General features: G+C 46.0%; 1 protein-coding gene and 1 long non-coding RNA gene across 2 annotated transcripts; one reads left to right on the plus strand and one right to left on the minus strand.

Annotated features, from left to right (window-relative positions):
• Window positions 1-45,771: 45,771 nt before the first annotated feature.
• LOC116663569 lies at window positions 45,772-49,833 on the plus strand. The gene is made up of 3 exons (XR_004319760.1): window positions 45,772-45,877; window positions 47,887-47,981; window positions 49,231-49,833. It is a non-coding gene; the product is annotated as an uncharacterized LOC116663569 (long non-coding RNA).
• MARCO (macrophage receptor with collagenous structure) lies at window positions 48,191-75,343 on the minus strand. Its single transcript, XM_014565017.2, has 13 exons — window positions 75,078-75,343; window positions 65,896-65,994; window positions 64,861-65,082; window positions 63,436-63,504; window positions 60,485-60,583; window positions 60,346-60,381; window positions 59,783-59,854; window positions 59,627-59,689; window positions 51,821-51,865; window positions 50,850-50,948; window positions 50,296-50,340; window positions 49,641-49,817; window positions 48,191-48,457 (listed from the first exon to the last, which is right to left on the minus strand). Exons 1-13 carry the CDS (start codon window positions 75,184-75,186, stop codon window positions 48,327-48,329), a joined length of 1,266 nt encoding a protein of 421 aa, XP_014420503.2. The 5' UTR covers window positions 75,187-75,343; the 3' UTR covers window positions 48,191-48,326.
• Window positions 75,344-101,127: the final 25,784 nt, after the last annotated feature.

Here is a 101,127-nt window from a genome sequence, read left to right on the forward strand (position 1 = left end):
TAGTTACTTTTTCGAGGGGAATTTTGACATCATTTAATATATGTGTGTGTGTGTGTGTGTGTGTGTGTATGTTTATTTCCGGTTCTGTCCACTGACTGGGCTAGAAGCAATAAGTAATGACTCCCTAGTAGCCATGAACACACCTACTGCCCTTATCTTGGTTTCTAAGTATTATTCCTCTCTAAAAGTTACACGGAGAGATGGCTGAAGATCACGAGGGCTGCCTGGAACGTCTCGCTTCATCAGAAAAACAAGGGCAAACTTAAAGATTGATTGGGTTGTGTATAAAAGGCACAAGACCTAGCTGGAAGAGGCTTTAATGCACCAATATGTGGCAAATTGAGCATCAAAAAGGATAATGTCTGTAATGAATATTAACACACTGAAAAAAACTAATATGTCCATAGTGATGCGAGAGATGGGTGCGGTGGGTGGGTGGGGGGAGATAGAGAAAGAGGGAAGGAGTTGGTAGGGGGTGGAGAGAGAGAGAGAGTGAATGAAAATGTGGAAAGATCCTTCTTTCTGGGAGAATGCTTGCTAGTAAATATAGAAGGAACAATAGTAATAGAAAAATCACCATTTTGTAACCAGCAATGCAAGAACTGATACAGGTGAATGTAATCACGGAGGATAAAAGCATTTGATAAAAGGTCATTAGAGAACAGGATATTCACATGGACTAAAGTGATCAGCCCACAGACTCTATAATTACTAAGGGGGGAAGTGAATGTGACCGCGGCAACGTCCAGCGGCCGAGCCCTAACCATGCAACCAAACATCACCCATGGGAACCAGGATCATGTGTCTTCTGATGGGAAATGGTACCAAGTACCAATAAAACTTGTACAATATTCTTGGCCAAAGTGCTGAACCAGAATCCAATTATGAGGAAACGATCAGTCAAATCCAGAATGTGGAAAATTTTACAGGACAACTGGCTTGAAATCTTTACAAATATCAATGTCAGAAAAAGACAAAGAACAGCGAGAGAGTCGTTCTGGGCTAAAAGACACTAAAGGGACATAGCAATTGAATGTCATGGGTAAACCTTGATCGGGTCTTAGATTGATGGAGAGGGGGGAAAAAAGCTACAAAAGACATTTGGGGGACAATTGAGAAAATTCAGATGATAGCACTGAATGAATGTTAATTTCCTTGCATGGGAGTGCTCTTTGGTAGTTCTGTAGAAGAATATTCTTATTCCAGGAGAGGTCTGCTTGAGGATGAGGGTTGAAGTCTGGTGATGTCTGCAACTTAATTTCAAATGGTTCAGAGAGAGAAAATGAATCTGGGTGAAGGGTTTTAAAACATTAAAAATAAAAAAGGCCAAAAAAAAAAAAAGACTATAAAATTATTCAGAGGAGAAAAGATCCAGAGATTGAAGAAAGGTTGGGACAGAGAGAGAGAGGGCAGAACATTTGTGAATTGCCAAACAAGCTACAGGGAGGAAGTCATCTGAGGCCCTCCCTGACCCTTTCAGCTCCTTCCAGAACATTCCCCTTTCCCAGTCCCCACGTTGTAAGAGACCCCAGACCAGAGCAGAGCTGAACAAGTGATTGAAGAAGCCAAAAGCACCTGTGGTAACTTTGGTCCTTCCAATCAGAGCTCAATATTTCCAAGTATTACATTGCCCTTTAATATCTTTATTAAAACACATATACTGCACGCTCACGTGCACACACACACACACGCACACACACACATGCACACATACACACACACAGAAATGTACAAGAACAATCTAGCATCTACCTGTAGCCCCCCTCCCTCCTGGCCCATCCGAGACGGCAGTAGTCACCATCTGAGCAATGATTTCTTTCAAGACAATAATTACAAAACACTTAGTGGTATTTCCAAATGATTATACATTTTATTTAAATATTTATCTTTCTCAAATTTGACTTAAAATCTATAAGTAATTAGTTATCAGCCCAGCTACTGGCTGATGGGTGCTTTTATTAATTCTCTATGCAGTCGACAGGTTTTAACTCTGAAATTATTCTAGTCACAGCATACTTCAAAGGTCTAAATGAAAAAAAAAGTTAAACGCCTTAATATCTTTGAGATTTGCAAAGATATTTGAGGATTTGCTGAGGGATTCGGTGTAGGGATGAAGAAAGTGTTTTGTTAGCAGGCAGACGAACTTGCATCTCCAATTTGAAAGAAAATGTGAAATCCAAATGCACAAAGATTATTTAGATGAGAGAGCACTGAACAATCGTTGTTATTCCCTCTGCAGCCCGTGCCTCTGAGTCCCAGGTTATCCCAGTTTGGAGGAAATATGGGACAGTGTGCTCCCTTCCTGTTCCAAGGGTCACCCTGTTTTCACAAGGATTACATGCGAACTGGCAAACCCTATGGGAAGGGATAAACTGGGAGTTTGAGACTTGCAGATACTAACTACTATGCATAGAATAGATAAACAGCAAGTTACTACTGTACAGCATAGGGAACTATATTCAATACCTTATAGTAACCTACAATGAAAAAGAATATGTAAAGGAATATATATATGTATACATATGACTGAAACATTATGCTGTACACTTGAAATAGACACAACAGTGTAAACTGACTCTACTTCAAAAAAACACACAAAAACTGGCACACCCTAATTGTAAGGTGTCTGAACTAAATTGAAGCTCAAACCCTCTCCTGGATAAACACATGCCCTCTGGCTACATTTGCAAGCCTGCAGAGTCGTTCTCCATGGGGCCTGGGCTTGGGCCTCAGCAGCGTGGCTTCATGATGCTCTGGTGTCCTGGGCTGAGTCACCCTTGCAGACCTTCCTGCCTAGCCTGGCACTGGTCTGTCCCCACTGCTACCCCGTGGTTTCTCCCGCTGCATCCTCACATCACCTGTCTCCTCTCTACCTCCCAGCCTCACAGTTCAGCTCCTCACAGCACAAAACGCAATGTTGGTTCCTCAGAGAGGCCGGTCCCAGAAGGCCTTGCCCAAGGCTGAAGGCACCGGAAGGTCCTGAATGAAGATTTAACTCATTGACTGAATTCCACTGGGCTGATGGGCTTTGGAAATTACCTTTGGACTAATATCAAATGGTTTGCTGCCATGTGTCCCTGTCTCATGAAAGCCACATCCTGAAAAGTGGTTCTGGGTAATTTTGGAATCACGGTCAGTCAGCAAGGCTTGACCTCCGTTACTCTACCCAAGGGTTAAACTCACCCGGAAAAGACCATTTTGCTGACCCACATACTCAGGGTTATACACTAACTAGTTTCTCTTCATTTTATCATTTTTATTTCTATTTACATATCAATTGCCCTCTAGACCAGGGGTTAGTCAACTCTCTGTAAGAGGCCGGATGGTAAATATTTTCAGCCCTGCAGTCATATGTCCCCCACCATACGACCCCCCGCATTGTCACAAGGAGCACAGGTGTGTCCACACACAACAGGTGACAAGGGAGTGTGGTGGTGGTCTGATGAAGTTTTGATTTACAAACACAGGCTGGATATGGCCTGCTGGCTGCAGTTAGCCAACCCCTTTCTAGACTAGCCCAGAACCTTCTTAAGACCGGGGAATGCATACTCACCTGTGCCTCTTCAAGGCTTATTATGCTGTTCAATACACACTGGACATGCTCAATTCCTGGTCATTGATGGAATGACTAAATGATGCCAGGGAGACCAGGGAATTCTCTTCTTGGGGTCCCCCTATAGCACCTGGTAAGTGCAGGCACACAGTAGGTCCACAGGAAGTCCCAGGGCTGAGGGATGGACTCCTGAGATGGGAGGGCTTTTCTCAGTGGGCGGGGCCCAGCTCATGCATGCCCCGGGCCCCACAAGGCCAGGACCTGCTCCCGTCCTTGCCCTCTAACTGGTCACTCTGTGCATTTGTTTTGCAGCTGGTCCTCAAAGTGGAATGGGAGGGAGCAGGAGGAGCAGATTTGGGGGTGGGGAGGGGGAGATGGGGAGTAGCATTTGATTATTCATTCATCCATTATTCATCAATGACTTATTGGGCTTGGCAGTGTGCTGGGGCTGGAGGTAGAAGGGGAGTGATGAGTGACATGGTTCCTCAACTCATGACCTTAGTGGCTCAGTTACAAAGAGGAGCTTTACTCTAATAATCATATAATAAATGCAGAAATACCAGCTATTGCAAGGTCCACATTGGAGAGAAATGTGGGTTTTGGAGGATAGGGAAATCTAACCCACTCTGGGAGGGGGATGATAATGAGGGGAACTGATGATCAAGGGGTGATATGAAGGATGAGTAAGAGTTAACCTAGTGAAAAGACTGATGTGGGAAGAGTGTTCCAGCATGTGTAAAGGCTCTGTGATCAGAGGAACAGCATGTGCAAAGGCTCTGGGACCAGGAAGGTCGGGGCACAGGATGCGTGAGGAAGAGTAGAATGTACATAGGGTCTAAAGCACAGCAGTGAAGACAGAGCATGGAGACGAAGATGCTGTAGAGGCTGATGGGGCCAGATCATTCAGGGCTGGTCACCTGTAGGTAGTTTGTCATGATTTTAAAAGTAATGAGAGGTCATTAAAGTGCTTTAAACAGATTTGCATTTTGGAAAGATCACTCTGGTTGCAGAGTGGAGAATGGATTGGAGAAGACCAGACTGGAAATGGGAGACCCAGGAGGAGGTGGTTGTGTAATTAGTCTGGGAGGGAGATGGGGATGGAGATGTGGAGAGACACTGATAGACTGACAAGATATTTGGAAGTTATGAAAATCAGCAGTGCTTTTCAATAGACTGTATGGGGGATGAAGACAGAAAATAGAAGTGTTGTGCCTTTTAATTATAAATATAAACAGGATGTAGGAAATGAAATTCAGGGTTTACTATTAAGCAATTAGCTGCAAATTCTTAGTGAGAAGTGGAGCACACATCCAAACATCTGTGTTGCCTTCTACTAGCTCCTAGAATATAAATTCCTGTGCCTAAAATTCTGTATCTCATTCTTGGGATGCCCTGGATAAAATTACCTAAACCCAATGTCAGAGCCATGGGATGCCATGGAGGCAGGGAAGGGGTGTGAGGTGGGGAGGAGGTACTAAAAACACAGTATATAGAGACACATGCCTGGGTCTGAATCTCAGTACTGCCACCTGCTAGTTGTGTGGCATTAGTAAGTACCCATACAGTCTGAGCCTCAGTGCCCTTGCCTGTAAAATGAGAATAATAGTGCTGACTCATAAAGCTGTTTGTGATTATTGAATGAGAGAACATAGGCAAAGTGAATATCCAGTATTTGGCAAAAAAAATAAATAAAATAAAATAAAAAAGGAGGAAGAAAGGAAAAAGAAAAAGAAGGAAGGAAGGAGGAAGGAAGGAAAGAAATGGCAACTGTTGTTATTATTCATAAGTATGTAGCTGTTTATTGGAACACTTTAGCACTTTGATTTACAGTCTACTTGTATCAGTTAGCTATTGTGATAATAATGCTACATAACAAACTACCCTGAAATTCAGTGGCTAAAACAGCAATCATTAGTCGCACTCTTGCTGCTGTGGGTTAGCTGAGGTTCTGCTGATATAGATTGGGATCCACAGGATGGCTCTGGGATGCACTTGACTCTAGATCTTCCACACAGACATGTTATTCTCATTGCAGCTGCAGAAGCACAAAAGGACAAGCCCAAATGTGCAAGTATTTTTCAAGCCTCTGCCCACATTCTGCTCACTAATGTCTCTTTGGAGTAGCAAGTCACATGGCCAAGCCCAAATTCCAGGAGTAGAGAAATCAACACCTCTAGGGGGAGCAAAACCACAAGACAAAGGGTATGAATATAGGGAAGGTGAAGAACTGGGGCCAATTACTCAGGTCTGTCAAATCTCTCTTCAATGCCTCCTACTTTTCCATGAAGAATCATTTGGGATCATCAAGGGATAGGAAAGTGGCTTTGGGGACTCAAGTCCCATTTCCACTCTAGCTTCTTCCATCTCTTTCTTCCTCTCAGTTCTTCTTTTTCAGGGCTATGACTTTTTGTTCCTTTGAAGAAGCATCAGCCAACTTTCCTCAGTTGCAAGCCACAAAAAACAACTCTGGTCAGTTTCATCTAACGGGGAATTGGATGAGGGGCTATCAGGCAGCTCACAAAACTGGCAGGTAGCCGGAGAACCAGGCTGGAAACAGAACCAATGACAGGACAGCTCTGGGGATTCAGGCAATAGAACCTGATCTCCCCTCTCTTCCAGGCACAGATGCTGGGAGGAGGGCACTCCAATGGGGCTTTCCATCACCGTGTCTTTAGGCTCAGAATTCAAAGTCCTGGCAGAGGGAATCTCATTGGTGTAATGCCCACCTCTTGGTTAGGGTAAGGCAGGGCATCACAGTTTATTTGCTTGCCAGGATTGCCCACGGTGAGGAAGAGTCGTTTCCCAAAAGAAAGTCAGGAAGCAATGAGGAAGGGAGAATGGAATGGGAGGACCAAAACAAACAAACAAACAAACAAACAACCCCCACCCAAAAAAAAACCAGTGTCCTCTCTGTCAGGCTTCTTAGCCAATGGATGCAGCAAAAAGAGGCTTGGAGTGCAGACAGGAGGCCAGATTCTCTCCTCTGCTCTGCCACCACCTTGCATAGAATACTAAGTCCAAGATGGATTTATTCATCTTTAACAAACACTTGACTGGCACTTACAAAGTTCCAGGCACTGTTCTAAGAACTTGGCAAATATTAACTCAGCAGTCCCTGATCTCAAGGAGTCATTGAGAGGGTGATGGTACACCTGACCCCACAGCTTGGTTGTAAGGATTACATGAACAACATGAGTAAAACATCTAGGACCACGCTGGCATGCAGAACGTGCTCAATAAATGTGAGTTACTTTCTCCCACTACGTCCCACTCCCATCCTTACAGATTGCTCCATGAGAGACGGGGGATGCCCGAGGTTCCAGGGACCATCCTAAGCTTCTGATGTTGACATTAGGGGCAGCTCCTCCCCCAGCAGTACAGCCAGACCGCTCCCCAGAGCCCAGGAGGAGGTGCGGGATGCTGTAAGACATGCTAGGGCGTCTTTGGAGTGCACTGACATGTAACCTTAGCATGTCTTGTTACCACTGTCTTTGGTATTTCTGATCCCAGGGAAACTTTGGGTCTCATTTTCTATGCTGTATACATTCCAGTGTGATGGTGGAACAGTTGTCCATCTGTGCTGTCCGATATGGCAGCCAGTTAGTTACAGGGTGCTCCTGAGTGCCTGAAATATACCTGGTTTTACTGGGAAACTAAATTTATATTTAATTTTAATCACAAATTTAAATAGCCATTTGTGGCTAGTGGCTACCAAGCGCAGCTAGAGTGTCTGATGGAACCACCTACAGGATGCTGATACCTGGAGTGGGGTTGGCAGGAGGGAGCCTTTACAGAAGGACTTGGTGGATCATTTCTCATTCCTAAGAGGCGGTTCCAGAAGGGCCCCCACCCTGACCATCTCGGAGCGCTGGCTCCTGCTCCACCCCTCCCACCCTGTGACAACCCCTTGGCAGCTGACAGACGCCTTGGGCAAGAGTCATCCTGCTTCAGTCCTACACTCAGGTTTCTCACCATAAACAGACCCAAAGGTTAATGGAGGTGAGATGAATGGGAGCCACTTGGAGAAAAATTAATTAATCTGGGGTTTCTGTTCCCCCAGCGTGACTCATCCCTTCAGAGGCACCTGTCTACAGGCTGGTTTTGCAGGTTGTGTTTTACAAAAGAACAACAAACATATCAGTGTCCACCAATATTGATATTTAGAAGCACTGATTGTAAAGCTGGAGAAAAAACTTTAAGAGGAACAGGGTCAGCATTCTTATTTTATGGCTGGGGAAACTGAGGTGGGCAACTTGAGAGGCTGCCTCTAGTCCTGAAGGATGGGGTGTGGAAAAGGAGATTGCTTCCTTACTGCAGCTGAGCTCATGGAGCCGGAGGGTGAGTCCTACAGGAGCTCAAGAGACTGAATCAGAGAAGCGTGTCCCAAGTGGGTCATCTGAGCAAGGTGTGGGGAGGAGAGGTGGGAGGCTCAGGGAGACAGAGGGCTGGGGATGCTAGGGTCAGCCATGGGGATGGGGACCCACAATCTGGACAATCAGCAGAGCCATCTCCAGGGCTGTCCCGGACTGTTCTGGCTTCCATAACAAGAATAGCATGGGCTGAGTGGCTTGAACAACAAACATTTATTTCTCAAAGTTCCAGAGGCTGGGAAGTCCAAGATCAGTGCACCAGCAGATTTGGTGTCTGGGGAGAACCACTTCCTTGTTCTTGCTGTGTCCTCACGTAGAGGGAGGGACGAGGGTGTCTTTTATACAGCACTAATCCCACTGCTGAAGCCTCTGCTTTCATGACCTCATCACCCCAAAGACCCCACCGACCAACACCATCACATTGGGAATTAGGTTTCTATGAATGAACAGGGTCCACATATACAATCAGTCTCTAACAAGGGCCCACAGCAAGAATTTCTGGGTTGCTGGGGGTCCATTTCTTGAGCAGCCGAGACCCATTTTATGAACAGAAGGTGGGACACAGGTTAAAAAACCAGTAGAACTTTGCCCCACTACCAGTGGCAGCACCAGAACCCATTCCCAAGTCTTCTGCCTATCCCTGCAGTGTAACCTCGACCTAGCGAAACAAGCCGCGTGTTTTGATACTGCTTTCCCATCTAGAGCTCTGTTTATTGTGAATTATAACGTATAATGATATAGATAATTATAATAATAGCTGGAACTCCTCAAGCACTTCTCCCTGAGGGCCGGGTGCAGTGCTAATGGTTTCCTGTGTCACTTGAGACCCATGACAATCCTATCAAGTAGACTTTCTTCTACCCATTTTACAGATGGGAAAACAGGCTTTGGAAGACCAAGCGGCTGATCCCACGTTGCACAGTGAGTGGTGGGGCAGCAGGGAAATTGGAACTTAGTTCTGTGTGACATCGTAGTTCATGCTCTTGGAGCCTGGGGAGTAGAGCAGGGCAGGCTCACTCGTTCCATTTGACAGACTAGAAAATGGAAAGTTCGAGTGACCGCCTGGGACACTGCTGGGATGGGACAGAGACCAGAACTCGGGACTCCTACCTCTGAGTTCTCCACTTCCTGCAGAGCCCAGGTTTTCCCCTTTTTCATATATCCTGGGCTGGGGGTGGGAATCATTTCTTCCTTTGGACCAAGTGATTTCACAATTTATTTTATTCAGCAGGTGGAGAGGGTGTCTGTCCTGTAGTGGTTTCCAGAACCGCCTGGAGAGTGAATATTGATTTGGGGAGTCAGAAGTGTGGTCTCATTTCTGAAGGCAAATCGCTTCCTGAGCGGTGTTCCCAGCTAACTGAGGGTGCCTTGTCCTTTCGGCCAGCTGGCTGTGTGTGAAGGGAGGCAGGGCTCCTGGCAGATGGCAGGGAAAGGTTAGGAGCCCCACACAGCATCCTGGATGAACGCTGGGGACTGCCCCACACCCACGAATGTCTCAGCAAAGAGCACTGCTGTCTGATTAATAGACACACACTTCGCCTTGATGGGGGCTGGACCCAGGAGGCTGTTAATCATGTCGCCTCCTGCCCTCTGCAGGAGCTTGAGTTCCCAGGGCACGGGCTGCCATGTCTCCAACCCTCAGCAAGGCCAAGCCACCAGCCTCGTGTCTGTAGCTGCTTCCCAGTGCCCCTGTGAGGACTCGGAGTGCCTTACCCAGTGGCGTGTCCCCTACCTGCCTCCCTCACTGCATGGCTCTCACCAAGCACTTCCCTGCCCCTCCTGAGATAGCAGTCCAGGGTCACCCCTGGCTGGTGTCCTCTGTCCTTGGGAAAGGGGGAGAAGTGGCAAGAGGCTGAACATGCCTGGGGTAGAGAGAGGCCGGAGTCCACCAAGGCCAGAAGACTTCATTCCCTTTTCCAAAGGAGTAAAAGGAGAGAATCTTGTCTTTTGTATGTTTTTATCTTGTTTACCATTAGTGACATTTAGTGTGGTCACAATGCTATGCAGTCATGACCTATAATTCCAAGATATTTTCATCATCCCCAAAGGAAGTATCATACACATTAAGCTGTTGCCACCCGTTCCCTCTTCCCCCCAGCCCCCTGGCAACAACCAACCTGCTCTCTGTCTCTGTGGATTAGCCTATTCGAGACGTTTCCTAAAAACAGAATCACAAAAGCACATGAACTTTTGTATCTGGTTTCTTTGACTTAGCGCAATATTTTCAAGGTTCATACATGTAGCGGGTATTCATACCTCATTCCTTTTTTATGGTTGAATATTATCCCATCACCTAGATTTTATTTTATTTATAACTAAATTTTATTTATCCATTCAGCTGTTGATGGACATTGGGTTATTTCCACCTTTTGGCCATTATGAAAATGCTGCTGTGAACATTCACGTATGAGTTTTTATTAGAACATCTGTTTCCAATAAAAGAGACAGTATTGTTTTAAATATTGGAAACAAATGCATTCAGTCCTCCGCTGATCCAGTGTGGTAGCCACTAATCATATATGGATATTTCACTTTAAGTTAATTAAACTAAAATAAAAACTTCTGGTCCCCAGTTGCAATGGTCATATTCCAAGCACTCAATAGCCACCATACTGAATAGCACTGCAGACATAGAACAGTTTCTATTATTCCAGAAAGTTCCATTGGTAAATTCCTGTCTAAAATGTACTACTTACACCAGAAATTGACACAACATTGTAAACTGATTATAATAAAATAAAATAAAATATACTACTAATGGAAATCCTGCCAGTTACTTGAGTCATTCCAACTCCTCCAGTTTTCCAGTGACCCGATCTCTCCTGTTCCTTGGGTTGCCCTCTGAGAGCAGGACTATTCCCCAGCCACTGTCCTTTTCAGAGAAAGGAGGAGTATTTTCTCTACCTCCCTCTTTCTCTCTCCTTCCTTCCAAGGCAGCTGAAGCTAGAGCTCTTGCTCTGTCCCCTAACTTGCAGTCCCTGCAGCCGCTTTGCACCCACAACCTGGCCCTTTAACAGAAACACTCTCAGCCCCTGTAGGGGCCTTGGCCTTGCTAATGTAACCCAGTGTGGGCAGACATCCCAGTCTGCAAATGCTAATGCTGTCATATCAGCATCAGTTTCTCTAAGTTCCTGTTTTTACCTCCTCCAGCATTGGCCAAACATCTCCAACAGGAAGTTCCATATGCATCTGCATGCTGGTGTCACCTGCAGTTACCAAGCAGGGTCCCCTGTGTCCCTCTGCTCTTCCGGGGGCCCTTGTGAATATCTACGCATTGCCTTTGCAGGTCCTCAGAAGAGCCCTCTGTCAACAGTGGCCTCTAGAAGAATGCCACTGTCCACTGAGGACAGAGGAGGCTAGGGGTGGGCTTCTGGGTGTCAGCCTCTCTAACTGATGCTCAGCGCCAGGATGGCTGGGGCTCAGCATGTGCTGTGGGCCACTAGACTCCTGAAACAACCCAGGTTCACACCTGAGAAGGCAGAGTCTGCAGGCTGGATGAGACTGTTTACGTGTTGCTGACCAAGATGCAGAGAATGGGGAGGAGCTGGCTGGTCCATCAGCCCTCTGGTCCATTCTACATGGGCAGAAGACTTCCACCCTGATAAACTCACTTTATAGAACCAGTAAGGCATAAGCCAGCGGGTCATCTAGTCCAGTTTCCCTCTTTGATAGATGAAGACTGAGATCCAGCAATTCTACTGGGAGAAAGAGCAGAGGCTGAGCCCTGGGGAGCCCTGAGCAGCCCATTGCTGCCTACTGGCCTAATCGCATCACACCCTGGAGGTGCTGCTGTCATAAGCAGCCGTCATCAGTGTTAACCATGTGCAGAGAGGTCCGGAAGCCTACCCCTACCCACTCTGGTCCGAAAAGCCATGGCTACCAGGCCCAGCCAGCCCCCAGACAGCGACCGCAGGGGACTCATATCACCAGCACAGCCAGCAGGGACCAGAAGGTCATTGTAAGGAAAGATGGAAACCAGGAATGTGGCTCAAGATGCGTTTATACACCTGGCTAACATGACAAAGGCCCGAGAGTGTGCCTCTGCCATCCATGCAGGAGAGGCTGACAAGCTGGATGTGGCCAAGGAGCAGGTGACAGGCCCAGGTAGGGGGCTTCCTGGTACCAGCAGGTAAAATGCACATACCTGTGTTGGAGGGATCCTCCACTTCACACTAACAGAACTACAGGAAGAATAAGAGTGAGCGAAGCAAGAGGGGATGGGAGTCTGCTCCAGGTGACCAGGCTCAGCAGCGCCTTCCCAGCTGGGTCCAGACAGCTGTCCCCACCCTCAACATGTGTCTGTCTAGTGGGTGCTGACCCCAGGGTCCCAGCCCTCCCAAGGTGGAAGGCGCTGGTCAGTTTGCAGCAGAACCAGGCAGACAACCAGGAGACCATGCTGTGTGTGTGTCCAGGCTGCGGACCGCCTTTCCACAGGTTCCCAGCCAGGCGGCAGTGATTCAGATAAAGACAAGAGACACGCAAGCCCTGGGCCAGCAGCACTACAATCACCACGTAGATGATGATTGTACCCCAAATTGTACCCCAAACCCCAAACTACAAGAGGACAAAGAGGCAAATGCCCCACTGCCTGAGAGTAAGTCCCCTCCCAAGACTGACCAGCAAGGCTGACACTGCTCAGGCAATGTTAGCTATTTCTACCATCAGCCACTCTGGGCAGCCGGCAAGGAGTAACAGATGTGAGACTCCAGCCATAAGACGTGAATAAAAGAGGTTGGCACTGAGTACAAAACTGCCTGTTAACAAAATAACTAGCACTACCCATGCAGCTCAGGGTTTTTATTTTATTTTTATCCACAGACCTCTCTTTTTAGTAATGGCAACCATGATGTCATTTACATCATGATGCCTTTATAAAGCTTGAATTGTTTCACACCTTGTCAAGTGGAGGTTTCATTTTATTTTATTTTTTTAAAGAAGTGGTTCTTTTTTTATTCTTATTTTTTATTGAAGTGTAGTCAATTTACAATGTTAGTTTCAGGTGTAGAACAAATCGATTCAGGTATACATATGCATACGCATTTATATTTTCAGTTTCTTTTTCATTACTGCTTATTACAAGAAATTGAATATAGTTCCTTATGCGATACAGTTGGTTTTTGATGTTTATCTCTTTTACACATAGTAATATATGTCTGTTAATCCCAAACTCCTAATCTATCCCTCCCTCAAGGGGGGGCGTTTATAGAGTTTTAAGTAGGAAAAACTTTCCAGGCTGGGACACTCACCTTTGGAGCTGTGGGCTGTCATGTAAGAAGTCTAACTACCATAGATCGCCAAGCTGTGAGGAAGCCCAGGCCACATGGGGAGGCCATGTGCACGTGCTCTGATTGATACTCCTGCCTGAGATTCCAGCAGACAAGCAGGGTCAGCAGCCAACCTTTTGAATGGGCAGGCTTGAACATCCAATGTGGTCGGGCCTTGCGATGATTGCAGCCACAGCTGATCTCTGATTTTTGCAACCTGGCTTGAGTCTCCAAGTCAGAATGGCCCAGGGGAGCCCTTCCTGAAATCCTGACCCACAAAATAGTGAGCAAACAAAATGGCTGTGTTAAGCAGCTTAAAAGTACCAACTAAACCGCAAACAAACAAAGCCACCTTTGTACAACTAGAGGTTTTATTCAAGTTCACAAACTTGCTAATAAAGGTCTTCAGTTTTAAGATCAAGAAAGATACCGAGGCTCCAAAAGGGGGAGTGACTGGCTCAAGGAAACTCTGCTCTGGACCCCAGGTTGCCTGTCCCCTGGGCTGCGAGGTCCTGCTCCTGTCACCCTTTGTCCCCATTTGCTGGCCAGCTCACCAAACAGAGGCATCTACCGCTGGACCACAATGCTCGTTCTGGCCTGTGTCATTTATGTACAAAAGACTTCACTCCAGCAACTCTCTGGGTAGAAATATCAGTGAGAGGGCTTCTCAAATCAAACCAGCCCCAACAAGAAACGTGTCTGAGGCTGCCCAGTTCCGGAAGAGCAGGGAGGCAATGCAGTGGTTGAGACCGGGCGAGTGATGTTTTCCTGGGGCCTGAGGGACAGGCTCTGGCAGAGTCACCGGGCCGGCCTCTTGGCAGGAGGGGAAGTGGAGGGGCAGGGCGAAACCAGCACTGCTAAGTCAAGCAAACACGAGTGGGAAACCAACCAAGAAATAAGGCACTAGCTTCCTGGGGTGGGTCAGTGTGGGGCACCCCACGGGGGGCCCCAAATGGGCTTTTAAGCATCTGGGGGTAGTGCTTCCTCCTGGAAAAGCAAGTGCACTCATTGCTTTTTTTGAGAAAGATTGACAGGTCCCAGGAGGTATGTGGCAAGCCTCCGGGTCTCACCAGAGAAGGGACAGGAAAATCAGCCTTGTGGGCACATGGGAGTGAGCGGTGGGGCAAGTCCCTGCCCAGGACCAGAGAGACAGCAGCTCCGTGGTCCTTCAACGTGAAAGCAACTTCCCCCCACCCCCCAGGAAAGCTCCAGGCCTGGGGTTACAGGACCTAGGAGAAACCCAGGCTTCTGGTGGTCTGGGGCCAGGCTTAACTGGGCCTTGTGAGTCCAATCAATTCAGTCCCTCCTCCAAATCCCATTTTTCTCATTTATAAAATAGAGATTAAACCAGAAATGGATGAGATCATTGGTTTTCAGCTCTTTTTTTTTTTTTCAGTCAGGGAATTCTTTATTCAAATGGAGACTGACAAAGAATAAAGCCAAAAATCTTATGAAGAATAAAGCCAAAAAGAATAAAGCAAAGCTACCCTGGTTAAAGGCGGTGGTAGTGGTGGTGGTGGCCAGAACTCGATCCCTGGGCTCCAGCCCCACCCTGACTTCTGGTCCCTGATTTTCCAGCTCTAAGTGTCTATGATTTTAAAATCACATTTGCTCTCCTGCTAGCTTTCTGCAGGAAGTTTTGGACTCAGGCAAACCGGGGTTCAAATCTCCTTAGTACTTTGTACTAACTCTTTTTAGTACTTTGTAATTTGGGGCAAATAAAATACCTAGTTTGCACTGAGTTTCAGCATCTGTAAAGAGTACCTGATATTTACTTACTCTCCTGGGTTCTTAGGAAATTAAAGTGCCCTTGGCATAGAATCTGACAGACAGTAGGCATCCCTCATAATTGTCCTGCCTGCCCTTGCACCTGCTGCTTTGTATCCCATGTCTCCTATCCCATCAGATCCTGTCCAGGCTCTGTTCTGCACAGATCATGGGTGAGGCACTGTGCTGGCTATTGGAGAGTGGGTATTTACAGATAAATAAGACAAGGCCAATAACTTCACGGAATTCAGACAAGAAACCAAAAACTCCCATACGATTTGGTTTAAGCCAATGAGTATGTTCAAACCTAGATGCAGAATTTCATATTTATCTTGATTGATGTTCACTTTATAGCTTTGGGCTCTATCTTCTGGCTTATTTTGAATCTTATTTCTGTCTTGAAACATAACAGCAATTTCATCTTTCTTTATCTGCAAGTGTAATCAAAATATTTCCCTTATCTTCCCGATAGCATAACCAAGATGGTGGAAAGAACCACCTCTGCGAGTAAAGTTTCAGCTCTTCCCAGCAAACTGGTTCCCATATATTCATCAACCCTGTCGCTGTTCAGCTGCTTTAAAAGTTATCTCTCCCTATTATGAAAAAGAATATGAAAATATGTGTATATACATGTATGACCAAAACATTATGCTGTACACCAGAAATGGACACATTGTAACGGACTATATTTCAATAAAAAAAAATGCAAAACAAGTTACCTCTTCCTCCTATGCTGACTCCTATACATTTTTATTTTATAATGCCGTATACTAAATTTGTTATATTTATATATATACACTCATAATTTTACACGCATGCATAAACATAACTGTTTCATACATATTTCCAGAAGAGTCTGATTTTCTCTTTTGTCTCCAGTTCTCTACTCAACACCCTCCACTGCCAGCCCCAGCCCTTCTCTGGATAACCTAGGTTAACAATGTGTTAATATTTTTCTTTCAGCTCATATACACACACATCATACGCACATTGTTGGGGGTGGGGATTGTCAGTGTTTTTACATCAGTTGCATTCTATCTCACACATTTTTCTTTATCTTGTTTTTCGTATCATCAATAACTCATAAAAATTACTCCTGGTCAACTGTCAGTGCCCTAATGCACCTGTGAAAGGGTGCATCACAGACCATCAGATAAAAAAAAGTGCTGTAATTTATTTGATTTTTCCTAATTGATAGGGATTTACCTTTTTTTCTGCACAGGCAAAAATACTCTTGTACATATGTCCTTAGGAACTGGTGCTTTTATTTCTATGGGGTAAATGATAAGAAATGGAATTGCTCTTAATTTTAATAGTTATTGCCAGATCGCTTTCCAAAATGGCCGTAATAATTCAGATTTCCACATCTAACCCTGGAGTAGGTGTTCCCAGTCTTTTAATTATTGCATACCTGGTAGGTATAAAGCAACGGCTCATTGTTCATTTAATTTACATTTCCCTGACTACTTCAAAATTTACGTATATTAAATGTTTATTGATCATTTAAATTAACTGTCCTCTAGATTGTCTTCTCGGTTTCTTTGCCTATTTTTCTATCAGTTGTTTCTCCAATTTTTGTCAATTTGTATGAACCCTTTGCATATTATAGATTTAAGTCTATCTACTGCACTGCAAATATTTCTCCAAATCTTCTGTGTGTGTATTGACTTAATTTTTGGCATCTCTTGCCATCCATATGTTTTTAATTGCTCTGTTATGCTCTTCTTTTAAAGTCTCTGGTTTTCTATTCTTGCACCTTTCTTAACTTCATGCCTTAGCATTTTCTAGCTTGTGGATAGAACACTTTTTTACCCTTTTCTTTTGTCATATACGTTGCTAGATTAGAAGCCATTGGATTTTTCATATTTATCTTATATTCTGCCACCTTACCAAATTCTCTTATACATTTTAGTTAAGTTTCCCTAATTAGAGTCTATTGAGTTTTCCAGAAATGCAATAGCCTCCTCAGCAAAAGAGAGAGCATTTTATCCTTTATTTTCTAACTTTTATACCAGTTTTCTTGGCTCATTGCATTCACCAGAACAGAATAATTGAATAACCATAATGAGAGCAAGCATCTCTGTCTAGTTCGTGATTTCTATGTGAACTGTTTCTAGGGATTTGACATTTAGAGCAATATTTACTTTTATGTTTTGTTATAGTTATATAATCTAATATTTATTTCCTTATTAAATTTATTATATTTAAGTCAAGTATTATATTATGTTACAATATAATTTTTATTATATTATATTTATATTTAAGTCATTTCCATCTTTTACTATTTTACTTAGGTTTTAATTAGAAAAGATTGCAGACTTATGTCAAATGTTTTTAAAGCTTTTATTGATGGACTCATATAGTTTTTCTTTAGTGCATTGATACCTTGGATTATGCTCATAAATTTCCAGATATTGAGCTGCTCTGCAATTCTTGAATAAACTCTACTTGCTTATAGCATATTTTTCTTTTGAAACATCACTAGAGTCTACTCACTAATAGTGTAGTTAGATTGTTCGTATCTACAGACGTGTGTGAGATTGACTTAAACATTTTAAAAATAACCTCCTTTTCAGTTTTTTGAATTGGAGATATACTATTTTTATAAAAATAAATCAGGAGAACTCTCTATCTTTTCCTAGGACCTAAAGTATATTATCTGACATTGGAATCACCTGGTCTAAATATTAAATAAAACCCATCTGTGATTCCCAGTGGGTCCTGGTTTTTCACTAAAGCATAGTCTGTAATTACCTTCCTGATCCTTCTGTGATAATTGCTATTCAAGTGTTTTACTTCCTCTGGTGTCAGTTTTGGTAATTTGTGCATGTTAGGAAATCATTTCTTCTAAATTTAGAAATTATTATCCAAGTTACATATTTTAACTTCTTGTGAGTATTTTAATTTCTTTTGTATTTGTGTTTTTGTTTGTTTTCACTTTATTGATCTCTTTCATTTCTCCTTAGTCATGCTTCTGTGGATGTATTTTGTGTCATTGTTCTTCCCAAAGTACCTGATCTTAGATTTATTTTCTCCTTTTCTTATTTGAAATCTTTTCCTATTCTTCAATTTCAGCATTCGTCTTTAAGAATCTCTGATTCTTAGATTTAAAAAAGTTTTTTTTTGCTTATATGTTTTAATTTCTTGAGTTCTGAAATGTCTTAATTCTAATTTTCAATAATAAAGGCATTTAAGTATGCTCATTTTTATTAGTGTGGCTTTGTCTGACTCATAGGTTATGTGTAAAATATTCTTTCCATTGACTTGTACATAATTTGTAACGTCTCTTGATTTCTCTCTCAATCCAATAATTTTTCAAGATTATGTATTTTAACTTGTAAGTGATTAAGCTTTTGGTCATCTTTTATTATATATTTCTATTTTATTGGAATATCATCAGAGACTATGGCCTCTATTTTATATATATAAAATCTCCACTTTTTAGAATATGTAAAACATTTCTTTTGGGGCAAGAACATGATCAATACTTTATATAGTTTGTGAACCTAGAAAAAATATATTCTTTATTCAAAGCAATTATAGATTTAATATACAGTCAAGTTATTGATTTTTGAAAATTTATCTCTGATCATATTCAATTTAATTTTTGAGATCTGCAATATTCAGTTGGAATTATATTGAAATCTTTCTATACAATTAAAAAATCAGGCTCTTCTTACATTCCTAATAGCTTTAGCTTTCTAGGTTTAGCGGATCCATTGCTTTGTGCATACCGTTTATGAAATGTCTTCTTCTTGTGCCACTTGTGGTATGCAGTGTCCCTTTTGGCCCCATTTCTTGCTTAACCTTGAATTCTACTTTATTATTTATTTATTTCTACTTTATTATTAAACATCGCCACTCTTGCTTTTTACTTGTTTGCGTTTGCCTGGTCTTCCTCTTTCCATCCCTTTAATCTGAACCTTTCATTATCTATTTTGTCAAAGTGTATTTGTTTGAACAATATATAAGTGTTTTTGGTTTTTAACTCTCTCTGACAAGCTCTGTCATTTAATGAGATAATTCTGTTTGCACATATATGCTTTAATAACTTATATTCCTGCTTCTTCATCCCTGTCATATTGCTTTACAGTTATGATTTATCTTATACCCTTTTCTTTATTTTCACTGGTTTGATTAAATTGTTTCCCCTTGTTAATTTGTAGGTTCGAACACAACTGTTAGATTTGATTAATGTTTTCCTCTACTTTCCTTGTATTCAAAAGCAAACATTTTTTTGCTCTGTTATTATTGGAAGCAAGATACCAACTATTTTACCAAGCAAGACAGTCTGTTTTCACACGCCTCCCCATGCTTACTCTATGGGATGAAACCATTAGAATCCCTTTACTTCCCTCTCCTTGACTTCCCTTCCGCTTATTCTTCTGCTCTCCCAATCCAGGAAGAGGCACTAGGGGCACCTCTCACCTCCTTCCCCACCCACTGCCCTGCCGACCTGGTGTTGCTGAAATAGTTCAGTGCTGTTGCTTCTAGACTACTGTCAGAATTTCCCTTGAAACATAACCTTCAGTTTCCAGATCCTGTATTTAAGATTTCACAGCAAGGATTTACTGTACAGCACAGGGAACTATGGTCAATATCTTATAATAAACTATAATGGAAAAGAATAGACAAAAATATATATACATATGGACACATGTAACTGAATCACTTTGCTGTGCACCTGAAACTAACACAATATTGTAAATCAACTGTACTTCAATTAAAAAAAAAGACTTAAAAAAAAAGATTTATATTGCACGTTTCTGTAGAATCCGTTGCTCTCCATTCAGAAACCTTCTCCTATTCTTTATTTAATTTCATCTTTTTGTCATGTGGTCCTTAGTTTTCCTCTAGGATCCCAGTACTTGCATGTTAGTTTTCATGGTTCCATCCTCCAACTCTTTTGTTTTGTTCCTTCATGATTTTCATTTCTTTAGACTTTTGCTCTGTGCATTAGTGTTAGAATATGCAAAATATTTCTTTTGGGGAAAGAACGTGATCGTTATTTTATGTAGTTTGTGAGCAGAGAATAAGCCTATTCTATATTCAAAGCAATTATAGATTTTATATACAGTCAAGATTATTAAAGTCTCTGGGCCACTGATCCAGGTCTAACCACAGCCGCCTTCCTTTCCTTCACCTGCCATGTTGTTCAGTGGGAAATCCACATCTTAGCTTCAGAATGCCTTTGTGTGCATGTTTGCTGCTCTTGACGTTCAAGAAGTGCTTTGTTTCTCTGTTCAGTCTCAGAGAAAAGGAACTTGAAAGGAGACATGGCCACAGAGGAGAAGAGATTACAAGAGAATGATATATTCAATTTAGGGGCAATGATTTTAAAATCTAGAAGAAATGGATGATTTCCTAGCCAACAAATTTCCAAAATTGACCCCAGAAGAAGTAGAAGACTTGAAAAGACCAATTATCATAAAAGGGAAAGGAAAGTCATTAGAGAGCTACCATCTAGTAAATTTCAGTGCCCAGTGAGACCACAGCCGTGCTTTATCTAACCTTTAAGGATCATGAGAGGAGCTCTCTCTGGCTAGGTGTGCATTTTGTCTGCTAGGTCATCTCATTCCAGGCCCCCGAGTGGAGTCTTGGTGGGTCTCCCGGGAAGGAGACTGCAATGGAGAGTGCCCGCAGAAGCTTTATCAGAGTTCTCTTGGGCTCATCCTTGAAGGGGAGGGAATGAAGCAAGACTGGGAAGAGAGAGAAGCTGGACTGCCATGGGCAGTCTCCGCACAGCCCGATTCTATGAAAAGCTCTGAAGTTATGGCCTTTCAAGGTTGTCCTGGGCTCATGTGTGGGGACCGGACACCAGGTGTTTGATGACCACCCTGGGAAGTGGGCAAGACGTTGGCTGTGCGAAGGCAATTCCCAAAGAGGGCTGGCTAACAGTGGAGTGCTGTCTGTCCACAGAAGCGCAGGGAGGAAGGGGCAGGAAGTCCTTCAATCCTATAGGTGTCTGGGTGGCACATCAGAGCATCTGCTATAGATGTGCCACCATTTTCCTTTGTGGCCTGTTACTGGAACATCACAAGAGGCATCGATTCCAAAACTGGTGGATAGTAAATCAGTTCCCTCTCTATGGGCCACTGCTGCTGTAGCGGGGAGGGTAACCACCCCCTGAGGTGTCTGGAGGACAAGCTCCATGACCCCTACTTTTCTGTCAGCCATCAGAGCATGGAGGACACAGTCTACTAGCTCAGCTCTCTCTTGATCAGACACATGAGAGCAGAGGGAGGGGAGGAGATGAGGCAGATCCCCTGGGGTGCACAGATTTCTGCAGCAAGACCCTCCCAGGACCTGCTGGTTTACCGAGCTTGCCACCTTCATCACCTCCATCCTGGAGGAAAAAGTCCTGCATCAGTTCCCTGGACCACGGCCACCCTGGTGCCCAGGGCTTTGCACGGTCCCCTGCGGCTGTTTGACTTGGGAGAATCAAATGGATTGGAGCTGACAGGCTGCCTTCTCCTCACCATCCCTTCTGTCCCACCTCTCTCACCTTGTCCATGAGAATCATGTAAAATATTTTGTTAGTTAATTGAGTAGCTGAAATCAACTTGCTAACTCAGCAGCCAGTGGCCCCAGTGTGAACTGGGCTGGAGGTGGAAAAGAGGCAACACACTCCATTTGGAGGCAAGGGAGGCATTTAACTAGTCACCAGACAGCTCCTTAATCATGAGCATTCAGCCCTGGGCGAGGATCTGGGTGGAACTTGGAAAGGAACAATGAGCTAACTCCAGGAGACAGCATTCTCTGTGGACACTTCCATCCAAAGAGATCAATGTTTATGTATTTAAGTAAAGCCTTATGTCTTATATATGAATGTGAGCAGGTGGAAATATTTACTCAGCCTGAATCCCTGGATGCAGGTCTTTCTATGATCCAGCTCCTTTGAAATTCAAACATATTCATGAGGCTGAAACACAGAAGCTCTTTATTAAAGCAGAAGAGGCTGTCTATAAAAAAGAGCTCACAACCCACTCTATAGGCTTGGAAATAGGTGTGTTAATGGAAGTATCCCTATCGGAGGAGCAAGGAGTTGATGAGTCCTGGAAGCATGGCCCTGGCACATACAACTGGGGCGAGGGTTAAACCCCGCCAGCAGTTCTGACTGCGCAATCCCAACCGAGCCTGAGCACAAGGAGGAAGAAAGGCAGGTGAGGAGCGCAGAAGGGAGCGCCGTGGGTGCACCGGGAGCTCTGTCTGAGCGCGGCTGTTGGAAGGAGACATACCAAAGGCAGACTCACAGCCAAGGACAAATGCTAAAGTATGCTCTGGGGCGTTAAGGGTGGTGTCAGGGAAGCCACGGTATTGATGAGCTGAGGTCTGAAAGAAAAAAGTCAAGGACAAGAGAAAATTAATTCTTTATTTTTCATCTTGTTTGGAGCTAGGAAAATAAGAATTGGCTGCTGCTTGGGGGCCACTGAGGGTCTTTGCCGGGTGTGCCCAGGTGCCCCCCCGGACCACTGGAGAGGCAGGTGTGTAACTGGCTGCGCTGGGAGCAGGGCACAGAGGGAAAGCACGAGGACCCATGCCACTTTCATTGTTTTCCTTGTGAGGGGTTTTCACATGACCAGGAGGGGTGGAGGGTTAGATGCAGGAGGTAAAGCCCTGGAAAGGTCAAGAGATGGAGAGGGCACACCAGTTGAGGGAGGCAGGAGGCGGAGGACGGCAACCACTGAGCCCGCAGCAGCCCAGCCCTGCCTGGAGTCCCCACAAACTCCGTTTCAAACAGGAAAAGAACTCAATGCTACAACCCCGAGGAACCCACTGTCTGAAATCTCTCAAGATTCAGAAAGGACAAGAGAGGAAGGAGAATGCTCACACAACAAATTCAGCGCTGATGACCAGAACTGGAAACCAGAACAAAATCATTTCCAAATAGGGAACTAAAGGCCATTGACCTTAGCGTTAAGTCCTGAAAAAAAAAGGTCTAAATCCAGTCTGTAAGTGCTTAAGGAGGAAAGCGGGCAGGCTAGTGAGGGCTTATGAAGAAAAGTGTGCCAAATAGAAGTTATTTGGTTTGAATAGGGTGAATCTGGTTGATCAAAGTGTCCGAACTTCAGCAAAGCGTTTCTCTGTGTCTCTGGGTGGTCGCATCCACAAAAGAGGGGCACGTGGGCTACATGGCGGTAGAAGGATTTGGAGGGGGTGGAGGAAGTGTCCCAAAGAGTGTTGGTGAGTGGCAGGGTCTCCTGTGTCTAAACAAAGATCGCTTTCAGCCAGGCTCTGCTGTACTTAGTAGGGAGACAGGTAAGCATAGTGGCTGAAAGCAGTGTTTGACTTGCATCAACTTTCTACACTTTAAATCTTGGCTCAGTCACTTAGCAGATGGGTGATTACAGAAACCTTACTTTATTTCTCTTGGCCTCAGCTTCCCCATCTGTAAAGTGGGAGCTAACTCTGCCCCTATTTACAAAATTAAATACATAGACACATCCATATATGTGCGTGTCTACTTACACATGCATACATATATCTATGTAATATGTATACTTACACACATATATAAAACATATGTTCAGCACAAGTGTGAAATGTACACACTGAAAAATAATCATCAGCTGCCGGGGGATTATATGAGTACACGCTCGCCTTTTCCCCCAAGGTGGGGGTGCAGAAGCTCATGTCCTTGAAGGGCAGGTCTGGGCGGCCCCCGGGGCATGAATGCATGAGAGCATCAAGGACTTTATGAAAGGGGAAAATTTAAGGTCAGCATAAGTCTAAAAGAAAATAGTAAATCCTGAACAGATTTGCTAAATGAGAATGGATGGCGGCACTCTGGCCAGAGGGAAATTTAGGAGTCAGTGCAACAATTACAGCCCTCCTGGAGTTATAGGGTGCACCAGAGAGTCTTTAACTGATACCCTGTAACTGGAAGAGTAATTCACCAAGCTGGGCTGTACATCTAAAGAGAAGCCTTGCTCGAGACCAAGTGGTTTTTCCTTCCAAATTAAAAAGCAATTTACATCCCTAAATCACAGGCTGCTGAGTTCTCACCCACACCACTATGCAAATCTTATTCTATGGGCAGATAGATTGAGATAGCAGTGAAAAAAAAAAAAAATCACTGCTCCATGCATTTAAACCTCTTCTGCTGCCCGCTCAGCACAGAGCAGAGCGCATGCCCACCCCCGCCACATCCCTTTCAGAGCCCAGCTGTGTCTGCCCCATCCTTCAGTCCTGTCACTTGCTGAACATCTGATGGGTGGGGGACAAAGTACGAATCCCCCACCTGAACTGCCAGCTCAACACGGGAAGCAGAGAGCTAATCCAGTCCCAGGCGTCCAGCTCGATCCCAAGGAAGAGGTAGGTGATATTAAAATAAAATGGAAGAAATGAACAGGTGTTGAGCATCTATTATGCAGTACGGCTCTCTGGTGGCGATTCTCACAAAAGGAAGCCCCGTCAGGATTACCAAGGAGGACACTGAAACAGCATCAGTGAGGTGAGATTTCTTCAAGTTCCTGTCCCGGAAACCCAGCGCAAAGCAGATTCAGCAGGAAGAGGGTTCAGAGGAAGGATACTGGGGAGCGCACAGAAGGTAGGAGATATGCATGAATCCCGGTGACTTGAACCGCTCGGCTCTGATTCGTCCAAGCTGGAGTATGTGCCCGCCCTCTGGACCCCTCGTGGTGGAACTGTAGTTGGCAATCTGGTGGTGCACCTGGAACAGGGAGGAGCAGTATTCCAAGAGGGTGTGCGTGTGTGTGTGCGTGTGTGTAGGCAGGGGAGGGGGGTTGTCCAAAGAAAAAGGAGGAGAGCTAGGCTGAAAAAAGCCACCAACATCACTGCATATGTCCAAAGATATCTGTAGCTTGTGGGGAAGACCCATCTCCTCATATAGTGAAAAAGGGGCAAAGGTGTCATATGGCCCACTGGGACCTGGGTTGGGCAAATGTGATGTTTTTTTAACGTGTGGTCCAATGACCAATGTTGGAATCACCCAGGATGCTTGCTAAAATGCAGGTTCATAGGCCTGACCTCAGCCTTGGAGAGTCTGACTCCCTCGACTGCGTCCTGGGTACCTGCCCATTTAACAAGTCCCAGTAGGAGCACAGGAACATCCCAACAGTTCAGGCACAAAGGTTCCGCGACACATTTCAAGCACATCTTTCTTGTCACTTAGATGATCTTTACATGAAGCAGAGCCCCGTGGCTTTCAAACCAGGACACTTGAGGGTACCACAGACTTCTAAGAACATTTATTCATTCCTTCTATGCCTGGTGATCACCTACAGCATGCTAGGCATGGTGCTAGGTGCCACGAGATTGATGAGACAGGGTTCCCAACTTTGAGGAGTCTGCAGAGGGCAGGAATTATAGGTGCTGATTTTTACATCTTCCCAGAGAGCCTAGTCACATATTATTCACAGATCAAACTCTCAGTAATTGAGGATGAATGAGTGGAGTTTGTAGGACCCCTAAGCTTTCATTTACTCCCCCATAAAACACAAGTATGCTCTAAAGAATTGAAAGAAGAAACCAGAACGTTGCAGAGAAGACGGGCAGACTGTAGAAATGTGTGTAGCATGACTTCTCAGTTGGTTGAGGTTATTGTGATTGTTGTGAGTATTTAGAACTCGTCTGGAAGAGGGCTGGCCAGCTGCTCAGTCTGCAGGGGGCCACTGAGGTGCCCCCACCACAGACTTTACCTGGGGCTTTGGTCTGTGCTAACAACAAAACCCATCTCTTAGATGCCCAAAAGCTTGTTAAACAGGACATCTGATCCCCTTCCCTCTCGCTCATTTACAGCCTCCAGCGCATCGTGAGGTAGAAGAGAGAGGGTTTGAAAATCAATACATTTCACTACCCTCTTTGTCCAAGAAAAGCCAGGGGGAACGAGCTGGGGGGAGCAGGGTGCGAGCCCCCGCAGGGTGGGACTTGTGCTGTGCACATGGTGCCAGTTCCAGAAATTCGGGCTCAACATGTGGCTGGTGGTCCTGAAGGCCGACCCCTGATGGGCCAGCCTACCTGCCCAGCCATGCCAGTCCTCCCAGCCTGGAAACAGACACCCCGACCCCTACCATGGGTGTCCTCCTTCCCCTCTGTCTTCCTGTCACCAGGCCCTCGCTGAGCAGCAGGGATCCACCAGGTACCAGGTGAGAAGGTTAAAGAACCCGCGGCTGGGGCCTCTCCCTTCGGTGGACACCTCCTCTGGAGCATCCTGGCTTCCTGCTGCTTCTGAGCCTTTGGCTAAGTCTCTCAGGTTCTCCCTGGTGAGAGCTGATTCCAACAGATACCCAGTACCGGGTGCCCCGCTCTGGCCAGTCCCCTCCCACCTAAGGATGCAGCCCCTCAAGCAGACTAGAAGGTGCTGGACAGTTCCAGGCTGCATCTAGGCTCTTCCGTCTTCTCTCTGCGGCTCAATGAGCAGGCTGCCCTCTGCCACCAGCCAAATGTGCCCCATCCACCTGGGCCCTATCTGTCCTGGGCCAGGTGCTGCAGAGTTCCAGAAGAACGGGAGGGACCCTGGAATCTCTCTGGGAAACAGGGTGTAGGCATAACAACGCCCTTGGAGAGCTGCACAGAGCAGTTTGGACGGCAAGCGGGCCAGACATCCAGGAGGCTGGGGGCTGGAGCACCTGCTCAGGGTAGGTTCGTGGGCGGCTGGGTGAGAGCTGGTGCTGATGGAAGAAGATATTCCATGGGGAAGTGAGAAGGTGTAGAAACTTGGCTGAGGGGCGTTTGCAGGTGTGAAAGGGCCTGGTGACACGCCACACTCCACCTACATCTTTAAAATTTTTTTTTCATTCAGTTTTATTGAGATATAACATTGTTTGGGGGGGTAGTAATTAGTTTTATTTATTTTTTAACAGAGGTACTGGGGATTGAACCCAGGACCTTGTGCTTGCTGGGCATGCACTTTACCACTGAGCTACCCCCTCCCCCTTCACCTACATCTTGCATTCAGACCATGTGTATGGCCCCTGGGACTGCGGGTGCTGGTTCTGGCCCCCAAGCCTTTGCCATGTGTTTCCCTCTGTCTAGATCCCTCTCTCCTCCTGGAATTCCTGCAGAACCCTGCGAGGGGGCCTTCTCCCCGAAGCCCACAGACCAGGAGAGAAATTCACCCGTCCTGTCCAATGCCTGGACTTCACATGGCCTCTCCCTCCCTCCACTGGGCCCTCCCTCAGGAGAGGCCACGTCTTACCTTACTCATCTCTGACCCTCAGGGCCCAACATGAGGCCCGGCACACAGCAGGTGTCTCACAGATGCCAACTGAATCAAACTGAGGTGCTGACCAAACCCAGGCCAAGAGCCTCTTTCTGCTATGAAGGTGTCCATCTGTCCCGGGGCTGGTCCTCTCCCCTCGCCGCCTTGCATCCCTGCCCCTCCCCTCCAGCTCTGTCACTCATACCCAGTGATGCCGGGGTCACTTGCTTTAACTTTCAGCCCTTGGGTTCCTCCATGTCAGTCGGTTTTAAAAAGATCTCCACACCGAGCGGTTATGAAGCGTACACGACCCAGAGCCTGGCCCCTTGGAAGCCCTCCATAAACATCCATTTCCTTCCCCCACACCTGGTGCCCCTCACCCACTCGTGTCTTGCTCCTGCAGCCCCCTGTCTCCTTCCAGCCTGTTCTCCCATTGCTGACACCTCTCTGTGGCCCAAGCGAGCCTTCCAGGGCTGGCCCAGACTCTCAAAGCTTCCCTAACAGGATGGTTAATAGGATAAAACCCAACCATGGCAGAGGGAGACTGGAGTGTGAAAACGTGGGGTTGAAATCTCCAGGAGGTTGGACCCCAATGAGGAAAACCCCAGCTCAGCAAGCCCCACCTCCTTCCCCTGTTCTCAGGGGCCTCTGCTGCGGCTGGAGGAAGGGGGTCTGCCCAGCTGCAGATGCCCCAACCCCACTGAAACAAACGCGACAGTGAGTGGCCGCACAGGCGCTGGGTCCCATTCTGCTTTGGCTGTGTGACTTCTGGCTAGTTAGTCTACATCTCTGAGCCTCAGACTCCGCAGGAGAAAAAAATGAGATTGGTGCTATCACCATACCCAAAGAGGGTGATGTGAAGATGAGATGCAATAATGCTAACATCGTGCTTAGCATGGTGCAGTTGATGGGGGAAGCATGGGATGAATGATATAAATGAGTAAATACGTGGATTTTTATGGCTTGATCAAGCCCAAAAGAACAGAACTGTCCTCAGGGTATATGGGGTCCCAGGAAAACATTTGATTAAAAATGTGTTATAAAATCCATGTGGAGTGTAATGGTTTATTGATGAAGATTTAGAATAATGGGCAGAGAAGAGAAACTTAATTGTTTGTTTACTGTCCAATCAGAGCTCGTGAAGTCCCTTCAGCATCCCCAGGCACTGACTCTCCGTATTCAGGCCCGGGAACCATCTCTTTGCCTTCTTTATTGTCACATGCATGTTCCTGGCTAATTTCGTATTTCCCACTGCGAGGCAAAGGTGGCAACACCGTTTTAACTCTCAGTGCCATGGCTTTGTGGAACCTGTATGCATGGAAGCCACATATGCCTTTTTGCCCCTGCAAGCCCCTCATGCTGTTTATTTCATGCTGGTTTACGTCGTTCCTCCCAAAGCTGCATCAGTCACTGCGCTGCCCATGACTCCTGACTTCACTGACTTTAAGTTTTTATTGTGTTTTATTGACTGATGACCACATGGGCAAGTTTTGCCCAAAGACTGCAGGGAAACGGGAGCAATAATTCATTTTCCCGTCATGTGAAATTTGCCACTTGGAATTTTGTAGCCTAAATGTAAAATGACATTATCTTCCACCCACGTCTTCTCTGGAACTCATCAGCTGTAATCACTGCATCCCTAGAATGTGATTGCTCTCACGGGGGCCCAGGCACTGGCCTTTCACATGCTGCCATCAGCATGGAGGACAGACAAGAGGACATGGGGGGAGCCAGAAGACTGGTGCAAGCGCAGAGGGCTGTCCATTCCTTCTCTGGAGTGACTTGAGGTGGGACAGTGGGAGTGTGGTGTCACCACTCCCATCCCATTGATTGGAAAGTTCCACTGGCATTTCTCCAAAGCCCCCGGAGGAGATAGGCGTGGCCATCTCTTGAGGCTGCCTGATTTGGAGCCTGGGGAAGACGTGTGGGTGCCATCCTGGGTACCAGTGATGGGAGGCACACGGGGGAAGGAGTCCTGCCACTCCCACCATAGATGGAGGCAGCATTGTGGAGGAAACACGTCCAGAGAGAACCAGCACATGGGCCCACAGAGGTGGCTCAAGTCCAAGGGTCCACCATGGACTGTGGGTGGCTCCGAGCCCCAGATTCATCCTCTGTCTGGCCCAGATGATAGTTACCCCAAAGCAGCATGTCAGAACCATCCTAGAGGCGCAGGCCCGCACCATCCAGGGAAAGAAGTAGCCTGCAAGCCAGCAGTTGTGATCCACTCCACTGGCCACCCTCACAGAACTATGGCCTGGCCATAGGGCCCTGAGATGATCCCCAAAGTGTGAGTCCTTGGGGACTTCCGTTGTCTTGTAGATCCCATGTGTGGGGGGCAGAGGGTGTGACAGCACATGGAGAAACAGAGCTCGAGGCCCTCATCAGTCTGGGTCTGGACCAGGGATGCCCTGCACAGAGGCTCTGCACACTCTAGGGATCTCAGGTACCAGAAGGGACCTAAAAAAACTTTCAAGGAGTGTGCGGCTGGCACCTGGGAACACACAGAATCTGGTCGGGGCTTGGGGTGCCCTGCTTGGATACAGTCCTCACCCCTGGCTTGTCCCAGGTACCCAAGGGGGCTCAGAGAATTTCAAGGAAGGTGCCCCAAAGTGGAGCCCCCGAAGGCACAGGGTCAGGGCAGGAGTCTGCTTGCCCAGGCCTAAGGGAGGTACTTCCAAAGAAAACACTGAATGAGATTAAACCCCAGGTTCATGAAAAACTGAATGCATAAGAATTTCTCTGCCCTATCCAGTATCCAACCTAACTGCTGTGGACCTGCCTGGGCTGCAGTGGGGCAGATGGGCCTGGCTTGGGCAGTGATGGCCCAGGTCCCCCAGGGGGGCACTGTTCGTAGACGGTAGCTCAGCAGGCTGGTGCTTCTCCCCAGGCCCTGCCTTCCAGTGCCAGGGCAGCGGTGCCCAACCCGGATGCACATTGGAGTTACCTGGTGCTGTTCCGGACCCACACCAGACCAGTGCAATCAGAATCTCCGTGGGATCCTGTGCTCAGTGAATGGACAAAGATAGAAAGTAAACAGTAAAGGGCTTTGGGGTCAGCTGTCCTGAGTCCAAATCTTAATTCCTCCACTTACACGCTGTTTGACCTTGAACAAGTTAATTAACCTCTCTGAGATTCAGTTTCCCCCCGCCCCTGTAAATGGGCTAGTTATGCCTCTTAGGACAATCACAAATGCAGTCATCGAGACCATGGACTTGGGGGTCTGGCAAGTGCTGTGTTCTTTACTGGCTGTGTGACCTTGGGCAATTCTCCAACCTCTCCTGGACTTCCATTTCTCCAGTTTTTAACTGGGCGTTATAGTGTTGCCTCCCAGGGCCGTGGAGACGGAATAGAACAAATTATTTTAAATACCTAATATAGCACCTGGCACGTTATAAGGAATTTTTCTTAGAAGATGATCCTCTTGCCGGTAGACCTGCCTGTAAGGAGTGGATACTCCCAATCTGCCATCAGCTTTTGACTGCCTCCACTGTTGCCTTCTTGCCTGCCTCCCCCGCCCCCAGCCCTGACAACACATACCTCATCAATCCTTCTCTCCTCTAACTGCTCCAGTCATATTAATCTTCCTTGTTCTTTCTTATCTCTGAGCCTTTGCTCCTGTCAGTGCAACGGAATGATCTCCCCTCTCCGCTCTGCCAAACCAGGCTGAGCACCTCATTCATGCCTCTGTCAAATTAAAATTTTCTCCCTGGCAAAAAATACTCGGAACAAAGTAAAAGGACAAACCAAGGGAATCTATTTACATATTCATGCCCACGCAACACACGATGCGCTCTTACAAATGAGTGAAAAAAAATAATAACTCAATTAAAAAAAAATTAGGGAATGAACACATAAGGTATTTCCCAAAAAGGGAGGTACAAATAGTCAGTAAACCTACGAAAAGCGGCTCAGACTCGCTCAAGATTAGAAAACGCACATCAAAACAATGAGATGCCGTTTTTCACAACTACACTGGCGAAGTAACGAGGACAACATGCAGTCGGGCAAAGGGATGGAGAGAAAGACCGCCGTGTACTGCTCGGGGGATGTCAGTGGGCGCAGCCTCCTGGGACAGAGGTTTGACAGATCTACCAGTGTCTTAAATGCTTATCCCCTCCGAGAGGGCAAAACAGCTGCCGGGAGCTGTCATACAGTTGTAATCACATGCGCGCACCTGTTCATTCAGCAAATCTGCAGTAAACGCCTGCTGTATACAAGCGCTGTTCTTGGCACTGGGACGCAGTGGAGGTGGCCAGGTGGGGTGGAGGACACAGCTCCACTTGGATTAGTTTCCTACTGCTGCTGTACAAACTGTAAACCGAGTGACTTAAAACAACGCGGGTTTAGCATCTTACAGTTCTGGAGGTCGGAAGTCCTACCATCAAGGGGTCAGCCAGGCTGAGTTCCCTCTAGAGGCTCCAGGGGAGGATCCGTGACTTGTATTTTCCAGCTGCTCGAGGCCTCCCGTGTTCCTGGGCTCATGGCCCCTCATCCATTCTCTGACTCTGACCTTCCTGCCTTCCTCTTACAAGGACCCTGGGGTTGCATTTAGGGCCCACAAGGACAATGCAGGACCATCTTCCCAACTGCAAATCTTTAATGTAATCACATCTGCGAAGTCCCTTTTGCTACATACAGGAACATGTTCACAGTTGCTGGGGATGAGGACGTGGGCATCTTCGGGGTCCTGCAGTACAGCCTCATGGAGTTAATATTCTAGGCATACTTTGACACAGAGATATTCATGGCAGCAGTATTTGTAACAGTAAAGAACTTAGCAAAGACAAGCCCACCTGTTCAGTGGCAGTGAACCTGATAAATTGGTTATCATACACCCGTTTAATGGAACCCCTGGCTGCAAGGATCTGAACGGCAGAGCTGTATGTGGTTTCAGGGACCCATCTCCCAGCCACTTCGTTGAATGAAGCAGTGAGTCCAGAGCAGGGTGAAGAGGAAGCTGACAACTGTGTGGAGAGAAAAGCGCATGTGCTTGTAAAGGTGTGGGCTATATTTGGAGCCACATACAAGAAACTGTTAACAGAGACCGGAATCAGGAACTAGGTTTTGGGTCAGGCTGAGACTTCCTCTTTATAATACATCCTTTTGTATTTCTTTCCTTTTTTGCCATTTGTGAAAATAATTTTCTAATTAAAAAAAAATCTAGGGGGGAGGGTATAGCTCAGGGGTGGAGCCCGTGCTTAGCATTCAGAAAGTCCTGGCTTCAATCCCCAGTACCTCCATCAAAAAAAAAAAAAAAAAAAAAAAAAAAAGATAGATAGATAAATAAACAAACCTAATTAACTCCTCCTCCAAAAAAATCTAGCTAAGGAAAAGACAGAAATGATACCTTCAGTGTCTTACCTGCAGCCCCCATCACTTCCCAAAGGTCTGCCCTCACTGTCTTCCTCTCCCAGGAGCCCCTGCAAAATTGAAGCAGCAGACACCCCATCTTGGGAGGACTGGCTAGAAGGCCAGTGGTGCTCAGAAACTTCTGGCTGAGGCAGCGGCAGAGTGTGGGGGAGGGACCTAAAGGCTAGTGAAGGTGGGACAGGGAACAGCTAGGTATTCTCATTCATTCATTCATTCAACACATAGATGTAGGAAGCCAGTGTCGCAGGTCCTGAGTCAGATCGGGGATGGAGAGCTTGGAGACATCCTTGGGGCATGAGCAACACACATTGGAACCCCATCTCTTAAAGTGCCCCCTCTCACTTCAGACCCACAAACATTTGTCAGCTGCCTACTCTCTGCCTGGTCCGGGGCTGGAATTTTGCCCCCTGGAATGATGAAGTCAGATTTTAATATTTAAGACCCTCCTTGGGCTGCAGGGTGAGCCCCTGCTCCCTGTCTGAGAGACTGCACAGATGACAACGTCTTCAAGGAGGGCAAGGAGTATGGTGAGAAGGTCCTGGTTGGGGACTGTGCGGTGGAAGGCTCTCGTGGGGCATCCGGAGGGTGGCGAAACTGCCGCGGTGGGCGCAGTGGCCCAGGCAGCAGGGGTGACACCCAGCAGGGACAGAGCGGCCATGCTGGGAGGGGAGGGGCCGTGCGCACATGTGCAGCACGCTGCTCTTGCCTAGGTTATATGAACAGAAAGAGTGTTCTTTTGAAGTGTGTTCATGCACGTTCTCCCAGGGAATGAGAACACACGCACTTTACCCACTTTTGTGTTTCCTGTTGTTTCTTCTTCACCTGCTCTGGAGGCTGCTTTGGAAGGAGGCAGTTGGAATTGGGAGGTAGCCACCCTCAGGCACCCCTTGGCATCATCCCTGCTAGGAAGCATGTGGACAGTGGAGAGGGAGAGGGTGAATGTCAGTTTTAAGCAGCAGGTGGAGAGAAAGAAGGCTGAAGGGGAGTCAGGGAGACAAGTGGAGTGAGACCCCAAAAAGGTTGAGAAAATGAAGGGGAGAGAATGTTTCAAAAAGCACATAGGGTATAGCTCAGTGGTAGAGTGCGTGCTTAACATGCACGAACGAGGTCCTGGGTTCAATCCCCAGTACCTCCATTAAAAAAATAATAAATAAACCTAATTACCCCCTCAAAACAAACAAAGAAGCACATAGTGCATTTTGAATTTAAAAAACATTTTTAGAAAGGAGGCAATGCTTAATACAGTCAAATATCTTCAATATCTATCTACCCACCTATCCATCTAGCCACCTAATCAGTGAATACCTAAGACATGCCTGCCAAGCATGAGGCATCATGTTAGAATCTGCAGGCAATGCTGTTAGAGCACCTTATACTCCAGTAGGCTGAAAACTGAAACTAGCTATAAAATATTTAAATAACAGTTTAACCCTGAAGCCACAAAGGAAAAGACTGATAAATTTGACTACACAAAATTAAAAGCTTTACTACAGAGGGAAAAAAAAAATCTTCAGGACAAATTGTACAAGCTATTTGTCACACAGGTGACAGACAAAAGGATAATTTCCTTCATTTCCATTGGAAGAATCATGGAGAGACAGACCCCAAATGAGCAGATGTGAACAGGAAGTTCTTAAAAATGAAAGCCGATATGACAGTCTTCCCAGCCGAACTCATAATTAAAGAAGTGTAATTCAAAACAGCAATGAGACTTCATTAACTACATCTCAGGTTGGCAAATATTAAAATGCTCGTTACGATCCAGTGATGTGCAGGGTGTGGGGAGATTACGGGTACCAGTTAACTGGTACGATCTTTTTGGAAGCTAATTTAGGACTACGTCAACATTTAAAATACATATCCCATCTGAGCCAGAAATTCCATCCCTACGAATGAGCTCTGTAGGTATCTTGCATAGATGTACCAACGTGGACCAGGAAAGGTGTTCACAGTGGTAAGGGTTGCACACAACCTAGTATCCATCAACCGGGAGCTGGACAGATAAGTTACGCTGTGTCCAGACTGTGTAATATCATGTAGCCATTAGGAAGGATGAGCTAGGAAGTGAAACCAGCTCGGCAGAGACCACTGTGTCTCTCATTACATTGGGCTGAATTTTATTTTGGAAGAAGACATGGGAAACTGGTAACCATTTCTATGTTGAGACACTCTGTGAATGATTGTTCCATTAAATGAGATAAGAAATGCACGAGCAGGTCTTTGGGTGGAAATCATGAATCTGTTGATTGTTGAGTTTAAAGTATACTTAGGGGGGAGACTGAGTGGGGGTCAGTATAGAAGGAAAGGCTGCTAGTGTCTCTTTTATGTTTTCAAGTGCCATTTGAACTTTTTTATTGCATGCATGTATTATATTTTATAATTCATAAAAGATTTTATAATAGATTTTATAATAGGTTTATATAGTAGATTTTGTTTTATAATCGATTTTAAAATTACATATTCAGACAGTTCTTGAGCAGCCGGCCCTAGGCCGCACGTGAGAAACATCACTGAATGCGTCACCCAACAAGGGTAGGATAGAAAGTCTCTCTGATCACTCCTCTGTACCACGCTGTTTCTCTATTTGGTGAAATCCTTTTGTCACTGCATAATGTTCATGGAGGCCCCTAGGAAAATCCCCTCAAGGTTCTTGAGATGTACTTCCCAGCCCCGCCTGCCTACAGCCCCGCCATCTTGCCCCAAGACACAGCCATGCCAGGAGTTTGTTCTGAGTAATTTCCATTTCTTTGTAATCCCAAAACATCAAAGTGTGGTCTTGGCCAAAGACAGAATGAATCACTAATTTGGACAACTGTGTGTGTGTGTGTGTGTCCCAGGGTGAGCAGTGGAGCTTGATGAATGGAAGGAGCCCTGAACTAGGGACCAGGAGGCTTGGTTCTAATCCAGCTCAGCCATCAACCAGCTGTGTCCTGTGGCCAATCCAGCACTTCAGCATCCTCCACTGTGTCCCTGAGCCCCCTTTGGATCACCTGGTTGCCCGTCGATGGTTCTGTCTCATCGTCTCCATCACTAAAATGAAAGAATCCAACTAAGCTATGGTCTCTAATGAGCCACGCAGGCTGGACTTTCTGGGTTTGCTACATATTATTTCTAGGCACCAGTTCAAGCGTTGGTTATATATTCTCTCACTTCTCTGTTTGACCCGTAGAGCCTTCTGTAGGGCTGAGCCTACAGAGGGCTGGAGTACATGGCTTCCTGGCATGGAGTGTTTGGGCCTTGGAGGCAGATAGCCTTGGGTTGGAACCCCATTTCTGCTCCTCGCCAACTGTGTTACCTGGAATAAGCCACTTATCTTCTCTGAGCCCTCTATAAATTACCTTCAAGGTGGTGGTACAGAGGAGTGATGTTACACCTTCATCTCAGGGGCTTGGCGCATAATAGGTGCTCAGTAAAAAGGGAAATTCTTACAACGGCATCAGAAAGTAATGATGGGGGAACACAGGATGCCTACTTCCTTACCTCCTTCAAGTCTTCTGAAACGCCCTTCCTCTGGGAATTTATGTCCGCCTCCCTCTGACTTTGCATGTCTAGTCTCTTTGAAATTGTTTGTTGATTCCTTGGTCTCACCCACTAGACTGTGAATTTCTTGGGGTCCTGGATTATGACCCCAGTGTCTGGCACAGTACCTGGCGCAGATACGCCTTTGTCAGGTGAGTGTAGCCACCTGGTCACCTGCCACGGGTAATCCCGAGAGGCCTGCAGGCTTTGGAGGAGGTTTGGCCTCAGGCCCGAGCTATCATTGGCCCACATTCCAGCCCTTGTTTCAGCTCGGATTGAGCTAAACTCGAAGGGCTCCTATATGGATGGGGGTGGGAAAGCTTTCTGGGCAAACTGATGTAAGCAGGGACCCCTCAGCCCCGTGCCTGATGGGGATTTAGCCGTCAGCCAGGAGCCCCCGCCAGTCCATTTATCCAGGAGATAAAGAGCCATCAGGTGTGCTGGGGAGCCTCTGTAATGCCACTCACCAGGGGAAGAGGCTCATTTTTAATTAATTGCAGCCTCTTTTATCAATGACAGCAGGGGCCACAATCAGCATCACAGAATCACTTTAATTGCCTCTGAGAACTCTCCTCACTTCGGGTGCCCTGGGAGGGCCTCCTCAAAGAGTCAGGCAGCCCCCATGGGCCCTTTTCTTTCTGCCAATTCCACAGGTCCCTTGGGGATTCCCATAGGTCAAACCTAAGCCTCCTCTCCCCTAAACTGCCCTCCTTCTGAATTCTCTGTTTTGCTTCTGGGTACCCCAGCCAGGAACCCAAGAAGTCTGTCCTCCACTCCGGGCATCAAGGGCCCATCCCGTAGCCTGTGCCCCTGTTCCAGCCCTTGTCCACTCTCAGCTGGGCTGCTGTGTGTTTCCTCGCTGGCCCTGTCCCCCAAATGTCCGGCCTCCACCCCTCTCACCCAGCTCCCTCTTCCTAGAGCATCTTCCCTCTGCCCTCACTCCCCTAGCTGACTTGACTCATCCTCCCAGCCCTGGTGGGACTCCTGAGGGAAGCCGCCCACGACCTCCATCACCTTCAGTGCTTCAGCGTCCTCCACTATGTCCCTGGGCCCCCTTTGGGTCGCCTAATTGTCCGCTGATGGTTCTGTGTCCCCAGCTGGACCGAGAGCTCCTTGAGGGTCTAACTGCAGGTCCTCTCCATCTTCCTGCCCCATACCTGCCACAGTGCCTGACACTTAGAACATGCCTGGGCAGGGCTTTGTTGAAACAGAATTAAACCCAACATGTTCATAATGGAAAGAGCTGGAGGAGAGGGACAGCTTCCGGCAAAGAGAAGCTGGGCTGTCAAGCGCTGGGGGCACTGCCTGATGCCAGAGGGCGTGAAACGTAACCAGTGGCCTCGGGGCTCCCGAGACCCCGGTGAGCACCTGCTGGTGTGGGCATTTGCTGCCCTGCTCACCTGCCTTCCGAGACCACTGGCCACCCTCAAGCAGGCCTGGGATGAGGCCACTTTTCAGGGGCTCGGGTCTGCTAGTGCCCAGACTTCACAGATGGCGCCACCCCAAGACTCCTTTCATGAAGGGCCCCTCTTGGCTCTTTTCTGTCCTCACTGGCCAGCACTTGGAGGAAGCCCCTAGTCAGGGAGTCCCCCACGCACACACTGTTGGAGAGGCTGGGGAGCTTGGGATGACCTAGTCCCACACATCCTTGTCCAAACAAGGAAATGAGCGCTGGAGGGGAAGGACCTGGATGGCTGTCACCAGGCAATACTCCCCCAAGTTCTTCAGAAGTCCTTCCATCAAACCTACTGGAGTAGCCACCTCCTCCTGCCCAGATTCTTAACCCCGGGGTGTGGGCATGGGAAGGGGGTGGCAGGAATGGGGAAGGACATGGGCTTCGGGTCAGCCTTGCGTTTGCACCATTAGCTCTGCTGAATACCAGCTCTCTGTGTGGCGCTGGGCAAATAACCTAACCTCTCTGAGCGTCTCAGTAAAGTGGGAGCTATAGAATTTCACGGGATTGTTCTGAGAAATTAACGTATATAATGAACCTCACACAGTACCAGTTCATGATGAGTGCTTAATAAATGGGAGTTTGCCAGCATCCTAAGGGTGCTGACTCCCGGAACGAGCCCCTGTGAATGGGTTCTGTCCAGGGCCAGCCGTAAATTGGTTATTACTGGGCATCAGGAGGAGAGAAGGAGGAGAGAGAGTTTAGTGGGGGCCAGGACTGGACCCAGGTGAACGAGGTGTCCTTCTTCTGATGAGTGGGCTGGGTCTTGGCGGCGCGGGCCCTGGATCCTTTGCGGGGACCGCAGCCTCTCTAGGTCGGGCCCTGGCAGAGTCACGCCGAGACCAAGGCCAGCGCCTGGCGGGCTGAGCACGGCCTGCAGCGCCCCCTCGTGCCCGCAGCGAGAAGGCAGCCTCCCCAACCGCGGAGGGTCTGCAGGTAAATGCCCTCGAGCCCTTGTGCCCGAAGAGAAAGCAGGATCGTGCGGAGGGGGAGGCAGCCTTTGTCTGTAGGGGCGGGAGACCTGAAACCTCGACTTTTCCGTCGTCACAGCCCTGCCACCGCCTGCAATGATCAGTAATCTCCCAGAGTTTATCAAGTTTGGAGCGGCGCCAAGAGTCTGTGGTACCAAGCAGCCACGGTGTTCCAGGTGCACCGCTGTGTTCCCCCCTGCCCTCTCCAAAAGGAGCAGAGGGCCAGAGAAGAGCTCCCATCAGCTTATTGGAGAACTCCAATCAGAAAATCCAGGAAAAAAAAGCCCTTTTAAGACGTATTTTAACAAACATGCACATTTAATTTTTTCTTTTGTCCGACTTTGAGTGCACTTAAGTGGGGAGATACCATACAGCTGTTTGGTAGGTGTTCATTAAGATTTTACTATACAGATTTGGGGAGGAAGGAATCCCATCCTGGCCCTGGACCCGGGGTGGGGGGTGATGGTCCAGCGCAGAGACCCCCCTGGCCCCCACATTCCTGACCCAGCCCAGCCCATCGCTCTGTGCTGAGACTACATTTGCTCGTGGCTTTCCCTGTGGACCCTGAGCTCAGGGGTCAGGAACTGAGTCTTTCATCTCTGTGTCAGAGCCTTCCAGCTTAGGGCCTCACAGGTGGAAAGCACAGGTAAATGCCACAACTGCAGTGACAGAGGAAGGATGGAGTGCCACTCGTTTCTATCGTCAGACACCCCTGGTTCAAATCCGGCCTCTGCCTCTTGCTGGCTGTGTGACCTTGAACCCACAGCTCCTTGTCTGTCCCGCGGTCCCGGGAATCTCGACCTTGCGGCTTGTCCTAAAGAGAATACGTGAGGGAGCCCTCAATGATGGGTGCCCGGCTACTCTTAACATTCCCAATGAGGCAGCAGTGCATCCTTCCCCACCCCAGCGTCGGATCCTTCCTCCTCGAGAGCCAAGAGCAGAGGTGTCCGTTCCTCCTCCCGCAGCTCAGCTGACCTTGGCTCCTGCCCTCTGAGAAAATGGAAGCAATCAGATGAGAACTCCTTAGTCCTTCATCTTTCCCCCTCCAAACCCACTGGCTTCTGCATCTTTACTCGGATTTTCACCTTCCTTCTTGCTCTCCTAGAAGAACTAGTCCTGCCCTCACCAATTGCTCAGAACCCTTCATCCTCTGGTCCTCGTAAAGACTGGGCTCCTGAAATCATGCCCTCTCTCCTGAATTAATTTCCCCCCTCTACTGGGTCATTCCCATCAGCATACAAACAGGACTTACTCTATCTTGTTATAAAAATAATAAAGTCTCCCTCTGCACCGCACCTGTCTCCCTGCAGCTGGCGCCCCACTTCTCTTCACAGCCCTCAACCAGAGGAGTTCTTCGGATCCTGTACCCCCACGTCCTCTGAGGTGCCTGTGCACCAGTGACACTCAGGGAGACTGGGAGGGACAGTCTGAGCTCAGGAAGGGGAAGAGTCCGGACTCTACTGATGGACATTGTACTTTTATTGTTTAGGTAACAATTTCTCTTCTGCCTATAAATATATTTTCATGGCAGACAACTCCCAAATCATGGAAAAATATAAAAAAGAAAAGAAAAATCCAACATAATTTGACTGCCAAAGAGAATCAGTTTGGTGTATTTCCTTCCAAAATTTTCCCCTAAGCAAGTACATCTTTAAATGTATGTAAATATACATACTGTGTGCCTTGTGATCCACAGTGGGGCTAGAGCAAGACACAGCGCCTGCCCTCAGAGCAGAGAGAGGTGATGAACAGTTCTCCTGAGCCCTGCCAGTGCCATCGTGCTGGCTGAATCCAGGTGTGTGGGGCTCAGAGGAAATGGGGATGAAAGATCACAGCTTTTCTGGGGACCAAGGGAAGTTCCTCGGGCTGGAGAGTAAATTTGGTCTTGGTGGCAAGTGGTGATGCAAAGGCTGAGAAGTCGGAAGGGACTGGATGACCAAGTCCCCTTCTACCGTGGCTGGGAGTGGGGACTTCCCTGTAACAGAAGTGCATGGTCTTTGAAGGGCTTGAAATAAAGAAAGGGACAAGAGCTAAGGCCACACTGGCTGCCTTGGGTGCCTGGCAAGAAAGGGACAAGACTGAAGGGAGAGAGACCAGCCAGGAGGCAATAACCATCATCTGGGCTGCTGTCCCTGTGGCTCAGGCCAGGTGGGGGAGTGGGAGGATCAGCAGACATGCCCAAGAAGCAGCTGAAGGAGAATTCAGGGCTTTGGTGCTTGATTGAATCTGGAGTAAGGGTGGCGAGAGAGAAGGGAGAAACTTTTTATTACATTGTGGTCCTTCTGTGCATCCTATTTTATAGCTTTTTTTTCTCTTAAAATAAATATATCATGACTACCTCCTCATTTTCCTAATGTCCTCTGTAATGTGGTTTATAATGGCTGAATAATCCATAATTGCATGTTGTGTATATCGTTTAGTTAACTAATACTCTCCTGCTGCCATTAGCTATTTCCAGCTTTTCTTTACAAGAGAAGAAATCTCAGCTCATAGGAGGAACACTGCATTTTGCGTTTTTGGGCTTGGTAGATACTGCATTTTGTGTGTGTGTGCGCAAATTGAAAGTTTGTGGCAACCCCACGTTGTCAGATGATGGTTAGCATTTTTAGCAATAAGGTATTTTTTAATTAAGGTATGTACATGGTGTTTTCAGTTGCAATGCTACTGTATACTTAATAGATAACAGTAGAGGGTAGACATAAATTTTATGTAAACTGGGAACGCAAAAAATTCACATGACTCATTTATCTTGACGTTTGTTTTATTGCTGGTCTGGAACCAAGCCTGCAATGACTTCAAGGTGTGCTGTATCATCAAAATACCTTTGAAAAATCCCTTAAATCGCCATGAAGTGCAGTATTCCTTGTTTTGTGTGCACAGCCATGTACAGTAACATGTATGTGTAAATATAGAAAGAACGTACAGCATCTATGAATGAAGATATGTGCAAAATATAACTAGGCTACTATTTAAATTGCCTCTTTTCTTTTAATTTTTCTGAACTCAGGTGGTTGAATTTACATAAAGTAATGGCATATATGTGTGACTCCAAGGCCGTATGCACAACATCCCAAAGAACAGTGAATCACTCCCAGTGGGTTGGGAGATGCCCCATTGGCCCCAGTTCTGCAACCCCCTATACGTGCCCTTTGCCCCTTTGCTGTTCTCCTACTGGAGGAGGAGGGAACTTCTCTGCCCTGTGACTTTGGGCTCAGCTGTGTGACTTGCTTTGACCAATGAAATGTGGATGGCAGTGTGCCTCCTCGAGCCCAAGCCTTACAATGCATCATGTATTCCTGCTTGCTCTTTCATGCTGCTGCCTTCATTAGAAGGCAAATTCTAGAAGGATACAGAAGGAGCAACCCTAAGCCTGAGGCACAGAGAGGAGCCAAGCCCAGCTGGACAGTGGCTTGAAGCAGAGCTGCCCATTTGAGCACAGCCCAGGTCAGCCAGCATCCAGCTGACCTGCAGATGCAGGAGTGAGCATAAATAATGTAACCTACCAAACCTCGGGATGATTTGTTATGCAGCAACAACTAACCAATACAGTAAGCATATCTGATTAGCTCCTTTTTCCATTTCAAAAAGCTCAGGTTGAATCATGCTAAATTTCAATATCCTTTCACCCTGCCCCAGGACATCCATTTTTATTTCTATTCAGCATTTCTCTCCTTTCTGACCAACAGCAAGGATTTTTTTGAAATTGCCAATTTGATGTACAAATAAATGATCTCCCTCTTTTTGCATTTCTTTTGTTATAAGTGAGGAGGAACATTTAAAAAATATATGTTTACTAGCTTTTGGACTCTCTTCTGTGAATCAATGGTTTATATTCCTGGGACTTGATCTTATTCATCTCTGATTACCCTGCCCCCAAAGGAAACTTCAGAGTGCTTAAATGAATGAATCCCTTGATCCCTGAGCTCCTCCTCAGCCTCACAGACTTAGAACCACCCTATGGGTGAATGCTGTTTGTGTACAATTTAACTAATGAATGGTCTTATGTTACAAAAATACATATTTTCTGAACGCTTCCTGAGTCCAGCCTAGTACAAATGAAAAAGTATTCAGAACTAAAAGAACTGGAGCTGAGTCCTAATGATGAAAGGAAAGTCATTATATTTTTCCCAGCCTCAGTTTTCCCATCTGTAAAATGGAGATCAGAGTGGACCATCCCACTCAGTGTTGCTGTGAAGAATAGATAACGTCCTGGGTACCCAGCACAAAAATCTTATGCACCTAGTGTGGTGCATACCACATAGCAGGCCCTCAAAAAATCTTAGATTCAGCACTGATTTTTTTCCTTCCTTACATGGATGGGCTATAGGGATTAAGAGGAAGGAAAGATTTCTCTGGAGTGAGAGCAATCAGGGAAGGTCTCCTAAAGGAAGTACAATTTGAACTGGGAGTTAAAGGGTAGGGAGGATTCTGGAGCAGTAGTAGGAAGAAGAGAAGGTGTTCTGGGTGTGGAGACACAGTAAGAACAGGTGGAGTCAGGAGCTGTTCTAATAAATGTTGCTGCTATTCAGTCCCCAGGATACGCCAAGAACACATAAAGTAATCCACATAAGGTAGTGTTTTATTTTTATCGTCATCATCATAGTCCCACTTTACAGACGAGAAAGTAGAAACTCAGAGAGGTTATGTGATTTCCCTAAAGCCACACAGTTGGTCATCGGTGTTGGATTTGCATCTGAGCCTAAGTCCCGCCCTCTTTTCAGCAAACCACCTCTAGCAGCCACAGAGGTGTTTCTGGGTCTCTGGCTTCAGGAGAGAACCTGCTGTTCAGTGGTGGGGACACAGGAGCCTCCAGCCGCAGTGCAGCGTCTGCAGAATCCACCTCCACGTCTGGGCTGAGGCCCCGCACTCCCAGGGCAGCCCCAGCCAGGGACTGAGCTGGGAGGAGAGACTAGGGCCTGACTACTCCTGCCAACAGGGGGCGCCTCTGAGGGGCCAGCTTGGCTCACGTCTCCCTGCAGATTGGCTGAGACTCCCTCATGTCTGCATGTTGGTCTGAACCTTTCATCTTTCACAGTAACCTCTTCCACTTGCGACTCCATCTTTGTCAGTTTCCAGAGGACCCGCAGACACACCATCCTGGTCCGTCCTCCCCGCAAGCCTGGCCCGGATGCGCGGGCCCTGAGCAGACCGCTGCCTGGCGCGGGGGCTCAGGGAGGCACCGCTGGGAATGAGAATGGCTCTGAAGGGTCTTGAATGGTCATACTCATCAACACCGAGCATTCACCATGCACCAGGCGCCATTTAAAACGTTTCTTTAACTTACTTCAGTTCACCCTCACAAGAACTCGGAGAGGGAGGGGCAGTTGCTATCTTTGTTTTACAGACAAGGAAACTGGGGCCCCGAGGGTTTCCGTAACTTGACTGTCCAGGTTACGTGGCAGCACTGGACCCTAACCCAGGCACTCTGGGGTTCCTATCTGCATCCCTACAGGCGGATGTTGGAGGCTCTCACTCTGCCAGGCCCAGGAGTGATGGGGGGCTAGTGCATGGAGGGTCCCTTGAGGGCCCAGGCAGTCTGCTCCGTGCTGGTGTCTGTCCCGCGGGCCTCAGCTAGGGCTCAGATTTCCGGAAAGGGGAAGCAGGAGGGGAAATAGTTATTTCAAGTGGATGGCGGTGTCACGCAGAGGTCATGCCCAAGCTTCCGCGGCCCCAGCCTGCTCGCTGACAGTTGAGGAGGCCGTCCTGCCCGTTTTACCCAGCTTCTGTTCAGCACCGTCAGCCGCTGCTCAGCCGCAGAACCAGCAGGCTGCACACTGCAGTCACGTTCTGTGGTCCCTGCGGTTCTGAAGTGGGTTTCCTGAGCGTAGCTGGGCCTGGGAGCTTGTCAGAGGAACCACCCTGCAGAGGGGCGGGCAGCAGCCCTCCTGGCTGTGACTCCCCCTCGATTTCTCACTGGCTGGGTGTTGTTAGCTGGCTGTTACCACTATCTAACCAACCACCCCAACCCTAGTGGCTTTGAGCCACAACCATCTGGGATTTCTCATGAGTGTGTGCGTGGGTTGGGCCGTTAGTCCTTCTGATGTGGGCCAGGCGTGGCTGGTCTTGGCTGGGCTAATGTGACTGTGGCCGGCTGTTGGCTGACTCACGGAGGATGGCCTCCACTGGGGCAGCTGGGCCCGGCTCCACACGCATCCCCCAGCTGGTCAGCCTGGGCTTGGTTTCGTAACGTGGTGGGAATTCTGAGTGAGAGGGAAAGAGTCAGAGACCCGGCTCCCGTTGAGCAGAGCTGCAGTCCCCTGGCGAAGGCCGTTAACGGAAGGATGTGAATTGAAGCCCACATCCCACGGTAGTGAACCTCGAGCGACTCAGTTTGCTTATTCGTCAGATGGGCATGACGTGGCTTGTATCAGGTGATGCTCTGGTGTGCTGTGTCCTTTCAGGGACTGGTCCGTCAGGTGTGGCCTCAAGATGGGCAGGGGAGAGGCACGGGAAGACAAAGACTGTCCTGCTCGCAGGTCCTAGAGAAACAGTCACTGCAGGCCGAGCGGGGGCCGCATGCGGAGAGCGCCCAGGGAGTGGGTCGGCCACGCAGGCGGGGAGCCCAGAGAGGCTGAGGACCGGGGGCGAGGGCCTTCAGCGGGGGTCAGGGTGGAGAACACCAGCAAAAGGTGCAAGGGGGTTTCACGGGTGTGTTTGAATGTCCTGAAGTCACAGTCACAAATGGGGAGGAAGGGGAATTTGTGGCAGGGACCCAGCTTGTCATGCTGATGCCCATGGTCACCTGGGTCAGTTCTCAGAGCCTGTTTGTGGGAATGCTGAGGCGGTGGGAAGATGAAAACTTAAAAAAAAAAATTTATTGTTTTAAATACTTTTTCCAGGGGTGTGGTAGGTAATGAGGTTTATTCATTTATTTTTTTAGTGGAGGTACTGGGGATTGAACCCAGGACCTCGTGCATGCTAAGCACGTATTCTACCACTCAGCTGTACTTCCCCCCAAGAACTTTGAAAATTTACAATACCCCTTGTAAAACTTGAGCCCCATGATTTTTTTTTTTTTTTGAAACCTAGTCTTATAAAACGTAAGAGGCCTAGAACTGGATTTGCCTTTGGAGAAAACCATTCTTTCTGGAAAACTGTTTAGTGGGTGAGGATGGGGGAGTGTCTTTTGTCACAATAATTAGAGAGTGATATACAACAGGGACGTGCCTCCTGTTTGAGGAAAGACTATGAAGCAATCCCAACACCAAGCAGCCAAGCGCTCTGTTTAGCATTTCTTGGTGCCTACATTGGTTCTTGCAACCATTCATCTATTCAGGGAGCCAGTTGGAAAATAGCTTTCGCAAGTCTACTGTGTAAGAGACATTGCGTAAGAGAAACTCTGCGAACAGAGGACTGGATGTCGTGCAGGAGAAACAAAACACAAAGATTGTGAGAGGACTGTGTGAGATGGATTGTCAGGGGCATGTTCTTGTAAGCCGTGATGGTGAGTTCCCTAAGGGAATGGGGAGCCATTGAAGGCTATAGGCAGGGGGTGGCATGGTGAGCTGTGTCATTCCTAATGATCTCTCAGGCTGCTGTGTGGAGAATGAACAGGCGGTTGGTGGAGCGTGGTGGAGGGATGAGCCTAATTAGGAGATGTTGCAAGCATCCAGGTGCTGTGGCCTGGACCATCGTGGTAGCAGAGGTAGAAAGGTTCACATGGACTGGAGAGATGTTTGGGAGGTAGAATTAGTGAAAGTTGGTGCCTGGTAGAGGCAGTTTCTGTCTTAGACACTGGATGGAGGGAACCATTGGCTGAGATGGGGGCAATGATGAGCCAGGCTTTAGCTGTCTGACCTTCGAGGTACCCATGTGGAGGCAGTTGGTAGACAGATATAGATGACCAGAGCTCAGGAGAGAGGTCTGCTCTCTGAGTAGAGGTTGGGGAGTCAACAGCCCGGAAACAAACCAAAGCCATGGAAGGTTAGTGCTGGGTGCGACTGAGCCATGTCCCTCGGTTTCCTTGCTGTGGTTGGGGAGGGAGGTATTCCATTTTCTGCAAGGATTTTTGTGTATTCTGTGCCTATAAACTTGTCTGATCTTGTGAAAAGGTGTGTGTATGAGAGAGAGCAAGCACGTGCATGCATACTGGCACATCCCTAAGGATGTGGAAGGGGCCCCCCAGGAAGGAATTAGTTCCCCAGTCCATCATTCTCGGAGGAGGCAGATGCTGAGACAGGAGATGAAGGTGGAACCGCTGGGTCTGAGACTTGGGGCAGGACCCTCCTCCGTTTCCGGCTCCTCATTTCCTCTCCCATCTTCCCCACAAAGGCGTGGGACTTTCACAGGACCCGCCCTGCCCTTCCTACTTGCTCCGCTCAGACCTCACATACTTAACACGCTCTGATTGAGTGAGCCAGGCTTGGCTTTTGATAAACTAAATGGGAAAAACTAGAAAACCATTTCTGCTTTCAATTCTATTTTCATGGCTCTCCTGTTTCTACAGAGGGTCAAGAAGTCAGCTTTGAGATTCAGATGGCAGAGATGACATCTCTGTTTCAGGATGTACCTGACCTTTCCTTCCCTTGGGGAGGTGGGGAACCAAAGCCTAAAACAAAACAAAACAAAAACCTGACGAGAGGTAAGGGACAGGTAACAAGATTTGAGAGATTAAGGAGGCTGATAAGGCATATTAGTTCCACATTTGCAAAATATTATATCTCAGAACCCCTGACAAGGCTTCAAATGTCTTCTTTCCTCTCTGACCTTCCACTGCCCCATCCCAACATGCCAGAAAAACCCGCATCTTTATAAAGGTTCCTGACAAATGAGAACAGCCAGCTTTCAAGCCCCTGCCCCATGCCCCTCTCCCCACCAAGAGCCAGAGCCCTTCCGCCCCCTGCAGCTTGGACACCTGTGTTGGTTGGGCAGCTCTGACTCGAGCAGCTCCAGCTTCTGGAAGTGCAGATTGGGTCCTGCGTGCCTGGTTAAGCCCTGAGGTGTCCACTCCATCTCCCAGCCCTTTCACGACTCCTCCTGGGGTCTGAACCTTGGCTCTACCATTTACAAGTGACCCTTGGCAATTTCCCTAAAGCCCTGAGGCTGAGCTCCCTTACAGGTCAAGTGTGAATGGTGGTACCTCAGAGTCATATTCCACACGCATCTCACTCTCCCAGAGTTCACATTCACCTGAACCGTTTACACCACCTGGATAGACAGGGAGAGAGGAGACAGAGAGAGAGAGGGAGAGAGAGAGAGAGAGATCCAGCACGTGTGATTGTCTTCCAAGACTATACAACCCAGGGGAAGGCTGCAAAGGAAGAGGGAAGCTAAGTTACTCAGGGAGGTGAGCTGCTTTACCTTTGGTTTAATTCAGTCATTCATTGGGTATTTACTGAGTCCCTATAGGGGTGAACAAAACAGACAAAAGTTCCTGCATTTATGGAGCTCACATCCAAATGAGAATGAATGTTCAGGCTTAAAGGTACAATTCCTATTTTCCATACAACCTAGTGCCAACGACACGTGGCCTCTTCATTTGCTGGCGAGCAGCTCCAGTGCCTGATCTGAATGATGGAAGGGCTGGTCACGACTAATTCTGACCACAGGTGAGCCTCAGCTTCTGGATCGCATTTCGGTCCCCCTGTCCCCTGCACCCTCCCCTGGTTCTGAGTTGAGACTCCACTGTCCCGGTGTGTGGGGGTTGGGGGGCAGGGGGAGGGCATGGACTCAATGAAATGCTGTGTGCGGTGAGTGGGCACATCCTGGGTAGAGGGGGTGGGAGGAATGAGGGAGTGATCGCAGCCAGAGTACAGGATGGTGCCAGATAGCGCTTTGAGCTTTATTAGCGAGCCCACCCAGTGGCTGCTCAGCCAGCTCTTGGGAGCCCCTCAGAGAGCACAGTGTCTTGGCTGTGGACACCTTGCGAGCAGAGCTGTGAACGGGCTGAGGGGTCAGCTGCAGTCCACACCCGCGTCTTCATTGTGGTTGCAGTTGTGGGAGCCCCAATTGTTCTTGTTGCAGTTCCACAGGGTCGATTCTGACCCTCGACATGCAACATCGTCCAGCCAGATGGTCCCAGAGCCTAGATACAGGGAAAGCAAGAGGAGAGAGGAGCATGGGGTTAGGGGCCACGCAGCGTGGCCCGTCTGTCCTCAGGGGCTTCCACAGGGAGGGGGACCACCGATCTCTCCCGCACCCACCCAGGGCCACGGTGCTGACGGCTGGTCTGCTCCCACAATGACTCTGCCTCCCTTCTGCTTTCCATCCTTTGACAAAAGCCTCATCCAAACATTTCAGATGTAATCCAAGGTGGATTTGAAATCTCCTCTGAGGGATCTCCCTCTGTTCATCTCTTCCTCAAACCCCTTTGAAACTGGGCCAGTCCCCTGCTCTTAAGCATTCACACTTTCCTCAACCCCCCTTCCTTCTGATATATTGATTTAAATCAAGAGCTCAGAGGGATCACTGCATTATTTGCTTCCGGTGATTTACATGACTGTGTGACAATTGATATAGGCTTAATTTTTGTAAGGAAAATGTGTATTTTAAAGGAGTCTGATAAGCCAACTGCACTCAGATTAAAAAGCAGGTATGCACTTTGGCTGGGCTCGGGGGACAGGAGGTAAGGTCAGAGAGCATTCTGGGGTGGGAGCAGGAGAAACTGGCCAGGTCAGCTCTGTGCCCGAACAACTGGTCTCACTCAGCCTGGGGACTTAACTCCTTTGTGGAAAGTCTGAACCTTTTGCTGCCAGGCAGAGCTGAGTCTCCAGCAGCCCAGGGCATCTTTTCAGAACTGATTTTAGGAAGTCCCTGCTCTGACTCCTTTTCTCTTCCATTTGCACTTTCTTCTTCAAGATGATCACAGGGTGAGCTGCCCAGGTCCCCAGAGAGCTGGAATGAACACTGTGTTTCCCTGCCCTGCAGCTTTTCTCTATTCGCCCAGCTCCAGCTCCTCAGCCAGCCTTCAGAGAGCATCCTTCATAAACACCTTAGGACGCGTGGCCTTCTGGCTTCGACGCTGGATGGACAGTGACCCAACTAAGCCTTCGCTGTCCCTTCAGGGAAGAGAGTCGCCTTTCTCCTGGATGTAAACTGGGGGCCTTGAACTGATGAACTTTTCAGTGGCTTGAACCAATCCTTATCTTTTAACCCAAACACGCTGAGTCATTTGCAGCCCAAGGGTGCCAGCAGCCTACCAGGCGAGGGGCCCCGTGTCAGCGCCTCCAGGAAGGAGGCTCTTGATTGAGGGGCACTGATTCACTTACCGGCTGCCACACCAGAAATGGCTCTTCCGGAGGAGTAACCCATCATGCGGCAGAAGACCGTGGCATCTGAGTTGTCCCAGCCATCATCACAGATTGTCCCCCAGGCACCATTATAGAAAACTTCAGCCCGGCCTCGGTTGCTGGAGCCGATAATCCTGACAGACATCAGGGACTCGCCTGGGAGACAGAACACCCGTGGGAATGGTGAGGGAAGCAACCTAGGGCTTCATGTGGATGCAGACTCTGCCTTTTCATTTTGGAAAGTTCCAGGGTTAGGGGAAAGAAACGGGGACAGCACCCGCATGACCTGTGCAACTGGGTCTGCAGCACGAAGCCGTGGGAGCAGTTGCCTCTACAGCTGGCAAATCCAGCTTTGCATTGTAGAGAGAGGAGAAAGAAAAGTTGAGAAGAAAAGGAGGTGAAGAAAGAAGGGAAGAAGGAAGAGAGGCAGGATGGAAGGAAGGAAAACCTGCCCAGTGGCTCTCTGCCAGGGGCAGGCTTATTCCTGAGGCAGGCTTATTCCCAGACAAGCCCATCAGCTTTTCCCCCAAATGAGGCATCTGAGAACCAAGGCCCCTCTCCCTGACCACAGGCAGTTCTCCAGTACAGAATAGCCTCTAAAACACACAGGAAAGAGGGCAGAAAGGGCAGTTACCTTTTTGACCTTTTTGTCCCTTTTCTCCTTGCAGCCCAGAAGACCCTGTTATGAGGAGGAAAACCACACAATTTGATGGAAACCCAGCCAGGACCCCCTCACCCTCCTTGGCCAGCAGTGGGGAGGAGGGGTGGGGGGTCTGATTCTCCCCCTCCAGCTTTGCTGGTCACCTGGCATCATGGGGACTGGTTGTGCCAGGAGTCCCGATGGCTGAGCAAGAAGCCATGGGCCTGAGTCACAGCAGGAAGGATTGGAGTGAGATTCAAGAGGGACATTTTAAGAGACAGAGTGGGGAAGCCTCTGCTACGGTCAGTCACAGAAGCTGCGGGGTATCGGGGACCTGGCTGGTCGTGGCGCCAGTGCAGGGTCACCTGCCTGCTTCTCTGAGTGCCCAGCTGTGCCTCATTCACCTCTGCAGGCTCGGTGCCAAGGGCGGACCCAGCCCGGGGCTAGTCCACAGAGCCGCTAAACCTCTACCCTTCTGGTTCTGGACGCTCCCAACCCCTTGCCACAGGCCTCTCTTCAAGCCCTCACGTCAGAAACCAAGCCCTTACCTTTCGCTCCGGGCTGTCCCTTCTGGCCAGCTGGTCCGGGTTCACCCCTGAGGCCTACCAGGCCCGGGCTCCCCTTCTCTCCCTTCGCGCCCACGAGGCCTGGAGAGGAGCGAGACCCCCTTGGTCAGACGCTCTGCTTTCCAAGGCAGCCAAGGGCCTTGGCGTTTGATGAACGAGTTGTCCCTGACTACCAGGTTCCCCCCCACCCCCCGACCTCCCCCATGTCTGCGGGCTGTCTGGCTGCTCAGCCTGGGTTGGGGGCGGGGTGCTGCCCTGATGCCCCGCCTCCCAGGGTGGGAACACGCAGGTGAACAGGGCCAACAGAATTCCAGAGGTGGCCGGTCCTCCTCGGACGACGTCGCGTCTCCCATTCTGGGAGAATTTGCTAGGAAGTTTCTAGGCCTTAATTTCTCCTTCAGTAAGTTAGAATAGGAATAGCTGGCTCTGGAGGAAGAAAGACTGCTCAGGAAATACGTCCCAGGAGTCTTGCTTGCTTGGCGCTCATCAGGGTAGGGCGGGCAAAGAAGACTAGAAATTCTGTGTCAAGCGCGCAGGAGCCAACCACAGGCAAGGGCGGGGCCGAGGAGGACGGTAGAGTCCATGGGGAAGAGTAGCGGGAGGAGCAGGCTGAGAGGGTTGGTGGCCTTGGGGGGGGGGGGGTCAAAGGGAAGAGGGAGATGGACCAGAGCCACCAACCTGGGACCCAGAGAGGGTCACCCTGCTCCATTGCGGCTGCACTGCCTAAAGACACCACCAGGGGGCAGCTTTCCTGAACTTCTTTACCCGCTCAGCCCGCTCCCCTGTCTACTCCGCTCCCCAGGTTTCACCGGAGGAACCTGGATGCTCAGCCACAGCCTGGCGTTGGGCTGGGCCACTCTAGGGGAAGGTCACTACGGTTAAAAAGACCACTCTTGGAGCTCCAGACCTTCCAGTCATCGTGGTGAGAAATTAAAATAAAGCCGGCCCTTTACCTGGAACTCCCGAGTCTCCTTTTGTTCCCTTCTGTCCTTGAAGTCCTAAGATCAAAATACAAAAAAAAGGGGAGAAGATAATAAAACTTAGATATTAGACACTTTTAATCTTGGACAACCTCTACCTTTTGTCTGATTAATGCAGGCGGAAAGGTACATTGGTTCTCCAGGATTGTTTAAAGCCTCTTCAGCAGAGCATAAAAGGAGACAGACTGCAGATAAATGGGGACGCGTGTTGGGGTGAAATGGAAATGTATTGGATGAAAGTCTACGTTAGACAGACAGACAAACCCCGGACTCACTGGCTCGCCTTCCTTGTCCAGGAATAACCTGACTTGGTGTCTAAGTCCAATCCTTTTCCTCCCTGTTGCATTTTATTGGAAAAGAATTGAGAGAGGTTTTGAAAATAAAGTTATTTTTATTTCTAATGGACTGTAGAGGGGACTCAGTGGCCACCAGGAGCTTTGAGGGCCCTCACCCACAGTAGATATTCCATGGCGTTTATTGGTTTATTTCCTTGTGGCCCCCAGTATAGCAAAAGATTCTTGTGGCTAAAGGGTCTTCAGTCCAGAAAATGGAAACATAAGCACTGCAATCATTGGTGTGTGGAAGTTCCTTCTCTTCCTTCCTTCCTTGCTCCCTTTATTCACTAGTTTACATGGAAGGCCCACTGCTCCCAGCACCATGCTGGGTCACTGTGGGATAGCATTTGACTGGTTTAGCAACATCATGGTCTCTCAAATTTAGGTGCCAGTGTTGCTTTTATTTTAGAGAAAGAAGACTCTCCAAGACAAGAAATTGGGGAAGTGAAAGCACATTATTGACTGTCAAGCAACAGTGGCTGGAGGGTAAGGGCAGGAATGCGCTCACCACCATGCTGTTGTCTGGTGTCCTCCCCTGGCGCCAGCCCAGCCTTAACCAGAGACCCACCCATTTCATGACCACCAGAAACCACAAGGAACTCAGTTACTCTCATTGCCAATTGCCTGGGGGAAGTTCCTGCCTTCCCCCTTCAATTCCTGACTTTTCTGAGCACCTACTGCTTGCTGGTCAGTGCAGGGCGGGTGAGGGAGCCCAGCTGGCCTCTTCAGGATCCTTTCTTGGGGTAACAAGCAAGGAAGTCCTGCTCCCGGCAGCTGTTCAGATGGCCCACCGGGCGCTGCCTAGGGAGGAGGGGCAGAGGGCCGAGGAGCTGCTGCTGCGGGCCTGGGCACCGAGGGAGACAGGAAGCCCTGGAAAGATCTGAGAGGGCAACTAGCTCTGCCTCTCATTTTGGGGATGAGGAGAGGATTGAGGCTCGGAAAGCTTTTTCTAAAAGCTGGAGGGACCTTCAATGTCAGACCTTGGCAGGCAGGGCCCAGCTCATCCCCGGGCCATCAGTGTATACTTTGGTCTCTCTCGGAGACCCTCACCCCTTTGATACCCCAGAGAAACTTGATCAAGCCTGTGAACCCTGCTAGGATGTCAGATGTCGCCCACCATGCAGCCTTCTCTGGCCTCACCCATGGACCACGGACTCCCTCCCCAGGCAGCACGGTGGCTGGGGTCACATAGCCTGGGCTTGCGTCTGCCTCTGTGACCTTGAGCCTCTCCCTGAGCCTCTCCTTTCTCCTCCAAGTCTCCTGGCTGCCTCTGGAGGTGGTTGTGAGACTGAAATGAAGTCATCTGTGTCACGTACTGAGCCTTGTGTCTGGCAGGTGCTTGCTAATGGGTACACGGGGACCTTGCTTGCATGTGTCTGTCTTTGCTCTGTGGGGTGGGGTGAGGAGGAGTGCTTGGGACACTGGCGCTGGAGCCCCTGCATGAGCTCTGGGCAAGCCCCCCCCCCCCAAATATTTGCTGTTGACCTGAGGTCGCCCAGCAGAGGTGGCAATTCAGAAGTGGCATCTGAATTGCAGGTGTCAAGATTAGGGAGGAGGATCCACATTCAGAAACACGTCTTTGGTTGTTAAACTGAAAATAACGGTCCATATCTAGATTCTTGATCCTCTCTGTCACATCGTAGAGGGCGCCATATTGCACAAATCGCTGTCTTAAGAATCTGTCTCCAGAAGCAAGTTTCAGGGACCTTAGGCATGGTGACGTCCCCTTATTGCCCCCCTCCCAAAGAAGTGTCCCTCTTCAGCTGTCCTCAAAGCACCAAATAACAAACAGGAACTTATCCAGAGAGGAACCCTAAGGAAGCCCCTATTCACTAGGTCCTTGGTCCCAGTGGCCGGACCTTCTCCACTTCATTTCTTACACCCTTCCTCCAGCCGCTCACCTCCTGCTGCTGCCTGCACGTGGCTGGCACCATGCCAGGGGCTCTACATACATCTCCAGCTTCCCTGCAAGGTCATGCCATTTCCTTCGTTACAAAGAAGAAAGTCCACACTCAGAGACGCTAGGTGATTTATCCCAGGTCACACAGGAAGTTTGTGGTGAAGTTGGGGTGGGACCCAGGGTTGGCCTCCCACTGGGCACTGTGGTTGCCTGTGTTCCACCAGAATGCCAGCTCACTCCTTCCTGAAGTGTCAGTTGGTCTGTCCATCTGGTTCCAGAGACACTCTCAGCCAGCCTTCGCCCATCCCCTACTCTTAAAAATCAGTAATTAAACTAGAGTGAACGTCAGAATCCCCTGCACAGGGTTTGTTAAAAAACAACTTCCCAAGAGATGCTGATTCAGTGCATCAGGGAGGGGATCTGCATTTTTAACAAGTTCCCAGGTGCTGCTGCTGCTGCTGGACTGGGGGCCATGGTTTGAGTGCCCTAAACACATCTCACTCAGTTGTCAGGGACCAGCTCAGAGCCCGCCTTCTCCAAAAAGCCTTCCTGTCTCTGAGGAACTCCTGGCTCCTGCCCCATCTGAGCTCTTCCAGAACACATTGGCCCTTGATAAGATGCCTTCTGAGATGTCTTTGACAGGTGTTGGTTTTGTCTTCAAAACTCCCCTCTTCAAGGGGAGGAAACTGGAATTAGGTTTTGTGCAACTTGTCTCCAGGCCTCACTGGACTCTGAGATGGCTGTGCGTTAATCCAGGGACTAGTAATTAATTCACTATAAATCAAGGCAGCATCCTTGATCAGATCAGGGAAAATGAGAAATACCTGAAGACTACGATCTAGACGTGCATGTTGTAAATCTGCACTGGAAGGAAACGAGTGCTGGGTTTGTCCTCTTAACCACAAGCAAACCGGGATTCCCTGGGTATCACAGACTGATCAAGCTGCAAGGGCCCAAAATATTTATTTGCAAGGTGCTTATTTAGAGAAATAATTTTTCTTCCAAGAAAATAGTTTAGTTAGAAAGCAAATGCCTTCCTTTTCAGCTGGTGTTCTGCCTAAAATCTTAGAAGGCCATTGTTTGGAGGGAAAATTGCCTGTTTCAAACCCAGAGTACTGGCAAGTTGGCAGGGACCTGGATATGACTCTAGACCTCTCCTCACACAGGAGGAAACCGAGGCCCCGGGAGGTCAAGTACTGACAATCCACCATCGCCTAGCTAGTTGGCAGCAAGTCCAAGTTGATGCTCGGGTTCCCTGACTCTAATTTATCGTGGAAATTTCCAGGATACTAGGAGACTTCCTTAAAGACCATCCTGACTTACAGACTAAATGCAGCAAATTTAGGATTAATTTAATAACTAACAAACTGAGCTGTGTGGCAAGAAGTAAGATGAAAAGCTGGGACCCAAAATTGGGATGCATGTGGACTTCTGCAGATGTCTCTACAAAACTTAGAGGAGATGAGGAAAACTCTAAGTGGCAATTTAATAATATGAGTTGGTAGAATTGAATAAACTCTTGGGCTAACTCAGTACTTAAGACATGGGAATGGAATTACCTGAGAAATTATGTTCAAGATATAGGCTTGATTGCTATTACGGATTATTCATTGTTGCTTATCTGTAAAGTAAAAAGCCTTAACATACAGATGAGAAATTAGATTTCAAGTTATTTGCACTTTGGCTTAGCCTCAAGAGAAAAAGAAAAGGACAGAAAATTCTGATTCTTGTTCTATTTTAGACATAAAGGCTGTTAAGACGCAGAATTTCTGATCAGACTGGTGTCTTGGGGCTTAAATGTTTTGGCTGCCTCTAACATCATTTCGTGAGGTAGGAATGGTGGCAAGAGAAATGCCAAGTTGAAGCGAGCCCTTCCTCACTTTCAAACAAGCTTTACTTTTCAAAAAGGCTAAGGGATTTAGATGTAAAATTAGTTTTGTATTTTTGCAGATATTCTTTTTTCAAAATCAAATGATTTTGCAGTCATTTGAAAGATCAAAGGTTAGAAAAAAACCCAAGTGTTGAGGGTTTGATAAACCCTGTTTTGTGAATAGTGAAGGGAACTTCCACCATTAGAGAAAGTTCCGCTGGGTGATAATGCTTTACTTAAATAAACTATACAGTCTATCTTCCCAAAAGAATGGAAGGAGTCTCCTCTTCACCGTCTTTAATCAGAGATGGTTCTTCTTTCTCGAGGGGTGTGAACAAGGGGAAGCATTCCCCCAGAATGGGGTGGAGTGTGGCTCCTGAGTGTTCACGACTGCAGGAAGATTTGGTGACTCAGTCGGGGTTTAGTCTACGGCAGGGGAGGGAGGTGCTGGCAATTCTGATTTCTCGAGTCCTACACTCTATGTTATTCTATACAACGAAACTTAGAAAAACGCAATTTTGGAATCAGACTTTGAGATTAACTCCTGGATTCAGTGTATATTAATTATGAGACTCTAGGGGAAGCTTTGACCCCCTGGGAGCCTTCGCTTCCTTAGCTGTAAGGTAGGGGTGATGAAACTCAGGCATGCGGGGCAATGAACTAAGACCATGGGAGTCAGGTCCCAAGCCCAGTGCCTGGCCTAGAGGCCTCATTAATAATAAAAAGACGTCTTACTTTTTTGGTAATTTATGCACAATAACAAGATCCAGCTATTTACCTGGGTTAAGCTAATGCACAGTAGTTTCTCTGTTTTCACCCCATGCAGACAGACAGTCTCTTTCGAGATTCATGATTTTATTCACAAAATGGGAAATGCATCAGCTTGAAAAACTGGCTTGATATGATCAAAACTGGAATGAACACCATAATATCTCTAGTTTGGGGAATACCAAAATCCTGACATGGAAAATTAACTTCCATAATGAGAAGATCTGCCTTTCACTTACCACCCACCCTTCCTTCTCCCACTTCGGAAATCCGACCTCTCCAAAAGTTCATTAGCCTATGACTTCGGGATGATAAACAGCCCTGGCTATGACCAGCCAGATTAGGGTCCTATGGAAATGCCCTCCTGAGATGTCCGCATGGACCATCTGCTGCTTGATCAAGACAAGCCTTTGGATTTGAGTGGGAAATCTATGCACCTTGAAATAAGTTGTGATCATCACATGCCCCAGATTGAAAAATATAATTCACCACGTTTACTTGGGCAGCCAGAATTAAGGAATAACCCTTAGAGTTTGCCTGATTGATGGAGATTCCCATCCAAGTGCTCAACAGATATGCAGAGACTCGAGAATGGACTTCAAATGATTCCCAGACTGTGGACCAAAGGGCTCTGTGCTTAAATGGGGGTGGGGTCTTGGGCAGACAACGAAGAGCCATAACAGGGCCTGAGAGCTTCGTGCTTCCTTCTAAGAGTGGGAGAAGCTGCTGCAGCTTCTGCTCTGACCCTTCCTGGACTAGGATGGAGGGAGGTGTCACCCATCAGAGTGCCCTGATAGGGGTGGGGACACTCAGGCTGCCTGGGGAGGAAGGAAGCATGATAGAGTATCATGGATGCTGCCCCAAGCTCTGGACCAGCCAGGCCTGGATTCCAACCTTGGTTGCATCTCTTACTGCAAAGTAATGCTAACCAGAGTGCTTATCCCATTGGGTTGTCATGAAAATGCTCATTGGCGGGAGCTGCTCTTATGCAAACCCTCCCAAGATGCAGATTGCAGTTAAGATTCCCCACCCTCAGACAGTGGGAGACACGGGCAAGGGGCTTGAGGAGCGGGCACAGTGCCCGTTGTGGGTAAAATCATGTTTTATCCCCAATACCCTTGCTTAGTCAAGAGTCATTAATCTGGCAATGGTGGGGGGTGAGGCAGAAGGACTCCCAGTTTGTAACTGAGGGAGAAAAGCATCACCTGCATGAAGCCAAGAAGAAAACTCAGGGGCAAGACAGCCTTAGGCCTTGGAGCCAGAGACCCTAACATCTGGGCTCAGGGAAGATGGAAGTGTAAGGTGGGAAAGAGGCAGCCAGCCAGTCAGGGCCACCTGAACACCACATCAAGATGGAGCCTTTCCGGAAAGCAAGGCCTTGCTGGTGGCCTTCAGGTGGCATCTATATGGCATCAGGCATTGGAGCCCCTGCCTGCACTGACCCACCACCAGTGAAAAGGAAATCAGCTTCGAGACTGGATGGATTGGAAGGACAGTGGGTGTAGGAGCTGTGCCGTGTCTCCTGATAACCTTCAGGGAAATCCCTAAAGGTCAAAGTCCCAGAGTCCAAGGCTCAGGAAGTGGCCCTGCCCACCTCTCTTCCCAGAGGTCCTGATCCTGAGCCTCCACCACGTCCCAAACCTGGACTCCAGGGACATCAACCCACAGAGCCCTCCCTCACTCCTTTGTGACTTCACCTGCTCTGTTCCCTCTCTCCCAGATTTGCCTTTCCCTCTCCACACGGCCAAGCTGTACTCATCCTCCAAGACCCAGATCTAGCTCTTCCATCACTCCTGCACTGGTCTACCTTTTTCCTACCCCCACCAGGGGCCACTGTGAACTTGAAGCATTTAACGGAGTTAATTCACATTTGTTTAAGGAATTGATCAATTGATCAGTCCATCGGTTGACCGCTTGATCAATGAAAACTGAGAGGTTTGGTCTGGTATGGCTCTGGGGTGAAGACATCTGGGTTGTCCAACTCAAGCACGATCTCCTGCTCTGGCAACCACGGGGGCTGCAGCAGAGCGTCCACAGACATCCTCGGAAGACGCACAGCCTGTGCTCACAGCCCTGCGCCGGCCACAACACTTCCTAGCCTGCACTTGGCTTGCTAAATGACATGCAGTGGTTTTCCATGCAAAACCCACAGCAGGGAGGGCCTGACACTGTCTGGTAGTGGTCTGTCTGCCTGTCTCCGGCACCGACCTACACGTCTGAGGGCAGGAACCAGGTCTTGTGTGTCATGGGGCCCAGCCCCCAAAACAGCGGCCCAGACTTTCTATCCCTTTGCAGGTGCCCAGACTTCCTTAGTGACAAAATCAGCACAGAGGTTTCTAAAGTAGACCACGTTGGTATGATGGTTTCTAACCTAGACTAAATTGATGTGATCGTTTATTACCTTGACTAAGTTTGCATGATGGTTTATAGACTAGTCTCTGTGAGTTCACGACTGTGGGTCTATGGGTCACTCCTCTCAGCCTGAGCCCCCCTGGGAAAATGTGCAAGAAGGAATTTCTTGACACTGGCTGCCCAAATTCAGAGCCCTGACCCGTGGGGCCCCACTGTGGGTCAGCGGGAGAGAGTGGAAACTATACACACAGCTGCTGGGCAGACCAGGAGACAGTGTGGGCCAGGTGCCCCGCTCTTCTCCTTGACAATGGAGTCTCGGTCATGGCATTCAAGGTCTCTCAGGGACTCTTGGCAAAGAAAGAACAGCCCCAGGGCCTTGGATTCTAAGGGTCTTGGCAGTCAAAAGTGCCCCTCTTAATCAACATACCTCAGAGGTCAGAGCACAGGGGACCCTCTGCTTCCTTCTGGTGGGCCCGCTGGGACATGGTCCTCCTCCCTGCCCACCCCCGACACCCAGCAGCTCCACTCGCCCACCCATCCACAGCCTCTGTTACCTGTCTCCCCCTTGCTTCCTTTCATGCCTTCGGCTCCTGGGCTCCCGGGCCTTCCTGGTGGTCCTGGACAACAGATGCCGTGGAGAGTGTAAGGGCTGGGTGGGGCGGATCTTCAGACATCACTCCCCACACCCACCATACGACCGAGCACCTCACCTGTTGGTCCAGTGGGGCCAGCGCTGCCAGGCTCACCCTTGGCTCCCGGGGATCCCGCCGCTCCAGGTGGTCCTAAAAGTTAAGTGATGGATGAAAGGCTGGGGGTGGTTGGCAGGGGGCCTGGCTGCCTATTCCCTCAACAAACACACCTCTGTCTTCAGCAGTGACACATGCATCCCCTAACAACTTACATGTTCCCTGAACAGCTTAAAACATCTCTCTTTAGAAGCCTTAATACCGGCCCTCTTAGTGGGAAGAAAATTAGTCTCAGCAATTTGTTAATTGTTTCCATTCACTGCTGCAGAGTTTGGGGCTTATGGACTTAACTAGGAACTCTAGGTGTGAGTGTCCTGTTTCACGGGACACTATAAATGGAAATTTCAATTAGGCCTGCCCTCCACATGCTGCTCTGTTCCTCTTCGGAGGGGCCGGGTTTATTTTAAGAAACCCCAGAGGCTCTGGATTAATACTACAATGAAATGGAAGACAGAGTCGGGTCTTGAACTTGACTTTGCCCAGGGACAGTGGCACCTGCAATGATGTCAGATTCTCAAAATTCTTACCTTGATTTCCTTTGATTCCAGGAATTCCAGCCACACCTAAATACAGAAGGACTTTTAAGGACTTTTTGCCTCCAGCTCAGCCCACCGGACTAAAGGGGAACATCCACAGGTCAACAGAACTAACTGTGCAGACTTTTACCTGGGAAGCCTGGCCTCCCGGAGTCACCTTTCTCCCCCTGGGCTCCGGGGGGTCCCATGACCCCCATGTCTCCTTTCATGCCTGGATCTCCCTTTCTTCCTGAAAAACCAAGGAGTTGTGGTCAGACATGGGAGGAAGGCGAACCCGGCTTCTAAGTCCAATTCTGTCACTTCCTGTCCCGCCCAAATTCCAAACTCAGATTCCCCGAGACCCAGCGTGGTGCCCAGAAGTGGAAGATATGATGGCTGTCCTCAAGGAGCACACCCCTTTGCCCAGAGACAAAAGTTACTCCTGAAAAATGGATGACCTGGTCTGCCGATGGGCAGCGGAAGGTCCCAGAAGCCGGGTTCTCAGGGCCCTGGTCAGTGCCCTGGTCCCCTCGGGAGGGACCATAGCCCACAGCTCAGGCTCCACCAGTACTGGACAACTATTTAAGTGTCTGCATTTGCAATTAATTTTTCAAGCTTCCTGAACTGAAATCTGAATATTCCAGAAAGCACATCCCAAATGCTGTGAACAGAAGTTTTGAGGCGCTGATGGAGAGAAAGCATAGCAGCACTGTCCCCCAGGGTTCAGCCACGGGCTTCCCTGGTGCCCAAGTTTTCAAATTTTCCACTTGTCATCAGCATTCCAGGCTTGTCCCAGCCTGTCCCCTCCTTGGTCCTCTGTCGCTCCCTCCTCCTTTCTGCCACTGCTCCGTGAATATCAATTGAAGGAGGCTCCTTGCAGGGCAGGCTCGGCCACCCCTTCCCAAACTTCCCAGCCGCCCCACGCAGAGCCCACTCATTGGTACCCACTGACTTAAGAAGCCGATGTGTTTCCACCATCAGCAGAGTCCCATCCCAAGCAACTCCCTCAGGTGCTGGCTTATTGGGATGGACTCTGATTAAAAGGCTCCGTTCCATTATTTTCATGATTTCAGAGCTGGAGAGGACACAGAAGGATGCCAGAAGCCCCTCTAGTCAATTAGGAAAGTAGACAATATGGTCTGGAGTGGAGGGAAAGAAGCAAGTGTCACGCAGAACTCTCTGGATCTGAGATTTGAGTGACATTAGGCTCAAGGTTTGGGAATAAGATTCTTGGAGGTGGCTTGGAGACTTGAAGAATTGTTATTCCTTGACCAAAGACAAAACAGCCGTAAAGAACTTGCTTACGGCTGAGGTCTCTTACAACAGCCTCAGGTGCAAACAGCAAAGTTCTTGGTCATTCAGAACATCCACTTGTGCCAAATGGCACTTCTTAGACAAGACTAGGAACTTTTTCCCCGGGAGAATTTGTAAGTGTCCTGTTGCTCTGGGCCAGCCAGAGCCATCACGCTATTGTGTGTCTTAATGAGGCTCCTTGAGACTGGCCTGGGCCTGCGTCTGTATTGTTATGACTTCCATGTCTCCATCAGAGGGGACGGCCTTGGGCAGCAGAGCAGTCCCCGCGAAAGCACGCCTCTAGAGGCAGCACCTGCTCTCAAGGAATCACAGCTGTGTCTGACTTCAGACCTTTCCCATCACAGCTAAAGGCGGAGTGAGGGAAATAGATGTGTCCCCTGGAAATTCACCACTGTGACATTACCCATCTGCTGGAACAAAGGGCAGAAAACCTCAGTACCACTAGGGGGGGGGCGGGTCTCACTTGGTCCGCTAGCCCTGTCCGCTGGCAGTGGATTGGACAAGCAGTGGGTAAGAGAGATCTTGTGATCTTGGAAAAGGAAATTTGGGAAGAGGAGGGGTAGGTTGGAGTCCTGATTTCTGAAGACGTGAAACTGAAGCATTTCCCCTCACTGGCCCCAGAATTTCACCCAGAGGGTGACTCTGCTCTGCTCTGGCTCCAAAAGCTAAGTGCAAGTGTGACTGAGTTTGTGCCTGGGGCGGTGAGTGCATGTGAGTGCATGTGTGCACGGGAGTGTCTGCGCATGTGTGAGCACGTGCACGAATGTGATCATGTGTGTGTGACTGTACTGCATAAATGTACCTGCGCACGTGTGTGTGTGAGCACGTGGGAGCGTGAGTGACTTTGTGTGTCCCTCTTTGCACCATAAACTCTCCTCCTATTTTTTGCCCATCCTCCAGCCAAAAACCTTCTCGGAAAAACCCTCCTGGAGACTTAGAACACTAGACTCTAGGGGGGTCCCTTCTATTAAATTGCTTCCAAAAATTAGTTCCTCCAAAAAAAGTCCCCCCTCCTAACAAGTTCCCCTCCTGTAGTGGGCAGTGTTCTCTTTCTGTCTCAGTGGCCTAGAGAGAGGCTGTTGGCTTGTTTATTTACCCCTTCTGTGCAAATCTTTTCATCCTGCTCTTTCTCTAGCAATGTTTGTCTTTGCATCTTTACAACTCAGCAGCCTCAACCCCTCTGGGGAGTGGAGGCTGGAGAGTCTTAAGTGGAGAACAGACTGTAATAGTGATGCATCTCCCCCTCCCCCTCTGGGGGGTGCAGCTGAGCACCCACATTTTCTGAGCCAGCCATGCCATGGCCATTTGTAAGGTAGCTGGGCAGCATAAGGCTACAGCCTAAAAGAGAGAGACCATCATGGGCTTTGAATCATTATCTTTAACTCCCCAGTAACCCTCTAGAGCACTCTCACTCCCATTTTGCAGACCGAGAAACTAAGGCTCAGAAAGGTCACAGAGTCAGTCCATGGTGGAGGCAGATATGTCAGACTCTGGAGTCTGGACCAATGAACTTGACTCTCCCCAGTGATGCTTCACAGGCTTGTCCTCTGAGCACCAAGCAGGAGACTGAAGTGTCCACACCCCTCCAGCCGCACCTAGGTGTCCTGCCCGGGATGCAGGTACTTCCTAGCATCCCCAGCCCATCTAGGGTCTCACTCCAGGTAGCTCCCCTCACACACAGACCCCACTGAGCGTTCAGGCTCCTGCGGGTGTGTGTCTGCAGCCCTCTGCACCTGCTCCGAGATAGCCTGCTGTGTAAACCAGTGCGCACGCCCAGCCCCTGCTCACCTGCCTCTCCCTTGATGCCTGGTGGGCCTCGGGGTCCTGAGAGTCCTGGAAAGGAACTCAGAACGTAGCCTGGACAAGGAGGAGAAAAAGAATTACGGGGTCTGTCGACAGAGGCCAGTTTCTCTGGCTTGCTGTCTGCCAGTGACCCTGGCAGGCAGGGGAGGGCGGGTACACCCTGGGCCCCTCCGGACCTGGAAGACCTGAGGAATAGGCACAGAGACGCCAGTGTGCCAACTGACAAGGTGGGGTGACAGTGCCATCATTCACTCAACAAAGTGTCCCTGGGCACGAAGGACCCCCCAAAACTGTGTGGAAAGAAGAAAATAAAAGCAGAGCTCCTTCCTACAAGAAGCTCACGGCCCAGGAGGCAAAACGCAACCATATAGATGACGCCTTCCGAGGGCGGCTGAGTCGGGTGGGCCTGGGCCAAGGAACAGCACTTCCCTTTTAGCTGGGCGCCCCGGGTGTGTCATTTCATTGTTTGGAACGTCAGCTTCCTCGTCGGTGAAGTGGGGGTCATGTACCAGTTACGCAGGGCTGTCCTGAGGTGGCCACGTGGAGACCACCATGGAAAACACACCCAGGCTCTGATAAGTGGCACCAATGGCTGCTGCCTATGTGTCAGATCACTCCCTTCCCCAAGGACTTGGGGGGCAGGACAAGGCTCTTTGCTCATCCTGTCTTTGTCCACTCTGGCTGTGGTCACAACACACCATAGACTGGGGGCCTGAAACGGCAGACATTCACGTCTCATGGTTCTGGAGGCTGGGAGCCCAAGATCAGTGGCCTGCACGGTGAGGTTCTGGGGAAGGCCCTCTGCTGTGCTGCAGACTGCTGCTTTCTCACTGGGTCCTCACGCGGTGGAAGGAGCCAGGCAGCTCCCTGGGGTCTCATCTCTAAGGGCAGGTCCACTGGCCTCCCCCCTCCAAGGTCCACATGTTGTCTGGACTGGCTTGGTGCCCACTGTTACCCTCACCTCCCATGGGCCAGCATTGGTTGGCTGCGTGGGAGTGGTCCTGGGAACCGCCCTGGGCTCTCCGTCTTACCTGCCCTCCTGCACCTTCTGGATCGGTCTGAGGGCTTTGTGACTCAGACCTGGCCTTCGGCCAGTTGCTCTAGACCCTGGCTTTTGGAGGTCACCCTCACTTGGACAGGGTTCTTGGTTCCTAGGTTCCAGCCTGCACCGTCTCCCAGAGACCTGTCTGCAGCCCCCAAGGGGGCCTGTAACTTCATGCCCACCCCATATGGCCTTTACTCCCCTCTCTGTCTTCGCCCCCAGGGTCTCATACCAGGCCAGGGTCTGGGAAGTCCCCGTCCTTGCCAGAGAAAGGGATTAAGGCCCCAAGACCCCCTTGCCCATGCACAAGCAGCGCCCCCCTTTCCCTTCCTCTCTGAGGAGTCCCAGGCCAGGGCGGAAGGGCCAACCTGGGTTCTGAGTAAAGTTGTCCACCCATCGCTGTAGGTGCTCCTGCCTGCTGTAGACCTGGATGAACTGGGCCTGCAGGACTTGCAGCTTCGTTGCACCCCTGACCGGAGATGGGCCAGGCATCAACTGGAGGAAAGAGGAAGATGGGCTCTCCTCCACAAGCAGCGTTTCATTGTCATAGTAACTCTCCAGGTGCCGGAGCCGCTCCTGCAGATTCAGAACTGGACACCCAACCCCCACAGCATCCTTTTAGGGATGTCACTAAAGCCCTGACATTCTGTGTCACTTGTGCATAACTCTGTAGGTCCTGAATAGGGAAACACACATTTCATGCATTGTGAGGAACTGACATGAGCACAGAACTTTGTATCTTGTGTGTGGGCACTCCACCCTCAGACATGACATTGCATGCCATAGAACATATCTGCTCAGCCTGGAGATGTACCCACTGCGTCCATGATCAACCTTCATGCAGTTAAGGGCTTTGTGCCTGCTCTGGGGTGAATGCATGTCCACTAATCTGCTGGTCTGGCCTCATGACGTGTGACCTCAATATGTATGTGATGTGTTGATGACAACAGAGTACGCAGCATTCTTGAGTGAGCTTATGGTCTGTTGATGGAGTTGTTTCATGGCCAAACCATTTGGACTGGGAGAACTTTGAAAGTAAAATCATGTTCGAATGAAACACTCTGATCAGCAACGGTCCTTCCCACTCAGAGGCTGGGAATCTTTGATGTGAGAAGCACGTGGCAGACCCGTGTGAAATCACTGCATCGTTCACTGCTTCAGACGTGCACTGCAGCCTCACACGTGCAGTCTCTCTCTCTCTCAAACACACACACACACACAACACATACTCTGCTCTCTGCTTCCCGCCCCCGCCCCGCTCCGCTGTGGCTGTCCAGGGGCTGAGAACTCTCTTTCAGCAGGTGGGCAATGGTGACCCCAGGGCTCTCCTCTGAACCTAAGCCATGTGAGGTGGGGCCACACTGTCATCCCAAGGGGGACCAGAGAGGACCCAAATGTCTTACCTTTCATTATCACCAGCCCAATGCCTGCGGTGAGCAGAATCAGATAGATGACCACCGGGACCATGCAGTTCATCCCACCTCTCTTCTTGGCACGTGGATCTGAAACAACCCAGACAGAAGGTGGCTGCTGCAGAGGATGGAGAACAGGGGCCCAGCCTGTGCCCCTTTCCCCTCATGAGACCTCCAAAAAGGCCACCACCTCCAAATCTTCTGCGTGATCCACCTTCTGGCCACAAGGCAAGAAATGCCATTGTCAGTCCCTCACGTGTGTGGCTGGGCAAAAAACACCCATGCTCATATCTTTAGCTGGAAAAGTTTCATCTTCAACCCAAGTATCACGGCAGCCTGGCCCACGGTCCAAGCCCCAGCACCGCGCCTGGCCATGGTGGGCACTCAGTCAATGTTCATCAGGTGAATCAACGAATTCACTTATTTCAATTTCAAAACTCTGGGAGAAGGAGGATGGTTCCTATTTTATAACCAATGAGTGAGGTTTGGAAAAGTAAAAAACAAAACAAAACAAAACAAAACCTGTTAGGTTATAAGACAAGATCTGGAAATCTTGTCCAGGCCTTTGTTTTTTTGTTTTTTCTCCAGATTTTTAAATTATAAAAGTAAAACATGCTTCATATAATTTATCAAACAATGTGGAGAGCATTGCAAGGATTTATACTTTTGTAATTAACCCCCTGAGCTTCTAACCTGCTAACGTGAACTCTGTTAGCGTTCTGGGGCGTGGCCTTCCTCTCAGAAACTTACAAACCCATACACTCCTAGACAGACTTGTTTTCTCTCCCTTTAATTTTATACTAATGATATCATTTTGCAACTGCACATCAATTATAGCACCTTGCTTTCTGCGATGAATGATTTTTTTCATGGACGTCCCTCTAGTTTTCTTGATACAGAGGGATTTGACTGTTTCCTTTAATAGATGCTTGATATTCATTAAAGACACTTGGCTATGCTCAGTCTAGTGCAAGTTATCTTCCCATGTACCCCTGGAATCCAGGCCCACATAGCAGTGTGAGTGAGCTCTCCTACATGCAGCCTGGTCGAGTTGCTCCCTTGCCTTCAGCCCTTCAGCTCACTGCCCTCAAGACAGCTCCCTGGCTGTCACCTTGAGCCCTGCTGCCGGCCAGGTCTCCTACAGCCATGCCTCCACACCACACCTCCGCGTGGACACTGACAATGGTCAGGCCAGGCCACTGTGGTTGCACTCTTCTGACTTCCGGCAGTGTGTGTCCTCTGCATATCCAATCCCACATCCTTCTTTCTGTGTGACAAATTCTTTGTTGTTGTTGTTGTTGCTATTTGCCTATTTTATATATAGTAGTTAGTATCTGCAAATCTCGAACTCTCAAATTATCCCTTGCCACCTCTTTACCCCTTGGTAACCATAAGTTTGTTTTCTATGTCTGTGAGTCTGTTTCTGTTTTGTAAATACGTTCATTTGTGTCTTTTTTTTTTAGATTCCATGTATAAGTGAGAGCATACGATATTTTTCTTTCTCTTTCTGGCTTATTTCACTTAGAATGATGATCTTCAGGTCCATCCATGTTGCTGCAAGAGGCATTAATTTATTCGTTTTATGGCTGAGTAGTATTCCATTGTAAATATATACCACAACTTTTTATAAATTGAAGTACAGTCAGTTACAATGTGCCAATTGCTGTTGTACAGCACAATGTCCCAGCCATGCTTATACATATGTATTTGTTTTCATATTCTTTTTCATTAAAGGTTATTACAAGATATTTAATACAGTTTCTTGTGCTATACAGAAGAAACTTTTTTTAAAATCTGTTTTTATATTTAGTGGCTAACATTTGCAAATCTCAAATTCCCAAATTTAGCTCTTCCCACCCCCTTTCCCCCAGTAACCATAAGATTGTTTACTATGTCTGTGAGTCTGTTTCTTTTTGGTAGATGAGTTCATTAGTGTCCTCTTTTTTTTTAGATTCCACATGAGTGACATCATATGGTATTTTTCTCTTTCTGGCTTGCTTCACTTAGAATGACAAGCTCCAGGTCCATCCATGTTGCTGCAAGTGGCATTATTTTATTCTTTTTTATGGCTAAGTAGTATTCCATTGTATAAATATACCACAGCTTCTTTATCTAGTCATCTGTTAATGAACATTTAGATTGTTTCCATGTCTTAGCTATTGTAAATAGTGCTGCTATGAACATTGGGGTGCATATTTCTTTTTGAATTAGGATTCCCTCTGTATATATGCCAGGAGTGGGATTGCTGGATCATATGGTAAGTCTTTTTTTAGTTTTTTGAGGAATCTCCATACTGTTTTCCATAATGATGCACCAAATTGCATTCCTACCAACAGTGTAGGAAGGTAGGTTCCCTTTCCTCTACACCCTCTCCAGCCAGCCTTTATCATTTATGAACGTTTTAATGATGGTCATTCTGAGTGGTGTGACTAATTCTTACTCATCCTTTGGGAGCACAGTGGAGCTTCCTTACTCCAAGAGAGATACTCTGGCTCCCCTGGGCTGAGTGGGACTTCACTCTGCTTCCTGACATTACTCTGTATCTTAATCCACTGTGACCACTGAGCAACCTGAACTATGTCTATGTCTCAGAACCTCCTCCAAATGGCCTGGAAGTTTCTTAGAAAGATGATGGAAGTGTGCTAGAAAGATGATAACTGGATAGATGACCAGATGAGCGAGTGGCTGCCAAGGTTTGTGTGCTGAACATGCACAGAGTTGAACAGTGCCCATTTAGAGTTCTGAGAGAGCACTGAGAATGCAACTTTGGATCTCAGGTATCCACACAATCATCATGGTGAGGATGGGCAACACACAAGGGAAGCCTCTCATTTAACAGAAGATGGTGGATGTTGTGAATACAGTCTTCTAGACAGCAATAAACATGATGAAATATAACATGTGATGGGAATAGGAAGATAAACACTGCTTCAGAGACACAGGCATTACAGAGGTCAGAGGTGGAGGTGAGGACCAGCAGGGAAGATACAGATATTTTCAAACTAGATGGTAGGACCATGGGGTAAGCATCTGACTAAGGATAATGAGAGGGAAAACACACACGGTATTATGATGGGAGAGGTTTGTTATGTCCACTCAGGCCCAGAAGGCATTTTAATTCAGAGCTATCACCTGGCATAGAGGCAAGGTGTTTTAGAAACTGGGAACTTCAAATCTGTGGGCTTTGTCTAACTCACTCCATACAAGGAAGATCTGATAAATTCTTTACCCTCAATGCTGATCATTTCATCTCTTAGTGGGTAGAAAAAGTTACAGAGGAAGTAAAATCTACTCAGAATTGGGTTTGACCAATGAGGAAGGGAGAAGAGAATAAAAAAAGAAAAAGCCTCATGTGAGCAAGAATGAGCTTCCTTGGAGTAAACTCTGGTGCATCTGGGTGAAGATCTTAGGGAAGTAGGTTTTAGAAATTTGACAGCTCTAGTATCTGACTCACAGTGAAAATATGGCTCCAGATGGAATTTAAAAGGCAATTCCAAGAAGGAGCTCAATGAAGAAAAAAGGATGCACACTAACTCCAGAGTTTCCAGGCTTGGCATCTCCCAACCCCTCACCCAGTGGCAGAAGGTAGCTTGGTAGGTACACTTCTTTCCTGCTGTAATGTTAGTGGAGATCAAACGAGAGCCCCTCTCCTCCACCCCTAGCACTGGGCTGTTGGTGAGCAGGGCAGTGGTCTTTGCCCAGTGAGTTTGATGTCTCTCTCCCCTTACCTAGCAGCACTGGGCAACGTAGAGGGGTACCTTCTGCCCCTGTAGGCAGCAGCAGCAGGGAGCAAGAAAGAACACCAATAGCACAAGGTGAATGAAGCAGGGCAGAGTAACATAGTCAGGACTCTGAAAATTAAATTTTTACTGGAAACATAGCCCACAAAATGGGCCAGAATCTATGTAATAAACCTAAACAGCTTATGTAAGAAACCTGAACCTAAACCTATCATTGAGCTAATAGCAATGTTGTAATTATTCAATAAGGATTTTAAAGCAGCCAAAACCAAAATGCTTTAGTGAGTAATTACAAATAAAACATTTCTTAATCTCACAAAACTATAAGATATGTAAAAGAACCAAATGGAAGTTGTATTACTCCAAAACACCCCTAAAATTTTAAAACCTCACTACATTGGCTCAGTAGTGTAATAAATATGACAAAGGGAAGAATCAGTGAATTAAATAATAATAGAAATTACCCAATCTGAAAAACAGAAAATGAACAACACCATCAACAACAAACTGAACCTCAGAGACCTGTGGATCAATAAAAAAAACACATAATACTCATATTACTGAAGTCCTAGAAAGAGTGTGAAGCTGAAAAAAATATTCAAAGAAGTAATGATAGCTGAAAATTTCTCAGATTTGCTGGAAGACATAAACCTACAGATTCAAGAAGGAGATATGTGTAAAACATGGTAAATTCAAAGAAATTCATACCAAGATACATCACACATGAATAAAAACCTGAAAAGTTTAGAGAAAAAGAAGATTAAAAATCTTAAGAAAAAGAAAAACTCTTGAAAGCATCCAGACAGAAATGACACACTACCTATAAACTAATACGAGTTCAAATGACAGACAATTTCTCATTTGAAACCATGAAGATCAAGCAGAAGTAGCACAATGTTTTTTGTTTGCTGAACGAAATATACTTCATCAGAAATATATATCTGATGAAAACATCTTTCAACAATGAATGGGAAATGGAGATTCTCAGATGAAGGAAAACTAATAGAAGTTATTGCTAGTAAACTTACCTTTAAAAAGTGCCTAAAGGAAGTTCTTCCAACAGAATGAAAATGATAGAAGGCTTGGCACTTGAAAAGGGAAGGAAGAACAGAAAAAAAGGAAAGAAGAATGGGTAACATGTAGTGATTAGACCATCCTTCTTACAATTTTTAAAACTCACATTTGCCAGTTGAAACAAAAATTATAATACTATCTGATGTGGTACTCAGTGTACACAGAGGAAGTACCTCAGACAATTCATTTTAAAAGTGAAGAGGATAAAAGGATGTAAATGGAAATAAGATTTCTACACTTGATTCAAAGTGGTAAAGTGTTGATACCAGTGGACTGTAAGTTTTTATGTATGCTATGCCCAGAGCAACCACTAAATAAACTATTCAAAGAGATACACCTCTAAAACCTATAAATAAATAAAAATGGAATTCTAAAAAAGTGTCCAAGTAAACCATATTAAGGAAAGAAAAGAGAAACAGATGAATAAGAAACAGAGGAAACAAAGAGAAAATACAAAATAAGATGGCAGTTTTAAGCCTAACATGCCTATAATTACTTTAATCTAAATAGTCTAAATATACCAAATAGAGGGCAGACATTGGGCAAGTGGATGAAAAAGCATGACCCAAGTATCAGCTACCTGTAAGAAACCAAACAGTAGAACTTCTATTCTCATGAAGCAAAATTGATGAAACTAAAAGGAAAAATGGACAAATCCCAATTATAATTGGGGACATTAACACCCCATTCTCAGCAATTGATAAAAAAGTCAGCAAAGGCATAGAAGAGCTATAGAAGAACTGAACAACATCATCAACCAATAGGATCTAACTCCATGTAACAACAGCAGAATACACATTCTTTTCATGCACACATGGAATAGTCACTAACATCATACCCTGGGTCATAAAACAAACCTCAAAAAAATGTAGAAGAAATTAAAATTTACAGAGTATAGTCTCTGACAATAATGAAATCAACATAGAAATCAAATCAAAAATAGAAGTCAACAGCAGATAGACAATAGAAAAATCTCCAAACACTTGGAAAAATTTTTTAAACTTCTAAATAATGCATGGGTCATAAATTCTCAAAGAAAAATTTTTGAAACAGAACTGAATGAAAATGAAAATACAACATATCAAATCATGGGATACAACTAAAGCAGCACTAGAAGGGAAATTTATAGCACCAAATCCTTACATTACAAACGAGAAAAAGTTTCAAATCAGTAAGCTAAGTTCTGACCTCAAGAAACTAGAAAAGAAGAGCAAAATAAACCCTAAACAATAGAAGAAAAGAAAATAATAAAGATCAAAGTAGAAATCAATGAGATTTAAAATAAGATTACAGAAGAGAAAATTGAAAGCAAAAATCTGTTTTTTTGACTAAAATCAAGAAAATTGATAAAGCTCTAGCAAGACTGACAAAGATGAAAAGAAAGAAGACACAAATCTCCAATATCAAAAATGATCTCTATCTACACACACAAATGAGTAAACTAAAGAAATCTAAACAAGCTCTGTGGGTTGCACCAATGTCAGTTTCCCAGTTGTCATATTGTGCTATAGCTACACAGGATGTTATCTCTGGGGAAAAATGGGCGAAGGTCACGGAGACCTCGCTGTACATTTTTTGCAGCTTTCTGTGAATTTACAATTATTTCACAATAAAGTTAAAAAGAAGACACCTCTGGGTAAAGCCAGGTTTTAAAAAAAATGCTGAGAAATAATGACATGACAAAAAATAAAGTCAGAACAATGCATGGAATGAAAGTAGTCATATCAGCAAGGCTGACCTTGAATGGACTCCAGGGTTAAGGTTTGTTAACAGAATATTTAAAATTAACTTTAAAATAGGAAAAAGGGACAGCTATGTTCAAAGCTGGGGCCAATGTCTAATGTTAATTAAAACAAAGAACAACAAAAAGCCCTATAACTTTTCTATTTATATTTCTTGGGGTCTTCTCTGTCAAGTAGGATGCTCTTCAGACTGAAATTGGTGGGAAGAAATATCATGAAGAAAGATGTGAAACTTCAAATAGTTGAGGGCTTTGGACGAGAGGGCTAGACAGATTACATTCTACAGACTGGCAAGAGCTTGCCAACGTGGGAACAGAATTTGAGAAACCAGACACATCAGGAGAGCGACAGGAAAACCTGAGCCAGACAAATGCTCATATTTTCAAGAAGGTGGAAAGGATCACATCCCAGAAAGTTATTGCCAACAGGGACAAACGTGAAGTCCCTCATTCAAGCTCAAATTTTCCATTGTTGAAGGGGAGAGGGGCTGATACTGGTTCAGGAGGAAAGACCTGGGATTTCGTCGGACCTTCAAGCATCAAGAGCCAGCAGTATGTGGAGGCTCTTTAGAAAACTAAAGCAATCTTCAGCCAACAGATATCTAGGTAGGTAGGTAGATAGGTAGATAGACAGACAGATAAACAAGCCTGGAGCCATTTAGTGCTGAAGCAAGTAGGTTTTTTTCATCTCAGTAAGCCCCAAGGGAGGGGGCCCCTGTGTTCCAGAGCCTCCCAGTGATTACTGTCCGTAATGGCACTCATCTAGAAAGGTCCGTATGTTCCATGATCTTTGTAAGAGGAGACAGGAAGTTGTGAATGCATTTAGGAAAATGTTCCATCCAAACTGGAGCGATTTGGTTCGGGATTAGATTTTTAGTTAGTGGCCTCTATAACCCAAGTCAGAAATCTGGGATTCACCCTTGACTCTTGCATCATCCTCACTTGCCTTGTCCACCTCCCCCCCATTATAGTCCTACTGATTTGCCATCTAATATTTCTCCAGAGTGTTCTCTCTTTTCCTTCCACATACCCACTGCCTCTCATCCTCTCTGCCAACCTCCTCTCTGTCGTCTGGGTTACACTTGAGAGTGAATAATTGCAAAGGCAAATCACTACCTCTCAGCCCAACATCAACCTTTTCAAAGCTCCCCATTGCCCTCAGGATAAAGTCCAATTAATTGGTCCTAGTCTCAATCCCCACTGAGTTTCTTCACCTGATTTTGCCCCAACAATATGGAGCTATTTGTATTTTTCCTGACTATTCCTTGTGAATGTATCATAACCATGTGGTCCCCTACCTTAGCCCCAGTCACCATCTCCTTTCTCTAACTCATCCTCCTTATCCTTTAAGCTTTAGAAGAGGTCTCAACTCTGCCCTCCAGGGCCCCACACCAGGTTAGATCTGTCCATAAGGTCCTGTGCAAATCTCACTCACAGCCAGTGATAAATTGTATAGAAGTAGTCAAGTGATGGATAAGCTCACTCTGTCATCGCCTGCTGCCATGGCAACAGGACTGTGGGCTCCCTGAGGCCAGAAGTCATGCTTGTTCTTGTCTGTTTCCTCGATGCTGAGTGCAGTGGCCAGGAGGTAGTAGGTGCCAAATATGTTTGATCACTTGACTTACCTGACTTTGCTTGAACCTTTACAGTACCTTAAAAAGTCATATCTCCAGAATGCTGCCTTCCCCAAAGTTCTGAATCACCAACAGTTATTAAAGTCATTTACACTCCTGCCTTCTTCGTTATCCCACTATAAATTCCTAAAGGCAGAGCACCAGACTCCTCATCTTTGTAACCGCATAAATTCCAGCCAGTGATCTGTACAGACACTGAATGAGACAGTCAGGCCAAGGGACAGAGCTGCAATTATCCCTGCACATACAACTTCCAGAAAAGACTGGGAGGGGGAATGACTGATTGACTTACAAGACAATTCCAAGAGGATATTCTGAGATGAGAAATCAGAAAGCCCCTCTAAAAGCACTCGCCTATGACTTTAAATGCCACAAATTCTAGAAGATTTAAAACAATGCATCACCTGACTAAATAAATAAAACAACAGAGTTGACTGAAGTTTTAAAATCTGAGTTGAATCTAAGACAAACTAATTATGAAGCTGTAACATATCCTAGCCCACACCATATGCACTCTCAAAGCAACATATGGGTTCTAACAGAAGTCACCTGAAAGAATGGAATTGCAATTTTAACGGAATTGCATTAAATACATGTGATACCTGCCTTCAGTTTCATGGAACTTTTTCATCTCCTTTGTTTTGCATTGTCCTCTCATCACACAATTCATCACACACACAACCTATGTGTCGGAAAGAGACACTAAGCAAAAGGAGGGGAGTCTAATAAGCATTAACATTAATCAAAGGGAAAGTATTTACATGCAATTTAAGGGAATTGTAAAGCTAAAAAAACCCCAACTGAATGCTAAAGACACAGCATCTATTACCAGTATTCCACAAATTTCTGATGGAAACATTCTAGGGATGTATTGTTGACAGTCTACGCCACAAACCTAGACTTTCTATTGGCTGGTTATTCTGATGTCGCCAAGAGAAAGACCACAACGCCAGGCAATGTCATTACTGGGGAGTAGTACTTTACCATTAATTTCAAAGGTCTCCCTTGTAGAGAACATGGTTTGGTTGAGAGCCGCTCTTGCTCCGTTGCTGGCCAGGAGCTCTTCCTGCTTGAGAACTTCCTCATTTTCCATTGCTATGCTTTATAGATGGCCAAAGTTCTGGAGCCAGCAGAAATGCTCCCCTCAAGAGGAACTACTTGGGGAAAGATTGTTCCCTTTTAAACAATGCTGCTGCTGCTTGTAGAGCACATATATTTCCCTTGGCTCTGATGCCTGAATTTGCAAAATGTTTCCTGATGTGATCAGGATTAAGCAGTTCTCAAAACTGGGCTATTCACTCTTGGAGCTCCTGCTTCCTGCAGCTGCTTGCTAAGGGGTGGGCTTTGGGGCACAAGTCACAGGACTTTGAAACCACCCGTTGCCCCGAGGCCCCTAAGAACAGAGAGCTGATGACTCCAGGAAGGATGTTTCTCCCCCTTTCCTGTGCCTGTCCATGCCCCACCATGATCCCAGACCCAGTTGTCCTAGGACCTCTCCAGCCCACACTGAAACCTGCCTTCTTTGACCTACATCAACCCTTACAGTTCATCCTTGCTGTGCAAAGTGTGGGCCATGGACCAGCGGCATCAGTATCACTCGGAAACTTTTGATAAAGGCAGAGTCTCAGGGCCCGCCCCGTATAGACTGAATCCAAATCTGCAGTTTAACAAGATCCTCAAGTGATGTATGTACACATTCAAGTTGGAGGAGCACTGCTCTACCCAACACATTTCAGCATTTAATGATGTTTCCTCTCATAGCTTTCCCGTGTTCTCTGTGTGTGTGCACATGTGCGCCTTTGTGCTGGCTCTGGTCCCAGTAAAACCTGAGCTTTTAAAGAAGGGAAACCCCTTTCCTATCTCCCCGACATCAGACACTCCTTATGATAGGGAGGTTGAATAGTGTGTTTGTTAAGACATGGACCCTAAAACCTTGAATGTCTGGGTTCAAATTCCATTTCCTCTGCATAGCAGCCATGTGACCATGGACAAGTCACTTCGGCTTTGAGTATCTCACTTTCCTTGTTTGTAAAATAAGGAAGGTGGTGATAATTTTTGTAGATGTTCAATGGCTTAAATGGTGAAAGGTGGCTAGGATGGCACCTGGTGGGTGATGAGCACTAAGGCCGTGTTGCTGTTATCACTAGAGACATTGTGAACCCACCAGGTGCTAGAGAGATGCAGGAAACAGTCCTTGTCTTAAAGGAGCTCAGTCTAGTACATAGGATGGATGTGGGTACAAGTAAATTGCAGACAATCGCGGCTGGTGATTAGAGTATCTGATGAGACAGAAGTGGCCAGGAGGCGGGGGCGGGAACACCCAAGAAGCTTTATGGTCAAATCTGGGTTTAACGGATGACTAGGGGTTTACCTGTAGAGCAGGATAAGGTGAGGGCCTTGCAGGTGGGAAAGATGCAGGTATAGCCTCACAGCAGCAGGATGCTTAGAGGCAGGGGAACCAGGGATGACCAGGCTATTTGGGACATGAGAGGCAAAGTGGCAGGAGATGAGACTGGGCTGGGGCAAGTCATTGTCTTTGACCTGTGGGGTTGCAGAAAGCAAAAAGGGGAAGACACTCAGGAAAGGGAGTGACTGGCAGCACTCCACAAGGCAGGGGTCCCCAGTGTGCCTAAATTTCAACATTTAGGAAGTCTCTGGTTTTGACTAAGGGCTAGGTGTAGAAGCCAGGGCAGAAAAGGTTAAAGGAAGAGAACTGGAAGTGAGGAAATGAAGGCAGCTGGCAGCTCCAGTCACAAGTTTGGGGGTGAACCACCCAAGAGAGCTGGGACTTCAGGGGATCCCCAGTGAAGGAACCCACTTCTTAGGCTGCAGGTTCTCCTCTGCCTGGTCAGCTCAACTCTGGGGGGGGGGCAGAAGGAGCACTGGAAAGCGCTGTGGGCTAATTACCAAGTGCCTCCTTCGTTAAACAGAGCATTTAGTGGATGTCAAGTCATTTAGCTCTGGCTCTGGGGAACCAAACACAACTCTTTCATTAACTTGCTGTGTGATCTTAGGTGACTGACAACTTCTCTGCACAGTGTAATAACTCAGAGAGCTTTAACTGTTATCTGGAATGTAATAGGTGTCAGGCACCATGCTAGAGACTTCTATAAATTACTCAACACTCACAACAACTTGTAATTTGCCTTAGGTCTTGTGGTTAGAAAGTGAGGACACCAGAATTCAACTCCAGGATCCCCTGCCTCTACAGCTTGATTTAAATCTACTTTAATCCAGCCACTAGCTATAATCCAGAAGTTCATACCAGATGAGCTTCTTGAAAACATATGTGATCTTCTCCCACCCCAGCCTGAGATTCTGGTTTTAATAAGAAGCCTCATGACAGGTTCATGACTTTAATAAGAAGTCTCATGACACACAGCCAGGCTGAGGACCACTGTGCAGAATAACGAAGTGGTCACATGCAGCACGGAGACCGGGACGAGCCCTCAGGACTCCACCCTGAGAGGATCCATGAATCATAGGGAATCACCAATATTCATCCCACTTGACACTTGATAAATGGATATTTTATAGGATTCAACCTAATCCATCCAGCCTGCAGGGCCAGGACTAGAGTGAGGCCAATGATACACTAGCCTGGGGTACAAAAGACTCAGTAATCAAGGTAAGTAATATTTTAACACAATGTTTTAAAAAAAATCAAAGTTAACCCAGAAAGCCCATTCTGAAAACAAAAGTGACATTTTAAATAAACCACAGGATCCCACTCTGCATTTTGCAATGACTCTGGTCACCTGCTTACCCTGGTCCCAGCCCTGCTCATTACTCTGTGTTTCGGCATCTTCATTTGCAAAATGTGATACCCAGAGTTTCCCTGTTTGCCTATAGGATGGGTGTGAGGCTCAAACAAAATAATAGAAGTATCAGCGTATTTGTAAATGAAAGGGCTTTCAGTAGAAGAGCATCTTCTATCAAGCTAGCATGTAATGTGAAATGCCTGCATTGCCAGTGCTACTCTTAAAAATCTCTTAAATCACCCATAAAGTGCAAAACACACCATTTGGAAAATATTGTACAGTCTCTTCTTAGTCCCACTCAGACACTTTTATCTCTGGAACTCAGATTGGCTGTTACTTCCCTTGAGCACCAGACGAAGTGGTTGACTTGCATTTGGGGACCAAGTTGTTCAAGAAATGCAGGGTTTGGCTTTATCTTTCTAGCAGAGTGCATATAATTGGATTGGAGAATTTAAATGCGTTTTAGAGGGGTTCCAACATAGTCCTATCAAGTTCTGATGTTCTCCAAAGTGACAGTCACCTGGCTTACGGTGCTTTATCAGACAGGGCTGATGGGGCTGGAGTCCCAGGCAAACACCACCTGACTCATGGTGGCCTCTGCAGAGATGGACTCTCTATGGACTAGTAAGTCCGAGACTAGTTTTACTGATGGGCTCCCTGGCAGATCACCAAGAACTCCTGAGTAACCCCATTCCAGCTTAAAACTGGGCCAATCATGTCAATGCATGATGTAAAGATCACCCACACAAACCCAAGGGCTCGAAACAAAACCTGACAGCAAGGAGGCAAGCCAAGTCTTAGTGGGGGCCAGGGGAGCGGTCCTTGAGTCCCCATTACACCTCACTGGCTGTTTGGTCATTTGTTCTGCAGTCTGTTTAAGCTCACCAGCAGGGACAATGGGAAGAGGGACCAGAGCTAAAGAAAATGTAACGGGGACAAATGTTAAACATTTCTATCTATTGACTTTATTCTTCTTGACAATCGTGCAGGATAGTGGTCAGTATCCCCCAAGCCTAGCTCAGTGCTTCCTTAATAAAGTAATTTCATTAATGGTACTTAATGAAGCTTGTGGATTAATTTTAAAAATGAAAAGAACAGCAACACATACAACAAGTTTCTTCTGTATAGCACAGGGAACTATATTCAATATCTTGTAGTAACCTATAATGAAAAAGAACATGAAAAGGAATGTATGTATGTATATGTATGACTGAAACATTATGCTGTACACCAGAAATTGACACAACATTGTAAACTGACTATATTTCAATAATTAAAAAAAAACAGAATACAACTTGATAAGAAAAAAAAAAAGAACCCAATCCAAAAATGGACAGAAGACCTAAATAAGCAATTCTCCAAAGAAGACATGCAAATGGCCAATAGGCACATGAAAAAATGCTCAGTATCGCTAATTATCAGAGAAATGTAAATCAAAACTATGAGGTATCCCCTCACACCAGTCAGAATGGCCATCATTTAAAAGTCCATGAATGGTAAATGCTGGAGAGGCAGTGGAGAAAAGGGAACCCTTCTATACTGTTGGTGACAGTGTAGTTTGGTGCAGCTATTATGGAAAACAATATGGAGATTTCTCAAAAGACGAAAAACAGACTTACCATATGATCCAGCAATCCCATTCCTGGGCATATAAACAGAGGGAAACTTAATTCAAAAAATACATGCACCCCAATGTTCATAGCAACACTATTTATGATAGCCAAGACATGGGAACAACCTAAATGTCCTTTGGCAGATGACTAGATAAAGAAGATGTGGTATATTTATACAATGGAATACTACTCGGCCATAAAAAGAATAAAATAGTGCCATTTGCAGCAGCATGGATGGACCTGGAGATTGTCATTCTAAGTGAAGTAAGCCAGAAAGAGAAAGAAAAACACCATATGATATAACTTATATGTGGAATCTAAAAATAAAAGTCAAACGAACTTATTTAAAAAACAGAAACAGACTCACAGACATAGAAAACAAAATTATGGTTACCAGAGGGGGAAGGGGGTGAGAAAGGATAAATTGGGAGTTCGAGATTTGCAGATACTAACTAATGTATACAAAATATATAAACATCAAGGTCCTACTGTATAGCACAAGGAACTATACTCAATATCTTGTAGTATCTTACGGTGTAAATGAATATGAAAATGAATATATATATATATTCATGTATGACTGAAGTATTGTGCTGTACAACCAGAAATTGACACAACATTGTACACTGGCTATACTTCAGTAAAAGTATATATGTACAAGAAAAAAAAAACAGCAACACAAATGACCACCAATAGGTAAGCAGGTAAATAAATTGTGGTATATCCATTTAAAGGAGTGCTAATCAGCAATAAAGAGAAAGAAATAGCAACATGGGTGAATCACAAAAGCCATTATGTTGAGTGAACGAAGCTAGACCCCAACAGGAGGTATTGTATGGTTTCATTTGTATAGATTCTGGTACAAGCCACATTCATCCATGGTGTCAGAAAACAGAGCCAGGGTTTCCTGAGGTGGAGGCAGGGGAGAATTGACTGCAGAAGAGCAGGAGGGAAATTCTGGGTTGATGGCAATGTTCTGTGTCTTGATTGGGGTGTTAGTTACAAAACTCATTGGATTTTATACTTCATATATATATATATATATATATATATACACACACACACACATATGTAGTGTATACATATATATATATATAAATATATATATGTGTAGTGTGCAAATTATACCTCAAAAAAGTTAATTGGACATAATATATAAATTGTACCTCGATGAAGTTAATTAAAACAGAAATTAAAGGAAAAAGATGACAAAATTATTATTGTTGGACCTTGGCCCAACTCACAGAAGTTGATGCTCTGAGAACCATCTGAGGGGGATGGTGCCTGCCTCCAAGCAACAGGTGTAGATGATGTGAAGAGTGTGTGAGGCCTCATGGAGCCACCCACACCTTCTCTCCCTTGTGTTGGGATGCTCATACACATTCTGGGATTGCTGTGTCAGGACTGCAGTGTGTGTTCTCAAAACAGACAGAAGAAAGGGGAAGCAGAGTGGTCTGTGGTGGGACTTTCCTACTGACCCAGCACTCCCACCAGGGGCACACCCAGGGCAAAGGCCAGCAAGGCAGCTGTGCCTCTCTGGTCTGATTTTAAAAACATAAGTTCTCCTGACCACAGATACCACCCTCTGCCTTGCTAACATCTACACTGTTTTCCCAGGGGCCAATCCTTTTATTCCCCCAATTTAAATGTATCCCCTCCTAGAAGAGGAAAAAGTGACTTACTCATATTGAAGTGTAAACGAGCAATATTATTCCTTTCCTGGAGCAGATATTGGGGGTCAGAGGAGATGCAGGAGCAGGATAGAGGGGAACCATCCAGGATCCTGGAAGTCTCTGCACAAGAAAGTGTTAAATACGCACTGAAAGGAAAACAGCCACTATTAGAAATTTTGCAGGTTTGCAGTTGTGCCAAGGGTCACCTGTGCTAATTCTCATTGATCTAAAACAATTTTGCCTGAGCAATTCTGGACTGAGAGCAAGTGGGATAGAACAGAGAAGGTAGGAAATCAATCAGAATTGCCTGGAGGTGGTTGTCAGTCACCCCCCATTCATTCAACAGATGTTCATTGAGAGCCTACTCTGTCCCAAGCTCTGCTCTGATAAGAAGACAGGCTCTTATCCTTTCCAATGAGCTGGAAAGCACCCTCCGTTAGTCACGCGCTCCCAAGGTCATACCCTACGTTGCCATTCTTACCCACTGTAAATCCTTCATAGTTGCTCATCCATTCCACTCCCTGCCCACACCTCTGAATCTTTCCAACTCTTCCTTTAGTATGCTATGTTGCACAGTCCTTTGCCTCTAGGACTTCTGATCTGTTATTCTGCCACTCTTCCACTGTCCATTACCCACTTCATACCCTCTCTCTCCTACTTACATTAATGGTCAGTCATTATAATCACCCCCTGGCACACATCCTCAACTCCCTTGCTCCTGTTTTGCTTCATTGTACTCACTTGACAAAAACCGCAGCACAGATTAGATCCAATCCTCCACGCAACTGAATGTAAATGGAGAAAATGACATAATCATGCTGGTGGTCTTAGTTTAATCCTGTGACATAAACTGCAAATGAACCATAATCCCATCTGGCGACTGTACTAAAGTTCTTTATTCAACTTACTTTCCATCTTCATTTCATCTCCTGTCTTTATTTTCAGCTGATGATCTTGCCTTCCACCTTACTAAGAAAATTCAAGCAACCAGAAGCGAAACTCCATACTCCCACCACAACTGGCATCTCCATCGAGGATGACTTAGATGAACTGTCCAAGCTCCTATCAATAATGACACTCTCAACCTGTGCACTAAATCTCATCACCTCTCACCCTCTTTGGGGCAGCAGTCCTTCCTTCCCTCTCCTCTACAGCATCAATGTTACAGTCTCTCCTGGATTATTCTCAACTGCCAAATATACACACTGTCATTTCTCCATCCTAAAACACTTACCCTTGACCCACTTCTTACGACCTACCACCCAATGTTTTGCTTTCCTTTGTGAAAAAGTCCTCAAAATTATTGTTGATACTCACTGTTGGTAATTCCTCTCCTCCCATGCTCTTTAAAACCACTCCAATGGAAGTTTCATCCCCACCACTCAACCAAAACTTCGCTCATTAACATCATTAGTGAATTCCACATGGATCCATCAAGTTTCAGTCCTCATTTTACTTATCAGAAGCACACTATAGAGCTGCTCACTCTTTCCTCCTTGAAATAATTTCTTCGGTTGCCTTTTAGGACATAGCACTCTCTTGACAGTTCTCCTACCTCACTGGTCACTCTTGGCTTATTTTGCTGGTTCGTTCTTGCTTTCTTCACCTCTTTATGTTAAGTTGCCCCAGAATTTGATTCTTCATAGTCTTCTCCGTCTGTACTCACTTCTTTGGTGTAAATTCCACATATGTGTCTTTATTCACAAATTTATGTTTCTAGATCAGACTTCACTCTTGAACCTGGGTACTTATTACATACATGTCACACAGACATCTCAAGTTCAGTGAGCTAAAACTAAGCCCCTAATATTTCCTCCATCTTGGTTGATGGCAACTCTATCACTCCAGTTGTTTTGATAAAAAATCTTGAAGCCAACCTTGACTCCTTTCTCTCTCTCATGCTCTTTCTCTCCCTACATTCAATCCATTAGGAAATCCTTTGGCTTTACCTTCAAAATATACCCAGAACTTGAAATTTCTAATTATCTCCCCGCTACCACACTGGTGCAAGTCACCACAATCTTTCATCTGAATTACTTCAATAGCTTTATTTCTTTTTAAAGAAACAAGATTTTAATATAATATTCAAACCTAGCATTTGCTATTTTTTCCTTCCAGTTTCATTGAGATATAATCGATGTATAGCACTGTATAAATTTAAAGTGTACAGCACAATGATTTGACTTATATCCATCATGAAATGATTATCACAGTAAGTTTAGTGAACATTCATCATTTCATAGAGATACAAAATTAAAGAAATAGAAAAAGATATTTTTCCTTTGTGATGGGAACCCTTAGGATTACTTTTTAAACAACTTTTATATATAACATACAGCAGTGTGTTAATTATATTTATTATGGTTTACATTACATCCCTACTTCAATAAATTTCTAACTCGTGTCCACACTTCTGTCCTTCCTACCATACAGTCCACATTTAATATAGCAGCCAGAGTTATCCCTTTAAAACAGAAGTCAGGCTTGATGTCAGGAAAAATGATGGAATAGGAAGCAGCAGGAATCTATCTCTCTGGCCGAACAAAAATTATACTGGCAGAAACAGTCTGAGGTGACTATATTGTAACTCTGGAGTTTATTTGAACATCTGCAGTTTCTAGGAACCAGCTTGGCTGACAAATTGCACTTAATTTCTATTGATTTCAGCCATCAGCATGGTGGCAGCTACCTATCTCTCACCTGCCCCTCACCCCATGGCAGGCATTTGTAGGGACAGGAACCCATATTTCTGGCATGACTTGCTAGAGCCAGAGTGGTCAATAAGGACCTTGCCCTCCAAATATTGGGATTCTGTGTTCTGACTATGTACTGCTCCTTCAGATTACTAAGGGAAATGCATGGAGGCTATATGCCATTGTTTCACCCCCAACAGCTGAATCAGCCTCCAAGAGATTTAAAGGAGCAGTACCTGCTATTTGGGGTATTCAAAAACAATCCTATATATGGTGGAATTTAAAAAAACATGCCCAGGGAAAGAGGCAGATTCAAAAAACAAACAAACAAACAAAAAACTGAGAAAACCTCAGGCTTTCACTTTAGGCTGATCCCCAGCATGGAGACACCCTATATATATTTTTTAATTTAAAAAAGAAACCAGCAAACTTTGTGGAAGAGGGAGACTCTGATTTACATATTTACCACACTATAAGATTCAAATGTCCAGCTTTCAACAACAACAAAAAAATCACAAGGCACACAAAGAAATAGGAAAAGACTGGCCAATTTAAAGAACAAAATAGATGGACGGAAAGCAAACCTGACAAAACTCAGTGTTGAATTTACTATTCAAAGACTTTAAAACAATTGTCTTAAAAATGCTATAAGAAGAAGGAGGTTATAGCTCAGTGGTAGAGTGTATGCTTAGCATGAACGAGGTCCTGAGTTCAATCCCAAGTATCTCCACTAAAAATGTAAGCAAATAAATAAACCTAATTATTTCCCCCTTCAAAAAATAAATTTAAAAAAATAAAATAAATTTTAAAAAATGCTCAAAGAGATGAAGGAAGACACGGACAAAGACAGAAAAGCACTATGTGGACAAAATAAAAGAACACCAATCAAGAGACGGAAAATATAAAAATGGTCTAAAAAGAAATTTTGGAGCCAATGGTTACAATAAATGAAATGAAAAATACACTAGAGGGGTTCAAAAACATATTTGAGCAAGCTGAAGAAAGAATCAGAAAACATGAAGATACAATCATTGGGATTACTGAATCCGAACAGAAAATAAAAAGAATGAATAAAAGTGAACAGAGTTTAAGGCACCTGTGGGGCACCACCAAGCTGACCACCATACACTCTGTGAAAAGAAGGAAAAGAGAATAGCAGAAAGAATATTTGAAGAAATAATGGCTGAAAAGCTTTCCACATGTGATGAAATATATGAGTCCACGGATCTCAAAATCTCAACAAACAACTAGGATAAACTCAAAGAGACCCACAGTGCTCTCCATCATAATCACACTGTCAACAGACAAAGGGAGAATCCTGAGAGCAACACGAGAGAAGTGACTTGTCACATCAAGGCGCCCTCAGCAAGGATCTCTGTGAGACAGCACAAGGCACTACAGAAGCAGAGTTTTTGGAAGCTACTGAAGTTAAATTTGTATAAATTCTAATTAGACTGTTATATGTTTAGGATGTTGAATGCAATGGCAACCTGAAAGAAAATATGTATAGACTCTAAACATAACAAAATGACAACAGAAATAAAAATGTTTTGCTATAAAAAAATCAACTAAACACAAAGAAGACAATAATGGAGGAAGTGAGGGACAAAAGAACAATAGTTCATGTGGAAAACAAACAGAAAATGGCAGAAATAACTTCCTCCTTTTCAATAATTACTTTGAACATAGATAGTTTAAATTCTCCAATCAAAAGGCAGAATTTGGCAGAATAGAATTAAAAAGCATAACTCACCTCTATCATTTTAGATCCAAAGACAAAAAACAGATTGAAAGTGGAAGGATGGAAGAAAAGCTATTCCCTATAAATAGTAATCAAAAGAGAAGTGAAGTGGGTATACTAACATCAGAAAAAATAGATTTTAATAGCACAGGGAAATATATACAAGATCTTATGGTATCTCACAGAGAAAAAAATGTGACAATGAATATATATATGTTCATATATACCTGAAAAATTGTGCTCTACACTGGAATTTGACACAACATTGTAAAATGATTATAAATCAATAAAAAATGTTTAAAAATAGATTTTAAATTCAAAAAAGACTACAAGAGACAAAGAAGGATAGTATATATTAATAAAAGTTTCAGTACAGCAAGAAAATACATAACAATTATAAACATTTTCAGGCTTAGTAACAGACCCTCAAAATACATGAAGCAAAAATTGGCAGAATTGAAGGGAGAAGCAGATAATTCTACAATAACAGTTGAAGACTTCAATAACCTACTTTCAACAAGGGATAGAATGACCAACTGAAGGAAGGTAAGTAAGGAAGTGGAGGACTTGGACAACACAGTAAACCATTTAGATCAAAAGACACACTTAGAAACTCTGCCCAAGAGTGGTATAATATATATTCTTCCCAAGTACACATGGACATGCTCTAGGATGCATGGTATGTTCAGCCACAGAACAAATCTCAGTAGATTTTAAAAGATAGTTGTCATCCAAAGTATCTCCTCCAACCACAGTGAGTTCAAGTTAGAAATCAGTAACAGAAGGAATAATGGAAAATTCACAAATAGGTGGAAATTAAACAACATATTCTTAACCAGCCAATGGAGCAAAGAAGGAATCACAAGGGACATTAGAAAATACTTAGAGGTGAATGAAAACAAAAGCATAACATACAAAAACTTATGTACATTTATAAATGGTTAAAATAAATATTATGTTACATATCATTTACCACAATAAAAAATGTAACTGAGATTGGCCAGAATGGCCTAATATCCCCTCTTGCTGGGAAACAGGCCCTAAATCTGGAGGATGGGAATCTGTCTTCCCCTTTTCTCACCCCTCAAGCCCTGTCCCTGCCACGCTGTCACCAGGAAGTCTAGATTCAGAGGAACACTGCTTTGGGGGAGAATAAGGTTTCACTTACTAGCTATTCAGTGTCACATGACTTCCTGGGAGACCCAAAGAATGAATGGAGTGACCTGAACCTAAAAACCAGAAGTAGGAGCTTGTGAAAGAAGACCTAGGGCTGGAATAGTTGCTTGGGTTTCTTGTCTCCTGACTCATATTTTTGGACACCACTAGCAGTGAGCTTCTGGCACTGAGAGGGCTGAATATTCATGCGGATGGTAAACACAGGGTGAAGAAATGCTCCTTTACAATCTCATAGAGTTCCAGAGAGCATCCAACGAGTTTTAAGAGAAGGGGAGCAGTGATTTGTGGTTTGGTAGATAGATAGATGATACGTAATTGCTGCCTCACAGTGGACGGCTAGCTTCACACATCCAGTGGATTCTGTGTCATGTTGTCTCCACACTGGTTGAAGCAGGGGCACACGGTGGCCCCCAAGAGACCAGATAATGTAGTCAGGCTGAAGTCAGGAGGGGTGAAATCAGTGCCTATTTGGCTGCTCCACCTGAGCTAAGTTCAGATGCAAGTGGAGAGAAGGAGGCTTCTTAAGTCCTTGCAGCCATTCAGAACTGCCGCAGGTGTACCAGGTACCTGCTCAGGGTTGTGAGAGTGGACGCTTATGGGTGTGGGAGCTGTCCAGCATCCATCCTCCCTTCCTAGAGCACCCCACCTTCCATTATTAGTATTGCCTTTTCTCTATTATCATTCAGTCCACTGCAGTTATGATTGGGGACCTGCAGTAACTCAGCCAAGGGGTAGTCAAGCAAAAAGCAAGGCCAATTGCATGATCCCTTTCTGGTGTTCAAGTTGTAGGCAGAGGGCTAATAGCCTAAAAACAGCTGGAGTTTTTCTCCTTCCTAGCCGTGTTGTCCTGAGTTGGCCATTCCTGCTACTTGACCTTAGCCCTGCCCTGCTTGCTACCCTCTCACACTGCCTCAGTGTCTCTCTTTGTAAGCCCAGCTCTTTCTGTCAAATTTGGAAATCCCAGAATAAACTTCTTCTTGCTAAGTTGGCTAGATTTGGTTTCTATTGCATATAGCTGAAGAACCCAGATTTCCCAAATTTTCACAAAGCTTTATTCTGAGCCTCGTCCTTCTCACCTTGTGGATCTGTGTGCCCTGTGATTCTGGATTCCCAGTGCTTGGGGTCAGATATCCCCTTCATCAGCCTTAGCCTCGTAAGACTCAACCAGCCCTAACTCAAGCCAGGGGTGGGGGTACAGGGAAGCTCATAGTTTTCTGAACTAATATGGTTGATTCACTCCCCAGTAACTCAAGTCACTCCTCAATTCAAATCCAATAATTATTGATTCTTTTTTGGCACTTCTCAATTTTACCTATTTCTGAAAAAAAAGCAATTTTTTCAATAGTAAAATAGCAACACAAAGCATTTTTAAACAAAAACAATAACCCAGGAAAAAATCAGCTGGAAATGAGTAGAGTGAATAACCCCCACAAAGCAACTCAGAGGTGGGCATCTTCCTTCCTGTAGTTCATGAATTGGTATCAAGTCAATAATGCTCCAAAGACTTTGGATCAGGCATTCTTCTGTTTGTTTAGTTATGACTGACCTGCATTTGAACCTATTTTAATATTTGGGGTATTTCCCACCTTCAAAGATCCAATGGGAGGCAGAAAACCATGCTCTACTTAAAGAGCCTAGTTGCTTGAATTCCCAGCCTCACTGGCAGCTAGCTAGGAATGAATGTGTGGCCGATCAAACACAGCCTCCACGAGGGAGGAGAAGATGGGATTACTGCACACCAGGGAAGGGGCAGTAGCTGCAGCAACGCCAAGCGTTTCACCTTGGCCCTCCTCCACAGTGTAGGCAGCAGCAAAGGGGTTTCACTGGTTGGGTTCTGCAGCATGATTTTGGCTTGTGGTCTGGTATCCCTGACCCTGACCTTCTCCCAGGCCTGGTTCTGCAGTCTTATCAGCAATTCTGGGAGCTCCCAATGGTCTTCCAGTAATTTCCTTCTCAGTTTGAATCAGTCAGATTTCTATTTCTGTTGCTTGCGATGAATATCAGACTGCTACAGACAGAAAGAAATGCCGTCAGCAATCCAGATCCTCAGGAGGCCCAAGCGTTTAGATTTTGGGAGAATAATAAGGTCCTCTGTGTTGTGCCAATGTCTGCCTCCCAAGCTCTTGCTGCCCTTCCTCCACCTGCCCAAGTTTCTTTGGTTGTCCTGAATTATTACCAGTTATTATTTACCAAGGCAGTTCCTTCAGCTTGAAGAGGCTCTCCCACTCCTAAATCTCATCTGGTAAATGACCTTCACTCAACTAAGGGCACCTCAGCTAAGAAGCCCACTGCTAAGTAGAACTGACCCTCTGCACTTCCTACCCACCTTTTCAGGTATATTCTGCCCAGAGATGTGTCGCTGGTATAAATAACTCTGCAGTGGTTGTGTTTATTGGCCTCCTCCCTAAGCTGTGAGATCCCCAAGAGCAGGAACCACATATTCCCATAGCTCTGACCCCAGTTCAACTCAGAGCAAAGAAATGAAGAAACGATTGGGAAACACTGAAATGCTTCTCATTTCAGTGGGCTCCCACACAGCATAGCAGCAACACCCAGAATTGTGAGTGTCCTCCCGAAATACGTGGAAGGAGACAGGAGGAAAAGACAGGCCAGAGGACCTTGTGTTCTTTATTGACTTTTTAGGTGGGATCCCATCCACGGTGACCCAGAAAGGTTTTGTGGGAATCTGTGGCTTGTTTTTTTAATTTACTTTTAATTTTAATTTTTTAATTTTAATTTTAATTTTTTGTGGTTTGTTTTATTAGCACAAGAAGTTGTCCTATGAAGACTCTAAGGAATCTTACAGCCAGTCCATCTGAGATTCATTCTTCAGTATCCCTAACCTCAGCCCCTAGATGTTAACAGCTACTACTGACCCCAGATAGTCATCATCCCAAGAATGAGACACCTTAACAGGGAACCTAGACTGTGAACTGGCTTCATTTCTGCAGAGGGGACAGACTAGGGGCTGAAGACTTTTGCCGAGTCTGTTCCTCCTCACTTCCCTGCCCTCGCTGGGGTGCTGGGTGTACACAGGGGGGCATTTCTAGCCACCTGAAGCCGAGCTCTGCCCCTCCCTCCATTTCAACCATTTTTGAGTGGGAAAATGTGCAGTAAACAATAACAACTTTGCCTCCATCGTTTGGTCTGACTCTGTGCTTTCCACTAGATGAGGCTGAAATCTGGGGGCTCACGATACCAAGTTCTGTCTTGAGTGTGGTGAAACCATGTAAAGCATACAGGCAAGAAGTTAGTTGTATGATTAGTCTACAAAATTTCTAGGCTATTATTGTCTCGCTTGTGTCATTTCTGATGACAGAAAGGAGTTAACTAACAATGATTGTGCAAACTGGGTACAAACAAGAAAAGAAGGGGAGTGCTGATGCAGAGTTTTTAAAGGCGGGGTGGAGTAACAGCATTTCCCTAGTCTCGCTTTCAAAATGCTCTAAAAAAAATAGATTTTATAGAATCACTTCCCCTTCCTGGGGAATGTCTACATTTTAGGACCTACTAGGAGCCTGGCATAGTTAGGTATTTCCATAGGTTCTTTCTTCACAGCAATCTTCTTTCCATGTAAATGTCACTGTTCCTTTTCTATAGATGAAGAAACTGAGGCCTAGGGCCATTAAAAGACAAGGGCCAAAGGTCACATGACCAGGCCCGTCTGATTTGCAGAGCCCAGACAGTTCTGCTACATGTCCACTGAATGTCACTGGCCTGGAAAGAAGCCAGAGCTATTTATTAAATGGTGCATTCATAGAGGATTTTTGTCTCAAGCAATGGAGCTGATGCTAGCCACTGTAAAAAATACAAAAAACTAGAAACTGGTGCACCCATAGGAAAATCATGAAATGTGTAACCTATGTCTTTGATGTCATTTGCTTTGTCTGACATCCTTGCTCTCCTTCTGAAAGAGGCTGTGCTCTATATTTCCACAGCCAGAATTTATCCTAAGGAGATACTCACAGGATGCATTGTGATTCAGACACTGCAGACTTGTTTTTCACAGCAAAAACTGGAAGTAGTCCAAATGCCCTTCGGTAGAGGGCACCATCAAGAAATGGTGGAATATTACACAGCCATTAACAAGAGAAAGATAGATCTGATCATGTTAATTAGAAGAGAATTGCAAGAATTATTCTCAAGGAGAAAAAAGAGGGGCAGAAGAAATGAATAGGATGATGCCAGTGAAGCAAATTAAAAAACCTATGCATATGTCCTCTCTATGATGTTATTTATACAATTTCTTAGAATCATGTGCAAAGATACTTCAACAGTGGCAGTCTTTGACATGAGACTGGGGGTAGGAGGTGTATCATTTTAAAATCATTTTTAATCACTATTTTGTAATAAGAATTATTAAGCTCCATGTCATGTTTATGTCACCGTTCCTTACTTGCAAGCTTTTTGTGTATTTGAAAGTATTTAACCCACATGATAACCCAAGGAGATAGGTACCACTGTTAGCTCCATTGTGCAGTTGAGATCTGCTTTAGAGAAGTTCTGTAACTTGTTCAAAGCCTCATAGCTATTTACTAGCAGGTTAGGGCTTTGAGCTCAGGCACTTAGGCTCCAGAGTTTAGGCTCATAATCACCACACCACACCGCCTCCTAGAACAGCATGGTATATGCACATAATTAAAAAGGAAAAACTGATAAAAGGTTGACGTCTAAAAAGGAGCTGTCTGCTGCCCCACATTTCCTCCCTAGGGGCAAGATCTTCCAAACTTGTCTAGTTGTTCCTTCTGGTTATTAGTTTCATATTTCTATGATGAGATGTTTAGGTTGCTATATTTGATTTACCAACTATAGAACATAATCTCTTGACTTCTTGTTATGGAAGATCAGGATTTAGCTCTCTTCCACTGCCATCCTTTCCTTCTCCCAATCCTGCTCTCCTGAAGTTTAACTAAATCTATAGTCAATGCTTAAATCTGCATGACCATGTCCATATGTTCATGGGTGAGCCAAACCATCAACAATGACTGCCTTTCTTTCATTTGTTTTTCTTGAGTTAATACTTGGCATTTTCCCCCCACTGGCTTAGTTGCCTATGAATCCATCCTTAAATTTTTTCCAAATATTCTATCAAATCTGTTAAAAAGAACAATCAATATTAATTTTCAAATGATCAAATGTTAGATACTCTATGAATTCCATTTATCTGGAAACTCTTTCCTGAATGTCTTAATTAAATAATTTTCTATACTGCTTGAATGTTTTTAATCATGTGCTTATATTACATAAAAATACTAAATAAAGGCTTAAGGCAATTTTATTGAGGTCTAATCAACATATAATAAACTGCAAATATACAAAGTGTACACTTTGATAAGTTTGGCATATTAACATCTGTAAAATCACCACACTGAAGATATCCATCACCCCCCAAAAGTTTCCTTGGGCCCCTGGTAATGCCACCATCTTGCCTCTCTCCACAACCCTCATCCTTAATTGAATGAGGATTTACTTTCTATTACATTAGATTAGTTTGTATTTTCTGGAGTTTATATAAATGGGATGACTCATACAGCATGCAGTCTGTTTGACTTTTTGAATTTAGCATAAGTATTTTGAAACTCATCCATGTTATTGTATATATCAATTGTTCATTCTATTTATTGCTTAGTAGTTTTCAATTGTAGGGATATACCACAATTTGTTTATTCACCTGTTGATGGACATTTGGGTTGTTTTCAGTTTTGGACTATTACAAATGAAGTTGTTATGAATATTTGCATACAAGCCTTTGCATGAATGTGCATCTCCTTTTTCTGGGGTGAATACCTATGGATGGGATGTCTAGATCATTAGGTGCATGTTTAACTTTTTAAAAAAACTACCAAACTGTTTTCCAAAATAGCTGTACCATTTTTCATTCCCTTGATCATATACCAGGAAAACTGATTATATACCTGGAAAACTGAAAAGGATCAAATGAAATAGTGAAAACATTAAGAAAATCCAGTGAGGTGAGATGGTAGCAAAATTAACATGCAATCGTAGGTTTCTTTATATAAATAACCATCAATTAGAAAATATAATAATGCAGGAAAATATCTCATTCATGAGAATTTTAAGGCTCTATGTGAAGAGCACTTTAAAATTCCACTGAAGTACATTTTTAAAAGACTTGAATAAATGTCTTGGATAGGAAGATTCAATGTTATCACAATGCCAATTGTCCCTAAATGAACGTATAAATCTAATGCAAGCTCAATAAAAATACTAACAGGGTTTTTTAAAAGCAGGAAATTAGATACTTTTCCCCCTACAATTTATGCAGAAAATAAATATGCAAGAATAGCCAGAAGTTGAAAATTAAGAGTTATGAGGAAAGACTAATCTTACCAAATATCACAAAATATCATGAAAATGTAGTGATTGAATTTGTCCTTGTCCACCTATGATGAAGCAGTAGCAATGGGAGAGAAGAAACAGTCCACAAATATTGAAAATGTACACCGAAATTCAGGACACAAAAAGGGCATATTTCATATCCGAAAAGAAAATATTTGATAAATTACGTTGAGACAACTGGTTAGTGATCCCTCACCAAAAAATTAAATGCTGTTAAGTCAGAGATATAAGTGTAAAAAATTAAAAAAACTATCAGTGTTAGAAGGAAAAGTGATCTATTTTAGTCTATTTTTAACATTCTTCGAGTAGGGAAGATCTTTCCAAGCAAAACCAAAACACAGGGACTCTAAGTTGGACCACATAAAAGTTACAGTTGGCAACAGGGGAGAAGGCACCGTCAACACTTTCTCCTTGCAAAAGGATAAGGCAAAAAAATATTTAGAACACATTTTACAAAGGGCTAATTTCCTGAAAATGTAAATAACCTACAAGGAAATTAAAAACACTAATAGAAGGACAAAGAAAACACATGAACAAGCAGTTTTCAGGGTGGAAAAGGAGTCATAAACAAATGATAATGCAAGTCAGATTTCCATTTTTTCAGTGTTGGATTGGAAAATATCAGGAAGTTTGACAAAACATTATTGTCAGAAATATAAGGAGAAGAGGCTCTCCTGTGCAAAACTGATGGCAGTACAATTGCTCTACCCTGTTTGAGAAACAATTTGGCAACATCTATTAAAACAACCATTTTTGGGATGCAGTAATTCCACTACTAAGCATTTATTTTACAGGCATTCTTGATGTGTACAGGGATATTTGTAGAAGCGGTATTTATAAGGAAAGACTGAAAACAGCCCCAAGGTCCCTCAATGGGGAGCCAGTTAAATCAGTTATGATCCATTCACGCACAATAGTGTCTGAAATGTCACCAGTGTAGTTCCCTTCTTGCTAATTTTTTTGTCCTTTTCCTTTTTCCTTCTCTCCCTCTGGGACATTAAGAAGCTCAGGCTTGGAAGAGGCACTTGCACTGCCTCTGGACAGGGAAGGCTGAAACAGCCCAGGGCAGAGAGGGCATTTGTCAGCCTTGATTTCTGGACCTTGTAAGGCTCAGAGTGAAGTGGTAATCTTCAAAGTTCGCCTTTTCCTGAAATAGAAAAGGGACTTCTCAGAACTCCCAAAGCTGGATTTTTTTGTACTTCAAGAACCAAAGTTTGAAAGGTAGGCCACGGAGGAAGAGACAATAAAGTGACATAAAAGGAATGAGTGGGGTGACACCCTTCTCTGTCAGAGGAGCAGCTGGCTGGTGAGGAGATTCAGTGGTGGGTGGGGAGAAAGCAGTTGAGGAAGGTGGGGATTTGGAGAGTCATGTCTGGCTTCCTTTTCAAGGTGCATCCAGACCACCTCTGGGACTCTGAGCTCCTTTCCCGAACACTCCCATGGAGACAACAAGCCTTCAGCATAACGTCATGTTTGGTGAAGCTGGGCAGAATTCTGCCGGGCCCTCTCAGGTACAAAAGCCCCTCCTTGTCCTTAATCAGTTGATCAGAGAAAGAAATGGAAAATTGTATTTGAGCCACATTGAGGATTATAACTCAGAAACAGTATCTCAGAAAGCTCCAAGAACTGTTCCGCCCAAGGCAAATTATATAAGTGTTTTGAGACAGAAGGCTGTACATTAAATGACAGATTATTGACAGTTTACACAGTCCAGATCTAACCGTCATTGTGGCTCCCTACAAGATCTAGATGGCATGCTATCTTTTAAGGAGCTGTCTTGTTGATGTTCTCTTTATGGTTGAGCAGGTATTTCTGCCGATGGGGGAGGCTTGGTCGATGCATAATGCAGATACACGATGCACATGGAGGGAGAGAGGGGGCCACACGGCAGAGGAAACTTTTTGTGTTTAAATTTTTCTTGCCTTACCATAGAATATGAATTTTGTTTCACAGTAGAAGTCTTTAGTCTCCAAGGACTCCGCTCAGTTCCACAGAGCAGGCTCAAACAGTTAATGATTAGAAACATAGAGTCACAGGACTCCTACCTAGTTCTTCCTGAAGGGATGCAGATAACAATCTGGTGCACGTCTTCGAGTTGTTCTGCGGAACCTCAGACCCCCACCCAGGTGGAGGTTGGTGCTGCATGCTGACCACAGACACAGAGACCCTAGACTGGTTGGAACCAGAAGGTTGAGAAGTTGAAAACGTCATCCTGTTAACCTCACCATCTACCAATCAGAAGGTCCACGAGATGACCATGCATCCTACGACCTTCTCCCTTGATACTGTCTTTAAAAACCCTTGCCTGAAAGCCATTGGGGAGTTTGAGTTTCTTGAGTACAAGCAGCGCATTCTCCTTACTTGGCCTTTGCAATAAACCTTTCTCTGTACCGAATTCCAACGTTTCCATTTGTGCGGTGTCGCTGTGTGCCAGGCACACAAACTTGGGTTCGACAGCCTTGGGAGAGACAGGGGCACACACCTGATGGCACTCCTCAAAACCCACAGATCCCAGTGTGATGAGGAGGAAGCACCTAGGAGAGCCCACAAAGACATGAAAGCACAAGGAGACCAGACCTGGGCAATTGGAAATGCTTGGGCTTACGACGAAAGGCCACAGAGGACAGACTTGTGATTCTGAAGGCACTGGCCATCTCTAAACACAGTGATTGGGGTGCCGGCACCCTGCGGGCCAGCCAGTCTCAGTGGATTCCAGTGGGGGGTACCAGCAGCTGATCGCACTGCAGGATATGGGCCCCCTCTCAAAAAAGTATAAAATTGGGTAAGCTTGTATTTACAATGCCTGTTTACAGAAAAAGGCACCTGATTCCAGTGATTATACCCAGGGGAGGGGCTTGCGGGATTGATGATCTGGCAGGGTCCAGGCAGGCTCAGAGCAGCTGTGAGCTCCCCAAGGCAAGAACCAGACCAGGCTGAAGGTCATTGTCTCCCCTATCAGATGGCAGCTTTGCAAAGGCAAGGACTGTGACTTCCCCAGCAGGCACTGAGTCTGGGGCTTCCTGATCTCCTCAGTGATGACCTTGCAGCGTCCTGCCCCTCTGGTCACTAACACTCCCTGCCAGGCTTTAGCAAACTCGTGCTGAAGATGATGGTTATATATTAGCTGATTATTAATAATGTCCCTCTTTGTTCTTAAAAGTGCCCCAGTTACTCTTTCTTTTTTTTAAGACTTTTTTAGGGGAGAGGTAATTAGGTTCATCCATTTATTTATTTATTTATTTATTTTTATTTTAATGGAGGTACTGGGGATTGAACCCAGGACCTCGTGCCTGCTAAGCATAAGCTCGGCCACTGAGCTACACCCTCCTCCCCTAGAGTTACTACTTCTAAATAGTCAGCAAACAGAGTGTCTCCTGAAGCTCCTAGAAAGGAGTCAAGACTCCTCTACCTTTGGTTCCCCCCATGTCTCAGCTTCCCTTCAATGCACACTAATTCATCATCTCCTGTGAGAAACTTCGGGATGCTCCAGCCACGGTCCCTGGCCTTAGGGAGTTTCTAGTCCACTGAGGGAGGCCCAGAGCCAGGCAGAGGAGTAACAAACACCACCAACTGGGGCTTGCTGAGGCTTAACAGAGGTCACAAGAACTCTAGAGTTCCCGTTCTGCCTCTTCCTGGCCCTCCCCTCAGGTAGGAATATGATAATTGCAATAATGATAAGAATAACAATAACTACCTGTTAGGTGGGAAGCAGAGGATGTCCCTTCCCTGGGGAGCCCCCAGACCAACGTGGGAAACTAACCACTCTGTCCCTGGGAGAGCCCAGTCTTGTGGAAAACACATAGCTACAATCTTTTGTAGTTCCCACACTGATGAGAGAAACTAGCCAGGCAGGTCACCAAGAAATGGCTAGAAATTCCTTAAAAAACCCTGCAAGGTAAGTGTCCTTATCCCCATTTTACAGATGATAAAGCTGAGGTTCAGAGAGGTGATATAACTTACCAAGGTCACACAGGAATTTAGTAGCATAAGCTGGCATTCATGCTCCAAATCCTATCATGATGTGATGGACAATGGAATTAGGTGACAGAGCTCAGAGGGACAACTGGACCTTTGAAATCTGTTACCATACAGAAAGATAAAGTTTCTTTCGTGCTCTGAGAACTGCTGCAGTTCCATGCCCAGGTGTGTTGCAACTGCACACCCATCACATGTCCTGTACACGTGGGCTACTCTTTCCTCAGAGGCACCAGGTACCCCCTCCCACACCTTCCATTGGGTGCCCTGAGCAAAGACGAGGCTGCCAGCAGCACAAGGAACTAAGCTTCATCTCAGCTGCCCTGCCACCAGCAAACGTCAAGAATTTCAATCAACTGATCTGGGTTCCTTATAAAATGATGGTCTGATTTCCTCACCATGTTGATTTTTAAATCTTATTAAATCATCTGTGTACCTCTGTGAAGCCTCAAATATAATTTGAAACAAGCTAAGAGATAAAGCGACTGAAGACAGAAAGAGAAATAACAGTAAAGCCAGGTGGTTGGGGAAGGGTCAGAGACTCTTATGGATCTACCTGTTTACACAAACTCCCTTTTCAGGTGTTCGACCAGCATCCTTGACTGGCACCCATGATGCATTTGTCCTGGTCAATATCCCTACAGCGCTCTGGTCAGGGATGCACGAGTCAGCACACAGCACCATCCTCAAGTATTCACTCTGTCTGGGGAGTTAGGCACAGAAAAACTGACCTCGTTCCCCTCCCTAAGGAACTTGTAACCTTGTCAGAAAGACAAGAATTCAGGTTCTGAAACAATCAAGGTGATGTATAAGGAACAATAAGGAATGACACAAGGGAGCTAATAAAAGCCATTTCTCCTTTAAGAAGTTTATTTTCTCAAGAATACAGGGAAGTGGGCTTTGGCGGTGATCCAGGCAGAAACCTCAGACCACGGATCACTGGGAGATCAAGAATGCTGCAGTGGCCTCCTGGAGACCCAGAGCACCTGTTCACGTTGATCTAATGGCTCAAGGGAATCCAACCTTCTCTCCTTGAACTATGTAGATACGGCCCCAGGCTTGAGGCTTTTAGAAACCCTCAGATGTTCAATACTGCCTGGACAGAGCATCTAGGTATCTGGCTGAACTCTTTCTCATTCCAGCTGAAGTTCTAGGGTCAGAGACAGAGGAGAGGGGTACCCTGGACTACTCAAAAGGCCCTCAGTCTTTACAAGAACTGGACCTTTCCCAGGTCAGGACTCAATGACTATCTAGTCTTCTTTCTAGGCCCATGGAGGGTTTGCAACTCAGTCTCCTTGATTTAATTGGAGCTAGGAGATTAGTTCTGACTAATGGCCCATAAGCACAAGTTATATGAAGTTAAAAGCTGTAGTGAGTGTTGCATGCTTTCTCCTGCTCCCCTGTGGTGATGCATGGTGCCACACGTAAAGATAGCAGAGCTATCAGATAAAAAAGTGTGACTTGCTCAGTCATCACATAGAGGACAGCTGCGCACCAGAATTCTTTGAGCAAGCAATCAATTTTGGTTGTGTTAAGCCACTGGGATTTCATTACCAATTTGTTACTGTGGCATGTCCTGGCTTCTCCTGACTCCGACACACCCCAGAGCACTGAGGGGGAACAGAGGCTGGGAGAAGGTGAGAGCCTAGATGGGACATCCTCTAGTCTGTCTTTCAGTGCTCTGTCTTTGCATTCAGTGCTCTAGTGCACCATCTCCCCACCTCCCTCCAGCCACCACCTCCCTCCAGTTATCCAAAGATCTACCATGCTGCTTCCCCACTGGTCTGTCACTGTGGACTTGCCTGACAGCCTTACCTTATAATCTGTGGTGATTCAGAAAATATCAGGGCCAAAGGGGGCCCGGGAGCCTGCCCAGTTCAACATCTCATGAACAGAGAGAAAATTTATGGCTTAGGTGGTAATGTGGTTTGCCCAAGGTCACACAACACCTGGGTGATAGGACTGATACCCAGGTCTCCTGGCTGGTGGACCCAAACTTCTTCCTTTCTCCTCCATCTCCTTCTATTGGCACTAGGTCTTAGTCTCAACTGAGGGTTGATAGGCATGTTATTCTGCACCTCCTGTGTTAAGAAAAATTAATCAGAATCTTGGAAATTTAAAGAAAGGGCAGCATGTCCTTCAGTGTACCAGGGCCTTGTTTCACAAGCCCCCTCACAGGTTATTAATTGTCTGGGAGAATGGTCTTCTGCTTCATACTATTTGATTAGAGCCTAGATACTGAGAAATCACATGTTTAGCTGCAGATTTCTGTCTGGCAAAGAATATAACCCAATGATGGTTATGCTTTTAATGCCCTATAGGACATTAATGAGTTTTTATCTAGCCTGACAATCTTTTCTCCTTCCTTCCTTTCTTTTTCCCTCCCTCCCTCTCCCTGTTTATTTCTTTCTTTCTTAATACCTTTTTTTTTTGATGGATTATATTAATCTAGGTTCCTTAAGTGCACTTAGAACTAGTTTTACCGTCTTTTTGGTCCTCTCATTCGTTAATACATTGAATAAAATCTGTGACACATATGCATTTTATATTTGTAATGAAAGCCGTGTTTTAAACTTTTTAAAATTATGTTCTGACAGCTGAGAGAAATATCACGTTTTGCAGTGCCTACTATAATGTCTGGTCTAGAACTGGAAGTCAAAAATGTCCACTGAATGAATGACTAAATTAAAGTCTATCCATCAAGATCATAATCTGCATATTATCAGGATCTTTAAGGTCTTAATTCAAAGGAGAAGCTCTGATGTAGGAACTTCAGGGACCAGGAGAATCTGGTAGGAGAAATGTTTGGGTTTTTATGAGCCTTGCCTGAACTTCCTTATAGGCACTACTTCCATCATCACACAGAAATGAGGTTCTTCTATCCTGGTGCCCCTGGGACACACTTTCTAGCTCAGTGGGAAAAGCTGGGGTAGGCACAATCCTCTAAGATACCCTCAGACACACCTTATTGTGACCTACACATTCCCCTGAAGTTAAGAGGGAGAGGCAGTCTGTAACTTCACTCTCTCAGCCTTCCCCTCTGTATTCCATCAGCTTAGCTGGTCATCTGTGATATTCAGTGAAACCCCACCAAGCAGCCAGGAGCCAGGAAAACTTACCCCATCCCTCTCCAACTTGCTCTCATCATAGCCTTCACACCAAGAACCCTGTCCTTCAGAAGGACATGGCTAATAATGGTGTCATTCCCCAGAAACTTCTAAAGGAACTTCTTATTAATTTTCTCTTCCACCTACAGACATTGCCAGGTCCTCAAAAACATGACAAGTGAGCCTTTCACCCTCCAATAAGCTGACCCTGCTACCCAGAGGAACTTCTGAACATGGCCGAGCAAAGTTTCTTCAAAAAGAGCATTGTCCTTCCCTTGTCCAGGGACTTCACTTAAGCTGAAGGAAACAGTTCATTTTGCTGGTCATGATTTATCCTTACCGACAGTGTTTATCATTCAGCACAAGGCTTGGATGGGACTGAGTGGATCGGAACTAAAGCAGCTGATTTATATTCAGAACGGAGTTTAAATTAACTGCGCAGAAGTCAAATCTCGCATTGCTCGTGTTTGCTTTTTCTGAGCAGTGCTGAGGACTTAGGCTTTGGTCTATCCAAATTCCTAATGGGCCAAATGCCCCAATTATAGATGATTCTGTGAACATCTGTAGCTCCTGAGAGCTGATGCCAGGATGATTCAGGAGAAGCTTTGGTGTCCTTCAGCTGGTTGCGGGCAAGTGACAGGGGCCCAGAAGAGCTTTGGCTGGGTGAAGTGACCATCTCAGTTCCCCATGCCTCTCCCACAACCAGGTCTCAGAACACAGCAGGCCTCCCCAGGAACTTGTGTGCTGAATCATGTTTTTTTTTTTCAGATTCTTAATTTCATAGCCATTTAACTAATTAATTAATTAAAATTTACCTATATATACTGTTCATTGTTTCTAAGAACAGTTTAGAGTTTTAGCTTTTTAAACTTACATGGTTATCAAAGGAATCAAGCCAACCACAAAATACAAATCAACAGAATGCAGTAATCCAA

This window comes from Camelus ferus, chromosome 5 (genome assembly GCF_009834535.1).
Source record: "Camelus ferus isolate YT-003-E chromosome 5, BCGSAC_Cfer_1.0, whole genome shotgun sequence".
NCBI classification, from domain to species: Eukaryota; Metazoa; Chordata; class Mammalia; order Artiodactyla; family Camelidae; genus Camelus; species Camelus ferus.

Coding starts and splice junctions, on each gene's coding strand:
- MARCO (XM_014565017.2), bottom strand. CDS start 75,186: ATGGAAAATGAGGAAGTTCTCAAGCAGGAAGAGCTCCTGGCCAGCAAC. Junction 51,866..59,626: donor AGGAAGCAAGGGGGAGACAG/GTAACAGAGGCT, acceptor TTTTGATCTTAG/GACTTCAAGGACAGAAGGGA. Junction 50,949..51,820: donor AGGAGACTCGGGAGTTCCAG/GTAAAGGGCCGG, acceptor GCTCCTCTCCAG/GCCTCGTGGGCGCGAAGGGA.